The sequence below is a fragment of the Esox lucius genome, chromosome 17, assembly GCF_011004845.1.
Source record: "Esox lucius isolate fEsoLuc1 chromosome 17, fEsoLuc1.pri, whole genome shotgun sequence".
Taxonomy (NCBI): Eukaryota; Metazoa; Chordata; class Actinopteri; order Esociformes; family Esocidae; genus Esox; species Esox lucius.
In genome coordinates this window covers 12,221,061-12,365,239 of record NC_047585.1, presented here as the reverse complement: position 1 = coordinate 12,365,239, position 144,179 = coordinate 12,221,061, and the positions used below count along the sequence as shown (strand labels likewise).

Here is a 144,179-nt window from a genome sequence, read left to right as displayed (position 1 = left end):
TCACCAACCGATTGAGGGCTGTATTCAAACTCACATCGAAAATCAAAGTAAACAATTGAAATCACAGGCTGTTCCAACTTGCGTGAATTTCATCAAGCCAACTCATAATGTGACTCAATAGTGTGTATGTCCCCACATGCCTGTATGCACTCCCAACATCGTCTGGGCATGATCCTAATGTTGACAGATGGTATCCTGGGGGATCTCCATCCAGACCTGGATCAGGGCATCAGTGATCTCCTGGACAGTCATAACATCCCAGAGGTTCTCAATTGGAATCAGGTCTGGAGAACGTGAGGGCCAGTCAATGGCATCAATGCCTTTGTCATCCAGGAACTGCCTACACACTCTGGTCACATGAGGCCGGGCATTTTCCTGCACCAGGAGGAACCCAGTACCTAACAGCAGTCAGGGTACCGTTGGCTAGCACTTGGAGGTCTGTGTGACCCTCCCAAGGATATGCCTCCCCAGACCATCACTGACCCACCAAACCAGTCCTGCTGAATGATGTTGTAGGCAGCATAACATTCACCACGGCGTCCCCAGACTCTGTCACGTCTGTCACATGTGCTCAGTGTGAACCTGGTCTCATCTGTGAAGAGAATGGGACGCCAATGGCGGACCCTCATGGAGTCTGTTTTCATTTTGTAGGGCTCTGGCAGTGCTTCTCCGGTTCCTCCTCGCACAAAAGAGCAGATACCAGTCCTGCTGCTGGGTTGGTGCCCTTCTAGGGCCCTGTCAAGCTCTCCTCATGTAACGGCCCATCTCCTGGTATCTCCTCCATGCTCTTGAGACTGTACTGGGAGATACAGCAAACCTTCTTGCAACAGTATGTATGGATGTGCCATCAGACTACCTGTGCAACCTGAATGGACTGCAGGTACCGCCACATGCTGCCAGTAGTGACAAGGACACTAGCCATCCATCCATCATCTTCCGCTTTATCCGGGGCCGGGTCGCAGGGGCAGCAGTGTAAGCAGGGATGCCCAGACTTCCCTCTCCCCAGACACTTCCTCCAGCTCTTCCGGGGGGACACCGAGGCGTTCCCAGGCCAGCCGGGAGACATAGTCCCTCCAGCGTGTCCTAGGTCTTCCCCGGAAGACCTAGAGAAGAATCAGTCAGGAAGGATATGGAGAGAGCAATTGTCTGTGGTCACCACCTTCAAAACCATTCCCTTTTTGGGGTTGTATTGCTGTTGCCTCTCCAGTGCACCTGTTGTCACTTTCATTTGCACCAAAACAGGTGACATTGATTCACAATCACGTATGCTTCATAACTGGAAAGATTGATATCACTGAAGCTTAATTGACTTGGTGTTATACTGTGCTGATTACATGTTCCCTTAATGTTTGAGCAGTGTATATACAATTTCTCAGTCTTTGTGAAAGTGTTATTTTATATAAGAGGCTGATCAATATCAATGACATTAGGTATCCAGAGCCCCAGAAAAATCCCCACAAAAGCCCCACAAAAATAAGGAAATGGTTTACCCTCGCCCTAGAAAAATATATTTTCACATGACCCTCCCTGAGCATACAGGGGAAAAAACATGACCCTCCCCATTCAAAATGTAGATTCAAAAGTAGATTGAGCGCTTTTTGGTCTCAAACTCTCCTTCTCAACAACCTGCCTGCAAAGGTAGCCTACTATAGGCCCACTGTACAAATAACGACCCAATAAAAGTGGAAATATTAAAACGTAGCGTATCTAGTATAGATCAGTTAGACATTCAAAATGCGAAGCGTATTCTAACTTAAAGAAGTCAATGTGCCTGAAAATTTAAGCCCATATTATAGGGTTGTTTTTACCATTCCAAATGTCCATGCAAATATTAATATTGTAACACAACTACGGCACCAGCTAATAAACATTGCTATTCACAGTTTTCACTCATGTGGTTGCTCTGACAGCCTGGCAGGCAAAACATTGATAAAACATGGTGGCTAACGCTGGGAATTCTATGGAGCTACTGCACAAGCCAGTTACATTTTCAATCTTTACAGACTGTGAGTGTTTAGATCACCTGACAAAACATGAAAAAGGTATGCAAACACACTGCAAGTCTTAGGCACACAGCACCGCTGCGTTATTTACATCGCTAAAAACAGTGACATCCCTGCCGGAGCTGAACTTTGGGGATGGGTACTATACTAGTGGATTATCTTACCTTGTGGAGAATCCATCCCCTTACGCACACTGCTACCAAAATGAAAGCGTACAAATGTAAAGACCGCTATCTGTACATTCGATCAGGGTGGGTCAAAAATTCAATTATTTGGGAGGTGAAGGAGAAGACATTTTTCATTGTGAAAACAAAGTTGAGTGCAAATTTACCTAAATTACCACTGGTTCTATGGGTGGTCAGTGTAGCGTAGTGCAGCCTGTATGACACAGAATCCTGTACAGGTAATAATATACACGTTTTCCCAAAGTCAGATAAACTATTTCTACTGTTTAAATGAGCCACCATTGACAGCCTGAGTTGCTTTGGAGGAGGTTGGATTGGTGCGGTTTTCTCTTGTATTAACTTTGCTATTAATTTAGCTAAGTTAATACAAACTGTTTAACAAGAGAGGTTAAGCTAGTCTCATTAACTTTAGCTAGACTATTGGAGTTGGTTGCATCGGTACAGATGAAAACAGACCATGTCATTCATTACAATGATTACATGTAGATATGATTGCAAATCCAATATATAGGCATTTAGTGCATCCAATGAAACGGCAACTATCTGGCATTTAGTATGATAAGTCCAGTTAGGTCCAGAAATAATTGGACACTGACACAAGTTTGTGACATTTGCATTTGGAAGCTCTTGCTGTGAACCCACAACATGCAGTCAAATAAGCTCTCAATGCTAGTGAAACTGGTCATCCTTAGGCTGCAAGAAAAAATATCCATAAGAAAGATAACATGAACATTAGGAGTGGCCAAATCAACAGTTTGGCGCATTCTGAGAAAGAAAGAACGCACTGGTGAGCTCTGCAACACCAGAAAGGCCTGGCCATCCACAACTGTGGTGGATGATTATAGGATCCTTTCCTTGGTAAAGAAAAACCCCTTCACAACATCCAGCCTAGTGAAGAACACTTGCCAGGAGGTAAGCATATCATTATCCAAGTCTACCATATAGAGAAGACTTCTTGAAAGCAAATAGAGAGGGTTCACCACAAGGTGCAAACCATTAAAAAGCCTCAAGAATACAAAGGCCAAATTGGACTTTCAGCCGGATGAATTCTGAAGTATACAGGGATATACTGTCAGCTCAGATTCAGCCAAATTCAGCAAAGTTGATTGGACGGTACTTCACTTTACAGATGGACAATGACCCAAAACATACTGTGAAAGCAACCCAGAGGTTTGTTATGGCAAAGAAGTGGAATATTCTGCAATGGCCAAGTCAATCACCTGATCTCAACCCGATGGAGCATGCATTTCACTTGCTGAAGACAAAAATTGAGACAGAAAGACCCACAAACAACAACTGAAGACAGCTGCAGTAAAGGCCTGGCAAAGCATCACAAAGGAGGAAACCCAGTGTTTGGTGATGTCCATTCGTTCCAGATTTCAAGCAGTTATTGCCTGCGAAGGATTCTCGACAATGTATTAAAAATAACATTTTATGATTGGGTTAATTTGTCCAATTACAATTGAGCCCGTAAAATAAGGGGCCTATGTATGAAAACGGTTGCAATTCCTAAACATTTCATTAAAAAAATAAGTCAACCCCTTGAATTGAAGTTGAATGTCTGCACTTCAATTGCATCTCGATTGTTTCATTTCAAATCTATTGTGGTGGTGTACAGAGCCAAAATAATGAAAGTTGTGTCAGTGTCCAAATATATCCGGACCTAACTGTATAACTAGTAAAAGCATTACCAGTAAAAGTAGTAAAGGTTGTGGAAAGTGGGCAATAGAATGAGACTGTGTTTTGCGCGCCAAGTGGGAGTTTACATATGCCGTGACGACACGTGAAATCTATCAATATGCACAATGCTACACTAACCACATGCCTTCCTTGCAGCTAACGGAGATAGCGATAGCTTCTATTACTATATATTATTGCATACATTTTTTTCTAAAATCACAGTCGCAAGCCCAGTCTGACTATAACATCAGAATTTAACACCTTGCCCGTCCATGATTGGGTTCGGGCAGAAAATGAACTCCCTACCTCTGGGTCACAATGTCTTCAGCTGCAGTTTTGCCGGCCATCATGCTTTTAGCCTTTCCGCCAGATCACTCAACCCCTTTTAGTACATGTAGGCTTTAGATCTAGATGAACCTGTTCTGAGCATGACTTGTCTGCTTTGGGCAAGGCTGTGGCGACTTTCCTATAGGAATTTACAATAAAGTCAATGACCCACTGTACAAGTTCTGCAGGGAGTTGTGACTCTTCTTCTGTCCCCTTGTCCTGCTCTTTGTCGTCCTTTTCTACTATGTGAAGCAATGTTTTCCCTTTATGCGGTGCCGTTGTTGAGAACAATCATGTCCCTGATAATCATCTGTACATTAAAACAGGAATGCCATAATTGGCTTTCAGCTGCAATCCTGAAACCATTCCCTGTCTACATTATGTTGGGAAAAGGAGCAAAACAACTCATAGGCATACTGATTGTCTAACCGTCCACATGAACTGTTCTCTACATTCGGTAGCAGGAACTCCTCCAACACACGATTGGTTCCACTCACTTTATCCACAAATGGAACATCTCCCTTTGTCTCTGAAAGTCCATTGAATATTTCAAGACAATCTACAGCGAACAGAGAGTGCAAAGAAACTATTAAATAACTGAGCAGAGAACTTACACAGAAAACACATAGGTCTTACCGATGTTGGCCCAAAATAGCCTACACACAAGATATTGGGAGAATGCAGTAACCTATAGACATAGGCTGCTCTTCTACAAGCGTAGAGATGCCTAGAGGCATCCCCACGGTCAGGACCTGGCTGTGGCCCCCAGGCACATAGAGATGCCTAGAGGCACCCCAGCCAGAATCTGACAGCCACAATGTCTGCCAGATATTCCTGGAGTGATGGTTTGCTATCACCACAAAACAGCCTGATTACAAATGGCTGATGCCTTGGGAGGTTTTTAGTGGCATACAAAAATCCATACTTGTTATTTCCTGAAAAATCTATGTTGTGACTGTTAGATAGTCTTGTAGAATACACTGATGCGATTTGGGATGAATATGTCAATTTCAAAAGGCTATTTAAAAAGGAAACTTCTAAATACTAGCTAAAAAGTCAAACTTGTTATTTTGTGAAAAATCAAAGGCGAGGCTCTAACATAATGTAGAATATAGTGAAGCTTTCTGGGATTAATATCTATTTCAAGTAATAAGCTACCAAATCATAAAAAGCCATTGTTCTGCACTTTTAACCCGGTCCCTAAGTACTCCCTTCTCCGGCAAGTAGATATTGTTTAATCCATACTTGGGAGTAGTCAAATGTGTGAATCTGAAACTATCTTTACCACGGTAGAAGAGGAAAGTGTTAAAAAGAAGAAATTTGGCCCCCAAATCTGCTAATGGCATGCAGTGCCAGGCCCAGAGTATTGAGTCATAAATTTGAGCCATTAATGTACATTTAAATTATTTTGCAGATAAGGTAACTGGCACATTGAAATGGGTAGGTGTGTTGTTAAACCATGGGGCTGTTTGTTTTTAAATCAGGGAGTTGTTAAATTATTTGTCTTATGAACAGAATACACAAGGTATGGACCATTCAACCCGTCAGTTCCCAGAAGTCAATGCAAGAACCGATATAATAGAAGTAAATCAAACCAACAGCAATGTGAAGAAAGATAAGGGTGCAGCATAAAGCGTAAAGAAAAGTATTTGTGAATTAATTGACTTCATTCACACATACTGGATACATGTGTTTTGGTTACCGGGTCTGTGCAGGAATAATAATTACATTTTACATGTTTCCCTTGTGGTTTCTACCCCCTTTCAGTTAATATAAAAAAGAGGGTCAATTAGTGGGGTTTCGGTCTATTTCTGAAAATGAAACTACATACTTTGAATGAACCCCTTCATGAATGCTTTTTAAGTTAACTTCAATGTAAAGTCTTCATTTTAATTGAATTTGACAGATGGCTTTTTGACCTGCCGTCAGATTAAATGTCTGACTCTCAGACTCCAATGTAAATCTCCTAAATGTGTTACCATGTTCCGTAACCATGGTAATGTCTCAGGAGAAACCTGACAAATCATCATCCCAACTTTAATCGTAGTAATATGGGTGTAAAAGGGACTGATTCATACACACTCACTTTGTGTAGCCTCCCCCCTACCAGTTGCCACATCCACATTTAGCCTACAGTCAGGGTTTGGAAAAAATATGATATGCCTAACTGAAGCTCAAATAGAACAACTGCTTTCTAAAGCTAAGCAATAATGTTAGTACTACTTTATATAAAAGAAGGATCCATGTTGTTGTAGGAGCCTTAAGAAAGCATGACTTGCTAGATGATAAAGCTTCAGAATTTTAAACATATCATCAAATTCCAGAACGTTATCAGACAGATACTCTTAATGATTGTGAAAATGTACCTGGATGTGGATCTGTAAAATACAGAATATGCAGAAGAGAACATTTAACATTTTAATCAGCATGTGGCCATACACTGAGGTATTGAGTTCAGTGGTGGCCTTTGGGTTGTAAGATTTGGGTAAATGGAGACGGAAGGAAGACATTCAGGATTAAACAAAATTTGGTTTAATCCAGAAAGAACAAAATAAATCCAAAGATGCAGCTTTGGTCCAAAGTAGATTACCCACTACTACCGGTATACTTTTGATCTTAAACTGAACAAAGGCATACATGCCTTCTCTTACCAACAATAACTTACAAATTAGTAAGTTATTGAAAGGCAGGCATTAAATATACATTCCAATCAGTAAAACTAAAACAGTGATACAAAGAGGCAGTCCATAGAGCTGGTTAGAGGACCCAATGTTTTCAGAAGGTGGGTGATGCCGAACGCTGCAATGGGAGAACCCGAGTAGTATCTGCAGTCTGGGAGTCCGGGGTGACCCTGAAGTGGGTTCATCTCTGTCATCAATGGACACGTTCCAGCAGATTTCCCAAATGGTAGTACTACAGTAGTACAGGAGACCATTTAAAAACAGAAGGAACAAGAAACCGCTGGAAGCTATGGGAGGTGTATCTTAGGAACCCACTATTCTCCAATTTTCAATCGAGATCTGTAAGAAAACAGACACACACCTTATCCTGCCCAACATGGATTCTAGTTGCCTGCGCAAACTGACACAGTGAACAGAGATGCTCTTTGTCCGCAACACCCCAGGAAGCCCTTTCCTGCCGTTCCCTCACATGGGCCATGTGCCCTCAATAACCTGGCCATGTCCTGCTGCGTTAAACCTGGACTGGAGTTAGGCCAGAGCCCATGGCTTTAAAATCTCATTCTGTTTGTTTGGAGAAATAAAGCACTGTAGAGTATCTTTATGTGGAAAGGTTAAAAAGGCAGATGGAGAAAAAGCACTGCTATTGCTTATCTTCTATTTGTAGTACTTCCTGGATGATGGTGAGAGAGTGAAAGTTAAAATTAAAACAGAGATATGGCAAACCCCAGGGTGGGCTGACAGGCTCAGAACATTATCGTCCAAGAAGTACAGTTCAGTCTGTAAGTATATAGAGAGTGACACGTTTTGATGTTTTGGCTTCGTACTCAAGCACAGTGGATTTGAAATGAAGCAATGACTAAGGGGTTAAAGTACAGACTATCAGATTTAATTTGGGGTTATTTACATCCATAAACCGTGAAACGTGTAGGAATTACAGTCCTTTCTATAAATAGTACTCCCTATTGTAGGGGATCAAAAACAATTGGACAAATGAACATCATCTTACATAAGGTTGTTACATTTTGTCAGAGGTGGGGGACTCGAGTCACATGACTTGACTCGAGTCTGACTCGAGTCACAATTTTCATGACTTGTGACTTGCTTGATTAAAGTATGAAAATGACTTGACTTGACTTTGACTTGAGAACAAGTTACTTGAGACTTGACTTGACTTGAAGTTGAAGACTCGACAATGACTTGAACATATAATAAACAAACAGCAATAAAATTATTTTATATTTTGTGACATCAGCACCACTAATCAGCGTATGTGCCTTTAACGCTGCACAATTCAAACCGCGCCAAACATGGCAGACAGTAACGTTAGTCGAGCTCCACAATTAGTATCGTTTGGATACAAGGACTTTGAACTGGACCGTGTGAAAAAAAAAATATTTGGATAATGCAAAATATGCAACAACGTCAAATTTAATTCGTTATTTTAAGAACCACAAGGAAAGGTAAGAAAGTAATCTCTTTATATTCAGTTTCACTAAGATCTATAACGATTAAGTTACTAATTTAATGAATTTATCTTTTGTTTGTCATAATTTGGCCTTGGTTGCATATTATGTTTTTTTTTTTTTCCTTGTTAGAAATGTGACCATTATCATTACTGAATACGTCTGGTAAATAGATGTAAGGGAATTTGACTATAACAGTGTCATAGCCTGAATTTTAATGTTGATGGCATGTATATTATTACACGTAGGCTATAATGTCTGTATTAAATGTGGTCATTTTCAAGTGTTTGTGGACTGCGTATGGAAACTAAAAAGCATTGTGCTTACACCATAACAGTTAACTTTACTGCATGAAAGGCTAACATGGAGGCGCCGATGTGATTACTAGCACCTAAACATTTCGAAGAAGTTTTTACAGCGTAATTATATAGTAGGCAGTTTTTCAGTCACAATAATTAGTTAACAAGGTTGTTATTATTAGCCCTTATTACATGGATTGGCTGAATTCCAGTGCAGAATGCGTTTTATTTCTTGAAACAGACCGTTGCCATGAAAAACAGCGCGTTTCTATGGACGCAGCAGGATTCTAACCAGAGACGAACTATTTTCTTTAGAGGAAGCAATACAATCGTTTTTAAATCAATAAATTCCTTTTGAAATCAATATTTTGTGTCAAATTATAGATTTATTTGGTAAGCAGCCATGTAATAAGCGGGTATAGCGAGGCGATTGTTATAGCGAATACAACCCCTTCAGGCTGATTCAAGATCCTTCCGCTTCGTCCCCCCAAAAAATTGTACCGCGGAGGAGAAAAATATTTGATTTTGAAATCGAACTTCGCACCGAGCGCACGTCAGAAACAGAGAACAGTGTGTGTTTTCATCTCTTTAGTACTGTGACTTGACTTGACTTGAAACTTATAAGGACTCGACTTGACTTGCTTGATTTATCTGAACTGTGACTTGAGACTTGACTCGAGACTTGATGGTTAAGACTTGAGACTTGCTTGGACTTGACCATGTGTGACTTGTCCCCATCTCTGCATTTTGTACTCGGTTGCAAATCTTTTGCATTCAAGAACTGTCTAAAGTCTGCAACCCATATACATCAACAGACGACTTGGGTTCTGATGCTTTGCCAGGCATTACCTCCAGCTATCTTTAATTCTTGCTGGTTTCAAGGCATTTTTGCCAACAGTCTAGTCTTCTGTAAGAGCAATGCTTACTCCACTGGATGCAGGTCGGGTGATTTCAAGTCAAGAACATTCCATTTTCTGGGACTGAAAAACTACCTGGTTGCTTTAGTGGCTGTCAATCCTCTCCTGAGGACCCACCAGGCATCTCAAAATGTTGTTGTAGCCCTAAGTTAGCTCACCTGAATCAAACAGTGTCGGGATTGATAATGAGTTGACAAGTGGATTCAGGAGTTTTAGCATTGAGGTACATCAGAAACATTAATGTCTGGGGGTTCCTGCTTTAGCAGTATGTTTAGGGTCGTTGCTCAGCTGCAAGGAAAAGTGCCATTCACTGATTGTTGAGGCATTTGGTTGAAGTTGTTTCTATACTCAGAGTCCATCCTACTGCTGCCGTCAGCTGTAATAATTTATTCATAATTATCATTATGCTGGTAAATTGGAATGCTTTTCTTCTTCACTCTATACTTTTGCAATCATCCTGGTACATGTTTATATTTGTCTCATCTGTCCATAATAAAATTGGCAGGCTCACTTTGGCAAATATTAGGTTGTCCTGTTTTTGAGTCTAACTTGTGTTTTTGTCTTTGCAGTCCAACGTCTGTATTTCAGCTGGTCACTTCAGTCTTCTGCAAATGGTAATCGCTTACACATCCACCTCCTGGAGAGTGGTACTGAATTTTTCTTGATTATGGTAAGCATTCTTTGGTCATACACTGTAGAGGTCTTCCTTGGTCTACCAGGTAATTTGTCATTGCTGAGCTAACAAGTGAGTGCTTTTGTTTTCTTAATGTACCAAACAGTTGATAATGGCATGCCTAATGTTTTGGCTATGTTTCTGATCAATTTAAATGGATTTATCTGCATCATGATTGCCAGCTTGAATTTTATGGGCACTTTGGTCCATGTGTTGTCAGACCAACTACAAATGCAATTGCAAAGCCTAAAATCAAGACTAAGTATTGACAGCTCTTTTGTGCATGCACTAATGCTGCAAACAAACACTACTCCCAAATAGACAGCTGTGTCAAAAAGCTTTTGGTCCCCTTGTACAAAGTGTGAAAAATGTGCGGTTATTTCTAAATGGTTAATCAATCAATCAATCAAATTTATTTATAAAGCCCTTTTTACAACAGCAGTTGTCACAAAGTGCTTTACAGAGACACCCGGCCTTAAACCCCAAGGAGCAAACAACAGTAGTGTTGAATTTCAGTGGCTAGGAAAAACTCCCTAAGAAGGTCGAATTTTAGGAAGAAACCTAGAGAGGACCCAGGCTCAGAGGGGTGACCAGTCCTCTTCTGGCTGTGCCAGGTGAGATATTAAGAGTCCAATTGGAATAATAAATACATTTCTCTGGGCTAAATCCAGAGTCTATTTGATTTTAGTTTTGTTCTAGTTAGGATTCTAGCAGCCATGTGTAGCACTAATTGAAGTTTATTTATTAATTTGTCTGGATAACCAGAGAGAAGAGCATTGCAGTAATCTAATCTAGAAGTAACGAAAGCATGGATTAATTTTTCTGCATCAGTTTTTGATAGAAAGTTTCTAATTTTTGCGATGTTTCGAAGATGAAAATAAGCAACTCTTGAGACATATTTTATATGTTCTTTAAAGGAGAGGTCAGGGTCAAGGGTAACGCCAAGGTTTTTTACAGTTTTTTGGGATACGACCATGCAGCCGTCGAGGTTCACAGTGAGATCTGCTAACAATGCTCTATGCTTTTTGGGTCCTAAAAGGAGCATTTCTGTTTTATTTGAGTTTAAGAGCAAGAAATTCTCTGTCATCCACTTCCTAATATCTGAAATGCATGCTTCCAAAATAGCTAATTTAGGGGCTTCTCCATGCTTCATTGAAATATATAACTGTGTGTCATCAGCATAACAGTGAAAGTTAATATTGTGATTTCGGATTACATCGCCCAGAGGGAGCATGTATATTGAGAACAATAATGGGCCCAGAACCTAGCCTTGAGGAACTCCAAAGCATACCTTTGACTTGTCAGAGGATATGCCATCCACACTAACAAACTGATATCTTTCAGATAAATAAGATTTAAACCAGGCTAGAACATGTCCACGTAGCCCAATATTGGTTTCCAGTCTCTCTAAGAGAAGGGAGTGATCAATAGTGTCAAAAGCAGCACTAAGATCAAGAAGCAACAGGACGGATGCGGAACCTTTGTCTGAGGCCATTAGAAGGTCATTTGTTACCTTCACGAGTGCAGTCTCAGTACTATGATGGGATCTAAAACCGGACTGGAATATTTCATAAATGTTTTTTGTCTTTAGGAAGGCATTCAGTTGTTGGGAAACACATTTTTCTAAGATTTTTGAAAGGAACGGGAGGTTCGATATTGGCCTATAATTGTTTATTATGTCGGGATCTAGATTAGATTTTTTTAGAAGAGGCTTAATTTCCGCAATTTTTAGTGAGTTTGGTACGCATCCGGAGGAAAGGGAGCAATTTATTATGTTCAGCATTGGCTGACCTAGCACAGGAAATAACTCCTTAAGTAATAACTCCTTAAGTAGCTGAGAGTTTGTGGGTTTAGAACTCATTATAAATTTTGTAAATGTGTCAAGCGATACAGAATCAAAAAATTCAAGTGTCCCCATTGACACCTGGTCAGGGAGGTTCAGGACATTTTTTGGACAACTGAGATTTTGAGGACCATAACTATTTAAGGAGTCAGTTATTTGTTTTCTAATGGTGACGATCTTTTCATCAAAGTAGTTCATGTATTCATTACAACTAAAGTGAAGACCCACTTCACTTGCTAAGCTTTGCTTTTTTGTTAACTTTGCAACTGTATCAAAGAGAAATTTTGGATTGTTTTTGTTCGCCTCAATCAGGTTGGAGAAATAAGCTGATCGAGTAGACGTGAGTGATTTTCGGTATTGTACTGTACTGTCTATCCAGGCTAGTCTAAATACTTCCAACTTGGTGGAGCGCCACTTTCGCTCCAATTTTCTGGAGGCTTGCTTAAGTGCTCTAGTATTGTCGGTGTACCAGGGAGCAAGTTTCTTGTTGCGTATTTCTTTAGTTTTTAGTGGTGCAACTATGTCTAATGTATTTCGCAGTATTGAGTTTAGATCCTCGATTTGATCGTTTACAGATTTATTTACTCTGTCGTTAATGAGCGAACTTGTAAGAATATCAAGGAATTTATTTGTAGTCCGAGAATTTATAGTACGGCTTTTGAAACTCATTGTTTGGGGGGCAAGTGGATTTCTTGTTTTAACGGTAAATGTAATAAGACAGTGATCCGATAATCCAGGATTTTGGGGGTAAATTATTAGATCTACAATATCTATTTCTCGTGACAGGACTAAATCTAAGGTATGATTGTGGCAATGTGTTGGACCTGAGACATGTTGGATGAAACCCATTGAGTCAATTATGGCTTCAAAGGCCTTTTGAAGAGGATCATTGGAGTTTTCCATATGAATATTGAAATCGCCAAAAATTAGAATACTATCTGCCATGACTACAAGGTTAGACAAGAATTCTGGAAACTCATTGAGGAACAATGTGTATGGCCCGGGGGGCCTATAAATAGTAGCTATGTAAAATGATTTATCGGCCTGGTTAACTTTCATGAGTAAAACTTCGAAAGAATGAAACTCTGTGATGTGTTTGAGAGTAAGTTTATATTTACTGTCATAAATATTAGCGACACCCCCTCCTTTTCGGGACGCACAAGGGATATGATCACTAGTATAGCCAGGAGGAGAGGCCTCATTTAAGGCAGTGAATTCATTAGGCTTTAGCCACGTTTCACATAAACCAATAGCATCTAGTTTATGATCAGAGATTAATTCATTTACTGCAACTGCCTTTGGAGCAAGAGATCTAATATTTAGGAGTCCCATTTTGAGATGCGAAGAGATACAATTATTTTTATTTTTGACCGAGGTGGAGGAAGGCTTTATCTTAATAAGGCTGTTTTTGTTAGCACTACCTTGTTTAACTTTTCTCAGCCTGGAACGAGTCACAGTGGCAATAGGTAAAGCTGTACTAACTACTCTGGCTATGCTATTGACAGACTCCACTAGGCTAGCAGGCTGGCTAACAGCCTGCAGCCTGACCTGCACCCTATCTCATGTTAAAGCTATAGGAGTGAGACTCTTGTCAATGTTCCTAGATAAAGGAAGAGCACCACTCCAGCTAGGATGGAGTCCGTCGCTCCTCAGCAGATCAGGCCTGGCCCTATTTCTGGGAGAGTACCAAAAAGAAGGCCAGTTATCTACAAACTCTACCTCCTGCGACGGGCAGAACTCCGTTTTCAGCCAGCGATTGAGTTGCGCAAGTCTGCTGTAGAGCTCGTCACCACCCCTAGCTGGGAGGGGGCCAGAGACAATTACTCGATGCCGACACATCTTTCTAGCTAATTTACACGCTGATGCTATGTTCTGCTTCGTAACCTCTGACTGTTTCATCCTAACATCGTTGGTGCCAACGTGGATAACAATATCTCTGTACTCTCTATACTTGCCAGTTTTAGACTTCGCTAGCACCAACCCCAGATTTGCGGCTACGTCGGTGGCTCTGCCCCCCGGTAAACAATGTACGATCGCCGGCTGATTCTTTAGTCTAATACTGCGTGTAATGGAATCGCCAATGACTAACGTTTTCAGTTTTTCAAGGCCACCGGTAGAACATGCCTGCCGATCATTCCCCTCCGAAGACGGCTTGGGCCTTGACTCCGACTCCAGTGGGGAAAACCTGTTCAAAGTCTCAGTTGGTTTTAGCAACGATTCAGGATTAACTGGTCGACGGCATTTCTTCCCAGTGACCAAGACAAAGTTATTGCCCGGCTGCAGGAGCTGTGCCGGGGGGCTAACAAAACTATTGCTTCTACCTGGTGGCACTGACGCAGATTTTTCTATTTCTACACTAGCATAATCCTTGCCTGGCATTTGCGTCAGAAGCCGAGCCTCTAACTCTGCTATCTTTAACTGAAGACGATAGTTCTCCTCTGTGTTGTTGCTACAACAATTACAGTGATTAGGCATTGTAATGATACTTAGCCTCAGGTGTTCAGGGGTGAGTAGTTATGTTAATTATGTCCAAAAAGAGTCCCGGTGTAGAAAAGTTGGTTAAGAGGTCAACAGATAAATATTGCGTTGGTAAAACTCTAAAATAGAATTTTGACCAATTAGTTTATATTGAGTAAATTAGAAAAAGTTTGGCAGGTAGCCAGGTAGGTAACAGCAAGCAGAGTACAGCACGTCAATTTCATCTGAAATTGATGAAAATACCCTCAAATTAAAGCTGCCAAAACAACTAAATGCGTCATTGTGCAAATATCTACCGACTGCACTGTAGTAATATCATAAGGACACCTTCAGCCCAGTAGGACTTCCAAAACCTTCCATGCGAGAAGACTGTGGTTATATTGTCACCAGAATATCACTTGTAAAGTCATTCTGTAAAAGTAAAACATTTCACCCATGTCAAATCTTATCTCTGCTTCTTTTTCTGTCAATCTCTCTTTTTTGTTTGCTACCTTTTTCTGTCCCCACACACACAAACAGACACACAAAAAGACACAGACACACAGAAAACAGACACACAAACACAGTCCTTGACCTCAGAAACCCAGAGAGCAATGATCTCTTTGAATTCTCCCTTACATACAGAAGAGCAAAGTCAACAGACGTGCTCCCCAAACACGGACCGTGACTTGTCAGATGAGTCACGTGTCCGAGAGTCAAACCAAGTAAATGAGTTTACTACAGTTGAGAAATCTTTAAACTCTTACCATAATTTTCTTCTTTCACATTCTGTTCAGCAATGGGGGGGGGGGGGGTGTCACCTAGCTGGGGAGCCATGTGTGGAGCTCGGCTCAATGAGGAAACTCAGCTTATTTTAGCAAATGGATGGACAGGTATGTGGGCTAGGGTTGTGAACTGCAAACAACATCCCTCTTGGGAACAGGAATAGGGCTCATTACCGTGGCTCTCCGTACTGTCGCCTGCAAATGTAAATCATGTGATTTGCTCACTGCAGACCCCTGACAGCCACATGTTGTGTGGATATATAATCCGCATTTGTAACAAGACTCAGAGAGAATCCATCTATGAATCAGTGTGTATAGCAGTGATCTACGAAACAACTTGACATCTCACGTGTTACACCTCACTGAACCCTTTCATAAAATCCAGGATGTCTCATTCCATTGTTTATTGTGTTTCCCATGTCCCAAGACAGTTTTCACAGAATCCTTGTGACCTGGCTTGAACACATCTTGTCTTTAGAGTGAACCTGCCTGCACCACAGAACGCTACACACATAGGCCCCTGCTCACTCACACACACACGCACACGCACACACAGCTGACAAACTGGGAAGAGCTAAAGCCTCTAAGAATAACAAAGACTCGCACAGGAATTTCTTACAATGTAAAGTCCATCTAATGGACAGCTGTAGATGAAGAGGGGGATGAAACAATGGACGTCTGCCTCATGATCATGAAGTTATATAAATATTCCTCTAAGTCTATCAGTGGTAAATCCCATTCATCTTTTCACCTACGGTAGTGTGGTATGTCGGTAGCTTCAGATATTAAACGCCTCGAGTTCATTTCTAAAATATGTACTCAATACGCTGTGCAGTCATGGGGTGATGAAACAGGAAGAATGAAAAGACACTTAACAACCTCCTGGCAGGCACATGACAACCGCTGCCCTTTTGACTTGCCTCATACTATTGCTCAACAATGAGAAAATGCATGTGCGGCTATGCTGATATATTTTATTAAGAAATTCGTTTTGAAGTTAGACTCTTTTGTATGACATTTTCTACTGCATAACATATTTGAAACTCGTGTGGAATCAAATGAATGCATGTTTCATTGGAAGCTAAATGTGCCTAGATAATGAGAACAACAGAAACATCTGTATTTAGGTTATCTCACTGTAGGTCACTCCTCTGCCAACCTCAGGTGGGCATGGGGGTTCTTCTGGAAATGTGATCTGTACGCATCCTGGTCACAGGAATCTACGTAGACTATTTTACGAAAATCCATGGCACCCGATATCGTATGATATGTGATGTAACGTTAGGTTACATTACAATGCACCACCAAAACATATGATACATTACGAAATTATTCAAACGTAACATATCTTACGAACGCTATTACAACGTATCAAATGTTACGACCGCTATTAAAAGGTAAAATAGAATACGAATGCCAGACAAACGTATGATATTTTGCGAACGCTATGAAAGACGATTTTTTGACAAAACGTTAGACCTGCGTTTCAAACCGGCAACGTTTGGATGAGAGGGCAGTCACCGTACCCACTGCCCCACACTAGACATGGGGATTTAGGATGAGTAACAGCAAAAGCAAGGTTGCTAGAATATGTTATAAAAGCATTTTATTGTTAACGTTAGGCATCATAGCACTGGGGTTATGGTTAAGGTTAGCTATCACAGCACTAGGGTTAAGGTTAGGGTTATGGTTTGGGTTAGGATTACAAAGAAATTAACTTCAAATACTTCAAACATATGTTGTGACAACACCACTTGCCAGGACTATTTACAGGTTCTCCAGTGGAGCAGTGGGTAAATTGATTTGCATTTTAATGAGTGAAATAAGTATTCAACCCCTCTGCAAAACATGACTTAGTACTTGGTGGCAAAACCCTTGTTGGCAATCACAGAGGTCAGATGTTTCTTGTAGTTGGCCACCAGGTTTGCACACATCTCAGGAGGGATGTGTCCAAGTCATTAAGGTTTCGGGGCTGATGTTTGGTAACTCAAACCTTCAGCTCCTTCCACAGATTTTCTATGAGATTAAGGTCTGGAGACTGGCTAGGCCACTCCAGGACCTTAATGTGCTTCTTTTTGAGCCACTCCTTTGTTGCCTTGGCCGTGTGTTTTGGGTCATTGTCATGCTGGAATACCCAATTCCAGCATGACAATGACCGAATTGGGCTGAACTCTGCTGACAATACTCGGCCCTCATTCAGGGTGGTTGCAGTTGGTGGGTGTTCCTTTGGTTGATGCTTGGCAATGTGGGTGGGTTGATTTCCTGCCTGTTGGACCCTGTCCAGGGGCCTCCCCCAGGTAGGGCCACAGTGTCTCAGTCCCAAGATCTTACGCTGCTATATTATTGTGCTGGGGGATTGGGTCAGTTCACCTTCCCCACTAAGTTCTCCTTCTCCACTATAAATCGTTGTTGATATGAGGAATGCATTTTCTGAATTTTCCCAGTCTCCTCCCGTTTTAAACTTTAGGAGGACATGAGGTCCTGGTCCACACCTGTGGAGTACCTGGTTTGGGGGGCCCGTTGCTGTCCCTGTCCAAAGTCCTCCTGGTTGTGTTGCAGATCAAGACGATACCTGACGATTTCAGCTGCCACTGTGCTGACACCTCCTCCCTCCCCCGTGTTGTCCCTGTCCTTGTCCATCTGGTCATGCTTCTGACCTGGTCTAAATTTAAATAGACTCTGGATTTAGCCCACATGCATTTATGAATTATTCCAATTGGACTCTTGATATTTCACCTGGCACAGCCAGAAGAGGACTGGTCACCCCTCTGAGCATGGGTCCTCTCTAGGTTTCTTCCTAAATTTCAGCCTTCTTATGGAGTTTTTTCTAGCCACTGAAATTCAACACTCCTGTTGTTTGCTCCTTGGGGTTTAAGGCCGGGTGTTTTTGTAAAAGCACTTTGTGACAACTGCTGTTGTAAAAAGGGCTTTATAAATAGATTTGATTGATTGACTGACTGACAAGATCCTCCTGTGTAGTTCTGGGCTGATTCCTCACCGTTCTCATGATCATTGCAACTCCACAAAGTGAGACCTTGCATGGAGCCCTAGCCCGAGGGAGATTGACAGTTCTTCCATTTGCGAATAATCGCACCAATTGTTGTCACCTTCTCACCAAGCTGCTTGGCGATGGTCTTGTAGCCCATTCCAGCCTTGTGTCTAAAATCTTGTCTCTGACATCCATGGACAGCTCTTTGGTCTTGGCCATGGTGGAGAGTTTGGAATCTGAATGATTGATTGCTTCTGTGGACAGGTGTCTTTTATACAGGTAACAAGCTGAGATTATGAGCACTCACTTTAAGAGTGTGCTCCTAATCTCAGTTTGTTACCTGTATAAAAGACACCTGGGAGCCAGAAATCTTTCTGATTGTGTAATCGGTGTAGTAGGTGCGTGAAATAAGGAGCCAACGCAGGGAGGTAGGTTCAATCGCTAAGGATATAATAACAGAAGGGCACGCGTAAAACTCAAGCGTGCAGACAGCTCAATACAAAATGTACACCGCACATAGAACAATACCACACAAAGACAGCCAGAAACACAGGAACTTATATAAGCGATCTAATGAGGGAATGGACACCAGGTGTGTGCAATAACAAGACAGGACAGTGCCGTGGGAGGAGGAGCGGCGTGGCTAGAAGACCGGCGATGACGCGCGCCGAACACCACGTCGGGAGGGGTGGCGCGCGTCCTCCATGCGCGTCCTCGTTACAGATTGAGAGAGGATCAAATACTACTAAAATGCAAAACTATTTATAACATTTTTGAAATGCGTTTTTCTGGATTTGTTTGTTGTTATTCTGTCTGTCACTGTTCAAATAAACCTACCATTAAAATTATAGACTGATCATTTCTTTGTCAGTGGGCAAATGTACAAAATCAGCAGGGGATCAAATAATATTTTTCCTCACTGTAACCACTAGCAACCATCTTTACAGTGAGATCGACCGAACATGTAACATCAGACAACACTGGTGATTTTAATAAAGCATCTCATTCTCCCTTGATTTGCGACTGAGTATATTCTTACTAAAGCAAACACTATACGAACGATATATTTCAACACTCGCATCAACTTGTCTAAAAGACAAATAGCCTTGTTTTCCATTTCAAAATTGCATACACAAAGGAAAGCCATGAGGATTCCAATGCCAACAGACTAGGCATTGTCTCAGACCACCCATTGTGTATTTAATAAGTGGTTCTCAAAGCTCCAGTTTTCTGATGTTATCTCTGTCAGGTGATCTGGATACAGGCAACAGCCTTTTAACGCCATTTGAATCCTCAGATGCAGGCAAGATTGGAAGGTGTCTGTGGTCTGATGGGATCATATAAAATATTAGAGTTAAACATGACGGATCTTTAAAATATTAGAGTTAAACATGACGGATCTTTAGGTTGTTTATTGAATTGTTCCCTAGATATGTCCCTGAACACACACATGCTTAGTTCCCACTTTACTGTAGGTACAGTAGTATACAGCCAAATAGGGCAATTCCAAGCTGTGCTGTACTGTTCTAGGCTGTCCTGGATATCATGACTGACCCGCTGTTTAGGCTGAATGAGGGACCACCTAGGATCCATTGTCATAATATGGAAAGCTAAGGTGCCATTCATAAATAGGATTGTGCATCACCAGCTTCTCTTGTTATGTCGTTCAGTTCATGCTAACAACAAAATGTTTCGTGGGTGATGCCACAGGGGCACTTTGTCACTGAATGTGGGTGCTTGGTGATCTGCGTAAAATGTGTATATGCGTGGATGACCTACGTTATAACAAGTTGACAGGTCAATTTACTATACTGTATTTAGACAACAAAAAACACGGCCATAATAACAACACCAAGTTGACGCTCGAAGTCTAACAGAATAGTGTTTCTAAGCACACATGCCTACGCTACTACTAAGGCATTATAGATCACTCACAATGTGAATATGGATACCATGAACTGTAGTTCCAGCCAGCAGCAAGCTCTTCTTGTCAAAGCGTGTTTCCCTCTGGGGGCTGTGACACCGGTCAACACTCCACCTACCTCGGTGTGGAAGCGCCTCTTCATTTTGTTGACAAGTCTGTCAGCTACAGAGTAAACGATGTGCCTTCGCATGTCCTCTGAAATTGTCTGAGGCGGACGCTCTGTCTGCACTCCAACAATATATTATTGTAGTTGACAACATGGTTGTGCCCGTTTCCTTTCCTGTGGCCTCTGTTGTGGGGTGAACGCGGCCTTTAGGCGCAGGCCCTCTGCTTCTTCTCCGCGCTTTTCTGACAACATCTTGGTAATTGAGCGAGCGCGGTCTACCGCGGAGGCAAGCTCCATGTACAGGTGACTGTAGTTGATATGACATAATCTTTGTTATGCGGAAAAAAAGATCATCAAATAGTGTCAGATGCAGGACGAACTTCACATCCATCAATGTGCTCACTGTTCTGGCCTCAGTCCTCGTGCGTGGATTAGACGTTAGATGTTTGGTGATCTCCAGCAGTGTAGCTTGGATGGGCGGGAGAGCTTTCTTAAAAGCCCATAATGCAGAATATTGACATGCCCAGCGGGTGTCTGACAGTTTCTTTGTATGCCTAGTTATACCGCGCAAGTTGCAGTGCCTTGCAGCATGGACAAAAACATAAAATAAAACTAAGAATGCCCACCAGGCGGCATCTGTGAGAACTTCGACACTTGAAACTGCTGTTATTCAAGCCTGCTTCCGTTTTCATATGGCTAGAATAAAACATTCAAATCAGAGAAATATTGTCTAATATAATCCTATTCATGGATTGCTATGTTGCTGTATTTGATTCCTGCAGCAGGAACATTAGGAGTGGCCAAATCAACACTTTTGTTCATACTGAGAAAAAAAGAACGCACGGGTGAGCTCTGCAACACAAAAAGGCCTGGACCTCCACGGAAGACAACAGTGGTGGATGATCATAGGATCCTTTCCATGGTAAAGAAAAACCAATTTACAACATCCAGCCAAGTGAAGAACACTCACTAGTGTTTATTGATGATGTGACAGAAGATAGAAGCAACCAGATTAATTCTGTGTATAGGGATATATAATCTGCTCAAATTCAGCCAAAGTCAGCGAAGTTGTTTGAACAGCGCTTCACTTTTGCAGATGGACAATGACCCAAAACACACTGTAAAAACAACCCAGGGGTTTTTTATGGCAAAGAAGTGGAATATGCTACAATGGCCGAGTGAATCACCTGATCTCAACTTGATTGAGCATGCATTTCACTTGCTGAAGACAAAACTTAAGGCAGAAAGACCCACAAACAAACAACAACTGAAGACAGCTGCAGTAAAGACCTGGTGGGAAACTCAGTATTTGGTGATGTCCAACAGGCAGAAGCCTCTCCTCTTTCAGGATGTCATTATGCATATACCCGACATCTCACGTCTTTACTTTCATCTGCCATTAAAGTAAAGTACTCATCCTCCCACTTATTTGTGTCAGTCATAATCTCTAAGATCCCTAAGATCTCGTTCTGTATGTCATGATAGATCTACTTTGCATTTGCCGGATTCTGTTCCATCTTCTTCGCAACGGATTGATCAAACACAGCTATGACCTTTAATAATTAGATAAAGTTCCCCCTGTTATCAGATTGCTCATCCTCATGATCTGCTCGCTGTGATTGTCCCTGCCATGCTGTGTAGTGAAGTGCATCCACCACTGCCCTAATATACTCTTCATTCTCCTGTACAAGTTTTGAATGTCCCGCAGAGGGCATGTTTCCAAAGACTGAACTCACACAATTCTTCCATAGCAAATTTTTTACTGCACTTTTGTCATGAGTCTCTAACACGGCCTTAGTCTTTCGTCAGTCGTCAGTCTCTAATGCACCCCTAGCCTTCCGCCAGTCGTCAGTCTCTAATGCATTCAGTGCTGGCCCTAGCCTTTTTGGGGCCCCTAAGCGAAATTTGATTTGGGGGACCCTTTTCCCCTAGTGGTATGGGGCTCACTAGTGGTATGAGGCCCCCAAGTGGTCAGGGACCCTAAGCAGCTGCCTATGTTGCTTATGCCTAGGGCTGGCCCTGAATACAGCCCTATAACAATAGGCAGCATTTGTCATGGTTGAATAATGTAGCCAGTTGTACTGTTCAAACCAAGATTGGTTGAAGATTCTTTGCTGTGCCCCAAATGTCTGTGCAGCTAATAATGGCAGCTCATCTTATTCTTTTCCAGATCCCTCTCCCAATTCTCAAACTTTGACTCTGGTGGGCTTTCTTCCTCTTACTCTTCAGCCCGGGTTGTCTCTGGTAACAACAGTTTTGTGCTCCTCCTCGTAAATCCTAAAATTTTTTTACTAGTACAGTAATTAAGAAGTGGTCCATCTTCAAAATTTCAATTTCAATAGTTATAGCCTACCAACAACTACCAGAAATTCAAGACTGTACCAGACAAGTCAGCCAGTCACTAAAGCACAGATAGAAATCTGGATGCACGTGACCCCCAACTCCACCAATACACAGTCACGAATTTATAGGCTGATATGTAATCATTTTCAGTATTCTTTTGAATGTCCATTATGCAGAGATTTAGACCAAGGACGAAGTTACTTTGCAGTCAAATTAACCATCTATGTTACGGTAGCGCTATTGAATACAAACGCTGTGAGAACAAACGCTGATGAGTAAATAATAAGATGATGCTTTGGTTAAATTTGAAATATCTGATTAATTCTCTGCAGCCAACTCCAGGGTGTGCTTCAACACCCCCTAGCACCCCCCGGTGCCATGCCGGGCTAACAGGGAAGAGGGGGAGCACAAATTATTTTTGTGGGGGGCCCCAACCACATCTCTACTAGGGCCCCCAAAATGGTAGAGCTGGCCCTGTTGTTTAAGCATAAACCATAGATGCTCGCTAGAGCCTTGCTGGAAAGAACCACATGAAAACAAACGTGATAGCTGGGCAGAGTGGATTAGATATTAGAATCTGTAAAATTCCACTTCTGACTCCCAAATCTCACAACTCCCAAAACACATTCAGCTCCTGTGGAGCCTGGGGCCTCAACGAATCTCTCTTCTGAGCTGTATTCCTCTGTTCATCAGAGGAGCGGGGGTTATCAAGCTCCACATTTGTTCTCAATCATGTGTCCGCCTTCCCTACATCAACGTTTTGAGAATGTAATTTGTATGTCCTTGATTTCCCTTTCGATTTGATATTATTTAACCCATATTTTACCAGCTTATGTGTTTTAAAGACTCAAAGCCACCATGCAGCAACATATGTATACCAGAGGCAGCTGTTTAGACACTGGACCACCTTGTCTCTTTCAACATATGTATACCAGAGGCAGCTGTTTAGACACTGGACCACCTTGTCTCTTTCAACATATGTATACCAGAGGCAGCTGTTTAGACAGTGGACCACCTTGTCTCTTTCAACATATGTATACCAGAGGCAGCTGTTTAGACACTGGACCACCTTGTCTCTTTCAACATATGTATACCAGAGGCAGCTGTTTAGACACTGGACCACCTTGTCTCTTTCAACATATGTATACCAGAGGCAGCTGTTTAGACACTGGACCACCTTGTCTCTTTCAACATATGTATACCAGAGGCAGCTGTTTAGACACTGGACCACCTTGTCTCTTTCACAGGTAAGTTGACTGAGAACACCGTCATTTACAGCAGCCACATGGGGAGGAAAACTGCCACGTTCAAGGACACAATAGATTATTTACTGGTTAGGCAGTTTGATCATGAACCTTTCTGCCACTGGTCAGATGCCTTAACCAAAAGGCCACTTCTCCTCTTCTACCATTTTGATCGAAAATGCCCTATCCAAATTAAAGTAGTGTCTCTTTGATCGTGACTCAAGGTAATTTCAGAATTGCAAAGACAGCCACCAAAAACAAGTGACTCATCAAAACCGACTAAACAAGCAGTCATGAACCATGTTGTTCGACTTCTGTCAGGACAATCGGAGGACAAATAAGAGAGAGAAAGAGGCATTTTAGAGAAAGAGAAGCAAACTTACTAATGTGCTTGTGTGGTTTTTTCTGTGCTATCACTGACTGATAGAGAAGACCTTCAGTTGCTTTTTGACTGTCCTCACTATCAGTTCTTGTCTCTCTCAATATGACACATACACACTCCGGATGACAAGTGAAAACAAATATCTGGGACTATTTGGATTAATATTGTACGCATGCACACTTACACACCAAAACTGTAATGATTTGTTGTCACTTACAATGCATTCCTTTCTGGCACACTCTTGTACTGTATCTAGGGTTTACATGATTAAGGAACACCACTACCTCCTTGTGGTAATAAATGGTATTCTCTATACAGAAAAGAATGGCAATCATGTGCTTTGAAAAATATATTGGAGTTTGGTCATTAACAATTGTTCATAGAGTCAACAGGCTGCATGCTATATGGATTTTGCCTACATTTATTAATTGACTGTTATCCCAGTTCCAAAGCAATCATACACACTAATCATTCACAAAAACAAACACAAGCCCCAGAGATGCGAGTTGTTAATTTGACATGCTGTTTTTACAAGCAGAATGTTCCCTCTACCAAAAAAGCCTTTTGGTGAGACTAAATACAGCACACAGGCAACACAGCCCCATGAAACAGTAGGCCAGGTAGCTGAGGAATACAAGCCACTAGGGGGGTATTGAAGAGCAGGGCTGAGTACACACACCAGACCATTGTATTGATCAGCATGGAGAAACGGTAAAGCAGCCAAGACCAGGGAGGAATGTTCCACTAGAGAGAAAAGGGATACCAGGATTAGGAACAAGCATATCAATTAAGGGAATCGTGAACATTCATTTGAAACAAATCTGTATTCAATTTGTCTTTATTCTCTTTTACATATTTGAAGATACCAATTTATGATCTTCACCTTAATGCTGCTGACAGATAAAGGTAACCAAATTTAACAAATGACACTGAAAGATTATACTTTACAATCTTTAAATCATCAAAAGTCAACAGAAATGAAATCTAATGTGGGAAAAGTAATTACATCCCAAGCCTCAATAGCTTATTTTGTCCACTTTGGCTAAAATAATTTTCAAGTAGCTGTATTTGGTAACTGTTTATCAGTCTCTTTGATCAACTGGGTGGATTCTTTTTTACATTATTGCATTATTGCTTAAACTTAATCATATTTGAGGACTTTCTCGGATGCACAGCCCACTTCAAGTCCACCCACAGCATTTTGATTGGATTGTGATCTGGACTTTGCTTGTGTGTTTTGGATCATTGTCCTGCTGCAAGTTGTTCAATTCAGCTGTAGCTTTTGACAGATCGCCTCACATGAACCTCAAGAATTTTCAGGTAAAAAATGGAATTCATAGTTTACTCAGTGATGGCAACTTGACTAGGCCCTGAGACAGCCCCAAACAATAATTTCCCTGCCTCCGTCCTTAATGCTTGGTATGAGGTTCTTCTGTTCATAGGCAGTGTATCGTTTTTGCCAAACTTGGGGTGTGGTACTGCAGCTCATCCAGTCCATTGTTCAGGTAGTATTTGTCTTTACCCAGGTGTACTCTAAATTATTTTTCGAGAGCAGAGCCTTCTTCATTTCTGGTCTCAATGTTTTGGCTTGTCTCTGATGGTTGACTTACACGCGTCAACTGCTTCAATTGCTTGTTGCTTGAGACCTGTAGTTACTAGCGGTTCCCAACCGCTGTACAACCAACTGACATGTGTTCTCTAAATACCCCCTCCTTTTAATTACACCAGGAAGCTTATGGTTTCATGGACATTCTCCTTTACCCCTGTTGATGTAGATCCATTGATGTTCCCCTGGGGATCTTCAAGAGATCTGAGTATCTTTTGGCCAGCTCTTTTGCTGAATTGGGTGGGATGATCTGTCCTTTGTAGATTCCCAGTGGTCTGGAATTTTCTCCATTAGTAGATTTGTCAGACAGTAGAATAATGTATTTTGAATTGATTGGAAATGGCTTTGTATTCCCTTCCAGGCCCATGGGCTTGTTTTGGTGCTGCCAATTCCTTTAAAGATTGTTATGTGACAGGGGATGTAGGGGTGTAACTTTTTTGGTGCAAAAATAAAATATTTAAATTGCATAAATGGCTTAAAATGTAATTGTGTCATTTGCTAATTGGGTTACATTTCTTAATGAATGTGGTTTGAACTTAACTCCGATTTAAAAAAGTTGGATGAAAAAATGTAAAAAAAGAAACCAATGAGTTCCTGCGTGTTTTAACATAGTTGAAAACCCACCAACTGACAACCAATCATTTAAGTTTATTTGATCTGTTTGCATTGGTAAAGGTTAACTTAATGCAACACAGTATTGGACAGCAGTGCAAACAGGCACTGATTAGTGTCCTTACTGACCCACAGCTCATCCGACTGATAGACCTAGAAGCAAACCCTGTCAGGCACAGCCAAACTAAGTTCATTCAACCCCCTTCAAAAGCTCACCTGTGGCTCAAGCAGAATCTCTGGTTCAGAAAGGGAGAAGTGCAGCTTCTGAAATGTAAACTCCTACTTGAAGCTGTGTCCACCTAAATGCCATCGTACTGCATGAAAACAGATTGGAAAAACCCAGCCATCATACACATACGCCGAAATAGCTTGTCCTTAGTTGTCCAGTGTGAACGGCAAAGTATCACTTCCCAGCCTCCAACACAGCTCTTTGCAACTGAACCAGTTTCATGCGCTCCTATTAACCAACTACATAACTCCATTAGCCAGATCAACAAAACAAAATGTGAGATTTACTATTGTGCAGACATTTCCTATTACTGTGCCCAGTAGGAGCCATGGATCTGTAGCCTTATTCTGTCTGAACTAGGGTTAGGACAGATAATAGCATGTGTTAGTCAGTGGACTTCGATCGAACCAATTACCACTTTTCCCTGTTCCAGCTGTGTAGAAAACAGGTAATCTATACAGTCTTTAGAACCAGAAAAATAATAAAATCAACATCACCACAGTATAATCTAATGGACAGCAATTGACAGCAAGCTCAAAGGCAACATTATCTACTGGCATAGCAAAGAGGGATAAAGGTATTCCATTACCTCAACAACAAAAAAGATGCTTAAGATCACCAGGGAGAGATGAGCCTCCTGGTGGTAAAGCCTTGCAGAACAGCACAGAATGAGGTACGCGATCACAGAAAATCTAGGGGGATATTAAATCAGGTGGAACTGCTTCACGAGAACTAAAATGTTTGCTGTGCTGACTGTCCAAGGTTGGTATCGGCTTGTAGTCTGAGAGTCATTTGAGTGCCAAAACAATGTGCTGTAACAGCTCCACCTAGAGACTGCAAAGCTTATGAATGTGGACTTCATTCAAACGCATACACAAGAAAGTCCACATGAATTAACTGATCCATCTCATTTAATATTTTATGTACAAAATGAGAACAGATACCATACAAACTGTACAATTATTTGAACGTGCCGACAATACTATTGCCACAGCAACAGGGAGGGGGAGAAAATGTCTATATTTTAAAAATTGTACACAACATATATACAAATAATCAGAGACGTAATTCTTCGTTTTACACTCCCAAATAAAGACAGGCCCACTGACTGTTTTCTTTCTCCCTGGCATTTTCAATGTTACTGAAGTCCACAAAAAGTTTATACCCCCCTCCCCAAAATAAATCCCCTTTATGGAGCATGCCATCCTGCAGCTTTCTCCATGCCGCTCCATCAATCATCTCAAGGCATTCATTTACAGACGACCGAAGCGTGTAAGAGAATGATGCTCAAGGATGACTCCACGTCAGTCCGGAAGGACATGGCTGTTCTTGGGTAGCACGTGGAAGAGGGGGAATCACTCCATTTCTGTAAAGCGGGCAAACATGGCTTTGCGGACTGCGTCTTTGTAAGTGTCTGATGCAGACAGCCCATAGCTGCCGCCTTTGGTTCCCAGACCAGCTCCCTTGGCTCTCAGCTGGGCCTGCAGGGAGACGAACACAGATCTGAGATCAGTAAAGCCATTACAACAAAGGCATTGACATTTTACAACTATTAAAAAAATTGCTTTTAAAATAACCATAATAATATATTATGATAAGACAGCATGGAGGAGTAGGGAGAAACTGTGTGAGGGAGTCAAACTCCGATGGGAAGTTTAACAGTCCAAAATGGGTTTACATTATGGAACCCATTTTGAAAGGTGCATTACTTGTTGCTTTTGGGTTAGAAGAGGACTTCTCCCATTTTATATAAACTTTTCGTGCCACTTTGACATGCCCAAACAGTTGGGTTTTATTTTTTTAAACCAGTGGTCACTGACTGAGCCATCAACTACTTAAAAGGCAACACAATATAAAATGTTCATAAAATCCTCCAAAACACCAAACCAACTCATATTGCGTCGGAATACGATTCTAAATGATGCCTCGGAAACTAATTTTTTGATCAAACTTCCATTGAACCAATTTTGACTCGTCCATTCAACCAAAGATGTTTCTCTGTGAATAGACAAAAACAGAAAGAGGTACTAGGGACAGGTTTAAACTGGATGACATTCACCTCAATAGGTGCCGTGATGCCTTGCTGGTTGCGGCCCAGACCTTTGCCCTCCTGCCATCCCATGGCCTGCAGCATCTTGTTACCGATGTTGTCACTGTTCAGACCGTCCTTGGTGGGTTGTTCATAGTTGCTGTGGAGAGAAGACGTGACAATCATCACCACCCATTATGTTCTCCCCGCTAGATGCAAAACATGAAACATGAACAGCAGCTTACACAACGGGCGCTGGCTGTGCCGTGAACTTCTTCTTCTTGGGCGCCGGTGGTTCTGGGATGCCATATTTCTCTCTCCGTTCCGCGGCCCGGTCCCTGTATTTCATCTGTATACAGAGAGACCAACAGATGATGTAGAAACCGACCTGGTGACGGGCGCCTGGTGGAAATACACGGCCTGTGGCTCACCTCGGTCTCCTTCCTTTCCAACTCGTCCAGTTCAGCCTCACTCAGCTTAGCTCTGCGGTGGACCTCTAGGTTTTGCTGGGAAGAGAAAGACAAACAGGTCCTGCTTTTACATTCATCCGGTAACAGGGGTCGACTTTCGTAATGGCCGGGTGTGTGGACTGAAGTGGACATTCCAGGGTGGAAGTGGTCACCTTGTGGAGGTCCGAGAGCTGCTGGTGGCGCATCAGAGCGTCCTTATTGGGGAACTGTCTCCGGCACAACAGGCAGGCCATCTTCTTCCAGTCTGTGAGCTGGTCCTGATCGCAACCACCGCGCTCTGGTTCTGCGGTGCCGCCCTCCTCTGGGTCACTGTCTCCGCTGTAGGCCGCCACCAGACCCACCTGGGGGTAAGGACATGACCGGATGGTTAACACGCCTCCAAGCAGCAACCGCCACACGACACTGATCTTAAGAGGGGTTCAGTATCTGTCGGTATCTTACCTTGGTGGAGTTGGTTGGAGCCAGTTCCTCTGGACGCTGCACCGCTTCGGACATGAGCATTTCCAGACTGCCGGCCTGCTAAAAGGACAAAATAAATAAAACTTGTTCAGTCAGAGTCAACTGTACTTGCTTTCGGTGACCGAGTTCTTAACGGTTCACGTTAGAACAAAATGCAGACCTTTTTCTCAAACAGGGTGAAGCCGGCATCGGCCGCCGCCGCCTCTTTTCTCTCCTCCTGGCTCACGGGCTGAAAGCTGCTCTTGAAGTTCTCCTTCTGCTTGTTCAGACTCTTAGCCCAGCGCTCCATATCCTTAGCAATCTGGAAGGAGAACAACAAAAGGAGGATGAAAGAGAACGGTCAAACTATGCAACCCAAATTCTTGATGTCGCACTGCAGACAGGGCTGTGCCGATGATGCCTTGGCGAGTGAAGTGGCTCCACCTCTACCTACCTGCTGAGCAGTCTTGCTCTTGGGCTTTTCCGGTTTCCTCTCCTTGGACTCCTTGGCCTCTTTGGACTCCTTGGCCTCTTTGCTGGCGGCTGTCGCCGTGGCGTTGGCCGTCTGCTCCGTTTGGTCGGCTGCCGATGCGGGGACGTACGTCTGCTTCTCGCCGTCCCAGTACAGGTACTGCTGTGTCTGGGAATTGTAGTAGTACTGTGGGACAGAAGGGAACCCATCAGAGCCCGGACGTCCACTCCCAGGCCAATCGGAAGGCGTGGCGCGTACTCACATGGGTATTGGCGTCGTAGTACAGGCCGGTTTGAGGGTCAAAGTAGTAGCCGGAGGACTCGTCGTACTGGTAGGTGGAGGTGTCAGGGACGGCTGTGACGACAGAACGGCAGGTTACGGACAATCAAAACAAGCAGACCTGGACAGAGCAGATGGCTCAAATTTGGATTGCGTTCCCCATTCGGTGCCGAGTCACGTGAGCGGCTGTCTCACCGGTGACAGTGGTAGCACCGGAGAGCGTCGCCGTGGCGGTCGCAACGGTGGAAACCGACGTTGCTACTGTCGCCGCTGCCGAGTGACTTCCTGTCTGTTTTGGGTCCAGTTGCTGGGCCAACTGCAGCGCCTGCAAAGACAATCAGTTATAAGGAGGGAAAAGATAAACCTTTAAGGAGTAGAGACTCCTTTACCACAGCTCCACAGCACAGCAGGAATCTTTACGGAGGGCTTTGGGAATAGAGTAATGTCCTTTGTACACCGAATACATTTTGCTTCAATTAAAACAACATTTGGAAGCTAGGCCAGAGCAGCGCAAGGCTCAGACGTTAAAGACTTGCGACTCACCTGAGCGGCAGCGTGGCTGACGAGGTGTGGTTGGTAGACCTGGGCCCCTTGGGAGATCACCACGGCTGAAGTTGCCGGGATACCTGGGGCCGCTGTGGATAGAACACAGCGTAAAGTCAGCACAACACCGGCGCCTCAGAAACCCATCTGCTAGACAAAGCAGGAAACGTTTAAAAGAACTGAAGCTGAATGTCTTTACCTCCCAGTATCCCGTTTCCCGAGGACAGTTCCGACGTTGCCTGCTGGTAGTAAGCCTGGTAGTCCTAGAACCAGAGGAAGCCAAACTTTTCTAAATGACCGTATCAGCACATTATGCTAGTCTAGTACCCATGGAAAGCACTAAGTCAGGCCACACAATGGAGCATCGGCTACAGAAGCCAATTGCTAACCTGTAGGGGTGGCCGTACCTGTGAGTAGGGAACGTAGCCTTCCTCCAGGTAGCTGTACTCAGAAATCAGCTGTCCTTCAGCTCCCTGCTTCGTCTAGGGAAATAAACCACCCGTGAGTGTGGCATTCACAAAAACAAACGGTCGGGGTTCACGTAAGGAAGGATGTGACGTTACCTGACTGGAGGACCACTGGGCAGCAGCAATGGCAGTGCTGGCCACAGAGAAGGCACTGATCTTGTTACCGTCCGGAAGCAAAAGGTCCCTGGAGACAAAGGAGAGATTAGGTAGCCGTTCCTTAGCCTTACATACCAAAAATCTCCTGCACCGGAACACTCACTTCCTGGCACTTTTGGCATAGTCCACGCCGATGGTCTTCCCATCCAGCTTGAGAGGGGGCTGCAGTCCTTGTAAGATGGTCAGGAGCTGAGAAGCTTCCTGTGATTCAGAAACAGCAACTCATTTAAGACTAGACAAGCAGCCTAACTCAGAGTGGGCAGAATGCTCAGTTGGACACAAGCCCCAAAACAAATGTTCAAAACAGTACTGCGATGAAACGTGCAATCCATGAATAGCCATTGCTGTATATGGGAATTATCAAAATGTGGGAGGGGCTCAGCAATGTCATAAGTTGACATGACAAGCTAGATTGTCATCAACACACCTTCATGTGTTATAAATGAACAGTGTAGCCCTTTGATTGAATTTGACTTTTGCCAGCTAGCTATAATTTTGGGAAGCAAGTATGAAAAATATATAAGTAAATCAAAAATACAGCTGTCATGAAGTTGTGCCAATGGGTGGACAACCAGCTAAGTGACTAAAAGATTGTTGCGATAACTTAGCAGTAACAGCTAGCTAGCTGTGCAATCGTGAGGAAAAACATCTTGGTGCTGTGTAGTGTCTGTCCACACAACCAGCTTTTAACATCACCATATGACCTTGTTAGCCTGTAGGTAGTATATTTCCCATAAATCGAGCCCAAGATAAGCAGCAATACAGGGAAATGAACCTAAAAACAAACAGGACCTCGAACAATGTCAAGTCCATATGCTGGGAGCGAAGCTTCAAGGCTGGCTTACCAGAGGGGAGGAGAGTTGTACAAAGGCAAAGCCTCTGTTCTGGCCCGTCTGTTTGTCCTTGATGAGACGGATGTTGCTGGCCGACAGGTTGGCGTAGGGGGCCAGGGCCGTCATGATGGCTTCTACCGTGGTGAGGGGGGCTATGTTCCTTAGGATGATTGCTGGAGCAAGTATACACAATTAGCAAAACCACCCTCAAAGCCCTGGGGGTCATCTGACATTTCTCAGTTTTGTAAAGGGTGTCGCTCCATGGAGAGGTACTCACTGTCGCCGTAGTAATCTCCACTCTGCTGGGTCTCAGCGACGCCAGTGGCGTTGCCTGTCTCACAATCTGTTGGGAGAGGCAGACAGAATGAGGGCGGGGCATTAGTGTCGCCTTACCCACCGAGTGGCCGTGGCAGAGCCCAGGACACCAGTTAGACCAATGGTTCCGCTCCACACGGATTAGACATCTTCACTACTCTGCCAAAATACGTTTCTCCGCCTAATCGGGCATGTTCACAGTACTAAAAGGGACTTGGACATTGTGAGTGTTTATGGGGAATAATGGAAAAACAACATGCGTTACTTGGGACTGGCATTTCTAAACTATTGGGTCTCAGTGTTCTGTATGGCTCCTGTGCGCAGCCCCCTGTGGCTCACTGTCTCAGGCCATCCAGATGGGTGCAGGCAGTGGCTTCCTGGTTCAGGAACTACTTACCAGCTTTGGATGCTCCACACCTGAAGCACTTCAGCCTCCTCCGGAAATTGTACAGGCCGCACTGCAAGCAACCGGTCACATCATTTTTATTGATAATACAGCTACTTAGGTCCAGGATACTGCTGCCTCAGATGAATAGCAAACTAAAAGTGGCGCAGCATAAGGTACTTACCTGAGCCAAATGCTCACCGAGGCAACTAATGCAATCAGGGAATCCCTACATCTAACACCCTGGCTTAAAAACTCATTTGACAGAAGCTTATTCTGGACAATAAAGGTCACAACAGAGCCTAATGGTGGTCTCTGGGACATAAGAGCGGTAGGGGCGGGGCTGGGAGGCAGGAGGCGATCCAGAAACTTACAGTGTTGCAGAGCCAGTCTTCAAACTTCTGCCGGGGGTTGCTGTAGTGCATGGCCACACTCTTCCCTTGGATTGCCAGAAGTTTCTGTGAAGGGTGGAGGGGGGGAAAAAGGGTGGTCATTTCAAGCTTCCCTGGCTGACATGGGTCTCACTCTAGCTGCACCCAAAGTACAAGCAGTGTTGGCAGGGAGGGAACGGGGGGAAGGGACCCCCAGTTGGCGTGTTTCGGACAGAGAGGAGGATGTGTATGTGAGCTTGTGCAAAGAGGGCTCTTTAGGTGTTTGGGACCCGAGTGTCCAGACTGAGCTGGAGCAGTGTATAATGGGAACATGATAGGAGGTACTTTGACCGGCTTTCCTAGAACCACGGATAAGCTTCCCACAAGAGACTGGATGAAAATGGATTTGCTAAGAAGCACTGCATAAAATCAATCAACTAAAAATCAAGAAAAAAAAACAGGAACTGACAAAGGATGGCTCAAATTGAGGCAGCTAGCCTAAAGAGACAAAACTCACTTTTACCCCCAATGTATCTGGAATATCCAGAAGACCTTTAATATATATTTTTTTATAAGTATGCACTGACTTTGCTAATAGCATTGAGTCAAATTTACTTAATATTACTGTCGTAATATAGCCCAATTAGATATCCTAGGATGAATGCAGACTGCAGCTCTTAATTAGAGCATCTGCCAATGATTAACATACATTTCAAAATATGTTCCTGGGTTCTTAGATGCTACATTGTAAGGTAATCTTACATCTTATTTTTTTTCTGCCATGATTTTATTGATATTCTGTGTCTTATAATCTTAGTCCAACACTCTAAAAATATGGGGGGCTGTGAGGTTGAAGTACTAACACAGAAAGGCTACATAAACCCTAAAACCATGGAGTCTTTATGGATACCATAATCAGATTCCAATAGTTTTCTCCAACTAAATTCCAACTTAAATCCAAACGTCCTTAAGTTAATTCAGTTCACTTTGGTTGCCATTTGGTTATCGTTTTCTGAGATCCCCAAGGTAAAAAACTAGACTTGGCGATTGTGAAGCAACCTGATTGGTCTCCATCCATCGGGTAGCATCTTGCAAGTGATAAAACTCCACGAAGGCGAAACCTCGGCTTATACCTAGAGTAGAGACAGCATTCAAATATAGACGGGAGGAGTGTTAGTCAAAGTCCATGGGCACAAGATTCAAACTATCACAAGCTGCTTCAGAACCCAGGCCGGCAAACAGTGGGCCTTTCCTTTTGGGTTTTGCCATAGCAAAAAAAATCCTGCAGGGTGACACTGGACCATTTTACATCCTCAGTGTGCTTCTATACATTTTATTTGGTTTTATTTTTAACGGGAAACAGAGCGTGACAGGATTATGCGCTCTCACTTACCTTTGAGCCCCACGGTTTAACAGAATTTTTAAATATTCTTTATTGGCGCTTGACATTGATCCCTAGCGAGTTCTTCCGATTTGTATGTTGCTATGGCAAAATTGAAGTCAATTGAAGCAGATTGGCCCTGTGGTCAAAGATGGTGGGGGGGGAGGGGGGCACAGGAACTCCATGGTATGCCTTGGTCTCACCTGTCCTCTTTTTCATCAGCCGGACATCTATTGGCTGTGGTCCCTCCAGCTGGTCCAGGGCAGCTCGGATCTGAAAGGCACAGGAATAAATATTCAAGCTGTAGCCATCCGGTCAGGAACGCTGTACAGAACTGCTGACTTCTTTAGGGTCACTACACAGCCCAGCAGCAGAAAAGAGACAAGGCTTTCTATAGTTTTTTGCAGAGAAACGATAACTTACATCCCCCTCTGTGACGTGTAGAGACAGACCCCGGAGCATGATGGTCTTGCTCTCTTTCTCCTCTCCTGGCTCGCCTCTGTAGTCCTGCTCCGGGTAGTCTCCATCTGAGTGGTAGCCGTCTTCCGAGCGGTCGCTGTTTCTCCGTTTCCGCTCTCTCTGCAGGCGTGGACAAAAGAGTCTATTTTAGTTGCGTGTAAACGGGGCATCTGAAGGGGGGGGGGGGGGCAACAGCATACCTCTGGACTGTCTCTGCTCCCCCGGCGTTCCCCACCGTCGTAGCGTTCGCCGCGCCTCTCTTCTCCCCAGCGGCGCAGGTCGTGCTCTCGCTCCTGGTCCCCCCTCTCTCGCCTGTCGCGCCATCCCGACTCGTCTCGGTCATGATCATTGCCACCGTATCTGCCGCTGCGCTCTGTGCGACTAACCCTGTGCACACATGGGTGTACACCCACAGTCTAAAGCAAGTCCTCATCTGACACACTTGTGCTTCAATAAAGTTTGTTTGGGTGACACTATGGCTAAAGATACTATTACCTAAACCTAAAGGGACTAATATTTAGAAGGTCGTAAATAACTATTACACATTTTATTTAAGCAGAATGCATTAATATCCTTGTTATATAGGACAATATGTTAGGCTGGCAAACTGCCCTGCTTCCTCATTCTAAAACTACGCTTAAAAATAGGCTAACAAGTTTAGCAGGAGAAACGTATTATATTAACACTGGCGACATCTAAACATGGTATTGACTGATGTCCTTTCTCGTCCATCAGAAACCAACAAACGTACGTGGTTGAACTAGCTACAATACCACTTTAAAACAGAAACATGGAAAATCTAGTCTAACCAAATAACTGTATTTTCCTTTAAATATTCTTCCACTCAGAAGTACAGCACAATAACTTCAGTAAATCGCCATTATTTAAGTCTGAATCTAACTTTAAAAGAATCCTGAATACACCTATATTGTAACTGTTTTCATTTGATTAAATGTGCTAATGTATAACGGAAGGAAATAGTTTTTTTATGGGGTTACTCACCGCTTATCAGCTCCCATTTTAATGGTTGCCACGATTTATCAAATGGCTGGAGATAGGTGAAAGTTAGGGAGAAAATTTAAGTTAATTTAGTGACTATTCCAGCCTGTATACCACCATGACAACTAATTAGATATTTCAGATTGTCTACTAAAAGTAGAAGCAAAATGGAGCAGTCATAAGAATGGCTTCAAATTGTTGGAGACGCGACAAGAGCCTGGCAGAGGACTCATAGCTGACGCGTAAATGTTTCCGACAAGATAACCAGCTACATGAAAAACAAAATCGCGTAGAAGATACCAAAACAGCACTTATTAACTCACCAATTCAAATAGGCTTGAGATATCAACCGATGATACAAATATGTTTGATAAATAGAGTTCGAAAATAACTCAAGTACTGGCACATCGCGCAGGAAAAATGGTTGTTTGTCGTCAGCACCTTCTCCTTCCCAAGATGCTTAGGGGCTGCAAGGTGGGAAACGATGCATGGTGGGTAACGAAGTTTAATTCTAGGGAAAGAGGCGTATGTTTTCAAATGGCCATGTAAATTGGTGCTGTCAGGGAATGTAACGTTTTACTTGCCGTTACAGGTACGAGCATGTGTAATAGCAATAGAACATTAATACAAATGTGCAAACAGCCACTGTATCAACTTGGCACTTTATTTTTTTATGATTCTCAACAAGTAAATCAATTGTACAAATGTTTCAAACACAGGTAGATATCTATGCAATATTTTCACTTCATAAAAAAAAAAAAATGCTGTTGTACAGTGATTTCTGGGGTGATAAGCATGTTCTCCATTCCATGATTGAGTGGACACTCAATTCTTGACCAACAAAAATTGATGAAATTGCGTATACATTTAGTACAGAGTTTAAAATGTTACACACAAAACAGTCTGCTAAACATTTTCTAAATAATCAACAAAGGGTCTCAAATGTACAATATACAGTAATTAGATTAAAATAATTCACAGAAAATTAGGAGATGGGGTGTATTTGTTGTTTCAGTAGGCCATCCAGAGCTCTAGGTCAAAGTTTCCCCTTTCGTAACCTTGGGATAGAGAAACACATATACATAATGCTTTTGGCATGTTCCAATTGATAGATCTGTTTCAATACCAGTAATAAAACAACATCATCAAGTTCATGTAGTAAACCACTTACCCGAGCCTCAATGTATTCAATCCTCCTCTCTAAGGCAGTCAGTTTCTCATTAAGAGTGGCTAACCGGGACCGACAGGACATATCTGTAATAAATGTGCATTCAACTTCAGTTTTTTTTATTTCAACATCTTAATTATTTAATCTATTCATTTTATTAAAATTGCCATTCTCTGCACTGATCCAGCAACTGTGAATTTCAAAATCAGACCAGCCTATTACAGTTTGACTTGATTGGTTTTAAAATGTACAAATCCAATTCCAAAAAAGTTGGGACACTGCACAATTGTGAATAAAAACAGAATACAATGATGTGGAAGTTTCAAATTTCAATATTTTATTCAGAATACAACAGATGACATATCAAATGTTTAAACTGAGAAAATGTATCACTTAAAGGAAAAAATAAGTTGATTTTAAATTCCATGGCATCAACACATCTCAAAAAAGTTGGGACAAGGCCATGTTTACCACTGTGTGGCATCCCCTCTTCTTTTTACAACAGACTGCAAACGTCTGGGGACTGAGGAGACAAGTTGCTCAAATTTATGAATAGGAATGTTGTCCCATTCTTGTCTAATACAGGCTTCTAGTTGCTCAACTGTCTTAGGTCTTCTTTGTCGCACCTTCCTCTTTATGATGCACCAAATGTTTTCTATGGGTGAAAGATCTGGACTGCAGGCTGGCCATTTCAGTACCAGGATCCTTCTTCTATGCAGCCATGACATTGTAATTGATGCAGTATGTGGTCTGGCATCATGTTGGAAAATGCAAGGTCTTCCCTGAAAGAGACGGCGTCTGGATGGGAGCATATGTTGTTCTAGAACTTGGATATAACTGTCAGCATTGATGGTGCCTTTCCAGATGTGTAGACTGCCCATGCCACAAGCACTCATGCAACCCCATACCATCAGAGATGCAGGCTTCTGAACTGAGCGCTGATAACAACTTGGGTTGTCCTTGTCCTCTTTAGTCTGGATGACATGGCGTCCCAGTTTTCCAAAATTAACTTCACATTTTTAAATGATCCTTGGCCCAGAGAAAACGGCTGCGCTTCTGGATCCTGTTTAGATACAGCTTCTTTTTTGACCTATAGAGATTTAGCCGGAAACGGCGAATGGCATGGTGGATTGTGTTCACCGACAATGTTTTCTGGAAGTATTCCTGAGCCCATGTTGTGATTTCCATTACAGTATCATTCCTGTATGTGATGCAGTGCCGTCTGAGGGCCCGAAGATCACAGGCATCCAGTATGGTTTTCCGGCCTTGACCCTTAGGCACAGAGATTGTTCCAGATTCTCTGAATCTTTGGATGATATTGTGCACTATAGATGATGATAACTTCAAACTCTTAAGAATTTTTCTCTGAGAAACTACTTTCTGATTTTGCTCCACAATTTTTCGCCGCAGCATTGGGGGAATTGGTGATCCTCTGCCCATCTTGACTTCTGAGAGACACTGCCACTCTGAGAGGCTCTTTTTATACCCAATCATGTTGCCAATTGACATAATAAGTTGCAAATTGGTCCTCCAGCTGTTCCTTATCTGTACATTTAACTTTTCCGGCCTCTTATTGCTGCCTGTCCCAACATTTTTGGAATGTGTAGCTCTCATGAAATCCAAAAGGAGCCAATATTTGGCATGATATTACAAAATTTCTCACTTTCAACATTCGATATGTTATCTATATTCTATTGTGAATTAAATATACGTTTATGAGATTTGTAAATTATTCCATTCCTTTTTTACTCACAATTTGTACAGTGTCCCAACGGGTTTGTATCTATTACATGTTAAGTTAATGAAAATGCAGCTTATATTATACAATTTATATCTACATATTACACACAATGCACATTGAGTTGTGCTCAAAAGTTTGCATACCCTTGGAAAATTGGTAATATACACTCACCTAAAGGATTATTAGGAACACCATACTAATACTGTGTTTGACCCCCTTTCGCCTTCAGAACTGCCTTAATTCTACGTGGCATTGATTCAACAAGGTGCTGAAAGCATTCTTTAGAAATGTTGAACCATATTGATAGGATAGCATCTTGCAGTTGATGGAGATTTGTGGGATGCACATCCAGGGCACGAAGCTCCCATTCCACCACATCCCAAAGATGCTCTATTGGGTTGAGATCTGGTGACTGTGGGGGCCATTTCAGTACAGTGAACTCATTGTCATGTTCAAGAAACCAATTTGAAATGATTCGAGCTTTGTGACATGGTGCATTATCCTGCTGGAAGTAGCCATCAGAAGATGGGTACATGGTGGTCATAAAGAGATGGACATGGTCAGAAACAATGCTCAGGTAGGCCGTGACATTTAAACAATGCCCAATTGGCACTAAGGGGCCTAAAGTGTGCCAAGAAAACATCCCCCACAAGGCATGATGTTCTCATTCTGTTTACGCCAAATTCTGACTCTACCATCCGAATGTCTCAACAGAAATCGAGACTCATCAGACCAGGCAACATTCTTCCAGTCTTCAACTGTCCAATTTTGGTGAGCTCGTGCAAATTGTAGCCTCTTTTTCCTATTTGTAGTGGAGATGAGTTGTACCCGGTGGGGTCTTCTGCTGTTGTAGCCCAGCTTGAATCAGTGACCCGGTGGGGTCTTCTATCAGCTTGAATCAGTCTGCCTTTTCTCCTCTGACCTCTAGCATCAACAAGGCATTTTCGCCCACAGGACTGCCGCATACTGGATGTTTTTCCCTTTTCACACCATTCTTTGTAAACCCTAGAAATGGTTGTGTGTGAAAATCCCAGTAACTGAGCAGATTGTGAAATACTCAGACCGGCCCGTCTGGCACCAACAACCATGCCACGCTCAAAATTGCTTAAATCACCTTTCTTTCCCATTCAGACATTCAGTTTGGAGTTCAGGAGATTGTCTTGACCAGGACCACAGCCCTAAATGCATTGAAGCAACTGCCACGTGATTGGTTGATTAGATAATTGCATTAATGAGAAATTGAACAGGTGTTCCTAATAATTCTTTAGGTGAGTGTATGTACCATTTGTAAAGAAAACATAAGTGAGCAGGCAAAACACATGTCCTTTATTCCTTAAGGGACTCACATTCAACTGTAGACAGGGGTGGATCTTAAGGATTTTTGGCACAAGCCATCTGAGCTAGTAGGCCAAAATTTCCACTAGCCCAGGTAAAATGTTACTAGCCCGGTTTGTAACTCTACCAAGTAACAAACAGGGCTAATAGTTTATAAATGGATGTTTTCTATATATTTTTTCAGTATTCATGTTAATTTAGTCCGTGCACAATATTATAACCACTTAAAATGAGAGAACAGTTTAACTGCAAGTCACCCAAAAATATCCAACAAAGTGTAATTGGCAAAACAATTATATTATTTAAATAGTGCATACAAAAGTATTCACTCAAACCTAGAAAATTCAAATTCAAGACAATGTAACCTTTACTTAAAATTCAATGATTAAGTAAACATTACATAATCATTAATACTGTGTATTGGCCCCTTTAGCATCAATGATAGCATGCAGTCTTTTGTAATAGTTGTCTATGAGGCCCCGAATTCTTGCAGCTGCCCATTTATCTTGGCAAAATGCCTCCAGGTCATGCCAATTCTTTGGTCATCTTGCATAAACTGTATGTTTGAGATCTCCCCAGAGTGGCTCAATGATTTTAAGGTCAGGAGACTGTGATGGCCACTCCAAAACCTTCACCTTTTTCTGCTGTAACCGGGTCAACTTGGCCTTGTGCTTAGGGTCATTGTCATGTTGGAAAGTCCAAGAGCGTCCCATGCACAGCTTTCGTGCAGAAGAATGCAAATTGTCTGCCAGTATTTTCTGATAACATGCTGCATTCATCTGACCATCAATTTTCACAAGATCCCCCCCCCCCCAAACATCAGTGAGCCACCACCATGCTTCACAGTGGGCATTGGCGCAGTAAAGGCTTCTTTCTGGCAACTTGACCATTGTTCAAGTAAAATCACATTGTGCTCCTTGAAACAACCACACCGCATCTTTTTCCAGAGCAGCCTGTATTTCTCCTGTGGTTACCTGTGGGTTTTTCTGTCTTCTGGCAGTTTTGCCTGAAATCTTTCTTGGTCTACCTGACCTTAGCTTTGTATCAAGAGATCCCCGAATTTCCACTTCTTTATAAGTGATTGAAGAGTACTGACTGGCATTTGCGAGGCTTAGGATATCTTTTTATATCCTTTTCCATCTTTATAAAGTTCCATTACCTTGTTACACAGGTCTTTTGACTGTTATTTTCTGCTCCCCATGGCTCAGTATCTAGCCTGCTCAGTACATCCACGTGAGAGCTAACAAACTCTAAACTAATTTCAATTTAAAAAGCCACGTGTGGGAAATTCACCTTTAATTGCCATTTTCACCTGTGTGTGTCACCTTGTGTCTGCAACAAGGCCAAACATTCAAGGGTATGTAAACTTTTGATCAGGTCCATTTGAGTGATTTCTGTTATCACTATGATTTAAAAAGAAGCCAAACAACAATGTGATAATAAATGGCTTCATATGATCACCATCCTTAAATTTTTCAAAATCAATGCCAAAATATTCACAATTTCTGCCAGGATATGCAAACTTATGAGCACAATTGTATACAAGATAATGCCTGTCAATAAAAGTGTATAAGATATGCATTAACCGGGAGCTATCCCAAGGGTTTACACAGGCAACACAATTAAAATCTTTTTTCACTGCTTTAAACCAACCAACTCAACTCTGAATAGATCTGATGTTTGTTGTCAAAAGATCAGAATCAGGCCTGTCTGTACAAATATCGCCTACTTAGCCCGCCAGTTATTAAAAAAAAAAAAAAAGTCTGTGACTAGGACAGGCTACAGTGTGCCACTAGTACTGCAGGATTTTGTCCCACTTAGGCTACAAACTCAGCTACTTAATTGATCAGTTCAGAGATGTTGATAGTTAACATTTGGACTTCCAAGTAAATTGAATCAACAACAGGAAGAGCCTTCTCCAAGACCAGGGTTGACCACCCCTGGGCTAGCGTATGTTACACTGCTGGCAACTGTTCAACAACTAAAACAACTGCTACTTCCAGCTGCTACTAGCACTAGTGTCGAGTCGGCTACGATTAAGCAACCGGCTATTAGTACTAGTAGTGTTGCGTTGGCTACGATAAAGCCACCATCAATGGACTACTCCAAGGGTTATTTTCTCAGATCACGTCAAGCTCACTAAATAGCGATGCCATTACATGCTGAACAATCACGCAAATATTGTTTACGACTACAAACGTTACCAGAAATGTTCTAATTCAAACTACTAGTAGTAGCTAGCTAACTAGGAGTGGTCGATTGCATGTTTAGCTAATAGTTAGCTAGAGTAGCTAGCAAGGTATGCCTTAGCTAACGCTTTCACATTACTTATTTCGATAGTCCTTACCAAATGAATTTAGGAAGTCAGCAATCTTCTTTATGCTACTCGTTATCACCTCTATATACTCGCGATTTGCCCAATCCTGGTGGATTTCTCTCTGAACTGGATCATCCTGGCCGGACATCTTTCCGAGATTGTTTTGCTCAATACTTCCGCTGTCTGATAGGGTGCGCCAATGGGTTTGAGTGGGTTGATAGTCTCCAGTCAGTACACTGCAAAATGTTACTATTAAGATTCCTAGCACAATGACTCCTGAGCCATAGAGTAAAGAAAACCATTCCAGCAACCTACGCAGCTAGGACATATCTTGCATTTTCATAATCAGATGGCTCACGAACCACTAGATTCACGAGACATCAGCTGCAAATGTAAAATAACTTAATAGGTTGAGCTTGTTAGAAAGTTAACTGAATAAGTCACTCTTATCTGCGTCAGCTAACATAACAAGCAAAATCAGTCGAAAATTGTAAGGCCAGCATTCAATTACTAACTTGGACCCGTCTGTCTACACTGCACAGAAGAGCTAACGATGTTGTTTCTGAAATCAAGGACACGGATCGCTAGCTTAAACGAAATATTGCTAGTTAACGTAGCGAACGAAGTCGCGACTTCTGTCCTTGGTGCTGAACAATTAACCTAGCTAGCTAGCTATACCAAAAGCTTTACTATACCTATAGTATTTTGTAGTTAGCATTAATCGTTATACAAACCAGCAAGGAGAATATATATTTAAATAGTGAAACCAGCAATTAAATAACCAACTTGCTTTATCAAATGTTAAGGTGTCAGGGTAAATTTATCTAGGAACTTGTTGGCTAGCTAACCTAAATCTGTTGTTACCGTGTCACTTTACAAAAGGACCTAACTGGGACAATATTCTTTTTTATATGGACACAGATATTTGAGCTCAATTGCAACCACACTGACAAAGGCAACCCAATTTAGCAAATCACAAAAAGCCCATGAAACCCTTCATGCAATTAAAATAAACAGAAATTAGATTTAATTATGCAGAAAAAATTAGTACACCCCTACCTCAGCCATCTCATATAATTACTATACTACAAGTCAGCTGTCCAAAACCTAACAAATGATTTGAAAATCAGTAAAGTGGGAGGGTCCAGCCTTCCTTAAAGATTAGACACCTGGTATGTTTTGGTCTGAACCATATGAGTGTGTGGTAACCAAGATCAAATGTCCTATCTGAGGCATAAGATTTTTGATGTCCACAAGTAAATATGGTTGTATTTTGTGTACATAAGGGATTTTTTAAAATCCATGTTAGAATAAGGCTGTAAAGTAACAAAATGTAGAAAATGTATGTAAGAAAACTGACTTTGATACCAGTCAATATTTTACCACAACTTCTCAGTGGTTAAAGCATTACAATGTCTCCTAGAAGTCTGATACAGTGTAGACTGAGACAATATCTAACTGAAGCTCTGGCGTGAGCATAAAGGACAAATTTCTCAACACCCTTCTTCTCTTGATCAGTCCAGGAAACACTCATGCAGTCACCAACAAACAAAATTTCAGTTTGAAGAACCACATTTAAGGTACAGAGATTAACTTTACAAAATGTATTATTATAATAACTATAGTTAACAACTAATGTTGTGTTGAATTTATTTAATATATTGCTAATCAAAAGGCATGAGGAGTTGAGGCATAAAAATGAAGACTTGACAATCTCAAGCAAACCTAAAGCTCCATTCCCGAAGGATGTACTTGAAGCTTTAAGTTAGTATTACAACAATTTTAGACTGTTTACACATAGTGGTTGAATTAAGCACTGTAATTTCAAATGTTCTCACTAAATGAGTATCACTTATATTAGTTTAGAGACACAAATTGATCACTTAAATGTGGCAAGCACAAACCAGTAAACCTCTTAAGTTGTGTCTTGTACCAAGGGAGCTCTGATATTCAAACTCTGGAGGATCTGGTGGCTAAACTAGAGTTTGAGAATGAACTGAACCATGTATGTGGGGATCAGGACATAGATGTGGAGCCTCTATCACCAGAGGGAGACAGTTCTAACAGTTTGCTAGTTGACAGGAACAGAAAAGGAGTTGTGTCCAGTTCGGAGATATTGTGTTAGAAATGGAGCAGGAGTATGCTCTTTCTGTTCATTACAATGACTTCTTTCCTCAGTGAGTTGAACCTTATTCAGTCACTTATATTCATTTGCACATACAGCTGACAACTTAGTGACATACTGTATGATTCTGGTCATTACAACTCTTTGAGAAAGAGCAAATTTCATGGCAAACCTGTTAGACATTGGAAAGCAAATCTAGGCCCAGTACATAAATGAACCACTGATCTTTGGTGACTGACTGAAAGGAATAATAGAAAAATTAAAAAGATATATATTATTTTGTCATAGGACATGGTTTGGTTCTCTGTTATCTAGGCTGGCATATTTCTTTGGTTTAAATTTAACAGCTTTAAAATGTGTAACTGATATTATAACTCTGATTGTACTATAACATTGATCTGTAATGGTAAATAAAAACAAATTATTTCTTAGTATGATATTTATTTTTCTGCTGGTCTTTGCTATTCACATGCAACACACTACTGTTAGATTCAGGTTCTTTACATGTTAATCAGAAATTCCCATTACAAAAAAATGGTTTTAAGAAATATCTTCATGTAGTAAAGAGTCTAAATGTCAGCAGTATCCAGCAAAGGAGAGCAAAGCCATTTGAAACAAAGGTAGCATGCATATTGCTAAGGAGGCGTAGGCTGATAGCAAAGAGTTGTTACTGGAATGTATGTGATAAAAACAATGTGTGACTGCAGATAAGCAGCTATGTGAAGACGTTTTATGTTATCCCTTTAATCTCTCTTCATCCCTGTATCTATCACCAGCACTGTACCCCGAGAGCTTTGCCAGGGCGGTTTATTTCCCTTGCACCTTGAATAGCTGCTTAATATCTGCCTCAATGTCACTGGTCAGAAATCTTCTGCCGTAACGCTTGTAAGGTTCCCCATCAGGACCGACCAGGAACTTCTCAAAGTTCCAGGAGATGTCGTTTCTGCAGACCGGACTCCATATTATGAACTTAGGGTCACTCATGAGGGCCATGGAGTCATCGCTGGGAAAGGGCAGCTTCTCCTTGAGATACACAAACAGGGGATGAGCATCCTTCCCATTCACGTCCACCTTCTGAAGAAGTGTGAATTTGGGCTCAAAGCCATTTCCTGGACGGACATATTTCAGGGACTTCAGGATCTCATCATTCTGACAATTCTCCTGTTTAGAAAGAATCAGAATATATCATTGTGATTAGGAATTATGCTCTACAAATGAATTATTATTAATAAGAAAAATCACACCAATAAACTTTTAGGCTTTGTATGTTACAGAGATTAGGTTAGTGTAACAATTTTAACAAAATTAAGGAATTAGGTATTGTTTTAATAAAGAGTCATAAAAAGATCACAATCACAGAGCAAGAGGTGGGAACCTTAGCATCCTACATTCCACCCTCTCTGATTTGGACATCTCAGGATCTGCTCACTCTTGGTAGGCTGCTCCTATCTGGTCATGTGTAAAGGATTGTTGTCTGACATGAAGCCTGTTACTACTGGGTTTCCCCATGGCTTGGTTATTGTCTCTCCTCTTCACCTCACTGTCTGTTGGCTCTGTCATATCCTAACATGGTCTTTCCTATCACTGCTATGCAGATGACACTCAGTTCCTTCCCCCCTTCTGACACCCAGGTGACAACATGCATCGCCGTATTCCTGGATCTCCACTTGTGTGTTGGTCATCCACCTCAAGCTTAACCTTGACAAGACTGAACTGCTCTTCTTCCGTGGGAAGACCTGTCCACTTGAGGATATACTCATCATGGTTGACAACTGCAGTGTCCTCCTCCCGCAGTGCAAATAACCTTGGTATGACCCAAGACGACTCGCTGTCGTTCTCTGCTAACATCAAGGTAGTGACTCGCTCCTCCCAGGCACTCGCCATCTCACATCTGGATTGGTCTAGATTTCTGCAACTCAGTCATGGCAGGCCACCCAGTGTGTGCAACCAGGTTCCTGCAACTCATTCAGAATGCAGCAGCCCCCCTGGTGTTCAACCTTCCCAAGTTCTCCCCTGCCACCACGCTTTTTCGTACTCTACACTGGCTTCTAGTTGGAGCTAAAATCCACTAGTGGTCTTGCCTACGGAGCAACAAGAGGAGCTTCAGGTCCCTACCTTTAGGCAATGCTCAGACTCTACATCCCTAACCAGACTCTTCGCTCTTGACTGTAGCGCCCCTTTGGGGCAGTTCTGAATCCACACAGTCAAAACTCTTCTGTTCTGGCACCTCAATGGTGGAACCACCTTCCCATGGTGGCTAGGATAGCAGAGTCTCAACCACCTTCACAAAACATCTGATTACTCACCTTTTCATGGTTAATAGTTCCAATGCCACCACCTGTCTGTTGTCTGCTGTTAACTTTTTATGTTTATTATTTGTATGGTCTTCTTTACTGCACTGAACATTGACAATAACTAATTAATTGATTAGAATGCACTTACTACCAAACTGTGGTTGCTTCACCTAGCTCTTTTAAAATGTTTGCACTTAATGTAAGTGACCCTGGATAACAGCGTCCGCTAAATGTCAAACAATGTAAAATAAATCTTACCTGATGACCAAACTGGTTGCAGGGCACGCCCAGAATTACAAGCCCCTTTTCAGAATACCGTGAATGAAGCTCGTTCATCTGAATGTAGTCCCTGGTCGTTGTTCCTCAAAGTGACGCAACATTTTCAATTAGAACAACTTTACCTTTTAACGAAGAAAACTTAAGCAAACCCCCAGACAGCAATTTAGCTGAAAGTTCATAAAACGCCTTTACGTTCCCAGCCATTTTGGAGAGTGAGCGATGTTTACTGTTATTGTCAAATGAAAGCCCTGTATCTTTCGTACAGCTTAGGGGAGTGCGTACTTCCGAAAAGAGGAGGTGACTCCTAACTCAAGGAAGTGGCAGTTTCTAGACCAATTGTTCTAGACTAATTTGTAAATTAGTTATAAATCTAGTTAACTTATTTTGTTTGGATATGACGATATAGAATTATAATTTTAATAACCCATTTAATTTGTGCAAACATATTGAAGTTATAGTAAATTACCTACATTAAATATAAAACAAGTTTCAAGCCAAGCCAGTTCATGAGTTTGAATCTACTGCCATCTAGTGGCAATATCAGATAGATTTCTTTGCCGACTGACGGTGGATGAGTTGTAGCCAATCACAAAAATCCTTATTCCAACTGTTTGATCCCATAAAAACGGACAGAGGTGCACACACAAACGTTTGTTTTTCTGTCCTTGTTGGGACCTAAGACTTAACAGTGACCCCGAAATCCATGTTCCCTATTTCCTGGCCCTAAACCTAACCCTTACTACAACCTTAACTTCAATAACCTAACATGTATGCCTTAACCTAATCTAGCCCTAACGTTTAGCCTTATTCGGAAATGCCTACACCTAATAAGTGTAACAATTTAGTTGTTTCCTTAAATCTAACCTCCTGAGAGGGAAATCAACATTTTGGGTTAGGGTCAACCCCTCCCCCCCAACCCCTCGGTAGAAATGTATATTGTGAAAATAATTTATTTCAGAATGAATCAGGTGTGCTGAGGTAGGCTATATGAATGACGCAGATCACGTGACTCAAACGCGTGGCTTTTCCTCTGCCTCCCCCTGTTGCTTCTAAAAATTGTAACAGGAAAGAGGAAGGATGAGAAAGGACTTGAAGAACAAAACAGGGCAACAAACAAGCTATCTAGTTAATTAAATCACACTAGAACTGCTGGCCATCCCAGCTTCATATTCGTCAGATACCGTGAGTGGCTTTTAGGTTTTCAGAGGTGCGAGAAGGACACCTTGCTTGCCCTTATTTGCATCGACCCCATGTCCGCTAACGGAATTTGACAATAAACAGACTGTTATCATGATGATGATGTTCCCACGTTCAGTCAGTGTTAGCTAATTGAATTATCACCGTGGCCGCTCGTAATGGGGATGTGTCATAGTTTTAGATCTAGGATAATAGGACCCCACTCGTCGATAACCTACAGCGGGCGAACGAGTGCTAATTCTGGGCTAGATGGCGAGCCGGTGCAGCAGGACAATTGTTCCGACCTGGAGCTTCGGGATCAACGCAGAGTGGAGGAGAAAGCACGGATCCGAGCAGAGATCAAGAGAAGTCGGAACATAGATAAGAGCCTGAAAGCAGAGAAGAGAGAATACAAGCAAACCCATAGGCTTCTGCTATTGGGTATGTTAACCTAATTTACAGTTTTGTCCCCTGCGTTGTGTATGGTCATTCTTTCCAAAGGATCTCAGTTTAGGTGATCATTTTCTAACAAGTAAAGGACTGTGAATGCGTATTAGTTATTTTTCAGTGCTTTTTGAAATGCTGAAATGTGAATGAAGTTAGTCTACGGTCTACTGTATCCATTCTAGTCCCTTACTGTCAAACCACTAAACGCCCTTTTATTTATTTCTACACATGCTTATTATTTTCCAGGGGTATCAAACTTATCTAGTGATATTTCATTTGCCACCTCTACACACCACTGTAGATGATGGTGATTGATGCCAAAAAACACCTTCTTCTGAGTACTTCTTTTGAGGATTATATTGACTTTTTTACAAGTGCAAACAAGATGCAGCAGGGTGTTAGCCATGCGAGTCCTCCAGCCCTGTTCGTAGACTGTTATTAGAAACACAGGTCTGATTGTATAGTTTTTTTGGTAGGTGAACTAAGAAACAACACTTTATCATAGCTTACAGTGGCTAGTACTACCCTGAGGCTAATTTAAGAACAGTGTGATTCTCACATGCTTGCTTTTTGTGCAATGAAAACAAAACACTATCAATTTGAAGAGCTTTTGTAAGCTAAAAGTCTGTATAGCATCTCTTGCCCACATACGTACACAAACACTTAGACAGAGGATAAGTGACTGTAGCCCCTCTGAAATTTCCCAATGTTAATAATAATAATAGGGAAACGTTGGTTCAGTCAATGAAAGGGCACTGGTTACAATCCTTGAGCCAGAAAGGTGAAAACGAATGTTACTGTGCCATTGAACAAGGCACTTAACGCTAATAGAAATTTGCTCAAGAGATTAAAGAATCTGCTGAATTACTAAAATGTAACATCGAACTACTTATGGTTTCTTGTAACAGCTTACTGTCTGAGGAAAATCCTTTTTATATATATCTATCTCTACTTTGTCCTTTGTTATGGATGTTTATTTCCCCGTCCCTACTGTTTTCGTGAAGTGTTACAGTAATTCCATCCTTACATGAAGTGTTAGTAAAGTAAGACATTGGCCTAGCCCTGCATTAAACTGTATTATAAAGGTGTCTAACTAATTCCATTGAGATTTTTAATATTTTTTTTACTTGATGGATAAGGGTCACTGAGCAGTTAGGGTCACCTCACGTGGCTGTCTAAGCCTTAATTGGATACTGATTGTAAGGACAACCTGAAAACCAGTAGACACTAGGCCCTACATGGAATGAATGGAGTGCCTGCTGAATCACAAGGAAAACCTTAGCACTGTTGCCTTTAGAAAAACTGCCCTTTTATCTAAGTTACAAGCAAAGTAGGACAGTTGCAGACTCAAACAGATGAACTGTATGGCCTCTGAGACTGAAATACACTAGTCATGCAGGTTTAAAAACAGTCAGCCACAAGCAGTATGTGATGACAACCTCAGTGCGCTTGTTTCAGTGTTTCAATGTTTTGTTGTTTGGCTGATGTTTGCGTGGGTGTAGCGGAATGCTTGTGTATCCGCTCCTTAACAACGCAGTTGTTTAAATAAAGTGATTCTAATGTAAGACAAGGAAGAGAAAGTCAAAACAAGTATGAAATACATGTTTACAAATACAATAACAAATACTAAATCAAGGAGACAGAATATAACAAGATGGAAGTGTTCACAATGTACATGGTACAGCATTGTGGACTGAGTGTGTGTGTGTGTGTGTGTGTGTGTGTGTGTGTGTGTGTGTGTGTGTGTGTGTGAGAGAGAGCCAGTGAATGTGTGTGTGTTCCATGTGTACGTGTGGGGACCTGATATACCCACAAAGACAGGAAAACCCAAAAACTAGGTACCCTCAAGATTATTTTAGACGTTCTGATTCAATACTCTGGTGGTCTGATTCATCAGTTTCATGATCTGATTCAACTTGTCCTGGGGGTAGATGCTTTTCTCCATTCCCTATGTCCTGGCTGTGAAGCTCCTAGCCTGTTTCTGTTAAATGGTACCAGCGTGAATGTCCCATGTCCTGGGTGACTGTGGTCCATTATGATGATCTTTTGGATATTTCTGCAGGACCCTTTATGGAGTGAAAGCTTGCTCTGGTGAATGTGTCTTGGTTACCTTACCAGCCCCTGAACAGACATAAGATTGCGGGCAGTTGCACAGGTGATGATGTAGTCTGAGAGAATGCTCCATGGTGCATTTACCAGTTTGTGACGGTCCTCTGGGACATGCCGGAACCCTTGAGTCGTTTGCGGTTCTACTTAACTGTGGTGACCGTGTGGTTGGACCATTTTTACGGTCCTCAGTGATGGACACGCAGTTCAACAAGACCCCCAACGAATAAAGGGGGCACGGTTTCTCTTCCGTTTCCCGAAGTCAATGTAGTTGTTGTTTTTTTCTGTCGTGGGAAGGGGTTGTTTACCTGGCACCACTTGGATCAGGGCTCTAATCTCTTCGCTGTAGGCTGTCCTGTCAGCGTTGGAGATCGGGCCAACCACTGTGGTGACGTCAGGATACTTGGTGATTGAGTTGGAGTGGTATGTGGGCAGTCGGTCGTGGTTGAAGGGGGAGAACAGTACAGGGTGGGACCTGCATGCTTTGGGGGAAGCCCCCAGGGTTGAGGGTCTTTGCGGTGGACATTCGGTGGCCTTCCTTGACTACGTCCCACTAATCACTGTGTACTCTGAGGACACGACTAGGGTGACGTCCGGGGATGCAAGCCTTGTGAGGGTTAACGTGCTTTTCCGCCTAAAGTCACAATTCCAAAATGATACAATATTATGCCTTTATTCAACAACTTAAGTGTCTCAGAGCTCTGAAAACATTTTTAATGTTGTGTTTCTTGTTAATGTAATGAATGCTAATGATGTTTTTTTTTTAGCTTTATTCTTTGAAAGTGTGCATATCCATGTTCCATAAATACCCAGAACAATGTGACCCATTGTCAACATGGATCTTCTCAGATACCGAACCCATGTCTAATAAGACACATTTCTGTAGCAAAACAACGATACTAAATATAAATAGATGTAGAGTAGTATATACAGTAACTATAGGCATACATATATCCAGATCACCCTAGGCTACTATATAATGTATACTGACATAACTTTCAGACTTTGGAATTAATATTTGTAATGAGGAGTACTTTTTAAGGAGCAATAACATTTTCTTTGTCTTACCAGATTGTTCTGTATGCTGCTGGTGCATTATATCAAAATGACTCAAACATCATTATTCAAAGTTCAGTTAAATACAAAGTGTAATTTGTTCGTGACACCCCCAAATCATTTAGCTGCTCATCTTCATTTACAACATTCACCATTCATCTACCTCATAGGCAGGATCACAGTTATATAGTTCCACTGACTTACATTAGGCCCATTTGAGTAACAAAGATCGCTTTTCTCACAGTTCCACATTTTATCTTTATTCTTAGCCAGATAAACAAGAAACCAGGCAAACCTAGTTCAGCCGGCCTGCAATAGAAAGTGTTGATCATGGCTGCCCTCTCAAGATTCTAACCTAGGTCGCCTACATGAAAGGCTGTGTCTTGACCCACAACACCACAGAGCTGATCATTTGCCAGGTGTCGTTTTAAAAGGGTGTTAGCCAGTAATATGTCACTAGACGCCATTACGCATTGTGTTAAACTTAGTAACGTTTCTTATTTAGTTTACCTCCACCACAAATAGCATCTATTAACTGCATGGCTTTTGCCACTGGTTGTTTTAACAGCTTATTTGCCATTCGTGAATGACATTGATACAATAACTACTGTATCAATATAGGTGAAGATAACAGACTTTTACATTAAGTGAAAAGATGAGAGAATCATGTAGCAAGCGAAGCGTTTGACTATCCTGAAGAAATGCTAAGACTTAATTCAAAAATCCACCAGAAATAGTCGCAATATAACAGTTAAGTAGTGATGGCCGTTCTTCTAGCAGCAGGTTATTATGCTAGCAGCGATAACTCAGAATTATATAAGGAAATATAGTTCACAATCTAGTCTGTTATTTTATGTTTAATGTCCGTTCCAATGTTGTTCTTATCTGTTCTTTTAATTTTTTTTTACATACTAGATTAACTATATGGCCTTCTAAATGTCAATGATGGTTTTTATTGTGATAATGAAAATCTGAGTGCTGCCAGCATAAAATCCTGCTTCTAAAATAACGCTAATGAAGCCTTGTTTGGCCATCACTAGAGTTAACAGTTGAATTTTAGGCTTCTCGTAGCTACAGAAGGTTGTAGCCAGCAAAGTTTTTGTCTATTCTGAACAAATCTGCTTTTACCACTGGCCGTTTTAACAGCTAATTAACCATTCGTGAATTACATTGAGTATCTGTCAATATAGGTGACGATATTTTTATAACTGACAGGCTGCGAAGTGTTTGTTTTTCCTGAACAAATCCTTATATCCACCAGAACTGTTTTGTTTTAGGCTTCCTATTACAGTTTTTGTCTGTGTGCTGACTGCTACAGGAGTCGAACGCAGGACCTGTTGTTCCGTAGCCCGCGTCTCTAACCACTACGCTATTTAACAAAGGGTAGTCTGTCAGTAAGTCAGTCAGGGATGGACGGACTCAGTAAGAGACATTCACTCTTCTAGGCCAGCTCCGTTTACAAAAATGTTTCAAGTCAAATCCTAGAATCCAGTTTGATTGTTGAAAGGCTTCGGGTTTGATTGTTGAAAGGCTTAAAATTGTTAAAACATTCTGCCCATACTAGAAGGACTTTTGGCATTGCATTTGAATATTGGATTTGTTTCTTTTCACTTTTTTCACTTCAGTTTCACTGCTAAAATAATTGTGCTGAGGCACAAGATAGAGGAGAGAGTTGAAATAGCAATAGGTTAGTTTCAAACAAATACTGGAGCGCTATATGTGCACCAGAGAGAGCCGCTTAATTTCTGGAACACCCTAGGCCACAGAATTGATTATTTAAAATACATGTTAAACCACTCTGTTTTTCTTGTGATAATTATGAGAACTGTTTTTATTTCTTGAACCAGTTTTTTTTTTTTTTACCATTTTACCTTGATTAAAGGATACTTTTCCTTCATGTAAGTGTAAGCTCATAAACAAAAATGCAATCTTCCCTAGCGTTTTTAGCTTGTCTTTTCAGTTCACCATAGTCCAAGTCAACTTCTAAGTACCTCAAGTTATAGTACTTCAGAAATTGCCTTGATTCTGAAACAGACCCTGTCTTCACACCATATACAGTGCATTTGTAAAGTATTCAGTCCCCTTCATTTACTCTACATTTTATGTTACAGCTTTATTCTCAAATCCATTAGAACCCCCCCCCCCAACAGTCTACACACATTGCTCCATAATGACCAAACAAAAACAGCAGTTTTAGAAACATTTGCTAATTTATTAAAAAAAGGAAAATAACCTACACACATACACTACGATTCAAGTTTGGGGTCAATTAGAAAAATCCTTGTTTTTCAAAGAATGCAGAATGTGGCCCATTATCAACCAACCATGGCACTTGGTGTTTGCTAATCCAAGTTTACATTTTTAAAAGGCTAATTGATCATTAGAAAACCCTTTTGCAATTATGTTAGCACAGCTGAAAACGGTTGTACTGATGAAACAAACAATAAATCTGGCCTTTTTTCACTAGTTAAGTATCATCAGCAATTGTGGGTTCGAAAATCGTCAGTCTATTCTTGTTCTGAGAAATGAAGGCTATTCCATATGAGAAATTGCCAAGAAACTGAAGATGTCGTACAACATTGTACTACTCCGTTCACAGAACAGCACAATCTTTCTCTAACCAGAATAAAAAAGGAGTGGGAGGCTCTGGTGCACAACTGAGTAAGAGGACAAATACATTAGTGTCTAGTTTGAGAAATGGATGCCTCACAAGCCCTCAACTGGCAGTTTCTTTAAATAGTACCTGCAAAACACCAGTCTCAATGTCAACAGTGAACAAGCGACTCGGGGATGCTGGCCTTCTAGGCAGAGTTGCAAAGAAAAATCTCTGATTGACCTATAAAAAGAAAAGATTCAAATGGGCAAAATAACAGACACTAGACAAACAAATCTAAGTTTGAGGTGTTTGAATCACAAAAAAACATTTGAGAGATGCAGACTAAATGTAAAGATGCTGGAGGAGTCCTAGACGCCCTCTCTCAAGTGTGTTGGAGGCAATGTGATGGTCTGGGGGTGCTTTTGGTGGTGGTGAATTTGGAGATTTGTACAGGTTAAAAGGGGTCTTCAAGAAGGAAGGCTATCATGCCATACCCTGTGGATGGTGCTTGATTGGAACCAATTTCCTCCTGCAATTGAACAATGACCATTAGCACAGCTCCAAACTAGGCAAGAACTATTTAGGGAAGAAGCAATCTGCTGGTATTCTGTCTGTAATGAGGTGGCCAGCACAGTCACCAGATCTCAACCCTATTGAGCTGTTGTGGGAGCAGTTTGACCGTATGGTAAAAATCTAAAAGACCAAACTTTGACAAAATGTAGTGATGGTGCCATTGTGAATGGTATTTTAAATAAAAACGATGAAATATTGTAGGGCAGACTTGTAGGGCAATGTGTGCATTGTACAAAAGTATGATCAAATCATCACAGCTACCAGAACTGGAAGAGACAGTTACTCAGAAAATAATGTAATGAATTAGTCTCTCTGCCAAATAAAAAACAGAAAAAGAACCAGGCAAGCCTTATTCAGTCAGCCCCCAATTAGAAGTGAGGAATGTTGTTGTCCACACTGGATTCGTACCTGGGTCTCCCCAGTGAGAGGCTATTTACTTAACCACTACACCACAGAGCTATACACTTCTGAACTGTAGGTACAGCTTCTTGCCGTTAGATCATTTTGTCATGCATTAACATCATGCCAAGTTTGGATATTTTGCTACACACCATTAAGCATTGTCTTAAACTGACTAATGTTTCTTATTAAGTTTACCTCCACCACAAATAGCATCTATAAACTTGTATGGCTTTTGCCACTAGCCGTTTTAACAGTCAGTCAGTGACATTCGCTCTTCTAGGCTGGCTCCACTTACGCTAGTGGCAAAAGCCATAAAAGAAACTTGGTGCAAATTGAAGAACATTAATCATGAAAGATTTGACACTTGTGCTTTAGTCACTTTGTAACAAGTATTTGATTAACTAATACTATGGCAGCGGGTCTATGATCTGGTACATGAAATAACAATTGAAACACCCAACTGTTCCTTTTAATTGGAAATATGTAGAATTTTCTTTACAAAATAAATTATCTGTAACCTGTATGAAGCATTGAACTGTTGGGACAGTTTTTGTTGTGAGAAAGCAGAATCTGGGTGGAGGCAGCATAATGCTGTGGGGATGCTTTTCAGCAGCAGGAATTGGGAGACTAGTCATGATCAAGGGAAAGATGAACAGAACGAAGTACAGGAAGATCCTGCTCCAGAGCACTCAGGACCTCAGACAAGGTCAAAGGTTCACCTTCTAACAGAACAAAAGTAAAGTCTGTAAATGTCCTTGAGCGGCCCAGTCAGAGCCAGGATTTGAACCCAATCAAAAATCTCTGGAGAAACCTGGAAATGCAAAGACGTTCCCCATTCCAACTTGAAAGAGTTTTAAAGGTTTAGCATAGAAGAATAGGAGAAACTTAAAAAATACAGGTGTGCAATGCCTGTAGCATGATACCAAAGAAGACTTCAGTCAATCAATCACACATTTTGTAAAGCCCTTTGTACATCAACATTGTCACAAAGTACATTTACAAAACCCCTGGTCTGAAACTCCAAAGAGCATGCAACAACAGGTTGATGCTCATTGGCTAGGAAAAACCTCTGTATAAAGGGCTGAAAGAAGAAACCTAGAGAGGAACCGGGTTCTGAGGGGTGGCCAGTCCTCTTCTGGCTGTGCCGAGTGAACATTTTAAGATTACATATTGCAGTAATTAATGAATGCATGTGGACTGTGTCCAGAGTTTGTTAAACATAATCCACATCAGAAGCATGACCAGATGGACAAGAACAGGGACAATCTAGGGGAGGAATGGTCGGAGTGGAGTGGCAGCCGAAATCATCAAGTATCACCTGCTACTTAATCTGCGACAGCCAGGAGGACTTTGGACAGGGACAGCTAAGAATCTTTTGGGCTTGGTTGTCCTGAGGTGTGGTCCAAGGGCTCATGTCCTCCTAAGTTAAGTTAAAACAGAGCAGGACACAAGGAACATTTAGAGAGCACACGCCTTAGATTTACAAAGGAGGAGGACGAGGACTGCAATGGAGAACAACAATAAGCCAGTGATTCCGCCCCTGGATGACATTAGAGAGTGGTCATCCCAGTGGAGATGAGAGCCTGTCTGGCAAAGCCAGCAATGGTGGACTGTATCCAAGCCTTTATGTTCACCTTCAAGCCCCAGGGCCAGACTACATTTAATCATAGACCATGCTGAAGAGAGAAGTATTTAGTAGACACTTCCAAACTAGTGAAGCTAGTGAAGCTGGAGAAAGCCCTGCCTCTGGCTGTTTGTTTAGAAATTCTAGGGTACAATTAGAAGGTCTGCACCTTGTGATCTTAGGTTACATGTAGGTATGTACAGCTGGACCAATTCAGCAAGGTAAGTAGGAGCAAGTCAATGTAATGCTTTATAGGTTAACACCTTCAAATCAGCCCTAGCCTTAACAGGCAGCCAGTATAAAGAGGCTAATGTGTCAAGAGTAGCTGTGTTCAGCACAAGTTTATTTACTGATTTATCAGAGTAACTGGAGAGAAGAGCATTGCACTAATCTACTTCTGAAGTAGCATAAGCATGGATTCGTTTTTCTGCATAATTCTTTTAATAACAAGTTTCTGATTTTTGCAATGTTCCAAAGATGGAAAAAGTCACTCTTGAAATATATTTTATATTTTCATCAAAGGAGCAATTAGGGCATATGGTAACGCCAAGATTTCTTAGTTTTTTGGGATACGACCATACAACTACCAAGGTTCACTGTGAGATTTGTGTCCTAAAACAAGCATTTCTGTTTTTAAAAGCAAAAGGTTCTCTGTCATCCACTTCTTGTCAGAAACATATGCTTCCAAAGTAGCTCATTTTGGGGATTCTCCATGTTTCATCGAAATATACAACTGTGGGTCATCAATATAGCAGTGAAAATTGACATTGTGGTTCCAGATTACATCACCCAGTGGCAGTATATATAGTGAAAACAAAAGTGGTCCCAAAACCGAGCCTTGAGGAACACCAAAACTGGGGATGAAATGGTTACCAGTTTCCTGATAAACCACAGTAGAATTCCTGATGATTAATATTACCGTTTCAAATTGTAATTATCATTAAAACTTTGTTTGATCACAGTGGTTTCAAAAACACATGGTAAATACTCTCCAGCATCAACCAAAGTTAGCAACATTCAGACGCAGGCACCGCCTGCATCGTGGGTTTTGTTTTTGTGTGAAAACATGGCGAAAGGCAGTAATGGTGCTTGGGAGATTTATTAGCCTTTTAAGAGGACCAAAGTGTGGTTGTATTTTTGGGCTTTACAAGAGTGCTGAGAGAAACTTAATCCAAGATGGTCACCCTGTCTGCATTTAGGATTTGAGCTGCTCAACAGTTTGGGGTCTCCTTCGTCATACTTTTCATTTTATTATGCACCAAATGTTTCCAGTGGGTGACAGGTCTGGACTGCAGGCAGGCCAGTTTAGCACCCTGACTCTTTTACTTTGGAGCCATGCTGTTGTAATATGTGCAGAATGTGGTTTGGCATTGTCTTGCTGAAAGAAGCAAGGCCTTCCCTGAAAAGACGTCGCCTGGATGGCAGCATGTGTTGCTCCAAAACCTGTATATATTGTTCAGTATTAATTGTTCCTTCATAGATGTGCAAGTCAACCATGCCATGTGCACTAATGCACCCCTATACCATAACGGATGCTGGCTTTTAAACTGTGCACTAATAACAAGCCAGGTGGTCCCTATCCTGTTTAATCTGGAGGACGCAGTGTCCATGATTCACAAAAATAATTTCAATTTTTGATTTGTCATAGCACATGACATTTTTCCACTTCACTTCAGTCCATCATAAATGAGCTCAGGCCCAGAAATGGCAGCAGTGTTTCTGGATGTTGTGTTTATATATGGTTTCTTCTTTGCATGGTATCATTTTGACTAGCATTTGTGGATGCAGCTACGTACTGTGTTCACAGATAATCATTTTTGCAAGTGTACCTGAGCCCATGCAGTGATTTGCACTACAGAAAACAGTGCAGCCTGAGGGCCCGAAGATCACAGCCATCCAATATTGGTTTTTTGCCTTGTCCCTTGCGTTCAGAGATTTCTCTGGATTCTTTGAAACTTTTAAGGATATTATGTACCGTAGATGAGAAACGTTATTCTTAAATTGTTGCACTATTTGCCTGCGCAGTCCTTCACAGAGTGGTGAGCCCCTCCTTGTCTTTACATCTGAAATACTCATCCTCTCTGGGATGCTCTTTTTATACCCAATCATGTTACTGACCCATTGCCAATAACCTAATTAGTTGTGAGGTTGTATTTTTAGCATTACACAACTTTTCCTGTCTTTTGTTGCCCCTATCCCAGCTTTTTAAAATGTGTTGCTGATATCAATATCAAACTGGGCATTGGGAAAATTCAGGGAATCATCACAGTATAACGCCAAGTTATACTGTGATGGGATATCAATCAGTCCAGTCAGGAAGAATAAGCGATTGTGAATCATTGTCACCTGTTTTAGTGCAAATGAATGTGACAATAGGTGCACTGGAGAGGCAACAGCAAGACAACCCCCAAACAGGGAATGTTTTTTGCAGGTGGTGGCTACAGACAAATTCTCTCTCCTTATCCTTCCTGATTGATTCTTCTCATGTTTTGTGTTTTGCTAGTGTCCTTGTCACTGCTGGTAGCATGAGGCAGTATCTGCAGCCCATTCAGGTTGCGTAGGCAGTCCAGCACCTCCAGGATGGCACATCAATACGTGCCGTCGTACAAAGGTTCACAGTGTCTCCCAGTACAGTCTCAAGAGCATAGAGGAGATACCAGGAGAAGGGCCTTTACACTAAGAGAGCTGGGCAGGGCCATAGAAGGTCATCAACCCAGCAGCAGGAACGGTATTTGCTCCTTTGTTGCCGGAGGAACAGGAGGAACCTCACAAAATGCCATCCAGCACCCTTTTGGTGTACGTGTTTATGACAGAACTGTCAGAAACAGAACCCATGAGGGTGGCATGAGGGCCCAACGTCCGCTAGTAGGACCTGTGATTGCAGCCCAGCACCAGGCAGCTCGAATGGCATTCAAATGAGAACACCAGAATTGGCAGGTCCACCATTGGCACCCCATTCTCTTCAAAGATTAGAGCAGGTTCACACAGAGCACGTGACAGACGTGAAATAGTCTGGAGACACCGTGGTGAACATTACGCTGTGTGCAACATCATCCAGTGTGATGGGTTTAGTGGTGAGTTAGTGATGGTCTGGGGAAGCATGTCCTTGGAGGTTCGCACAGACCTCCTTGTGCTAGCCAACAGTACCCTGAATGCAATTAAGTACTGGGAGGAAATCCTCAGACCCATCGTCAGACCATACGCTGGTGCAGTGGGCCCTGGGTTCCTCCTGTTGCAGGACAATGCCCGGCCTCATGTGGCCAGAGTGTGTAGGCAGTTCCTGGATGACGAAGGCATTGATGCCATTGGCTGGCCTTCATGTTCCCCAGACCTGAATCCAATTGAGAACCTCTGGGATATTTTGGATTGGTGCATCCACCGCCACCAAGTAGCACCACAGACTGTCCAGGAGCTCACTGATACCCTGATCCAGGTATGGAGGGAGATCTCCCAGGACACCATCTGCTGTCTCATCAGGAGCATGCCCAGACGTTATTGGGAGTGCATACAGGCACGTGGGAGCCGTACACACTACTGAGTCACATTATGAGTTGCTGTGATGAAATCACAGCCTGTGATTTCAAATGTGTGAGTTTGAATCCGGCCCTCAATGGTTTGGTGATTTTGGTTCTCATTGACCGTTGTTACTTCATTTTGTTCTGAATGAATTACACAATGTACAGTAAAGTTTTTGATCTTGAATATATTTAATTCATCATTCACATCGATGTGTTATTTGCGTTCTCTTTGTTTTTGAGCAGAGAATTTTTTTTATACATTTGCAAACATTTCTTAAACCTGTTTATGCTTGTGCATTATGGGGTATTGTGTATTGATTGATAATCAATGTAATATATTTTAGAATATGACTGTAACATTACAAAATGTGGAAATAGTGAAGTCTTTCTGAATGCACTGTAGAAATGTGCACCTAGTTAAAGGGATTGATAATATGCAACACTGCTTGAGATGTTGAGTGTGTCCATTTGGTACTGGCAGAACAGATTGACTAACACGATTTATAACTGTTTATTACAGTTATAAAACTGTAATAAACTGTAAACTCAATATTTTTATATGGATTTTTGTTTTGTTTTTGATGGGTCAATCATAATTTCAATGCCATCAAAATAGCCATAGATTCAGGGGGAGTAAAGAAATCAAATATGAATAGCCGCAGGTTTTAATGCATTTGTAGCCTATCCATTTTTGTAATAGTTACAATGAATCTGTTGTGTTACAGTAGCATACTTGCTGTGTATGGAAGATCATTTCTTCAAAGAGGGCGCCTTTTCTCTTCGGAATCGCAACTTCATGACGTTTTGGGCAATCATGTGATTAAACTCTGGTCGTTCCCAGGGTTCAGTGAGAGCTGTTTGCCCCACCCCATCTCTTCAACGCTATCTATCTCAATGTATAATTCTCAGAGAAAAGGAAAAAAATACAAAAAAATACTTATAGGAAAAGAATTTATTCACATTTATTCAAGTGCAGGTCTGGCCTTTACATGAAAAAATAACTGTCATCGCTGGATTCAATGATTATATACCGCGGTATGTTCATATATGCACATGTATCTACCATACGAATTCAAAAGGAATACAAAGCTTAGATTGACAGCAGGCTCTACCCTCGAGAATCAGAAAAATAACGGAGGATTTTCATAAATATATATGAATCGGGAAAATTGCATCGCAAGAAGACGTACTTGAGTCATTGTTCGTCCAGAAAAGCTTACCGATGCGAGGAGAAATACAAATTACAGCGGTAAAGAAAACGACCGAGAGAAAGGCCTTTTGATCTGGACAGACCGCAAAGCAACCAACATCTGTGAGAGGGGAAATACATTATTATAATTGACTAAAACAGGATATAATTGACAAGGTTACAACAAAATCGTTGTCTCCTGGATTTATAAGACGTTTGGATGAAGAAGGAACCTTCTCGTCATGACCAACATGCCGTCATTTTTGTGGAAATAGTATGCTTTTTAAAAATTGATCCTCCCTGTATCTGCTTTGCCCGTCTCGCAAGGCTTGAGGACGGATTGCAATAGAAAAGAGGAAATACGCTTTGATGGAACAGCAAATGTTTTGAATGGCAGTGAAACCGATGATGGGTTCTGGAGGAGACATTTGCTAGATTTCAGTGTGGATTTGAGCTCCACGACAAGACGTCGTGGGAATTCAGGCTCGAGATCATTCATGTACATTATAGCCCCGAAGAATCATATCCACGTTGAAATGATTCTTTATGACTTCATTGCGGATTTACAGTGAACACATTGTAGGAATCAACAGTCTGGGAGGGCGGCCCGGGTGTCGTCATTAGCACCATCACTCCGTGCTCCCTGAATGATCTATTAGCCTATAGATAATTAACAGTAATAACTAGGGTACAGTCTGGAGAGGCCATCCACACGTTACAGGGGGTTTATTCTGCACCTGTCAATATAAATGTCACCAATTTTGAGCAAGGTGTTTTTGTTTTGTGCCACTCTAGGAATCTAGAATTATTTATTTAATATATTAATCCCCCCTCTCCCGAACCTTTTATTGGGTTTTTGGGAAGATGGGTTGTCTGGGCAATAGTAAGACCGAAGACCAACGTAATGAAGAGAAGGCACAGAGGGAAGCAAATAAAAAGATAGAGAAACAGCTTCAAAAAGACAAGCAGATATACCGAGCAACTCACCGGCTACTACTATTAGGTAGGTTTCTCACATGCTAAGTTATTTGTTAAGTGTTTCATGTGATGATCAATGTGGAAATCCCAGCCTTATAGATATTGTCGCAAATAAGAGGGACAGCTAAGTGTCTGGCATTGTTCATGACAGTTCTTTTTTTTATGAACATGTTCCTCCAAGGTTGGCCACAAAGCACAAAGGCTATTCAGTTTGTTATATTGCAGTGCGTTTTAACTTTGGTTGTGCTGTCATTTTTCATAGCAGCTTGTTCTTTTAGTAGGCTTACACTGGCAGTACTTGGTTCAATGCATGCCTGTCATGAAGCACAATGCATGGTTGGCCATGATAAGCCACACATTTTGTCCAAAGCAACATTGTTATATATGATGCCTCCTGACTGGATGAATTATGACTGCTGGTGTACGCCTATCAATGTGTGCCCAGGCCTGACTTACCTAAGAGTGCAGCCTACAAAAATTCGCTTCAGGACTGTACTCTTTTCCTCACCATACACTTGGTTCTCCTTGGAGGGCTTTTCATAATTGTTGCTAACAGGAGGAATGATTTGACAATGAGCCTGGCGCAATACATTGCCTTCATTTCCGCCTATTTACTACCACTAATTACTCCAGTAACAGCAGCTTACAGGAATTACCATGTTGTTACATAGTGATTGATTTATATTTGCATAGTGTTGTAATTATTATTATTATTATTATTATTATTACTACAGTATGTGTTGTGAGGGTTATGTCTGGAATGAACAGATACATTGTTTTGTTGTTTCACGTGGCCTAGCAATGAGTAGTATTTTACTGAATTATAATTTAAAAACACCTAAAATCATGCAGTATGCTAATAGTTCTTCCAAAATCCAGTTAGTCTTTAATTCGGTTGCCTTGCTGGGGTCCAAGGCGTGAAAGCAAACTTTGGTTCCTTCAATCATTGATTCCTGCCTGATCAAAGGGATGATGATTCAGGCTTTTAACTGTGGTAGGGCCTAAGGCAACATTCTTCAAGCACTGCTAGAATTAACTTATGGATAACCAAACCATTTTCACTGTCTGAAATAAAAGATACATTTCAGAGCTGTGTGGATATATATTTATGTTGAACCATCAGAACCTTGTGTTTGGCTCTATCCCTTAAACTGGGTTACCATTTTGGATTGAATCTGGACTTTGGTTTGTATGAATGGTCGACCTAGTCAGTTTGCTTCATCGATGGTGTGATATCCTTGGGTGTGAAATATAAAAAATGTCCCACTGGCCCGAGTTGGGATGTGGTCTCTTTGCCTTTCAATTTCATCTAGCAAGTAGCATATTGTTAGCATGCATGGGACACTATTTGTTTCCTCTGTTCCTCCATGACTGGAGAAGGGCTGTGTTGAATATCCCAGAATTCCATGCCCTGTGGCTAGTTGACAGCCATCACTAGGGTCAGAGGTTTTTCCTGACCTTGTGATCTGAGCAGGTCAAACTCTGGGCCCTAATTGTTGGTTCTTACATGGCTGAAGAGAGAATGAATTTATGTTTTTGTATTGCCCTGAAGAGAGCCCAGTCAGTTAATGTGGTTGTTTTAGGATTTCCTTAGACCCATATCTTTTTGTTCTGTGTTAACAGGTGCTGGTGAATCTGGGAAGAGCACAATCGTCAAACAGATGCGAATATTGCATGTGAATGGTTTCAATGCAGAGTAAGTATTATTTTCTTGTCTCTTTTTTCATACATTTTTGGAAAACCATGTTAAGCACATTATAGAGTGGCTGTAGGGGTCTTCATTGTTTTAACTAAACTCCTAGAAAAATTGTAAAGATTCTCTCAGGTAAATTCTTGATTTAGATGAGCATCTGTAAATAGGTGTGAATGCCATAATAATCCACACTATCAGGTTGAACAGACCTGTGTTCACTGTGTTCACACAACCCAAGGGTGTCATTTTTTTCATCTGAGTTGACCAGGTTCAGCAGTAAAAACGCTTGCTCTAGGGGTATAAATGCCCTTTCGTAAATATTGGGGTTTAGCTTGTCTAGGCAACAGATACCTTGATAGGAAAGAAGCATACATTTAAAACTGCTGAGAAATAAAGCCCTGTAAATGCTTTTGTCAAATTATATGGGTATATGTGTACTCTAGCAAGTGAAATAGAAAAACAAAATGGATTATGGAAGCAAGGAACTGTAAAGTTGCTGTGAGGGGTTTTGCTAGAGTGAAGGTGAACATTGGCTAAATTGACTAATTGCCCATATTATCTGTTTCCAGTTATTTAGGTATGATTGACTAGGGTTAAAATATGTGAAAACTGCATCCCACCCCAGAGTATATGAATGTCTTACCAAAGAAACTATATTATTAGTTATCCTTATAGATGAAACTCCTCTTAAGGTATATTTAGAGTATTGCTCGAAGAATTGCCTATTTTATGAACTGTTAAAACATGTGGTTGGTAAGATAGCTCCAAATTTACAACACGCCCTTGAAGTTGTTTTTGAACAGGCCTAGTTTGAAATCCCATACATTGGCTACTCATGCTACTTTTATTTTTTTCCTTTCATTGTCAATATAGTATGTGATATAACACCAATACTGTAGAACATTTTAAGGAGAGTAATTTGCCTCAGCTTTTGTTTCCACCAACAATATTAGTCCATGCAGGCTACATTTCTTTTTATGTTGAGGTTACTTACTGCGGCCATTTTGTACATATTACTGATCATGTACTCAATGATTCAGATAATTCCGGAACTATAACGAGCAGTCAAAGGGCCATGGCTTCCACATGGCATATCTGAGAAGTCCTAATAAGATCCGATCAACATTATTGTGCCACAGGGGACATTTATATTAGTCATAAAAGCACCACTGCCTCCACTTTAAATGCAGCTCATATTTTACCGACCACCTAATACAAATAGTTCAGTTTGAAAACATTGGTAAAAAAGGCACTAGCTGACACAAACAACAGGGACCTGTTGCAGATCGTCTTTGTCCATTCCGGACAGATGTGGTGTGTTTAGTGTTCCCTGGGGTTTCTTTTTGATAAATACATTGAGTCTCTGACAGTTGTTGCCTCAGTCTGCCCCTACAAATAGAAGGTTGGACTTATTTAATTAAAGTCAGGACTAGGTGCTGTAGAGCAGAAGGAGAATATGGAGGTGGGGAGGGCTAGAATACTAGAGAGAGGGAAGAAAATGGGAGGAGCCAGTTGGGGAGAAGGCTGTTTGGGAGGTTGGGATGGCTGTTTATTTTGAACTGTGTTTTCAGGGTGTTAGCGTGAGGAATGTAGTGCAGCCTCCCTTGTCATACAGCTATCTGCTCTTGCATAATCGCTCACATCGGCAATATATTTGTATGTATCAATTTAGGTTTGGCAGATTTTGGCAATGACTAAAGATTGCCAATCTGCCGGTTGGTGTTTTAGTGTCAAGCATTTCACAACCGTTATATTAATCAGAATGACATTTAGTGGTATATTGTTGTACAGTAACTGACTTGATGTTCATGCTTCCCAGGGAGAAAAAACAGAAGATTCAAGACATAAAAAACAACATAAAAGAAGCTATAGAGGTAAGCAACTGGTTTCTGATGGTTTTTCTTTTCTTGATGGCAATTTACATCAGGTGTTTTAGTGGCCCGATAGAGCAAATCGTTGACACATTTGAAAATGTATACGTTAATTCCATCTTCTCAATTTAGTTTGAATGTTTTTCTCTTATTCTTCCATTTCAGACTATAGTTACAGCCATGAGTACACTCATGCCCCCAGTCCAGTTAGCCAACCCAGCACACCAGTTCCGAATCGAATACATCCTGAACCAAGTAAATCAGAAGGATTTTGAATTTACATCGGTAAGTGTTTGACACACCATACTATCCCTGTCATGTTGGCAGGTTTCTGGGTTTTTCCTCTGGCGGTGCACATCCGGGCATCTAGTTGCCGTCAATGACTTTGTTCAATGAGCCACGCTGACTTGGAAACCTTGCCAAGGTTGTGCCAAGTCTTTAGTTCCGTGGGTTAACAGTCAGGCTGGAACCAATCCTGATACTGTGGTCCCATCCTGAGGTTGTGCCACAAAGGGTAATCCCTATTTTAACATTTTTAGCTGTTGGAGCAAAGGGGATGCCAGTAACACATTTTTCATGGCCAAAATAAAAACACAAACCTTGTTAAGCGTTTTGGTCCTTTCAAAGCCCACAGTACGTAAAATATTGTCTTATATAGCTTGGAAAACAAGTCGCTTTGGATGACAACACAAGGATGTTTGTTTGTTTCAAGCGTAAAGGCTGTTTTTAGAGTAAGTCAAGTTCACTTCCCGTTAGGTTCCCTTGCCACGACACTGTGGAGTATCTTTGCAACCTTTGTCAAAACTATGAATGTTGGTCAAACCGACTTGATGCTGGTTTGCAAAAGAAATCTCAGACAAGGCACAACGGAATGGGCTGTCACTGGGCGCCGTGTTCAGTTGCACAGCACGGTGTCTGGCGGGCGGCCTTGTGGTTCAGTAATTAGCAGGTGTGCTCCCCTTGATGCTGTAAATTGAATGAGCCTCTCACCTGAGAGAAGAATGGCTAACGCTGATTGCGTTTAATGACCTTAAGTGGGTCTGATGGGAGTTCCCCTCTGCTACACCGGGACCCTCGGGGATTCCCGCCGAACTGTCTGTGGCAGAGCAGGCAGACGTAGCCAGACAGGGGAGCCAGTTAGGCAGTTGAGGCCTGTGAAGATCTTCCCTGTCATGTTTGCCTGAAATTCTTATAATTTAAATGAAAGAAAATATAATTTCTGAAGAGACGACAGGTGACCAACTCCTTAGTACCGTAGAACATTAGCCTTAACATTACACTGAAGCTGTCAATAGATTTTCAGATCTTGTATGTGGTGTTTGCTGTGCCAAAGGAATCTGTGTTACTCTGTGTGTATATGTATGTGTGTGGGAATATTTGTGTGTGTGTGTGTGTGTATCTATGTGTGTGTATCTGTGTGTGTGTGTGTGTGTGTGTGTGTGTGTGTGTGTGTGTGTGTGTGTGTGTGTGTGTGTGTGTGTGTGTGTGTGTGTGTGTGTGTGTGTGTGTGTGTGTGTGTGTGTGTGTGTGTGTGTGTGTGTGTGTGTGTGTGTGTGTGTGTGTGTGTGTGTGTGTGTGTGTGTGTGTGTGTGTGTGTGTGTGTGTGTATATCTATGTGTGTGTATTTATGTGTATATACAGTGGGGAGAACAAGAATTTGATACACTGCCGATTTTGCTGGTTTTCCTACTTACAAAGCATGTAGAGGTCTGTATCATAGGTACACTTCAACTGTGAGAGACAGAATCTAAAACAACAATCCAGAAAATCACATTGTATAATTTTTTTTATAATTAATTGCATGACATAAGTATTTGATCACCTACCAACCAGTAAGAATTCCGGCTCTCACAGACCTGTTAATTTTTCTTTAAGAAGCCCTCCTGGTCTCCACTCATTACCTGTATTAACTGCACCTGTTTGAAGTCGTTACCTGTATAAAAGACACCTTTCCGCACACTCAATCAAACAGACTCCAACCTCTCCACAATGGCCAACACCAGAGAGCTGTGTAAGGACATCAGGGATAATTGTAGACCTGCACAAGGTTGGGATGGGCTACAGGACAATAGACAAGCAGCTTGGTGAGAAGGCAACAACTGTTGGCGCAGTTATTAGAAAATGGGACAAGTTCAGGATGACGATCAATCACCCTCGGTCTGGGGCTCCATGCAAGGTCTCACCTCGTGGGGCATCAATGATCATGAGGAAGGTGAGGGATCAGCCCAGAACTACACTGCAGGACCTGGTCAATGACCTGAAGAGAGCTGGGACCACAGTCTCATAGAAAACCATTAGTAACACATTACACCATCATGGATTCAAATCCTGCAGTGCACGCAAGGTCCCCCTGCTCAAGCCAGCGCATTTCCAGGCCCGTCTGAAGTTTGCCAATGACCATCTGGATAATCCAGAGGAGGAATGGGAGAAGGTCATGCTGTCTTATGAGACAAAAATAGAGCTTTTTGGTCTAAACTCCACACGCCGTGTTTGGGGGAAGAAGAAGGATGAGTACAACCCCAAGAACACCTTCCCAACCGTGAAGCATGGAGGTGGAAACATCAATCAATCAATCAATCAAATGTATTCATAAAGCCCTTTTTACAATAGCAGTTGTCACAAAGTGCTTTACAGAGACACCCGGCCTTAAACCCCAAGGAGCAAACAACAGTAGTGTTGAATTTCAGTGGCTAGGAAAAACTCCCTAAGGTTGAATTTTAGGAAGAAACCTAGAGAGGACCCAGGCTCAGAAACATCATTCTTTGGGGATGCTTTTCTGCAAAGGGGACAGGACGACTGCACCGTATTGAGGGGAGTATGGATGGGGCCATGTATCGCGAGATCTTGGCCAACAACCTCCTTCCCTCAGTAAAAGCATTGAAGATGGGTCGTGGCTGGGTCTTCCAGCATGACAACAATCCGAAACACACAGCCAGTGCAACTAAGGAGTGGCTCCTTAAGAAGCATCTCCAGGTCCTGGAGTGGCCTAGCCAGTCTCCAGACCTGAATCCAATAGAAAATCTTTGGAGGGAGCTGAAAGTCCATATTGCCCAGCGACAGCCCCAAAACCTGAAGGATCTGGAGAGGGTCTGTATGGACGAGTGGGCCAATATCCCTGCTGCAGTGTGTGCAAACCTGGTCAAGAACTACAGGAAACGTATGATCTCTGTAATTGCAAACAAAGGTTTCTGTACCAAATATTAAGTTCTGCTTTTCTGATGTATCAAATACTTATGTCATTCAACAAAATGCAAAATAATTACTTGAAAATCATACAATGTGTGAATCATACAACTGTTCAACTCACAGTTGAACAGTTGAAAATTACAGACTACATGCTTTTTAAGTGGGAAACACTGCCGATTTTGCAGGTTATCAAATACTTGTTCTCCCCACTGTATGTATATGTGTGTGTGTGTATGTATCGAGGATAGGAATGTCTAAGTACTTTAATTTGGGGTTGTGTGTGTTTTGGGCTACGGAAAATATGTGATAGCCCTCCCCCCAACCCGGCCCTAGGCAAGGGCCTGACAGGAACCAGTCGGACTGGTTGACACTGCATGCAGCTCTTCTTGCTCTCGCTGCTGACAGGGAACAGGGAGATGGACAGGGAGAGGAAGACCCCTCTAGTAGAAGGTGCTGCTGAGCTTAGCTGATGTCCCGGATGAAGTGTGTCTCAATGTCTTCCAGACCATTGTGCAACTCCCCGCCCTTAAATGGCTTGGCTTGGGTGGCTGTGTAACGACGTGCGGTGGTCCTCTGAGGATCAGTTGGTACAGCGTAGCGTGTGAGACTCCAGGTTAGGGGGTAGATTCCCAGGATTATCCGTACAAAACAATATATGCACATCACCTGTAAGTTCGCATCTGATCAATTCCGGTGTGTCTTTTGAAAGAGATGTTTTCAGTTGCCTCGTAAAAAAAAGTGATATTCCAGGGTTCTATTTTCTGAAGACTGAGGCATCTTTTTACTGTGCATTAGCTTTGCTTCTTTCATGTTTCTTTTGATGCTGTCAAACTCGGTCCTTGTTGGGAAAAGCGTAACCAAAATATACTGCTGCCACCACAATATTTTTGGAAACTAAATGATCGGCAACATCAAATTTCCTTTACATCAATGGACTGTATGGAAAAAGATGTGTTAACAAATCCACTGACATCATCAATTCGGTTTGCAGCGTCATTGTTGTATAATAATAAAATATCTGGATTTTGGTCAAATCCAAAACAACAGTGAAACTCTGCATTTTCAAATTTTCTTAGGTGTATTTTTATCAGGGACTGTTGAGTCAGGACCAAACAAGAAATAATAAATGTTATATTCCATATATTACTTATTCTTTGATTTAGTTAATGTGAATGAGATTGTTTGTTTTAGGTCAGTAGAAAAATAATGAATACAGGCTTTTGATATTTAATTGTAAATCAGCAAAATGTGAAGATTCCAAAGCTAAGCTCTTAATCACAATACAACACAAACTGCTATTATAAATTGTTTACCAGTGCAGTTAGAACAGTAAAAATGTCATACGTCATATGTGTGGTATTTGGTCTCATATACCATGAAGTGTACATATTGTTTCACAGAGTTCACCGTTTGTTTCAGGGGTAACTAGCATGTTGCCTAATAGCCTGCTGAACAGTACATTACATTTTTACATGTTTAACCACAGGCTGTCCTGAATCTTGAAGTGATAAACAAATCTCAGCATCACTGTTCTTACTGCTAATATTTAATTAGTATAACATTGTTCCACAGTTGGCTGCTATTGGCTAAGAAAGTGTGACCTAACACAATTACTGGCATTTAATTTCCAGAGATATGACCTGACCGTCTGGCTTGTGCTTTATTCTGTCATTGTGTGCTGTAGTTGATGCTAAAATGATACCCGTCTTGTGGATTGACTGCACAACGTTTTTCCAAAAGATTATTGATGAAATACCTGGCAGATGCATTTCATGAGTAAGTTATGTGTATCATGTAAACTAGTATTTGCCAATTTGCCATGAACTGATAATTGCTAGTGTAGAACCTTTGCTAGAGCCGGCTGGCACATTAGACCGGTACATTCCTCTCTCACTAGATGCACAACTAAAGGGCCAGATGCTAAATTAAAGCGGTATTACACTCAAATTAAAGTGTGTTGGGTTTTTTTCAACCTAAAAAGGGTAATTTGATTTAAGCATTGACATGGAATGAGAACATTCAATTTCATTATTTCTCTATAAATAATTGTACACATTTGATTAAAAAATGAGAGGAACAAAATTCCTAAACCAGGAAAAATACAACATAATTGTTGTTTTTTAACCTTTGCATTACCAAGTAAATTGACAGAACATGTCCTGCACTACTTTCTTCTGTACGAAAGTGTTTTTGGGAAAAGGAGGAGAATGTCTTTTTAAAATATAGAATAACATAGTAGCTCACAACTTTTCATTCTTTCAAAGTAGGTATTGTAGATCTACAGTAGCAAGCAAACCGATGGTGCAAACTAAAACAGTATTATAGCACTACTTTTGTTTTGGTGTCCCCCTCAATGATTGCTCTTGAGAAAGTTGATATCAGATTTTTGCCCGTCTCTATATATGTAACACAAGTTTGAACCAGGAGAGGCGTCTCTCAGTCTGTCTGACCTCCGCCACAGTGGATAGTGAATGTCTACTCACCCATTGCACAGTCTTCACATTTGGGTCCCTGAAAAATGCATTATGAAAAGGGAAACTACTAGAATTTTTTGAAGTGACAATGTTATAGAAACTGATTGTATGTCTTCTCCACCCAGGGTTAACCCTTGGTGGAGAGACCCTGTGGCAGCCATTACAGCTGTGGATCATTTGGAATAATATTCCAAACAAACTCTCATTGCAACTTAAGTCTATTGTTTTTGTCAGACTTGATCAAATTCAGTATATGTGGTTAGGAATTATTAATGGCCAGCAATATTCAAACTTTGTCCGTGGTCTTCAAGCAAACTTATTTTAGTAACTGTATGTACATCTGTGAATAGGGACAGGGATTTTATTCAAAACAGTTTTTGAGGTTTGTATGTAGTCATAGTAAAATATGGCAGTTCTTTTCCATTTCCTGAAAACTTACAGTTTCGGAGGTGAGAGACTTTGATCAGAGAGCGACATGCTAACTGATCTGCCACATAAGTGAATGTCAGGATTGCTGTTGGGTCAGAGTGAGACTGACAGATGAAAACATGTTGTTTTCATTGTTTTCTTTGCATGCAGGCATTTATATCAGTGTCATGTAGGCTTTGTCCGGAGCCTGAGTTAGGAATGCTTAGAGAATTCTTGTAAGTTGGAAAGGTTTGTTTGGGTTTTGTTATCGTGTTGAAGTCCCTCTTTGTTCAAGTGTGGGCTGATTTGAAGAATGTTTGGGTCTCCCTGCATCTTATGTCCTGTGCCAACTCTGTCCACGTGGATGCATCTGCCGAAGAGAGCTCAGTGAGAAAAGCAACATGCCTGCTCCTTAATGGTCATTTACAGACAAAAAAAAAACCCACTCTGATTGGTTGAATTAATGTTGAATTATATATCAACTTCTTTCCTCATTGCTAGCCCAGCCAGGAGCCCTTGCCCCTGCAAGATTTGGTTTCCGTCTAACTTTAACGAGCATGATTATACTAATCAGCTTGTCCTCAGGATTAGCTGATCAGGTGTGTTATAATTGGAAAAGCCTGGACAGGTTAGATAGGATCAAATCAAGCAAGCATTACTAAATCCTGCCTTCTGTAAAGCAAGGAGAGATGTTTGTCACGTTGCTCAACTATGCAATCGTTTGAGGCACAGGAGTGGCAAGTGGGTATGACCTAGGGGTGCATTTGTCTGTCTGACTAAACTGAGTACCTGTAATGTCAGAAACATTGAAGGATTTTCCTGATCTGAGTTGGGTCCAAGTTGGCAACATGTTCATCTCTCTGGCTGTGGCCTGTCCTGATCCAGCTGTCTTTGTGGTTCTTTTCTACAGGAGTTCTATGAGCACGCAAAGACCCTCTGGCAGGATGAGGGAGTGAAGGCCTGCTTTGAGAGATCCAATGAGTACCAGCTGATCGACTGTGCCCAGTAGTAAGTAAACCTCTCTTTGTGCCTCTGTGGAACAGGCTCACACACACACACACACGACATAATGTTTGTGTAATATACCTTACTTCTTGGACTTTTTTAATATATTTTTTTTTATTTCATTGAACTGTTTTGCAGCTGACTAAATGTATTTCTTGAAAATTGCAACCACAATGCAGGGCCCTATAAAATCTGTTTATTTTTTTACTCTTTTTATGCAATGCATTTCATACTTTCATGTGCTGTTGTTTATGTTTTTAGTTTTTTATTTTAAATGCCACTGTTTCGCTGAAATCCCCTCTCCCTAATATCATCACAAAGTTTGAACACCTCTGTGTTTTGTGGACATTACCCACTTTCAGTGTGGTCTTGCTTCACTTCTGCTCCATGTCTGTCCTCTGCAACTCCTTATGCTAGCTAGCCAATGATGCGTGACTCTTTGTAATGTACCTAGGTGGCAAAATGTTGATGATTGACCTACTAACGCCATAATACATTGCAATTGAACGCACAGCATTTTTGTGTCACTATATATGGGTTACAGATTGCATTCTCACTTGAAACAAACCGTGTCTGGGTTCATTTGGAAGCCTTTTAGTGCGCATTCGGGTGTGATTTGTTTTCACCTCCCCAAACGAACTGACTAAGGGGCATGGTGGGAGAAATGGTCCAGGGTTCGATTCAACCAGAATTGACAAGTTAGTGCAAAAGCGATGTCCAGAGAGAAAGAATATCCCCAAAAAGCCACTAACGACTTTCAGCACAAACGCACAGGGCTATTTCCATGTCGCCTCTTCAGAAATTTGAAGGAAAAAAATGAACCACAGACTCCGATTTCCTGAGCATTTGATGGGCCTGACCGACGTCTAGCTGTTGAGATTGCGTCTTACATGGGTGTTTAACGGCACACATCAGTGAGGTTGTTCACTCTTACTGTATAGGTTCATATTGGCTGTGTTGAGACTGGCGCAGCTGCCCATTCCCTCCTCCTCAGCTCCTAGCTTCTCATTTCTGGAATTCTTTCTTATCCTCCGTTTGATCTCTGTCAGGCCTGCCTCTGTTGTAAGTCATGCACCAATCACATGAACCCAGAGTTCTTGGAAGGCGGATGCTCTTGGAACGAGGGGGTCACTGGAACCCTGTAGCAAGATGATATGAAAACTCTCCCTTGTATGAAAGGGGATTCTGTTTTGTTCCTCCCGAGCAGCGGGTTGGAACAAGTCCCTGGTCCTTCAAAGACTGACATGCAGTTAGGTGCAAGGTAAAGGAGTATGTAGACTGGTCTCTCCTGCATTGCGGGATAGGTATGTTAGTCCTCTCCTTGAGTCTCCCACACCCAGAAGCCCCAGCAGGCCCGGCCTGTGTTGTGGATCAGATGCTGGGCTGGGTGGCCAAAACGGAAGTGCTCCCCTCCCCCCAATGTGTGCTTATGTAAACGGAGAAGCAGAGAGAGAGAGAGGGAGAGCTATTTTTAACTCGCCCTAGCTGCAGAAGGAGAAAGAATAAGTGAGTGTGTGTGTGTGTGTGTGTGTTGAAGAGACACAACTTTTGCATCACTGATGAAGGTGTTGGCATGAGCTGAAAATCTCAGAGTTAGTGAGGGGGGTGTCTAGGCCCTCCCTCTGCAGTGTTTTGTGGATTTGATAAGGACTCGGTGGAGGAGGTTGAAATGGCCACGCAGCCCTCAGTCGGACCAAGGCGGGAGCATGGAATCCCCTCTGCTCTGTCATCTTCAGTTTCTTAGGCTTCTGTGTTTTCTTGGTCTGTCCTGTCACATATTTGGTAGTCTGTATAATTTTTTATTTAGGTGGTTTGGTAGCCATCATTTCAGACATTCTAGATTAATTCTGCAGCAGGGTGACATTTTGAAAATACAAGCTACATGATCACTGTACCCTCATGGACATCACATATTTGGTCTAGACGTTTTGAAATGGGTGGGTCTATCCTTTTAAATTAAATCCCTTTGTTGACAACATCCCCTTTCATGAATAAAATTACATCTTTTCATATGTTGCCCACGGCAATAACTGGTCAGAAAGTGACTATGGCTGGTACCACACAAACGCCTCTCAATGTATTCTTGCGCCTAAGCTAGTATATATCAGAGTATGAAAATTTTGGAGTGTCCGTGTTTTTAGGTAATTTATGTTTGCAGTTAAAATCTAACATTTATAGCTAATTTCAAGAAATGTAAATCAAATAAAAGTACATGTGCGTCTGTAGATTCAACTGTTATCTTTTCTGGAGATTTATACGTGGACGTCTTATTGTATATTGGGATAGGCAAAACCCATCACCTGGGAAACCTTTATCTCTTTAATGTTTTAGCATTCAGATCCAAAAAGTCACTTTTTGTGTACTTCTATATGCAAATATGCACGGGACGTATCTTTCAAATCAAAAAGTTTTGCATTCATAAAATTATTGAATTAATATGGATTTCTACATGACTGAGTGTCATCTATTGGTGTTGTTGAAATGGGGTCATAGTACGTCATTGCTGAGCAATACATTTTCATTCCTCAGCAATAAAGATAAAATGTGACATGGCAGAATAAGTAAATAATTTTTGCCGGAACGTGTGAGAGGTGCCGGCCAAGAAGAGGGAATATCTCTTGAGTAAGTGACTGACTAACTACCCATTGTGAAAAAGCAGAGTGGTTAGAAATAGACTGCCACCCAGTAGACCTGTTATAGAATGTGGCCAGGGACAAGATTAACTGAGGATAATCTGGCTACCAGCATCAGTAGTTACATACAGTAAAACCAAGCAAACAGTAAACCAAGAAAATACAGCCACATCGGCTGAACTGTCTGCAGACACCGGAAATTCACCACAATATGTCGTCCTTTTTACAGGCTTTTGAAATGAAGAGCTAAAATCCAACATTATTGAACACCTTTTGGTTCTTTGCATCGCTAAATAACACGATATAACGTGTTGAATAAACCTACTGACCAATCGTCACTTGAATATGAACTATTGTGACTTAATTCTTTGCCTGTAAATAATTTTTTACAAGTACGGATTACACTATCATTGGTAATGCAAATGTCAAAGTGATTCATTGGTATGTTTGTAATGATGCCGAGAGTTGTGTAGCACACATGTCGTTGCAGGAAAGGTAGCCTAAAATTCTTTGGTTATAGCTAGAAGGAAGGGATGAAACTCTCATCCCCTTCCTCAAGGTAGCTAGTTTATACTACGCTGTTAAGTCATTAAATTCTGTTCTGCTTTATCAAAGTGCTGTAGGATGAAGTCCATGCCTATGTTGACTGCATCATCCATGTTGTACCCCGCTGACAAAAGCTAACTAACAATTTAGCTTCTCTACCATTTTTCTCCTCCATAATATTTTTTCTTTTTCCGGCTTGGTTCACGGGCACTGCTGACATCTCCACCTAGGTCGACTCTTGCAAACCGCCAAGGCTCCATTGAAAATGGATGAACCGCCCATCCAACTCTTGCTGTCTGAAACTACCTAAAGTTGAAAACCAAGCCAGAACTAATATAGCTTCCAAATACGATTACTTTGAGATTTTACTTCAAATTATTTTCCTAATATCACTGGACATCACTGTTTTATGCAATTTTATGATCTACCACTCGTTCTAACAATGAAATAGATTTACACCCTGACTAACTGCAGAGTTTATGAACAGAAAGGCATGGCTTCAAGGTTTAAGTAGACAGAAATCTACAAATCGGCCCCTTGAATAGGTTTCTGGATTATCAGTGTGTTGTAGGATAAGGTGCATGATTACTGCATCATCTCACTCTGAAAAAGGTTGAATCTATTTCATGACCCTTGGCTTCAATATGGGAGTTTTTCAGTGTGGCATTGCAATATCACTAAAATGCTTGTCTGTTCTTGTGTTATATTGTTTATTGGTAGTTACCAAAAACATATGTCTATTGGCTGCTGGGTATATAGACTTGTCCCATAAATAGTTGTTGTTAAGCCCTTGCTTACCGCAGTCACATCACCCGCAGGCTGGCTAAACTAAACTTGACTGGTTTTTCTTTGTTTAATAATATATTTTTGCTGTCACTTTATGCTTTAATGCACAGTGACAGTGTGGAAAGATTAAAGATATTGTATCTTAACCTTTGTGTTATGTTAACATTATTTGAAACTTATGTTAACATTATTTAACTCTTGTGTTATGTTAGCATTTTTGAACCCTTGTGTTATGTTAGCATTTTTGAACACTTGTGTTATGTTAACATTTTGGTTGCACTCATTATGTTGGCAGCTCAAATTGGGTGTTAAATCACAACCCAGTATTCACTATTGATATTTTAGCCCCAAACAAATGTTTGACATTCATAATCAACTCATTACTCATATAAATTATAGCATTCATTAATGTAATCCACTAAGACCACAAAAACACTATTTTTTTAAAACCGAAAACAAAATGTATCTGTATTTATTATGGGGGACAAAATTAAACAATACTTTTTAATGTTCCTAGCTCTAGACAATGTTCCTCTTACCCACATGTATGATCATAGTGACAACTTGTGTGTTTTGGGTCGAAACATGTTACACACAAATCAAATGGTAGGGAATCAGATGGAGCAGGGCTGGTCATCTTAGCCATGATAAGCTATGATGATGTTCGCAGAGACTAGGTGCCTGGGAAGGCACTGCCTTCTGTGAATATGGCTGTTACAAGAGCATTCCCCAGCTCTTGAAGAAATAACCTTCTGTAACATTTTCACATGTCCCATCTTGGGTTGATCTCAGACCCAGGCACAGATGCATTGTATGCGGAAACGCCCAGCATATTTTAGAACCGGACTAAAGGCCGGATTTTGGTCATGTCTAGCACCACCCACACGCTCTGGATCATCTCAGGGCTAACACCATCTAACTCAAGTGTAGACCTGCCTATTCCAAGAATAACACATTTTCATTCCATACTTAGGAGACCTGTTAGGCATATATTGTCAGAAAAGACAACAACCCCTGAAAGAGACTTGCCATTTTTCAACCGTGAATTCAGGTCCAGGATTGTAGAGAAATGGCAGGTGCTCTCAGATCTCAGATGGCAGAACACAACACAACAAAACCATTCCTGTGAAAAAATTCATTTCCAGTAATAACAAAGATAAAAATATCTTGTGTTTGTGAAAGGTGAGTGTGATTTAACTTTTAGTGTGTGATATTAGACCTTGCAAATCATCTGAGTGGGTGAAATGTCTCTAACGTGACAAATCTTCACCTCATATGGCCTGGTAAAGAAGTACTGAAACAAACACTGACCATGGCAGGCATAGTTTGTATGTAGTGTGCGTGTTTGTGTGCTTGTGTTTTGAGGTGTGGTGAGACACTTTCTACTCTTTATCGGCACTCTGCATAATGTTCCACTAGCATTTTCATCTATTCTCAACCACTGGGTCATTTTGACCCTAACATTACGAATGTAATTATTTTTGCGCCGGCCGAGAAGAGCGAATGCCTCTTACTGAGTGAGTGACTGACTGAGTACACCTTGTTGAATAGCGCAGTGGTTAGTCAAGCGGACATGTGGGTATGGGTCCCGAGTTCATGTCTCTTCTCAGGCGAAGCAAAGTACGCGTTATGAATTATTCTGTATAGACAAAAAGCAATAGTTACTTTCAAACTCCATTTCTATGAGTGGATCGTCGCCCATAGGGTCTTTTCTCCTATTGGTTTACCCTTCTGCCAATAGGCAGTCACTGATAATTTAAATATGCAAATCACACCTCATGGCCATCTGCCCCATGGCTATAAAAGAGAGGGTCACACCCTGCTCAGTCTCCCGACATACCTTTATTCATGAGAAAAGCAGTCAGAGAGGGCATGAACCCTATGGGCAACGCTCCACTCATAGAACTGGAGTTACAAAAGTAACTATCGTTCTACTTGGTGAAGCTTTGCCCATAGGGGCTTTGCTCCTATTGGTTTAGGCCAAAGCGAGCGAGCCCAAGATGTACTCCTTGCCAATCACCAATCTCACCAAAGAGACAAGTGTCCAAATGCACACACGGCACCAATCCATCCGGGACGTCCTCAATCAGTAAAAACTGAATTGGAGCATCCGAGGCCAGCCCAAAAAACATGCCGAGACCTGGACTCAAGCAGACACTCAAGCACACACAATGTGAGCCTCCGACCAAAAAGCTGTACAGGCAAACTGGAACACCGGACGGAACCATGTCAAATGCACCGTCCCAGCCGCTCAACGGACATAACTCACACCCCAGCTTCAGCCACACTGAGCACAAAGTTAGCCAACGTACATGTCACGCAAGTAAAACCGGACAAAAGGCGAATGGGTCCCCCAAGACGCAGCAGCGGAAATGCCCTCCACCCCCACGCCCCTGAACAAGGCGGCCGAGGCCACCACCCCTCGCGTGGAGTGTGTCCCAAACCCCCTAGGCGTAGGAGTGCCACGTCACACATAGGCCAGATCAATCGCCCCACGCAACCAGTGAGACAGACACTGTTTCGACAACGGCTGGCCCACCTTGGGGCCACCGTGACACATAAACATACTGTGCCAAAGCACGCACCGGGCACAGACGAGGCAACCACTCCTCCCTCGCCCCTGCATGGGGAGGGGGAGAAATGCCCTCAGTACCATCTTCATGGAACGAAACGACACCTTGATCACCTTAGGTAGAAAGGCCAGGTTAGGGGGCAACACAGCTGTGCTGCCAACGCTGTTGATGGCGAGACAGCCAGGCTGCGTTGACGGCACACAAAGGTCACTGACCCGCTTAGCAGACGTCAGAACCAACAAGAGTCATCTTAAGGGATAGCATCCTCAATGGTATCTGATCAATAGGTTCGAATGGTGCGTCACACAGCGCCTCCAACAAAGGGAGTCAACCCCCGCGTCCTCACACCAGCGGGCAAAGATCATCCAACGGCCAGCATAGCTAGCCAACGTGGAGGCCGTCCTTGCACCCTGAATGGTCTCGTCCTCTGTCAGTCCTCGCCGCAGCAGTCTGGCCCTCTCAGGAGCCAGGCCCATAGCGGCTGGCCCAGCTCCTACGCCCATTCCCAGTTCTGCACCGACAACAGTTGGAGGGGTAGAGACCTGACCCCGCCCTGCCTGTTTACGTACGCAACCGCGGTGCAATTGTCTGACCATACCAACATGTACGATCCCGCAGGGTTGGCGTGAAATGCAGCAGCACGCATCTGATCGTGTCCAACTCCAGCCAGCTGATGTGGTGCTCCGACGGAGACCACATGTCCCGCCCCAGCCTGTCAGGGACGCGTCCGTAAAGACCGGAACCTAAACCAACACTCTACCCGTGGGTCCCTCCAGTACGCGAGGTCCGACTCCAGAGTGCTCGGGGCACCGCTGGTGACTCACAGGATCCAACTGGAGACGTGCAAACCAGCGCTGTAGGCCACACATGCGCAGCAGTCCCAACGGAACCACTGCGTGGGCTAATGACAACTGGAGCCCCAGAAATACCACCAGTTGTTTGGTAGCGCTCTTTCTCCAGTTCACGGCGAAACCCAAGCAAGTGAGCTAGTGAGTCACCAACCTGAACGTGTGAACCCAGGCCTGTTCCGCCGAATGCGCCAGAACCAAAAGGTCGTCCAGGTAGGCCAGAACTCTGACTCCTTGACACCTCAGCGGTCATAACGCCGCCTTCATGCACTTGGTGAAAGTGTATCCGAGTGGAACCCGCGTGTATTCGTAGGACTGGCCCTGAATGGCAAACCGCAGGAACTTCCTGTGGCGAGGTAGTATTGGGACATGGAAGTAAGCGTCCAAATCGATGCTGATGCAAAAATCCCCGGGGTACATCGAGACGTCGTGAGCATGCGAAATGGCCTCTTCGATATGCATTTGATCAAAACGCTCGGATCGAGAATCGGCCTCATGCCTCCCATTTTTTTGGGCACCATGAAATAAGGGGAATATAGCTCCTTCTCCCTCTGCTCTAATGGGACTAGGGACACTGCCTCCTTTTCCAGAAGGTCCACAATCGCTGTAGGGCAGCAACCTTCAGTGAAGACACCATTACCGTCTCCACAACCCCTGAGAACGGGGGAGGCGGGCAGTGAAACTGCAGCACATAACCCTTTCTCTTGTCCAACCAGCCCGGCAGCATGCACAGACGACGCCAGAACAGAGATATCGGCTGGGGAGCTGTGGCCAGCCATTGACTGTACGCTTGCGCAGCCCCGACCGCCACGGGGGTGCTGTCCGCAAACGGACGCAGAAGCAGGAACCGGCAGAAGGGGACCCCAGCCCTTTTGGCACACTAGGTCCTCAGTGACTGTAGCGCCAAAGAGCGTGTCGTCCTTCAACGGTGCGTTGAGGAAGGGCATCTTCTCAGGCTCCTTCAGGGAGGCAAGCGCTAGCCACAGGTGCCTGACCTACACCACTGACGTGGCCATCATCCAGCCGGCCGAGAGGGAGTTTGAGGATGGCCGCCGAAACCCTCGCCACCTCACTCATCCCTGCCGGAGACCTCAAGGTGCGTCCCTCGGTCATCCCGGCCACAGCCGCCGCCAGGAGGCCCACATTGTTGTAGGCCGCCAGGGACTGCACCGACAAGGAGTACTGTTATTTCCACCAGGCTTGCTCCAGGTGTTCAGGCCCGTGACCAGGGAAGTAGCCAGGGCGGCCTCCAGAGGTGGAATGCCCTTACGCAATGTCTCCAGCCTCCCCTCAACCATGGGGAAGGCGAGGTGAGACTTAACCATGCCCCGGGTCGTGATGGGGGGCCCCCAATGCTTCCTCCGTGTACTTGTGCAAAGAAGGGACTTCCGGCGCCGCGTCCAGCTGGCGGCCTCAAAGAGGTCATCCCCCTCCTCCGGCGTGGGCATCGGAATGCGCAGGCGCCGGGAAGCAGCGGAGATGGCAGCAAAGAAGTCCTCCTTCACCACCAGGGGGTCAACCTCCTCCCCATCCTCCGAAGAGGAAGAGTCAGAACAAGTCCGCAACCGCTCAGCCGAGCGGGGTAGAACAGTTCTGGAGATGGACGGAGCCGTAGCCGGGCCAGTCACCTCTCCCTCTGACTCTAACTCCTCCTGAATGGAGACCTCCTCGGAGAGGAGAGAGAGGACTTCAGCGAGAGGGACCTCCTCGGCAAAGTACGCCAGCCTGTCCATCCTCACCTGTAAAGGGAGGACAATGCAGGCAGTGCACACAGGCTTGTCTTTGGCGCCGTCACGAGCATGCAGCGGTCCCAAACACGCACAGCAGAGTGTGTGCACGTCGACCGCAGCGTCGAGCTCACTACACTGGCACGCCGACAATGAAGGGATGGCAGGAACCGCTCCAGCGGTTGAAGATGGTGAAGCCTTCCTTGGCTCAGTAGAAATCACTGACTGCTTACTTAGAAACTTTTCTCATGAAGAAAAAAGGGAGACTGAGCAGGGTGTGAGCCTCTCTTTTATACCCATGGGGCAGATTTGCATATTAAAATGTTCAGTGATTGCCTATTGGCAGAGGGGTAAACCAATAGGAGCAAAGCCCCTATGGGCAAAGCTTCACGAAGTAGAACCTTTAGTATCTACATTATCGTATGCCTGAAATAAAACAGTTATATTCTAACGGTTATATTGAGACTGTTTCTGGTGTATTTTTGAAGTACGCATCCGTGCATGCGTTTTTGGTCAGGATAGACAAACACATTTGCTAGCTACAACATACATTAGTTACGTTATAGTAAGCCTTAACTTAAACTGTAAACGGTTATTTTGCGACTGTTTCTGGCATGGAAAAGTTCATCTTCAGTCTCGCAAGCAATTGTTCAATTCTTATGATTATTCCTAGGAAGTTAGTAGATACTAGCTAGCCTATTACTGGCTAATAAGCTGTTAAAACCGCCAGTGGCAAAAGCAATACAGTTCATAGACGCTATGGTAGTGGTAAACTTAATAAGAAACGTTATTCACAATCCTCAGTGGAGTCTAGCGACTGCTGAAACGTGTAATGCCTTGGCATAGTGGTTAAAGAAAGTGCCTCTCATGTGGAAGACCTAATTTCATATCTATTGAGAGCAATGATATTTATTAATTATTTCTGGTAGATTCCATGATTCTTTCGTCTTTTCACTTGATGAAAAAGTTAGTTATCGTCGCCTATATTGATAGTTATTGTATAAATGTAATTCAAGAATGAAAGAAAAAAGTATGTATGAAAAAAGTTTATTACTGGCTAATACGCTGTTAAAATGGCCAGTGGCAAACGTCATACATAGACGCTATTTATGGTGGAGGTAAACTTAGCAAGAAACATTAGTCAGTTTAACTGTATCAATGTCATTCATGAATGGCCAATTAACTATTAAAATGGCCAGTGGCAAAAGAGGATTTCTTCAGGATAGAGACAAGAGGCTATACTGACACCCAGCAAATGTACAGATCCGTGGTGTAGTGGTTAACAACACAGCCTTTCACGTGGGTGACATTTTCTATTGTGGGGCGGCTGAACTAGGCTTTCATCGTTTTTTTGTTTTTAGAGGTTCTTGAAAAAGTTCAATTTGGTTGCCTTTGATTTTCACTCTTGATAACTTGGTGGGAGAATGTTGTTTGACTAAATACAATTCAATTCAAGAGACTGTCAGCATGCATATATAGGTAGTTACAGTATTAGAAAGCCATAATAAGTTAGTTTTTGTCCAATAAACAGTGATTAATTTTAATGGATCCCATCAGGCTTTCAGTATAGGAATGTTTCTCTTCTGATCTGACGGTATCTGGTAAATCTTGTGGGATACATTATTTTTTTATAACGACAATGTTGAGGATATCATCATGTTTCGTTCAGGACAAAAAACCTAAATGATGTTTCAGACATATCAAAGTCTTCAAATTAGTCAGTTTGACCCTAACATAACTTATGTTAGGGCATTGGGCCAGATTAAACCCATGCTGCAGCAGTACATTTGCACTAGAGGCATTGGGCCAGATTAAACCCATGCTGCAGCAGTACATTTGCACTAGAGGCATTGGGCCAGATTTAAACCCATGCTGCTGCAGTACATTTGCACTAGAGGCATTGGGCCAGATTTAAACCCATGCTGCAGCAGTACATTTGCACTAGAGGCATTGGGCCCGATAAAACCCATGCTGCAGCAGTACATTTGCACTAGAGGCATTGGGCCAGATTAAACCCATGCTGCAGCAGTACATTTGCACTAGAGGCATTGGGCCAGATTAAACCCATGCTGCAGCAGTACATTTGCACCAGAGGCATTGGACCAGATTAAACCAATGCTGCAGCAGTACATTTGCACTAGAGGCATTGGGCCAGATTAAACCCATGCTGCAGCAGTACATTTGCACTAGAGGCATTGGGCCAGATTAAACCCATGCTGCAGCAGTACATTTGCACCAGAGGCATTGGGCCAGATTAAACCCATGCTGCAGCAGTACATTTGCACTAGAGGCATTGGGCCAGATTAAACCCATGCTGCAGCAGTACATTGGCACCAGAGGCATTGGCTTAGACCACCAGACGACCACCCTTAAACCGCACACGGATTATTGACAGAAAACATTTCCTGTTCTCATTACAAATTTGGGTTCAGTTGGAGTTCCTTGTAACACAGTATAGACGATTTAGTAGTGCAGATAGGAAACCAAATCAAGACCCAAATCTATTTAGCAAGCAGATTTTTACTGTGGTGGAGACATAGGGCCACAAAGAGAATGGTGAACCTGTAGAAATCTCAGTCCTACATGAATTTCAAAGAAACATACACTTGACTATGTGCAGATTGCATTCTTGTTTGACAGTTTCACTTCTTACTGCTGTATGAAAAAGCCTTTTAAACAATTTGCTTTGGCCCTGATTGTTTACAACATACGAAAGTTATTAAACTAGGCTTGATAGTGCGTTTGTTGCTTGGTTCCCCTGTTAAGGTTTGTACCTACACTAACAAGTTTGGAGTCACTTAGAAATGTCCTTGTTTTTGAAAGAAAATAAAGAAAATTGTCCATTGCAATAACACCAAATTGATCGGAAATACAGTGTAGACATTATTAATGTTGTAAATCATTATTGTAGCTAGGAACGGCTGATTTTCAATTGAGTATCTACACAGGCGTACGGAGGCCCATTATCAGCAACCATCAGTCCTGTGTTCCAATGGTACGTTGTGTTTGTTAATTCAAGTTTAGTATTTTAAAAGACTAATTGAGCATTAGAAAACCCTTTTGCGATTATGTTAGCACCACTGAAAACTATTGTGCTGATTAAAGAAGCAACTAAACTGGCCTTTTTTAGACTAGTATCAGTATCTTCAGCATCAGCAATTGTGGGTTTGATAACGGGCTCAAAATTAACTGAAACAAAGAACTTTCTTCTGAAACTTGTCAATCTAGTACGAGATCTTCAGTTTCTTGGCAATTTCTCGCATGGAATAGCCTTCATTTCTCAGAACAATAATGGACTGATGAGTTTCAGAAGAAAGATGTTTGTTCCTGGCCATTTTGAGCCTGTAATCAGCACAATAGTTTTCAGCGGTGCTACCATAATCGCAAAAGGGTTTTCTAATGATCAGTTAGGCTTTTAAAAAGATCGACTTGGATTAGCAAACAAAGTTGCCATTGGAACACAGGACTGATGATTGCTGATAATGGGCCTCTGTACACCTATGTAAATATTCCATTGAAAATATAGTCATTTACAACATTAACACTTTTTCATGAAAGTTTTTAATGAATGAATGTGATGTTAATTCAATGGACCAAAAATGTACTTTTCTTTAAAAAACAAGGACATTTCTAAGTGAACCCAAACTTTTGAACAGTCGTGTTAAGGTGCTAGATATTCTGTGAACAGGACTGGGAAGTGAAGTTGTGAGGCCAAAGAGAAAGCGGGGAGAGGTTGGGCAAGCTGCTCCCCTCAAGCTGCTGCTTTTGCAGGTTTCTGTGCAAATGCTGAGGAAATGGTGCTACGCGGGAGTAGCCAAGCCGCTGTTGTATTTATTAACAGAGTTAGAGACTGACTAGTCTGCCCTGTTTATGCGCTCCGCTTTCGACACTAGAATGTGCCTTCGCTATCTCTGTCTGTCCTCACCACCTTTACCCTGTTCTCTTGGTAAACTCTTCTCTCCCTCTGGTTTGTAGTACTGTCTCTGTAGGGACAGAAAATGGCTGGGACTGAGTCATCACATGTGGGAGGGAGGGAGAAACATTTCACTGAAAACAGTGATAGAGGAGAGCATGAGCACTTTCTAAACTAAAAAGACAATTTATTTTGTGTGTGTGTACATTGCACACTGCATATACAGTGAGCTTCAGATATTTTGATAGTGAATTCTAAATAAGACAATAATTTGAGGTTATGTTTTATCTATATTGAGTTAAATGTTTTGAAATAAAGGTATTTGGATATGTAAACAATGTGTATTAAAGCAGTGCAAAGTATAGTATTTGGTTCCATATTCCTTCAACAAACCAGTGAATGTAAAATTAAAATGTTAAATGCATTAGCTGTTTACTTGATTTTCAGATTTTGTTCCAAATGTGAATTGAATTGCACTGGTCATTTCTTGGGTCATCTTGGAGTCCAACACCCTGTAACAGCTACCTGCCTGTTAAGCTGTAATGATTACAGATAGTCCTGAATTCATGTTTTTGAATATTGAGTGAGACGTTACACAGGTATAACAGTCTTTATCTGAATTCACGGTAGCATTCGTGTTCATTTAGATTCGTTCTACTCTTACTATACAATTAAAAAAAGAAAATACAGAACTATACATTGCACAGTTTGCCATTAATTAAAAAATAATCAGGAAAACAAACAAATTGCAAATACATTCAACAAGGAACCCATTCTACACTTTCAACAATTTCAATGCTTGTATTGTAAATTGTTACAAGAAACATTTGGTTTTCTAAAATGAGGGACAATGTACAAAAAAAAGTGGTAATTTCTAAATGGTTCTCTGTCCAAATACTTTTGAACCTCACTGGTGTTAAACCAGAACAAACACCACATTGATCCAGCTGACTGCATTTCCAGTGTGAGAATAGCGCTACAGTTTTGGTTCCACCTGTATGGCGGCAACAGGTCCCTCAACGTTTCTGGGAGTGTATTTATTTAGCCGTTGAACACATAGTCAAAATGTGTTGATATTGGACCAATTCAAACAGTTCCCTCTCCTGTTTCATCAACCGGAACACAACAGGGAGGGACCTACCTGCATTGGTCCAAAATTAACTTTGACAAAACGTTTTTCAGCAGCAATGTTTTTTTTTTGGAAAAATGAACACACCCCTGGTCTTCATACGTAGCTACATCGTTGCAATCCCAGTCGGTTGGGATTTTTAGAATGCTCTCCTGCTTAGAGTCTCTGTTACGCCTCTCCCTCTCTACTCTGAGCTTTCTGTTCTAACAGCTCTTTCTTTTTTTTTGGGGGGGGGGGGGGGGCATCCCCCTCCCTTCGCTGGCCTCTCTCCACCTCCACTTTCCCTCCCCCTCTTCTCTCCCTGCATTTCTTTCTTTCCCTCTTTTCTTTTTGTGTCTGTCTCTTTCCCTCTCTCTGGCCCCTCTCCAGTCACAGAAGATTTGGAGCTGATAGGCTATTTATAGTGCCTGTGGTTCTGTCGCCATGACAACCAAGCTGGAGGCCAGGGCGCCAGGGAGCTATTTTTGGAGCAGCTCTGTAATGTCAGACACAGCCTTCTCTCTCTTTTCTCCTTCTCTGTCAGAGCGACTTCTGGATGCAGTGTAGCATTGTGTGTGTGAGTCTTTAAAGGCATAGTTCGACCTAAAATCATATTTGGATGAATTTCCCGTTATCTGGTGCTGTGTCAAATTTCATGATAAGCCTTTCTTTACTTTTCGGCCAGCCTGAGTTAGTATCATTAACTTGGTCCAAATTCATGAATTTAAACCGTCATACCTGATTAGCAAAAGCTGCATTGCATGAGGAAACTTGAAAGCACTTCAAACAAAGGCTGGTGGTTTTGTTTAAAAAGCATTTAGTCAAAAAGCTTGTCGATATTATCTTCCCAGTGAGAACATATTCAAATTTTCCCAATACTTTTTCCAATATACTTCTTTTATTCAACAGCCTTGATACTTCCTATGTTTATCGCTCAGTTTTTTCATAAATTATAAAGGGGAATTCCAAGGGGAATATAGTGTTCACTCTTTTGTACAGTATTTTTTGATTAATAAAATTACTCTGCAATCCTAACAGTACAGGTATCATTTAACACAGAAATTGGAGTTAGTTAGCTAATTTGTAATCTAATGTGACAATACCTTAGCCTGGCTCACACCTGATTAAATGTCCTTCTGATGTTGTTAATGAAGGCTATGCGCACCGCTGTTTGGTTATCCGCTTTTGAAATCGAACTTATCCTGATCTATGTTTTAATAATACCAAACTTGTGTACTTTTTTTATGTTTGTTTCACGTAGCGAATTGATAAGGAAGCTTGCTGCATTGCGTACTGTGGCCAGGACCTGACCGCTATATTTTGTTGAGTAGGGGTGTAACGTTATGAGATTTTCATGGTATGATAAACTGTCTCAAAAGATATTACAGTATTATGGTGTATGCCTATTACTAATAGTATTAGCAATTACATGTTTGTTTTGTATGAAATATGGTTGATGAACACCATTAGCTCAAAGTCTTTAATGAATCAAATGGACCGAATAACATAGCGTTATTCTGAACAATGACATTCTAGTGACATGGCACACGACATCTATGCAGTAAGCATTAAGAATTTTATAAAGCAAATGTATAGCAAAAATATACATAATGTAAAATAGCAACAATTCCAAAGAGTGTAGATTGGGGTGTATGGAAAATATAGATATAAATGTTAAATATTATAAATATAAGTGTAATATGCCTATGAATGGTACATTAAAATAAGCTAATGTGCATAGAAAGCCATCAGAATATTTGAAATGTTCATGTGATCGATGTGATCATTGATCAGTGCTGCTAGTTGAGAAGCCTTATGGCCTGGTGGGAAAAACTGTTTGTGAGTCTGGAAGTGCGTGCCCTGAGGCTCCGGTAGCATCTACCGGGGTTAAAACAATACGTTCAATTCTAAACTGCAAATTGATTACTTAACCAGTGGCTGCAGAGACATCTAGGGGATTGTAGTTGAATTACAACTGAAAAAAAACAGGTTGTGTTAAAGTTAAGACCCTAATTATTATAAACAAAATTATTAACTAGCAGTTTATTGACTGGTGCTTTTCCCCACAACTGTCCAATTTATGTAGGCCTAAATAATTTTGTAAACCTTTTTTTTTTCAAGTGCAAAAAAATGCGTATTATAAGTAGTATTAAACATATTGCACTGTTGCGCTGCACTCAAGCTAATTAACACATGAACATACAGTTGGCCTATCGTAACGTTGCCTATGCGCTTAACTCCGTTTGCTGCAGGTCTGAGAGACAGAGCAAACATAACGTTAGCCTACCTAGTAATCTAATGAGTCAATACAAAACTTGGTAAATGTACTGTATCTTACTGTGTTATTCATGAAAGGGGAGTATAATTCATTAACCTATACAATATTTTCACTTACATTGACCTCTGCATATTCCGTTGGATGATGCTCACAGTTGGAACTTGAGGTTCAAAGTGTTTCCCGCCAGATCCGTCACTTTTTTCACACATGCTTTGCATATTTTGGGTAGCCATCAACTTTTGATGATGTCTCTTGGGACTTTTAAATATCCAAAATATTCCCACACTGCATATTTCAGCCGCTTACGTTGAGGAAAGTTCCGACATTGTCATTTCGGTGTGCTGCGCTCTCTGATATGCAGTTCGCGTGTCTCAATGACTATTGAATGAAAGCAGAGGACCTATCAATTTAGTGATTTGTCTTGTGAAGTTTATATGATGCTGTGTAAATGTAACCGACTCTCTTAATTGAACTGATATCTACAATATGAATGTTAATTAACTTTTATTAATTATTATTATTAATGCAATACCTTGAATGACAAAATGGTAACGGTATAAGAACCATCTGTTTGTACAACCGAGGTGCACCGTGAAACCATGAAACCATTATACCCCTACTGCTGACGCTTCAATATCATGGGACTTTATGGCAATAATCCACAATTTGCACCGCAATCTTTACCGCATCTCTACAATTCTTAACTCCACGGAAGAAAATAAATGACAATGATATCCGTTGTTAAGTGTTTTTTTTTTATAATGACATCACCCAGCAACATATGCTGTGGTTGGGGAAAACAGTTCAGCTACATTCCAGCAGTTACTGCAGTAGTGTGCATTAAAAAAAATCACTCCTAACATGATTGATTACTAAACTAGCAGAGGTGGGAAAAGTACAAAATTTTCTAAGACATGTCTTTAAAACACATCCCCGGGTAAATATAAAATTGATCTAATTGTTGTTGGTTACGATAAATATTCAAAAGTATTTGGCTGTGTTCACCAGTTTTGGGATTTTCCTAAGTTAGAGCAAAATGACCAGAGAAACAGAGTTCATAATTAAACAGTGACATTAATTGGACATTTACACTCTTCCTTTTTATTTAATTGATCACTGGTTAGTTTCAAACTCCCTTTACCTGGTTACTTAGATCGTAATTAGATACTTCCCTATAGTGGTGAACACAGCTGAACCCAGTTGAGTTCTTGTACTTTGTACTTTTTCCACCTCTGTAAACTGGTAAGAAGAGTTCACGTTAGTTTCCACATTCAATGTAGCACTTGCTAATCGGGTATAATCACAAAGCTAATGATGCTAATTCCAGACTGGGCAAAAACTAAAGAATGGCTTATCATGAAATTTGACACTATTGTTCTTCAAACACAACACCAGGTAAGGGGAATTTCACACATATATATTTTTTTGTCAAATCATCCCTTTAACTAACCTAGGAGTGGATAAGAAGGAGATTTGAAATCAGGGGTTTCTGGTTTGCGATATTGAATGAAGTAATTGTAATCTGTTGTAAAGGGTTGGATTATTCTACATTTTGTCTCTTACCAATGTAGTATTTCTGTTTTAATTACGATCATGTCATTCACATCAAAGGAATCTGTGTTATGTGTTGTATTAAATATATTTTAAACTGTATTCCTTTTTCGCTAATGTCTGGCAATGTATTCATGTGTCCTTCCAATCTGGCTGTCTCGGTTCCCTGCTACAGTGGTACTGCACATGGGCTGTTCAAGCATCTTGACTGGTCACATGTTTCTTTCAGTGCATGTGCTCAGCCAGCAAACACCGCCATGACACTGCTCACTGGTGTGCTGTGGAATATTATCTGTTGGAAAGGCTGGCTCTGTGTTTTCCTACATGAGACTTTGTGCTGTACGGCAGATCAGTACAGGCCGGGAAGTGACAGAGAGACCATTCCAGAGTTGCAGACATTGGGAATCCACATTTTGAAATACTCTTTCAGCTGAAGTTGAAGAATATTTATCTTAAACAACAACAATTAGATCAATTTTATATTAACCCGGAATGTGTTTTAAAGATATAGTCTACTCTGAAAATTATCGCAACAATTCTGACCAATTATATTAAACATCTGTTATTGAACTGAACTAGATGTTTTAGTTCAGTCATGTGAACTTGGTAGAAATATGTATATATATATATATATATATATATATATATATATATATATATATATATATATATATATATATATATATATATATATATATATATATATATATATATATATATATATATATATATATATATATATATATATATATATATATATATATATATATATATATATATATATATATATATATATATATATATATATATATATATATATATATATATATATACATATTTCTGAAAGGAAACAACCGTTTGGGGGATTCCATACTTATTTGGGTGGAAAATGCTAAGACTGTTGGAGAATTGCCGAAGCCATATTAAGTTATTCCACACTGTAGCCTGCTTTGTGGAACATTAACATGTTACCAGACTTTGGCTAATGTTACTTCAAGTTAAACAACATTTCTTGAAATCTCACAGAATGGTGCTGGAAGTGAAATTACATGTTTCCAGAGCTGTTCATATAAATATAAAGGCGATATCCTAGAAATAGTTTTGAGATCACCAAACTAATAATAGAAAATGTAAAAATAAAATGTTCAGGATAAGCGTCATTCTGCCACCAATAGGACCACAGCTGGTCATCTACATCCAGCAGCGTCTAGCAGTGTTACTGGGGCAACACTATTATTTAGTCTGACCACTGTGAAGGGTTATTATTGGACAAACTATGAATAGAGAGTCATTCTAAAATGGAGATACATGTGGATTTGGACTGGACATATTAGTGCAGTTGTGGTATGAAAACAACCTCAGCATAATATATAGCTCGCTACATGGGCGGTTGCCTTTGTATATGTATGTATGTATGTATGTATGTATGTATGTGTATATATGTGTGTGTGAGTGTGTGTGTATATATGTGTGTGTTTATATGTATATGTGTGTGAGAAAAGGGAGGCTGTCTATATAAATGTCACTCTGTCTTGAAATCCTGCAACTAGTGATGTCTGGCCACCAGACAGTTTGTACCTCGACTTTCTCCTAATTTACATGTCCCGTCCATTTTTAAAATGTTACTTAGTAGACACTGTTATCTGGTGTGGCTTACAAAAGCTATGTTCTGCAGATGTTCTGACCGGTAGGGTAGTTGTTGCTCCTCATCAACTCATCTCTGACCACTCAGTTTCAAGGTAAGCGTTAAATTCCCTTGTTCTACAAAATCTGAAGAGTACAACCGTACTTCACATAGAAAATGGAACCCTAATTTAGGGTTAATCTCTGCGACTCAGTATTTGCAGAGCTCCCTGCTTGTGCCATCTAACTACAGCAACCGAGATGCTTGGATGTGTTTCTGCCACCTCTGTCTGGGCTCCTCTGGACCAGTCAACATTTTAGTCTTTGTGCTGTTTTAGCACTATTAGATACTTTATTGGGTAATAATATACAGCTCCGGAAAAAATTAAGAGGCCACTGCACCTTTTTCTTTCCTTTCCAAAAAAGTCAAAAGGGAAGGTTTTGAGTGAGGAACAGAAGGGTTAAAATTAAGAGACCACTGCAAATTGAACACTTCTGTTCCTCACTCAAAACTTTCTTTTTCAATTTTTTGGAAAGGAAAGAAAAAGGTGCAGTGGTCTCGCAATTTTTTCTGGAGCTGTATTTACTATAATAAAATACTATTACTGGGTGCTATGGTTTACCTATCTAGCCATTTTAAAATGAATGCACTAATTGTAAGTTGCTGTGCCAAATGATTGAAATTACAAAATAAATCGGACTGTTGCACAAGTATCTGTCTGTCTGTTTAGGGCAGTCCTTTCCCTGCTCTTTCTCTGTGTGACCTGCAGTGCTCCTGTCACATTTCACCCCAGTGTGTCACATTCCTAGATATCTCGGGGGGTAGTTACATAGCTCTACCCTGAGAGGCCGGCGGGCAGGCAGCACACTGATTCTCCATAGTACCGGACATGAGGCAGGTTACCAGGCCTCTGCATTCCTTAAGGGAATCACCTTGGAGATCTTCAATAGTGCTCTGGGGACAGTTTTTAAATGCCTTATCTACCTAGATTTCGGCCTATTGGAAAGTCTTAGTGTGGTGACTGCTAATCAGAATTTTTCTGGATGGTTAGTCTCCCAGACCTAGACCTAGATATTTGTGAAGCTTTTGCACGTGTGGACCACATTTCATGCATTTGTACAGTCTATATTCTGTATATGCAAAGAATGGGCAGGGGGTGAAATGTTCTTGTTTAATTAAGTTACCTCTAGGCAAAATATTCTGGCAAGCTATTCTAAACACCATCAAATCTAAAATGTATTCATTCTAAGTCATTCAGAACAACACTGTAGGCTAATTTAAACAACTTTGTATTACTCAAGAAGATTGAAATGCATAAAGAAATCCAAAGGTTACTATGCAGAATGATTCACCAGTTAAGCTTGAAGACTTATGATTAACAATTGAATGTGGTCTCTTTTTTGACCTACAGAAAACATTATGCTTGATGTTATATTTGGTTTTGTTTTGCAGAATACTATGATAAGTAGAGTTGCCTGTCCTCTACGAATGAAAATTAAACTGTGCTGAAAATGAAGGCTAAACTAATATGCAGAACTTGAGACACGTGGAGAAGCTTCAGGCAGCTCCAGATCATTTGGTTTGGCAGACGGGAAATTCCCCATAGGGTTTGGCTGCCATGATCTAGGATTAAATGCATCAAAATGTACTCAATGGACAAATCATTCAAATGAAAACGCCTGTTGTATTTAGTCTAACATAAAAAAAGACCCCTCAATCACAGCACTTTGTTGAGAATAGATTATGAGCTTGCTCCCCTTATTTTATCAGATTGCCTGAGACGACACAACAAACAAGACCTTTAACCACGCCATGAGGTTATCATATCATTTTCGCAGGACCCTCTACCCAAATGACAGGAGTCCCCACTTCAGGTTCATATGCAGAAAAGAACGAGGGCGTCCGCCTGGGATAGAAGGGTGGTTCCAAACAGTGGTTGGCTGACTGATGACAAGATCAGGTTGGAGACCATTGGTTCTCTGAAATTCAGAAATCAGCCAGTGTAATATTAGCTCTCTTATATTCAGCTTAAACATCTTTCATGGTTCAACAGTGTCCAGCTCATTTAAAGGGTACCCCCTCCTCAACTCACTATCTATTACTACTAAAACAGCTCCATTGACTTCAGTGTCTGACAGAGCTAATGGCTGGTGACTCACGCTTCAAGCCTCTGTGGTCTTGCTGTGGTGACCTCTGCTGGCCGCTCGTGGAGGCGGTCTCCATCGTTTTTTGCTTTACCATTTGGTGAATGGCACTCTCTCCCACAGTATCACTCTTGTCTGGCTTCCTGCTATGGAATTTGCCAGAGATGGAATGCCCACTATAGTGTCATCTTGAGAATGCGTATGGTGTGGTTAGTTGTACAGGAAATGTATGGTGAAACATTGACTGGTCATCGCACTGTTGCCCCTCCATCTCCCATGCAATTTGCTGACCTCAATTGTCTGTGACCTTAATTGCCCTGAGGTCATAGACAAGAGATGAAGGAATGTAATGTCTCAGATGCAGCTGTGGCACCATGGGAGGTCTTGGTATTTGACAATGTTTCACAGTTGATAGGCTGATGGCTGGTCTTTTCTACTGTTTGGGGTTTGGTTTTAAGTGCATGAGGAATAAATGTTGGAGTCATGTTAGAATTTAATTGGGTTAGGGTTACAACCCTGTTTCCAAAAAAGGGGTACAACTCTGTTCCCAAAAAGTTAGTACGCTGTAATGTGAATAATTTAATCCCAATATTTAATTGAAAACAGTACAATGACAACATATCAAATGTTCAACCAGAGGAATATTATTGTTTTTGGAAAAATATATGCCCATTTTGAATTTGCCTGCAACACGTATCATAATAGTTGGGACAGGGGCTTGTTTATTACTGTGTTGCATCTCCTCTTCATTAGCGTTTGGAAAGTGATGCCATTTGCTGTAGTTTTGTAAGTGAAAAATTGCATGAAATAGGATTTCATTTGCTCAATAGTTTGGGGTCTCCTTTGTCATATTTTTCATTTCATAATTCACCAAATGTTTTCAGTGGGAGTCCATGATTCCCAAAAATAATTTCAGATTTTGGTTTGTCAGGCCACAGGACAGTTTTCCACTTTACCCCAGTTCATTTTAAATGAGCTTGGGCCCAGAGAACACAGCAGCGTTTCTGGATCTTTTTTATATCTGGTTTCTTCTTTGCATGGGAGAGTTTTCTCTAGCATTTGTGGATGCAGCGACATACTGTGTTCACATACAATGGTTTTCGGAAGTGTTCCTGAGCCCATGCAGTGACTTCCACTACAGAATCATGTCGGTTTTTAATGCAGTGCCAACTGAGGGCCCAAAGATCACGGCCATCCAATATTTGTTTTCGGCATTGTCCCTTGCTTACAGAGATTTTTCCGGATTCTCTGAATCTTTGAATTATATTATGTATCGTAGATGATGAGATCCCCAAACGCTTTGCAATTTTATGTTGAGAAAAGTTATTCTTAAATTGTTGCTCTATTGGCCTGCGCAGTCTTTCATAGAGTGGTGAACCCCTCCCCATCTTTACTTCTAAAAAAACTCAACCTATCTTGGATGCACTTTTTATACCCAATCATGTTACTGACCTGTTGCCAGTAAATCTAATTAGTTGTGAGATGTTCCACCATCTTTGTTTTTTTTTTTTGTATTCCACATCTTTTCCAGTCTTTTGTTTGCACCTGTCCCAGCTTTTCTGAAACGTGGTGCTGGCATCAAATTCACAGTGGGCATGAGGGATGGGACGATACTAATTTGAAGGTGCAGCCTGTCAAACTATTCGTGTAACTGCTCGTTTAATGCAATGGCGTTTGCAGCGTTTACTGTGTTTGTGCCGTTGTCACAGCTGGTTAGACAAAACTCAACCCCTGAGGTATATTTTCACCCATATTAAGCATGTTTGTAGGCACCGGCATTCAAGCCAAAACTTTTAATAACCATGCTGTTGTGTGTGTGGGACAATATCTTGGTGCCACTCGCTAACTTGAAGCAGACGTCTTCACCAACAGTTGCAGCGTTAACTCAAACTAAGATTGAAAGACCATTTAGTATACAAAAAGTTAACAACATTTGTTCAATATTTAAGTAATCTACAAAAATACGTACAGCAGCCGCAAGAAAATCTATGACATATGTACAATGCGTGCTATTTGCCTCGAGTAAAGCACATCTAATTCACTTTTTTGCTAGAGCTGGAAATCGCACAAGTTGGCGATTTGGATATTGCACATGTCAATATCGCAATTTCGATTATAATTCGGTAAATCGTACAGCCCTAGACGATAGATGATGTCAGTACTAATCGTGATGGAAAATAATCATGGAGAAATTCCATAATCGGGATAATGGTAAATGACGATATTTCTCACATGAGTGACTTGAAAAAGCTCTGCCAGTTGCTGATGTTTCCCTGACTGCTTATTTTATTATACAAGAGGAGCATACATCTCATCTCCTGTTGTACTACATCATTAAACATCCTCTGCAATGTATTGTCAATATAGCTGAATGGCTCTGCTAGCCAGCACCCATATAAATAGAGATTTACATTTTCTTGTATTATTGCAAGAAAACCATTCTTTGATTATATTTGACTGAAAAGGCTTTTTAAATGCACAAGAACCAGATTTATTTAATTGAAGAATTTGAGCAAAGATTAAAGTAAGCCAGGTAAGAGAATAGAAGAATATTGCTAATTACAATAACAATTCTCCGAATAATATGTCCGAAAAACAAAAAGGCGGCATTAAGTCCGCTAAATTGTTTTAACCAGTCTGACAGTGGCCAAATGTTGCACATGTCCACTAATTTGTGCGCTTTCATTTATTTGTTGAATAGGATATTGCTTCGTCATGAACAAGGCCAACCTGTCCTGTGTAGACTACATGTGTAGGCCTACCTGTCCTGTGTAGACTACATGCGTAGGCCTACCTGTCCTGTGTAGACTACATGTGTAGGCCTACCTGTCCTGTGTAGACTACATGTGTAGGCCTACCTGTCCTGTGTAGACTACATGCGTAGGCCTACCTGTCCTGTGTAGACTACATGCGTAGGCCTACCTGTCCTGTGTAGACTACATGCGTAGGCCTACCTGTCCTGTGTAGACTACATGTGTAGGCCTACCTGTCCTGTGTAGACTACATGTGTAGGGCTATAAATGCGTGTGTGGGGTGTCTAATAGTAGGCTAGTAATTAAAATGAATGTCGCTCAAGAGTTATGGTGCTTCTATTTTATCACCGCACACACAAAGTCAACAGTAGGCTATTCTTTGGGATGGAGAAGGATTTATAGAATACAGTTTTCTAATTCCTTTACAACAGCACTTGTCTAACCTCTACATTTATAGCTTACAAAAAAAGCTTCTGATCACAAAAAACTCCACTTCCCACTATATGCAAATACCTGTCCATTCCATTACTGCCCGAAATACCCAGTTGAAACAATGTAGAGCTCAAACTAATGAATACTATTTCTCCTAGAAAACTTGCAGCTATGAGAGAGGCATGCAGAAAAAACCTGTAAACAAACTGCAAATTGTAGAAAATATGAATAATAGGAAATCAATTATTATACATTTTTGATTTTCTAATTATAATTGTGTTTATCTTGTTGGCTAGTTGTTAATGCTTTCCTACCGAAAGTGACAGAAAACAATTAGAATATCATTTGTCAAAATAACATTGTCTATCTGCATGATCTGCACAATGCAATGTGCACAACATAACAGGAGCTGTTATAATGAATTGTGAAGTTATTATAGATAATCGACACATGAAATAGGCTAATAATGCACATAAAATGCACACGCAAGTGCATGCACCCACACGTCAGTACCGGTAAGAAATGAAATCTATTTTCACCCCTGATCCTCAGATAAGTGACTTGAAAAATGTCTTGCCAGTTACCGAAGTGTTCCTGGCTACTTGTTTAATTTATCTAGTAAAGCACATCTCACTAAATGCCACTATCCTCTGTGATGTATTGTCAATGAGGTTGGCAACGATTTACATTTGGAGATTTACATGTTTTAGTATTAATGCAATAAAAACCTTCTTTGATATTATTGTTTTAATGGTTTTTAAATGCACAAGAACAATATTTATGTAATAGAAGAATATCCGATCAGCCATTTTGAGCTAGAAACCAGAATTGTTATTGGGATTATGATTAATCAGGATAATTTTTGCCAGGCAAATCATGGCATGAAATTCTCATATCGTCCCACCCCTAGTGAGTATATTGTTTTTTCTAGGAACAATAAAATTTGATTTGTTGTCTTTATACTATTTTCTGTTGAATGTAGGATTTAAATGTTTTGCACTTCTTTGCATTCTGTTTTTATTTTCATTTTACACAGCATCCCAACTTTTTGGAAATGGGATTGTAGGATATATTAAAAAGGATGAATTCCTGTCACAATATACTATGGAAATTCGGAAAATGCGTTGGTTACCAGTTTATAATATCATTATGTACCTCTGGGGTTTATGGTAAATGGCCAGTAGGGAGACATTGGGACAGAAATTCTGGCCTGGCACTGAAGCCACACCAACCCATATTACCGCACCCCCAATATACACTCACCTAAAGGATTATTAGGAACACCATACTAATACTGTGTTTAACCCCCTTTCGCCTTCAGAACTGCCTTAATTCTACGTGGCATTGATTCAACAAGATGCTGAAAGCATTCTTTAGAAATGTTGGCCCATATTGATAGGATAGCATCTTGCAGTTGATGGAGATTTGTGGGATGCACATCCAGGGCACGAAGCTCCCGTTCCACCACATCCCAAAGATGCTCTATTGGGTTGAGATCTGGTGACTCTGGGGGCCATTTCAGTACAGTGAACTCATTGTCATGTTCAAGAAACCAATTTGAAATGATTCAAGCTTTGTGACATGGTGCATTATCCTGCTGGAAGTAGCCATCAGAGGATGGGTACATGGTGGTCATAAAGGGATGGACATGGTCAGAAACAATGCTCAGGTAGGCCGTGGCATTTAAACGATGCCCAATTGGCACTAAGGGGCCTAAAGTGTTCCAAGAAAACATCCCCCACACCATTACACCACCACCACCAGCCTGCACAGTGGTAACAAGGCATGATGGATCCAGGTTCTCATTCTGTTGACGCCAAATTCTGACTCTACCATCTGAATGTCTCAACAGAAATCGAGACTCATCAGACCAGGCAACATTCTTCCAGTCTTCAACTGTCCAATTTTGGTGAGCTTGTGCAAATTGTAGCCTCTTTTCCTATTTGTAGTGGAGATGAGTGGTACCCGGTGGGGTCTTCTGCTGTTGTAGCCCATCCGCCCTCAAGGTTGTTCGTGTTGTGGCTTCACAAATGCTTAGCTGCATACCTCGGTTGTAACGAGTGGTTATTTCAGTCAAAGTTGCTCTTCTATCAGCTTGAATCAGTCTGCCTTTTCTCCTCTGACCTCTAGCATCAACAAGGCATTTTCGCCCACAGGACTGCCGCATACTGGATGTTTTTCCCTTTTCACACCATTCTTTGTAAACCCTAGAAATGGTTGTGCGTGAAAATCCCAGTAACTGATCAGATTGTGAAATACTCAGACCGGCCCGTCTGGCACCAACAACCATGCCACGCTCAAAATTGCTTAAATCACCTTTCTTTCCCATTCTGACATTCAGTTTGGAGTTCAGGAGTTTGTCTTGACCAGGACCACACCCCTAAATGCATTGAAGCAACTGCCATGTGATTGGTTGATTAGATAATTGCATTAATGAGAAATTGAACAGGTGTTCCTAATAATCCTTTAGGTGAGTGTACGCACTTGCTATTTACACACAAAATTGGTAGTGTTTCTAGGACTTGGTAGCGCTTGTAGGACTTACAGACACTGGAAGGCCATAGCCTGAGGACCTGCCAGATTGAAATATTAGACCATTAAGAGATTATGAAATAATTTTAAGTTTGTCATATTTCCAGCCAGGGAAAAATACTATGAATATAAGATATCGTAAGTGTAAATTTTTCAGATTTCATAAGAATTATTATTTGAAAGACAAAAAATATAAATACAAGACTTGCACCTTTTACCTGCAACAACAGGTACTGTCAGTAGCTATGGGTTTTTCTTGGTCTTAGTAAGTCATCATCTTTCCAACCACTTGACCTCGGCCACTGCTGTTATAAATAGGGCTGAAACTATCTATCAATAAAAATGTATTACATTTATGATACAAATAGAATTTCAACGAATGCCATTATTGATTATTTTGGTTTACTTGTGACAGAGCTGGAAATGAACAAAACATTGAAAGATGGAGACTGCATTGTTCAGTACTGTAACCTAGTTTAAAATAAATGTCTACTTTCCTAGAGCTCTGTATTACAGATGCTTCTCAAATAAATTGAATATTGTGAAAATATTCAAATCAAAGTGACACCTTCATATATTCTAGTTTCATTACACATAAAGTGAAACATTTCATGCCTTTTTTGTTTCAGTCTTGATGATTGGCTTTCAGCTTTCAAAAATGCAGTATCTCAAAATATCAGAATAGTGAGAAGTGTTGGTAGTAAAAAGTTATTCTCCAATATATTATTGAGTAGTGCATCAATGTAATATTTGCAATAGCACCATCAAACTGGTGGGCTACAGTACTTTTAGTTTGCGGTCGTTATCCACATTACTGATTTGATGGATCATTGCAACTTAAAAACCATCCCCAGCCAACCTCAATGTATTGAATTAGGCTATAGGGATGTTGTTTTTGTATTTCACTATACTTCAGCTATTGTTACAGCTGCCCGTTATATGATTCTTAGTTGGATTAGCAAACACAAAGTGCCATTGGAACACTTGACCGATGGTTGCTGATAATGGGCCTCCGTACGCCTGTGTAGTGACTCCATTAAAAATCAACTGTTTCCATTTACAATAGTATTTTACCACATAAACAATGCCTATATTGTATTTCTGATTAATTTGTTGTTATTTAATAAACTTTTTTTTATACGAAAAAAAGGAAATGCCTTAGTGACCTCAAACCTTTGAATGTTAGTGTATGTTTTTATATTGTTGACGTTTTGAATCCTTATTTCCGCCCTGTATATGGGAAGGAAATTAACACTGATGGGACTACAAGTTAATAAATGTATAGCTGCGATTGAATTTCAAGTCCATTTGTTGTTAATTTATACAATAGTTTTTGAATGATGGCTAGTATAGTTGCTAGCTAATGTCATCTTTTTGATGTCATGCTTTGAGTAGCATATGCGCCCTACTTTGCGTTTGGTGCGGCGCATAGTAGGGTTGGGCAGTCTTGAAATAGTCCCAAGGTATATGTTATTACCAGGGTAATAAAAAAAGGTTGCAGGGGCTGGAGGGAGCTGCCTTTTTCTACACTGCAATGCAGAGTCACAAATGCTTATGCAAATTATGTCATGGCTATTACCCGCTAACAGACTAACTTATTCACAAACTAATTTCCCTTTACACAAGATTCATTAGTGATCATCTCTCTTTTATTAACAATGACTCGGTCCGATGACAATGCTAATATTAATTAGGCGTAACGTTTGTAGCCAGATAAATATTTAAGATATACATATAAATATGTACCTTTTTTTTAAATGAAAAATATTATTTAATGTTATACTTACAGCTACGTATAGCTTACTGCATGGAACAAACAACACGGAAAGGCCAGATGCTTGGAAACAAGCCTTGACCCAGCAGTCCCATGTAAACCAAATTATGTTTGTATCAACTTAAATTAATACCAGAAATGAATGGATATTGAAAATGTTTTTCTCTGAGGATGCAGTGATAGCGTTTTCTTTTCCGTTTTTTTTACAATGCATGATCTTTTCTGACAGTGTAGGACAAGTAGTATCTACTGCATAGATATCACGTGCCATATCACAAGAATTTTGTTGTTCAGAATGACACTGTTATTCGGTGCATTTTATGAATAAGACTTTGACTTCCCTTAACTAACAGTCAGATTAGGTCCTACTCCCTTTGATGTGTGTTTAACTTTAAATATGAATTGTGCGACCTCAGATAATCAGGTCAATCCATCTTAGTTAGGTGGATGGGCTTTGCCCACTAATTAGCTAAACATTTAATTTAGATTATTGTAACAACAGAACATTTTTAATTAAGTAATTAAACACTCATCAACTGCCAGCCTGTAAAAAATAATTATATAAAACATATAAACTATGAAATAACACATGGAATCATGTAGCAACCAAAACCAGAAAAGCAACCAAGCAAGCCCCTGGTTCAGCTGGACTGCAATTAAAATGAATAAATTCTGTTGCCCTTATCGGATTCGAACCTGGCAAAAAGTGTTAAATAGATCACAATACAGTTCATATTATAGCCACCCTTTGCCTTGAGGACAGCTTTGCACACTGATGGCATTCTCTCAAAAAACATTATGAGTTAGTCAACTGGAATGCATTTCAATGAACACAAGGTGTTCCTTGTTCAAATGTTATTTGTAGAAATGATTTCCTTCTTAATACGTTAGGGTGGTTGTAGAGAGGGTGACAAGGTAAGTTGGATAAAAGGAAGACCATAATTATATCTATACTGTAGCAGTCCATGTTATGTCAAGAACAGCTCAAATAAGCAAAGAAATGAGGACTGCTACAGAAAAGGAAGACCCGGAGATACCTCAGCTGCAGACAATACGTTCATTAGCGTTAACAGCCTCAGAAGTCAGCAATTAACTGCATCTCAGATAGCAGCCCAAATAAAAGCTTCACAGAGTTCAAGTAACCAACACATCTCAACATCAACTAGTCAAGGGAGACTACATGAATCAGGTCTCTATGGTCAAATTGCTGGAAGGAAACAACTCTACTGAAGGACACCATTAAGAAGAGACTTGTTTGGGCCAAGAAACATGAGAAAATGACATTAGAGTGGTGGAAATCTGTCCTTTAGTCTGATTTATTCCATATTTGAGAATTGTGGTCCAACCAGCGTGTCTTTGTGAGACGTAGACTAGGTAAACGGATGATCTCCGCATGTGTGGTTCCCACCATGAAGCATGGTGTAGGAGGTGTAATGGTGTGGGGCTGCTTTGTTGGTGACACTGTTTATGATTTATTTAGGAGGCACATTTAACCAGCATGGCTACCACAGCATGGCTACACAGCAAGCTGGTTGAGCGAATTCCAAGAGTGTGCAAAGCTGTCATCAAGGCAAAGGTTGGCTACTTTGAAGAATCTAAAATATAGATGTATTTTAATTAGTTTAACACGTTTTGGGTTACAACACCAGGTTTTTCCTGCATTCATAACTCAAAGGCGGGTCCACACCGATCCTGACATCGCGGAGATGAGTGACGTCAGAATAACAAGTGGATCCTAGTTTTCTTTTACACACAAGCATATCAAAATATTTCAATAAAACATAATTTCCCCTAAACTACATTCAATCTGCATAATATTTTTTACATTTTTTTCTAGTAGAATTACAGTTTCTTTTTTTAAGAGAGTTTGTGAGACTGATGAAGATTACTGGTGAAAAGACAATCAGACTAGGATATGTACATTCACCAAAAACATTATATAATATACAGTGTAAAAAATATATACGATTAACATATTTAAGTCACTACAGCTGAAGGCAGTCGAGAGGGATATAAACAATGTGGAGTCAAGGCAAGCATGTAAAAACAACGCAACAAGGCTGTAATATATACAGCTCTTTTGCGTTTTTTTATGCAAGTCAAATTAACAGGAACATTGCATAACATAAAAAATTGAAAACAATTATATTGATTGTGAATAATTATATACTGATGAGTGATTTTGTATTTTTATGTGATTCCTATATACTCTAATGAATATAGAATGAGTGGTTTTGACACTCACTGGCTAAATGTTTTCGTGTGGCTCAGACATAATGAAGGGGGAATGATATGCTCTGTATGCCAGAAGCATTGTGGAGCCAGTGTGATTGGTGGCTTAGCAAAACAGCCATGCAGAAACTATAGGCTGGATGCACTTAAATAAAAGAAAACATTTCTATGAATCATCGACTGGCAGAGGAGAACGAGAGAACGTTTGTATAAAAATAAAAATATATTACAGAAGTTCTCTCGTTCTATATATGTACGTATGTATGTAAAAATAAATATATTGCTTGTATTTTGGTTACTGTTAGGGAAGATATTGTGGTCTGCATTAGTTGCTGAAGGGGACATGGACAACAGGGCAGATTTAACACTATGGGCTGGTTTCGCAGACACAGATTAAGCTTAGTCTTGGACAAAAAAAAGAAATGCTCAATGGAGTTTTCTATTGAACTTGATTTATTAGTCCTAGACTAGGCTTAATCAATGTCTGTGAAACCGGCCCTATAATAATAAAAAATGTCAAGTGTGTAGCCAAATATTATATAAAGTATATTACGGAGCTACAGGTGGAGTGTGGGGATTGGGGTACCACGTTTGCCTAATTTTGAGCTAGGAAAAACCCTGGATATCATTCCTTTTGTGTTATTTCATAGTTTTGATGTCTTCTATTATTCTACATTGTGGAAAATAGTACAAATAAAGAAATGCCCTTGAATGGGTAGGTGTGTCCAAACATTTGACTAATATAGTATATACTTTTTTATCTGCTACCCAGTAATAATGGTCCTGTCCCTCTGGCGTTTTGCAAGATGGACGACCCCGCCCATGATAGCCAGTATACTATGACTAAGGGTTGTATCCAGGCACTCCATGTTGCATCGTGGTACACTGGCCATATTCCAGAACCTCTTGTAAATATAACAGTGTCCTCTATTCGTGTCTATAAACGTGTCATCTCTTTTACAGCTTTTTAGATAAGATTGAAATCGTGAAGCAAAATGACTACACTCCCACCGACCAGGACTTATTGAGATGCAGAGTACTGACTTCAGGGATCTTTGAGACAAGATTCCAAGTGGACAAAGTCAATTTCCAGTGAGTTTTGTGTGGCAGACATTTTTCTTAAAATGGAAGACAAACTGTGTATCCCCCCCCCGTTTTGCTGTAATGTGTTATCGGTTGATCAATTGGGCTGTAGATGAACAGGCTTTTCTTCCCTGCCAGTATGTTCGATGTTGGAGGTCAGAGGGACGAGCGCCGGAAGTGGATTCAGTGTTTTAACGGTAAGGCTTTTCAGTCCCACCCAGTACCGTTGGGCTAGTTGTACCTTGATCAGTAAGCCTGTAGCAAATGGGTTGGTGATGTTTGCCTTCACATCAGTGAATCTGTCCTGTGTATCATGTCTAACCCTGCGGTGACTCTCTCCATAACCCTCCAGACGTGACAGCCATTATCTTTGTGGTGGCCAGCAGCAGCTACAACATGGTGATCCGGGAAGATAACCAGACCAACCGCCTGCAGGAGGCCCTCAACCTCTTCAAGAACATTTGGAACAACAGGCAAGACCTCTGTGCTTCTCTTCCTCTCTCCCCCTTTCAGGCCTCACCCCCACTCTACCCCTCTCAGAAAGCCACAAAGCCGCTCCTTGACGCGCTGAATTTCAGCCCCGGCAGTTGCCGATATGGACTTACCTTTCATGATAAATTAAAATTCAACGTGCCAGAACTCTAGGTCTGTGATTTGTAGACCCTTGTGCTGTGAGAATAGATTGGTCATTAACTTGTGTACATCCACCTGTTATATACTCATTCTGCAGTTGATTCTCTCCTCAGGTGGCTACGAACCATTTCTGTCATCCTCTTCCTGAACAAACAGGACCTGCTGGCCGAGAAGGTGCTGGCAGGGAAATCTAAAATCGACGAGTATTTCCCAGAATTTACACGCTACACTACACCGGATGATGGTAAGGGGAAATATAATATTGTTCTTTAGCTCTCCTGTCACTGTTTAAGGCTGACAACATCTTTTCTTTTGTGTCTGTAAATTTAACAATTGGAATAATATGATTTGAAAGACCTTGGATCTCTTCATCTACTGATTGACACAACTCTTCTCTGGTGAATCTTGCTGGCATGGACTAATTCACTGGTTGGAGTTAAAATGCCTGGTATACATACATGGATCAAACAGATGATGATACCTTCTGAGTTTGGTGTATTTGTCATTGTCAACTAGCAACACCAGAGCCAGGAGAGGATCCCCGGGTGACAAGGGCGAAGTACTTCATTCGCGACGAGTTTCTGGTATGTTGGCGGTTTATTAGTTAGGTTTTTTGCAAGAAAAAAGGCTGATTTGGATTGTTAAAAAAACTGGGTGTAGCAGTGTCCAGCTAGTTTGTACTCAAACCTATTTGATTATTAATCCGTTATCTTCTATGTGGCCTTTTCAGAGGATCAGCACAGCCAGCGGAGACGGCAGGCACTATTGCTACCCCCATTTCACCTGCGCAGTGGACACGGAAAACATCAGGCGCGTCTTCAACGACTGTCGAGACATCATTCAGAGGATGCACCTACGGCAGTACGAGCTCTTGTGATGGGAGTTGGGAGACCCCGGGTGTTCCGCCAATCGTTGACCAGTTAGCCCCCTCCTCACTCTGCCAGCCCCTCCCCTTCCATCCTGACAGACAGCTCCTGGTGACACTGTTTTCGAAAGATGTGACTCCCAAACACAGCGCCGTACCAGTAACAAGCCGGGGACTGCTCAACTCTCCACCGCACTTTGAACCCGTGCTCAGGACTGCAGATGGCTCTTCATCCACCTGTTGTCCTGCACACCACAGGCACCCAAACACGTACATGTACACACTCTCATACACGCAAAAGCCTTTTCTAAGTTAAAATGTCTAACGTTCATTCTTTTCACTTGGAAATATTCCGACACACACACACACACACTTTTTACCTTGTCGCACTGTTTTCAGTGTTGACAAGCTAAAGTGCAGTGCCTGAGTTACTGCGACTTAGAAGTTCTCCAGAGATACAGCGTATATGCTGAAGGATCCTGGGAAGGAGAGGATGGACAAGTTAAAGGGATGGAGGAATGTACCCATAAAGTGGGGGGTTGGGAGCTGATTCCGCCCAGGAATGGATGAACGGAGGGACAGATGGACGTACAGCTGAGTGTGACTCGGACGTAAGACTTTCACATGACTTTCGCTTCTGGAATCAATGAAGAGGATAGGCGAAAACATACAATGCATTTATCCATGCATAAATTGAATTTCATGCAGTGCAAAAAAAAAACAAGCTATATAAATATATATAGATATTTATATATGTGTGTATATATGTATGTATGTATGTATATATATATATATACACATATATATAATATATTCCGGTAATAACATGTCAACTTTTCAGTTTGTTAGCTTCCCATGTGCTGTGTGTTGGTGTACACTGTGTGTGCGCGATATGCCTTTGTGCACCATCTTACCCTGGTTCTCCTGTTTCCTACCTCCCAAATCCGCCCTACTCTTCTTCTCATTCTCCTGTTGTTCCACTTCTAGCCAACTCCAGCAACCTGAACATGAACAATTTGCAACACTTGGGGATTATAGAAGCGGGTTTATTTAGTTAGCAAAAAATATCAGCAACAAACAAAACGTTGGGGAAGAAAAAGACAGACATGACCCCCACACACGCGCAAACGCACAGAGTCCGGCCTTCATCACGTACCCCTCCTCATCCCTGTCCTGTTTCCTCCCACCTCTCCTCTCTCCCAGCCTCTGAGCTCTCAACATGTCAGTCTTTACTTTACTGCTGGACTATTATTCTTGTACAGACTGTAAAATGTATTATTTTGTACAACTTTATTGAAGAAAAAAAATTACTTAGAAGATCCCTGTGCCTTGATCACGACTGTACGTGTAACATGAGCTAAGATTTAAGGTGTGTTTCACAGCGCTGTACAGCTAGGCAGGCCTCAGCCAACCCCCAAGCCGGTGCACCCTGGGTAAGGTTGGGGTGGCAGGGACAAGGCTGCCGTCTGTTGCTTAGTTTTTAATTTCCCCTTTTTGTTTGTCTGTTGATTAATTGTTTTTTCTTTACTTTCCTCTGGTTTATATATAATAGAATTTAAAAAAGAAAAAATAAGCAAACATGCCACCATAATGTTGTGTAGTAAAATATATTGAATGCTAATACAATTTAATATACAGTACCAGTCAATAGTTTGGACACCTACTCTTTATTTTGACAATTTTCCAGATTATAGAATAATAGTGAAGACATCAAAACTATGAAATAACACAGATGGAATGTAGTAACCAAAAAGGTGTTAATCAAAGTAACCAACCTATGGTGACTAACTCATGAAACTGGTTGTGAGAATTCCATGAGTGTGCAAAGCTGTCATCAATGCAAAGGGTGGATTATTGTATGAATTTACTAAACTAAATGTATTTTGATCTGTTTAAGACCTTTTTGGTTGCTACATGATTCCATATGTGTTAATTCATAGTTTGATGTCTTCACAATTTTTCTAGAATGTGGAAAATAGTCAAATAAATTGACTGGTACTGTATATAAAATATATTGCAGATTGATATATAGTAACCCCAGGTTTCGTAGCTTTTTATCACCAACATCGGACTCCATTTACAGAGGGGGATCCGTGGGTAATGGGAGGGGTTGGGTTATGCTCGTTTAGATTTCTTTTTTTAAGCTTTAACTCTTTTAAAGTAGAGGAAAATATCCAAATGCAAAACAGTGCTTGTTTCTACATAAACCAAATTCTTTTTGCTTCAAAAAAGAAGATTTTGATTAGTGTTTTGTTCATTCCTAGTTCTGCCTTGCAGGGGCTGAGTCTAATTTCGTTTTTTTAAGCTGCTATTTGCTGTGATGCCCATATCCGTTAAACGGGGCCTCCTTTATGTCCGCCCTACTATCAGATGGCAACAAAGACGACTTACTCTGCAATGGCTCTCTGTGTGCATAGTAGTATTTGTGTGTTTATTTGTCAACTTTTGCTAAATTCAGAAACTCGAGTACACCAACCCTTGGGCTTGAGGCCTAGCCCTTGCCTTTTTCAAATGGTTGTACTGTGACAGTGGTGGGAAACCAGGACCCAGCAATTACGATAATTTAGTATGTTTACCTTGATGTCTCCCATCCGTTTTCCTAGCCAAACTCGCTGCAGCAATAAGTGAGTGTAATTTTAGCACCAAAACCAACTGGCTTTTTCTGTTTTTACATTGAGTGTTTTCAATGTACATCGCTTTTTCATGTGTCTGACACTTCCTGTACATTTTGTACAAAGACTTAAATTACAGCTGTAAAAGCAGGGTGTTTACACTGTCTGAGTAAATGGGATGGGAGGGTCTGGTCAGGTAGACCAAGAGTTCAACCACCATCCAAGCACACAACTGTGTGAATCAAATATGGAACAGCAATATGAAGATGGTGCCTGCCTACAGGTAGAATACAGAGTGTTCTGTGCCAAACACCCTCCCCCCGGTCCCTATCCTCTTTGGGGTTTGCAGATTGGTTGCAGTGTAAATTCTGGCAGCTTTTTCATCATTATAGTTTCATCAATCTGTTATCAATCTCTGAACAGCAGATCTACTTTCGTTTGACAAAGCGGTCCAACTGTGCACATGATAGAAGAGGTAGCCTACATTTTCATTAATTAAAAAAAGAAAGGAACAACTAAAATCACAGACCTTTTCGCACATTTTTGTGATTTAATCTATAGCTGTTTTTTATATAAATTAATGCATATTTCAGATACCTCTTAGCTCCCTCCTTGTACAGAAACTACAAGTGTTGTTGAACTACATTAGTGCTGCTGTCTAAGAGTTTTGGTATACTGAATAAATACTGTGTAAGACTATAGATGACGAAATGAACACTCATCCGAAGTTAATGGATATCTTTAAATCAAGGGGATCATACTGTAATATTCACTCAGGCACTTGGGCCTTGTCCTGGTGAAGTTGCATACACCTTATCCAACCTGTTTCATCTGCAAACCTAGAGGGCCAAGGGCTTGTGTTTGGACACCGTCTCTGAGATTACGGATTTCAACGTATTTATTTTACTTTTATTTTAGGAGGGCTCATGCTCTATGAATTATTAGTTCAGTGGTTCCCAACCTTTTTCAGTTACTGTACCACTGACAGAAGAAGGTCCTCGAACCCCTGGTTGGGAACCACTGTGTTGATTATCAATGGTGTAAGGCACTTATAGTTAGTTTGTCAAGTTAAAGTTGTCAGCTTGAAAAAACAAGACCAGCATACTGTCAAAATAAAATAATGCAAAAGTAGTGGGGTTTTACTTAGAGAGGGGAAATAGGGGGTTAGAAATTATGCCAGAAATATTAGGATAATTTTATCTGCAATACATACACCGATCAGACATAACATTATGACCACTGACAGGTGAAGTGAATAACATTGATAATCTTGCTATCATGGCACCTGTCAATGGGTGGGTTATATTAGGCAGCAAGTGAACATTCTGTCCTCAAAGTTGATGTGTTAGAAGCAGGAAAAATGGGCAAGCTTAAGGATCTGTGACTTTGACAAGGGTCAAAATTGTGATGGCTAGACGACTGGGTCAGAGCATCTCCAAAACTGCAGCCCTTGTGGGGTGTTCCCGGTCTGCAGTGGTCAGTACCTATCAAAAGTGTTCCAAGGAAGGAAAAGTTGTGAACAGGCGACAGGGTCATAGGCAGCCAAGGCACATTGATGAACATGGGGAGTGAAGGCTGGCTCATGTGGTCAGATCCAACAGACGAGCTACTGTAGCTTAAATTGCTGGAAAAGTTAATGCTGGTACTGATAGAAAGGTGTGAGAACACTGTGTATCGCAGTTTGTTGCGTATGGGGCTGTGTAGCCACAGACCAGTCAGGGTGCCCATGCTGACCCCTGTACCACTGCTGAAAGCCTCTACAATGGGTACGTGAGCATCAGAACTGGACCACGGAGCAATGGAAGGAGGTGGCCTGGGCTGATGATTCACAGTTTCTTTTACATCACCTGGATGGCCGGGTGCGTGTGCGTCGCTTACCTGGAGAACAAATGGCACCAAGATGCACTATGGGAAGGACGCAAGCCAGCAGAGGCAGTGTGATGCTTTGGACAATGTTCTGCTGGGTCCTAGCATTCATGTGGATGTTACTTTGACACGTACCACCTACTTGAGCATTGTTCAAGACCATGTGCACCCTTTCATGGCAACGGTATTTCTTGACGGCATTGGCCTCTTTCAGCAGGATAATGCGGCCTGCCACAAAGCAAAAATTCAGGAATGGTTTGAGGAACATAACGAGTTCAAGGTGTTGATTTGGCCTCCAAATTCCCCAGATCTCAATCCAATCGAGCATCTGTTGGATGTGCTGGACAAACAGGTCTGATCCATGGAGGCCCCTCCTCGCAACTTACAGGACATAAAGGATCTGCTGCTATACAGATACCACAGCACACCTTCAGAGGTCTAGCGGAGTCCATGCCTCGACGGATCAGGACTGTTTTAGCGGCAACAGGGGGACCTAGACAATATTAGGCAGGTGGTCCGTAATTTTATGGCTGATCAGTGTAAACTGTTCTGTCCCCCATATATTTCAAAATGGCTTTTATGTTTGATAAGTCTGTTTTCTATGTTGCAACAACCACTAAGATTCAACCTTTTAGAACTTTCCAGTTATTCAGTAGGTTGTCCTTCAAAACTGAACTCCAGATGATACAATTATTATTGCTGTATTGATTGTTTACAAAATGGCCTGGCAGGGGCAAAAGGGAATGGGTATTGGGATTAAATAAGAGAACATGGTACAGGCAACAGAATACAATACTAACAAAAAGGTATGATTTTAACCATTTGAGATTTTTCTCACGTGATAAAATAAGGTTCAATTGTGTGACAACGTTGGTCGTTGAAAGACTCAGGTTAACAGAATATGGCATAATGATAATGGTCACTACTGCCATCATCTGTCTGGTGGTAAGTGCGTCTTAACAAGCTTGATTAATTCAACTGCCTGGCTATGTTCCCTAACGATTAAGTTTACAAGGGTGTGAGTTAGGAGTACCGATGTTCGTCACCTAAAACAAATCACATTTAAAAAATGTTATACCGGATACCTAATTACTGTAGTTGTATCACACCCAGCCAGACGGTGGAGCTAATCAACAACGGCCCAAGCGGAAGTATTTTCCTCAAATAAAAAAGTTATTTCCAAGTCCCGCCCTAGCCTGTCAATGCATTGGCGCGCTCCTCTGGTCCCCGGCGACTGCCCAGGCTGTTCGGGTGAAAACATGGCAGGCATGAGTGCGGCAGGTACTCGGTCAGCTTCGGCAGCTGGACCAGTTCAACAAGGACTTAAAGAAGCCCTGATTGAGACTTTAACGGCTATCCTGTCACCAGTTCAAGAAGTGCGAGCAGCCGCTGAGGAGCAAATAAAAGTGTTGGAAGTGACAGAAGGTAAGCACGGATGCTATCTAATCTTGGTATCAGACCAGCTGGTGAAGTGGAAGGACTTAAGTACCATGTACATGGGCCTTTAAGAAAAGATAAATGCTAGTTAACTACAGTACAACAGATGAGACCGTAATTGTACTGACCAACATTAGTTTGCATTTATGAAACTGTGGTTCTCTTCTATTAATGGCTGGCTAACTAGCAAGCGGCGACATTGAGTCCCAACTACCTAGCTAATGTTAGCAGCTAATATGTTAGCTAGCTAGCTGACAGACTGACCATGTGTGTGTGAACCCCACTTTTTGCACTGTTAGCTAGCTAATTGTTGCTTATGGCTGCAATGTATTTCCATTCTTTGATGTAGTCTCTAGCCTGAGTGTCTAGTTACCTATATATCTAATTAACGCGTTGGGTAGCATCGTTATCTACCTACACGTAAAGGTGGTCGAAATAACCATGAAAACTGTTTAACTGCAATAAACTGAAATGGTAATTGAAATAATACTGTTTTAAGACTGTTTAAGCCGCATTTTATAAAACATTTCGGTCAAGTAATTAACATTCGTCTTATGTTACCTCGAGCCCTACTTTCCACATGGAATTCGAATAGCGTGACTGGTGATGGGTTGAATCGATTATTAAGACTCCAATCGTGTTGTTGTCACTATAGCAACCATTCAATCACGAAAGTCACGTTTTCCCGCGAATATGATTGCTCATTATTCCCGCCTTGCGCCTTTGGAACACTTGACAACGTCAGTCTTTTTTATTATTTCTACCCACCCCACGAAAGTGTCCCAATACTAATCACCCTTTTCTGACACCACTACCCTATGCATTGTGAATGAATAGCTGCCAAAGACTTAATAAGCTATACCATTATCAAAACCAGCTTGCCACTAATCCAAAATACAGTGGGATGGGGGGAGGCGGTGGCGGATGTAGGGACAGTGTGTGCATTGCCTTTGTCTGTGGTGTTCCTCCAGCGTGGCTAAAAGGCTGAATATGCATGCTGTCTGTCGGGATCCACTGCAATGTCACAGCAGCAAGAATGGCACCGGCAGGCCTCTCTCAGAGGGAGCTTCTCTATGTATGGAGCTGTCAGCACTAACATTGTCTTCTGGAGTCTGATGTCACTGTCAGTTAAAGCCGGGGACGGAGTGGTGGCACACTGCAGTCTGACTAGCCAAAAACACATGGAGTGTGGTCCCATGCTTTATCCATGTATTGACGTGCATATGGCTTTTTTGTCAGTCATATAAACATTTGGGATATTTTCTTCCTGCATTCAATACGTCTGACAGTCACTGTTTCTGATATTCCCCCCTGGATGTGGCTAGTTAGCCCCAACATTCCTTTGCTGCCCCTTGGACGAGTCACCGCATATAGGTGTTTGAAAAAGTACTTTTGATTTACTAGATGTTCATGCAAAACCTGATGTTGGATAGAGGCAGTCTGAGTGAACTACTAACACAAGATTTGTATATTTGTTTATTTAATGGAACAGTCACTCAATACCCACTGCCACCCTGTGTAATGATAACATCCCCCTTACGCTCAATACCTGGTTGTCTGTGATGACTGCTGTCGGATTGTTCCTTTATTCGTTGATCAGTCTCTCACATCAGTGGGAGAATAGTGAGCCAATTTGCCATGTGGAACTGCTTTAATTGCTGCATCATTAGGATTTATAGAATTGACTGCTCCTTTCACTTGATTTATGTTCTTAGGCCTTCAACCGATCTGACATTTTAACATTTAGAGTTCTCGTATACATTGCCAAGTGTATGGGTTCTTCCAGATTCTACGTCTTCCAGGTCCTTATGCAGGAAAGCTTCCTCCCAAGGATCCCTCTACCTCCACAACACCTATGATTTCAATACTGTGGAATGTAGTGTTTGGTTTTGGCAGATATGATGGGGCTCATGTTGTTAAAGTATTTAAAACCATATAAGTAATAAACTGACTTCAAAAGTTTGGTCGATGTGTGGCTGTTCTGATTTGTATGTTCTTCCTCTGAAGACCAAAGGTTTCACCCTGTGGCTTAGGAACAATCAGTATCTCGCTCCAAGTCAACTCAGTGTTAGACCGTATTTTCTTTCTTTAAAAAGGGAGTTTAGTCATTAAAATTATTCTGTCTGATGTTTGTAAATGCTGTTTTAAAAAACATGGATTACCGGTTCCGTTGGCCCATATAAATGGTTCCAAAACTTTTCTGGGAATCATGAAATCAGTTAAAAGCTCTTATATATCAGTAAATTGAAGAGTTTTTGCTGAAATGGTAGTAGTCTGCATTCAAACCCATGCTAGTAGAGTGCGTGTGAACAGGAGGCAGTGAATGGGACCACAGGAATAACATTGGTCATGACAAATTTTGATTCTAAACAAAATGTATTGACCACAGGTGGAAAACCACTGCCATGTTCTATATTCAAGCTGAGGAACAATTTAACAAGTGTTGAAATTCTCCCTGTGAGTCTTAATCAAGAAACTAGTCTGTTGACCTTGTGTGTTGACCCTGCTCCATTATGTTGTAGAGTTTGGAGTCCACCTGGCAGAGCTGACTGTCGATCCTCAGGGAGCCCTGGCCATTCGGCAGGTCAGTTACCAGAACCTTGGTGGTTTTAGGGTATTTTGACTACTTCGCAGCCTCCCATCTGTCTGTCAATAAAGCCATGAATTAAACGCTGTGGATTATTTTTTTTAATTTTTTTGGTCCAGTTGGCCTCAGTCATCCTGAAGCAGTATGTGGAGACCCACTGGTGTTCCCTGTCAGAGAAATTCAGGCCCCCTGAGACCACTGACCGGGTGAGCGAAGCCATATATCAGTCTTTAATTAGCCATGAGGAAATGAATCCTTGTCAATGGCTAGCTCAAATGAGAATCACGTGTTCTGAGGCCGTTAATGTTGCCTTAACGAACCCCGCCCCTCTCCAGGCCAAGGCAGCCATCAGGGAGCTGTTGCCCGGTGGACTCAGGGAGGCCATTAGTAAGGTGCGCTCCAGCGTAGCCTACGCTGTGTCAGCCATCGCCCACTGGGACTGGCCTGAAGCCTGGCCGCAACTCTTCACTCTCCTCATGGACATGCTGGTCAGCGGTGATGTCAACGCAGTGCACGGAGCCATGCGAGTCCTCACAGGTTAAACCACGCTGCCACTTTATTGACGGTCCACCTTTTCCCCGGTGTTCCATTGTCAGTCTTTGGTCTGTTTTTAGCTGCGCATTGACGTCCCCTCTGTGGGCTTTTACGCAGAGTTTACCCGCGAGGTGACCGATACACAGATGCCTCTGGTGGCCCCGGTGATTCTGCCTGAGATGTACAAGATCTTCACCATGGTGGAGGTCTACAGCATCCGTACCCGCTCCCGAGCGGTGGAGATCTTCACCACCTGTGCCAACCTGATCTGTGCAATAGAGGAGATGGAGAAGGGTGCGGCCAAGGCCCTGATCTTCCCCGTGGTGCAGCAGTTCACCGAGGCGTTTGTTCAGGCCCTGCAGATGCCGGATGGACCCTCCTCAGACAGCGGCTTGAAGATGGAGGTCCTCAAGGTGAGACGACGACCACAGGGGCATTTAGGTAGCAAGTCTGCTTAAACTTTCAAAGAACCGTGACCGGAGAGGAAGCTGACTGAAGGTCTAAAAGAGGATTTTACTGGAGTGGCAGATAACGGTTGATTTATTGTAAAGTAATAAAGATGCTTTTCGGCCCAGGTGTTTCCCATGTAGTGATTGATTCTTCTTCTTTCGTCCCCAGGCCGTGACGGCTCTAGTGAAGAACTTCCCCAAACCAATGGTGTCGTCCATGCAGCAAATCCTGCCCATCGTCTGGAACACCCTGACAGAGAGCGCTGCTTTATATCCTTCATTGCAACCATGTTCTCTTCCTTAAAATTCTGGAAGTCAGGTGTCATCCTTCTTTCTCATAGCATTTTTCTTTTGGGATTATGGACGTTTCTGGCCACTAAAACATTTGAAACTGGATAGAAAGTTTATAAAATTATTTTCATTAAGAAATGTCTGGAAAATGTTCTTTAGGTCGTCTGCTGTGTTCTGAAATCTCAGTGACCGGTGCTGTACAAAATGGTATGTCATGACAATGGGAATTTCTTAACCAAGTGTGCACTTATGTTAGAACAGAGGTCAACTACACTGAGGAAGTAGATGACCCCATTGACTCTGATGGCGAGTACAACCTCATCCTACTCTTATCTTCACAAATTTACCCAACTGTTTGCACTGTTTATTTTTTACTTTTTATATTCGCATTGAATCAAGCGATCTGAATATAAAAATCAGTCGTGGGTAGAGCTCTATCAATCAAATGTCCTCATGTCCTTTCAGTGTTGTTGAGGTGTTTGTTCTTCTGTGTTTCTTTTCCAGGTGAGGTCCTAGGTTTTGAGAACCTGGTGTTCAGCATCTTTGAGTTTGTCCACACTCTGTTAGAGAACAGCAAGTTCAAAAGCACAGTGAAGAAGGCTCTGCCGGAGCTCATCTACTACGTTATCCTCTACATGCAGATCACGGAAGATCAGGTAAAACTGCCTCACTCCCGAGGCGTGTGTGCGTAACAGTGGTTGTGGGCCCTTCATCCATAGTGGTTTCTCTGCAGATCAAGGTGTGGACGGCCAACCCACAGCAGTTTGTGGAGGACGAAGATGACGACACTTTCTCGTACTCAGTCAGGATCTCAGCCCAGGATCTGCTGCTGGTGAGAACCAAACATGGGACTGGTACAGTCAGGGCACATCTGGGCCCAATGGCCCAACACACCTTTCCTGACATTGCACAAGAAGTAGCTCCTTAAGTAGTTTTGTTGGAATCCGGTCCAGTTGACAATTTGTGGGTTTAGAACTCATTCCTAATTCAGTGAACGTGTCGAGCGATACAAGGTCAAAAAATTAGTGTTCAGTCTACTATGTGTTAATTCTCGAGCAATATATTATTGCATGTGCACATGGCTATTTATTCTCAACGTTTTAACAAGAGACCCGTTCAGATGTCAAGGACAAATATCCGTTAGTTACATGGCCGTTCCCCTCTCCCATCCTCCTCCCAAGGCGGTGGCGACAGAGTTCCAGAACGAGAGCGCTGCTGCGTTAGCGGCGGCAGCAACACGACACCTGCAGGAAGCCGAGCAGGCCAAGAACAGTGGCAATGAACACTGGTAAGGCATACACACACACACACACACACACACACACAGACGAGCAGTTGCCTATTAAGTTGCTCATGGCTTTCTCTCTGAGTGTAAAATGGATGCCTTTTAGGGGTTGGCTGTTGTTTTGTCCGGGTATTCCTGGGTCTGTGAAGACTGAAGAAAGCCGACCTTCTTGTCTATTGAGATGCAGCCCATCGTTACACCGTCAGCATGCAGTTTAGTTTAGGCCTGCTCTCACTGTCCTCCCATCTCGCAGGTGGAAGGTCCATGAGGCCTGTATGCTTGCGCTGGGCTCAGTGAAGACCATCATCACAGAGAATGTGAAGAACGGCCGGGTTCAGTTTGACATGCACGGCTTCCTGGCTAACGTCATCTTGGCTGACCTCAACCTCACAGGTGCGTTAGCGACCTCTAGTTCAGCTCCTCTGTAGTGCCGTTGAGTTACACTGTAATTGATAGTGATTTTAGCTGAGATGGATGGTGTGGAGATCAAGGAACTTTCATTTTTTGATCAGTGGAGTGTGATGGAGGATTTGGCCCCAGTGGACCCTACAGCCTTGCTATGATTTACCCACAGATTATAATTTTTTTACATTTCAGTGGGCCTAATGACAAATTGCATTAAAGCCCAGCTTTGCAAATAAAATTATTACTCTATCTGAAATAAAGCAAAAGGGATAGAAAATGAATATTTCCCAAGCGGTAGCTGGAACACTTGTCATTGAAGAAGGACAAAGCTAGCCAAATGGGTCTGAAAAACCTCCTAGGAGTTTGGGCAGAACAAGTGGTATTAGCTGGTACTGATTAATTCCTTTTAAGGCATTACTTGTGACTTATTGTAATGGCCCTCAACATTTTTGTTGCCAGTAGTGCAGCAATTTGCCTTGTAGGTTATAGCTACAGACTAGACCTAGCTAGTTGAAATTAAACTGTAGTGCTAATATGCATAGACGAGAGAACTCAACAATGAGGCAATTGGCGCATTGAATTTGCAATGTCCACCAGCTTTGCATCATTTCATATGAATCTTGTTTACAGGGGAAGGCTATCTTAACAAAATGCTGCTTTGATATGCAGTAGCCTTCTTTTTAAGAGGTGGAAAATGCAAGCTGTTCCTCCAATAATGGCTTGAATAGTTGCTTGTTTAAATTGTTTTCCAGGCAGAAACCATCAGGTTTAAAAAAAAAAGATGAAACATGTTATAAGGTAGAAAGCAAGCCTTTGCTTTAACTTTACATGTCTTTTTTTGTACAAATAATGTAATACTTGCCAGGTGCGAAGTGGACACATCCTTTGCTGCCAAACTAGCTCACAGACTCAACAGTAATAATATCACTCATCATCTGAGGAGTTTTCTGGACTTGTGGTTGGAGGTGGCAGCTAGCAATTCACACCTGGTTATATTCTAGGCTATACCTCTGGACAGGCATTCAACTAATTCCATGTGAATGTGAATGTGGCTACCTAACGACCCCCTGTGCCCCCCAGCGGCCTCTCCGTTCCTGCTGGGCCGGGCCCTGTGGGCGGCCAGCCGCTTCACTGCCGCCATGTCCCCAGAGCTCATCCAGCAGTTCCTCCAGGCCACTGTCAGTGGCCTACACGGCAGCCAGTCCCCCTCTGTCCGCATCTCAGCCGTGCGTGCCATCTGGGGGTGAGAGAGAGAAACAGGATGATCTTCGACACTTTAGGAAGGCATACGAGTTCTGACATACTGTTGAACACGCTGGTTCATTTGTCCTCCAGTCATTGTAATAATCAAGAGCAGGTGAAAGTAGTGGCAGTTTGTCACCCGCAACCGGCCACCACAACCCTGTTTGCCCTCCCTATCAGGTACTGCGACCAACTGAAGCTGTCGGAAAGCACCCATGTCCTGCAGCCGTTCTTGCCCGCCATCCTGGAGGGGCTGGTGCAGCTGGCGGCGCAGTTCAGCTCCGAGGTGCTCACCCTGGTCATGGAGACCCTGTGCATCGTGTGCACCGTGGACCCGGCCTTCACCACCAGTGCAGAGAACAAGATCTGCCCGCTCACCATCGCCATCTTCCTCAAATACAGTAACGGTAGGGAACCAACACGGCCCGCTCTGATCCCTGGTGGATGTTAGTATTCCGGTTGGTTTTGATGGGTAATTTGAGGTGTTCGCGTGTAGCGTACGTCCATCCTGACCTCCACATGTAACTCGTTGCCCCCTTTGTCAGACCCGGTGGTGGCATCTCTGGCCCAGGACATCTTTAAGGAGCTAGCCCAGATCGAGGGGTGCCAGGGACCCATGCAGATGCGTCTCATCCCCACCCTGGTCAGCATTATGCAGGCCCCACCGGACAAGATCCCCTCCGGCCTTTGTGCTGTAAGACCTTAATACACCTGTGTCGGATCCCACTCATCAACTGGTTATCAGTGTTTTGTATGTTAGTACCGGGCTGGAACGAAAGGCTGCCCTCCCCGTTGCTCTTTAGCACATCGGCTGGTGACTACTCATCCGGCTCTTCTCCGCTTCTGTGAGCCATGTATCGATTTGTCCTCTGTGGTTCTCCCTCTGACAGACGGCCATAGACATCCTGACCACGGTGGTGCGGCACACCAAACCCCCCCTGTCCGAGATGCTAGTTTGCCAGGCCTTCCCCGTGGTGGCCCAGTGCACCCTCCGCACAGACGATAACACCACCATGCAGGTAAACACACACTCAAGTATAATAGACCAAACACGTGCATCTCGATTGTGACTGTAGACTATACGAGTCAGTCTGTATGCTATACATGGTATCTTTTGAAAGTATTCAGACTCCTTTTCTTATGCTGCATTTTGTTATACACTTATTAAAAAAAAAAATACATTTTCTACACACTTGCCCATAATGACAAGCACATTTTCTTGAAATTGGTGGCAATTTATTTTAAAGTCTTATGTACATCTGTACATAAGATCCCATTGTTCAGTGTTTTTGTATAAGCGCCTTTGGCAGCGATCACAGCTTTGAGTGTTCTTAGGTTCTTCAAATAACTCTGTATTTTGCTCCATTCTTCCTTCCCTCAATCCTGAACAGTCTCCCAGTACCTGCTGTTGAGAATCACTCCCATAGCATGATGCTCCTACCACCATGCGTGAATTAACCGCAGGGGGAATCCATTTAAGGTCTGGAGACATCTCAAAGATGATCAAAGGACATGGGATGCATCTGTGCTGTATTTGAAATTCCATGGCAAAGGGTTTGAATATGTACATACATGAGATTTCATTTTGAATAAATTGACAAACCTTTCTAAACAAGACTTTGCTTTGTCATTCTGGGCTAGTTTTGTGTAGATGAATGGCGGAAAAACATTTAATCAATTATAAATCGAGTCTATAACACAACAAAATGTGGAGGAAGGGAAAGTGTCTGAATACCTTTCTGACCCCATGTATTTATCTTAATGAAAACCGAAAATAACCTGGTACTCTGTCCTCTCCAGAACGGTGGCGAGTGTCTCCGGGCGTACGTGTCCGTGGCCCTGGAGCAGGTGGGCCAGTGGCGGGACACGGAAGGCCACAGTGGCCTGTGGTACGTGATGCGGGTGGTTAGCCAGCTGCTTGACCCCAGGACATCAGAGTTCACCGCTGCTTTCGTGGGCCGCCTGGTGTCCACACTGATTGCCCGCGCCGGCACTGAGCTGGGCGAGCAGCTGGATCAGATCCTCCGAGCCATCCTCAGCAAGATGCAGCAAGCCGAAACACTCAGCGTCATGCAGGTAGGACCAGACACATCAGGATAGTTCCTCTTCTCTATCGGATGACTTCAATGTTTTCGGGGATGCTGGGGTGTCACCATAAAGATGGAAAGAGGTCTCACCTGTTTTCTGCCATTATAGCATCTGTTCCACTGTGGGTCATCTCTGTGGTTTCAGTGGAGTTCATCGGTTGGTCCCTCCTGTTGACCTAGCTGGAGTTGTGATTTCAAGACCAACATGGTCACTGGAGAGATTAGCCAATGAGTTTGGAAGTCCCGCCCACATTACTTTATTTAAATGACAGATGTCTTCAATGGCGACATGTCCCAGTCCTATAACCATCTCTATGGGTGTCATGCTGCCAGTATTCCACCAGTTTTTCATAAAGGGGCTGGCGTAAGGGTTCTCCTCACGGATCCTGCTGTAACATCCTCTTCCTCCTCAGTCTCTCATCATGGTGTTCGCCCACTTGGTCCACTCTCAGCTGGAGCCTCTGTTGGAGTTCCTGTGCAGTCTGCCGGGCCCCACGGGTAAGCCGGCCCTGGAGTTTGTCATGGCCGAGTGGATGAGCCGACAACACCTCTTCTACGGACAGTACGAGGGCAAAGTCAGGTGAGGTCCAGCCCCGGGCCGTATAGAAGATTACTGTTAATGTCCTGTGAACCAAAGGTGTGCTGTCTGTGGTCCACCGTGTGCCTTTATTGCCTCCTGGATTCTAATGTTTTCGCCCCTCTGCTGCGACAGCACGGTGGCCCTGTGTAAGTTACTGCAGCATGGCCTCAACACCAACGACAAGCGCCTCCAGGACATCGTGGTCAAGGGGGAGGAGATCTTCGGCCCCGACGAGGGCATCCGCACACGCTCCAAGTCTGCAAAGAGTACGACCAATATGTAGCACATCCTATTTGTTCACCTGTATATTTGAGCCTTTAGTAGTGATATGTAGAATCAGAATCAGAGAATTTTATTGCCAAGTAAGTTTCACAAGTAAGTTTCTCGGCGTGGCTTTACGGTCTCCGTCTCTCTCCCTCCAGATCCTGAAAGATGGACCAACATTCCGTTACTAGTCAAGGTCTTCAAGCTGATCGTCAACGAGCTTTCGTCCGTGGTGGAGGCCAACGCCACCAGAGCTGCGGCAGCGGAGTGGAGTCAAGGTTGGGTGACGTTGATGTACCAGCCACAGTTCAAACGCCCCTACACACGTCAATGTTCCTTTGGCCTTCAGGGGGACAGTTGAACTACATGACAGATTGACGTGTGCATTGCCTTACCTCGACTTAGGTCTTCTACTTAATTGATACGAAGCACAACTTGTGTCTTTAACGTATGGCCTTATTGTCTGTTAAACACGTGGTCTCTGATATTTGTTTATTGCCAACAGGTCATTTTGTAGCTAACTGTCTGGTTTTGCCAATGCAGATTCAGGTGGGATGTGGGAGGACCAGGATGCAGAGGTTGAAGACAATGATGAGGAAGAGGAGGAGGAGGATGAAGGGCTAGCCGGGCAGCTTCTGTCTGACCTCATTGCGTCTAACAAATATGGTGAGATCCCCCTCTTTCAGGCTCCTCCTAAGGGCCTACTCCATCATCGAGCTGGGAACCAGTTTTGGGTTTGTCGTGTTTTACGAGTATCAAACTGTCTTTTATTCTCGCAGATGAAGACTACTATGAGGACGATGATGACGAAGAAGATCCAGATGCCTTAAAGGATCCCATATACCAGATAGACCTCCAGGTAATGTCTCAGCTTCTGCTCATGTCATTCAGGTTTGAGTTCACACTAGCATGACTAGTTAGGGAGACTGGTCCACCACACCGTGTGTAGCAGTATAATGTTGTCCAGTGCGTGACCACCTCACAGGGCTTGGACCAGCAGTTCTCCCAACACACTGACGTTCTAGTCACCCAGTAAGCGTAGTTAGGATTGCCACACCAAAGCCACGGCTCCTGGGAAATGACTAATACAAGGTCTCGAGGTACTGACGTAAACAATTAAAATGTTTCATCCCAATCATCTTTGCAGAGGAGCTCAAGCTCAGTCAAATTGCAAGTGTCTCCTGTGCACCGCCCTCTATAGGTCAGCCCACAGGTTTTCTGGCTGCCGCCGATACCCAATCCAGTATTTTATATATACAGTACCGTGGATTTGGGAAGTGTTTATTTGTAAAATATGTTTTTTAAATATTAAAGCACCGCCCAAATAAATGGCCTTAGTTTGACTTTCAGGTGCCTAAGACTTTTGCACTGTATTGTATACAGTATACACTTTTTTACGCCAAACTACTATTTTCTTCAGTACAGTGTTTAAGATGAGGAATTCGATTAATTGAATTAATTTTGTGAATAGAGTACTTTTTCCTTGTTTTCCATATTTGCAATGTAGCTAACAACTCTATGAAACAAACTCTGCACATTTTCTGGTGTGAAAACAATGTTAACTCAGATCACCTGTTAGAAACAGGTGGGAGAGTTTTCTTGAAATGGAACACCCAGTAGAAATCACAGCAGTTAGAAGCCCTTCATTCATTGAAACGGTTTTTGAAATAGGCCTCCAAAGGAGGTGTGATGAGATTCGAAGTTATGGCCCTGTAAGACCATGACTGATGTTATTACTTATCTAGATTTATGCCTCGCAAATGATCAAGTTGAATTCTGACGATTTCTACACTCATTGTGGTTGTTTTTTTGATATCTTGACTGTAAATTAAGTTGGCTAATGTGCTGTGTTTTCCAGGCCTACCTAACAGATTTCTTGACCCAGTTTGCCCAGTCTCCGTGCTACAGCATGTTCTCTGGCCACCTCAACGATGCAGAGCGACGAGTCCTGCAGACGATCGGCATTTAAACCTGCCCCTTTCCCCTTCCCTACATCAACCCTGCTAGAACTCTCTCGCACAACCCCGCCCCCACGCTCACCAACCAGTCTCCGACCCCCCGAGTATGGGAGAGGATCTGATTGGCCAGGTGATTGTTGACGCTTCACCTCCATCTTCAACAGAGGAACACGTTTGGACGGGGAGAGGAGACAGACATGCACTTACCCATAAGCCCCTGTCAGTCTGTTCTGACTGAAAGTATGACTGGGGGAAAACTGCAGACTGGTGGAGGGATTCGGAGGAGCTTGGTGGAAGGTGTTGAGGGACACCTACTTCTGATCCCACGGGGGGCTGGGAGACGATTGTGTGGATCTGTTCCTCTGTCTCCACGCTCCTCCGCCCTCTGGGACTCGTTGCGGGACTTGGGATCTGACAGAGGGGTTGACGTCTTGCAGCAATGGGACAGGCAGACAGGGCAACTATGATGTATGAACAGAGTGTTTACTGTGTCCCATTTGTATCTCAGCCCACTTATTTTTGTGCTTCTGTAAAAAAATAAAAATAAAAAGAATAATGCAAACTTTCAAGAAAGAGGCAAAGGGACTTGATGACGGTTGACAGAGAAAGAGAAACATATCCTTGAAACAGAGTGCGAAACATCGGCGGCCTTATTTTCAGAAACCATTGACTCTTAGGATTGGAATGGACCTCTGGTCACCTCCAGGGTCTGGGTGGGTATGAGGGACTCACACTATTGCCATGGTGACTCCTTTCTCATTTCCTGTACCCACTGGAGTTGGGATGACATTTCTAAATAAAAGTCCCAACAGGACACCATTTCTAGTTTCATTTTTTTGTTCATTGCCTGGCAGTCAAATTGGGAATACAGGAGGTGTGTACTAACCATTTTACTTGCCAAGGTTACCCAAAGGTTTGTACTCCGTTACCAAATCCAATTGTCTTGTCAGTTTTTTCAGTATTGTTTTTTTTTAACTTGTCTTTCAGGAACTTGAAACATTTTGTGAAAATATTGATACTTCACAGATGAATGATGTGCTCTCATTGTGACTATGAAATGGGGATCATAATGATTACAAAGCTGGCAAGCATTACATATACATTGTGATCCTGAGCATGTACATTTAAGTAATTTCACACATGCACTTATCCTGAGTGACACTGCTTTTGTTAAAATGCACATTTTATTTAAAATCCTGATTTATTTCGAGTAAACAATTATTTGTCAGTCAAATTGATCGCTTAAAACAACCATTATATTGGAAATGCCTGTATGATGCATAGAGATTGGCTTGTGTAGACTACTACCTGGGCAATGCTCATGTCTACTTAGATATCCCTAAAATGTTGCAACAGGGGCGTTCTCATCGTTTGTTGTGTAGGATGATTCACTGTTTTCTTTTTATACTGTAATTAAATAATGTGATGTCTTCTTTCCACCGGGAGGCGCTAAGGAATCTCATTCGGTCTCATCCGATCTCTGGCAGCGTCACAGGCGATGTGTCATTCTACCCAGATCTTGATCACGGAACTCATTCCCGCCTGTCATGTATTTCAACAAAACTACAATATGATTATAGAGAGGTTATTTACAGCGGTTTAGGGAGCAAAATAGCTGTTTATTCCGTCATTGCTTTTGCGGGGGGGGAAAGCGAAATTGTCCTCATTTGGACATAATGTTTACACTAGGTAAGATGTCTCTTGTCGCTATGGCTCTGCCGGTGGTCACCGTCCTCCTTTCCGTCTGGCGGGGTAAGTATTGACGATGCGGCTTGTTTTATTCCACAAACAGGCCGCGGTTCTGGTCTACGTTTCTGGATATAATTTACACGTGGTGCAAGAATGTATCCATAGATAGTCGCTGTTGGCGAATTGCATTCGACATAAAACGGGCAACAATGTATTCTGATTGTTTGTTTGAACGTTCCAGAGCTATATATGCATTGTATGGATGTTTTGCTAGTGTGTACGATATTTATTATATACTTCTGATATGTTTGTTAAAGTATAAGCTTTCAATGTTTATTTAAATTATTGCAATCAAATTATAGTAGTCTCAACTGAAATGCGAAACGGACAATAGACACATTATTCTCACGCCCACGTAGACAAGTGTTATTCTGTTAAAGGCACACTATGAATACATTTCTTAAATGAAACTCGAATTAATTTATCGTTATATTAAATGTTGAATTTAACCAGTAATTAGCCATAATATTACATCATTAGTTACGTGTAGAACATGTGAAATCAATAAACGCTGACAGAAGAGATTAGATGTATACATCTAATTTAAATCTGCTTAAATGCATGAAATCAACGGATTAATACATTAATTGTATAACAGACTAAATAGATGATCGTTGACATTCATGAACTCAAAGGCAGCATTTACAGTACACCTTTCGGAGTTCCCAGTTCGAGTTGCTTTGAACGCAGCATTTTCCCGTTAACACACAAACTCAGATGTTTTTTTTCCATTTCTTTGTGACCATAGACACCGGAAGACCGCATGTTGAGAACAAGATCAGAATGTGGCTGTTTGTGTGTAAACAGGCTTATGTCGCAACTCGAAGTGGTCACTCAGAAATTTGCTGCCAATGACATCACTGTTTCTAAGTGAGGTGGGGGGTGGGGACCTCAACTGTGAAAGTAGTTTTGAATGGTCATCTAACTGGAAATTCTAAGTGAGGAATTCAGGCAACGTCCTAGAGCTGAACTGAAGAACCCTGAGCACATTATTTCACTTCGTTATTTTCCCAGTTCAGAGTTTTGAACTCCGGGAAATGTTTATTCTGTAGTCTCTTTGACCAGAAGGAAATGACAATACCTATATCATCATGCACAGCCCAATGTCATGTTTACTGTCTTTCAACCTTCGTACTCCACTACTTTAGTAATTATGAAGTAAGACGACTAAGAAGATGGACACCAAAACAGGCTAACTAAATCCATTATCGCCCCCTTGGTGGGTGTGTAGTCTGTTTTCTTTTGCCATTAAGACCAACCTTCTATATCTGTCTGCAGTGGATGCCACAGATGACTGCTTGTGGTATGTGGACAAGAATGGTACCTGGCACAACGGTGTCCCCTGTCACCTGATGAGCTTCTGCTGTGGTAACTGCCACAAGCGCTACTGTTGCCTGGATGGGCTCAAGAGGATCACTGAGAGGGAACAGAAGCGCTGCATGCTCTTCCAGTTCAGGTGTGTGCTTTTGTGGAACTGTGCCAGAGCACTTCCCTAAATGTCAGGCGGTTATTCGCTCAAGTTACATTTTTCTGCCTGTTGCTTACTGGTCATTTTTTGCTCTGTGCCATAATTCTTTTTCATTTGCTGTCTGAGAAACCATTTATCACAACACTTAAGTGGTCTTTCCATTTCCTCTTGGGATCGGTTTGATGCTGAGGTAAGAAACGCTGCAGAGGTTGCCAAAGTGCAGATTTTGTTGATGGCATAAAAAGCATCCCACATCGCTTCATCCAATGGCAGAACACCCACTCTGAGAGCAGGGGGTGGTCAGTATGTAGTTGATCTTGTTCAATAATAAAAAAAAAAAAAGGTATTACTACTTTTCCTACTGCTTTTTAAGACCCAGTTTGAAAATAATAAAAATGAAGAAGACCAATCTGTTGCTGGCACCGGTTCAGGATTGGGTCTGTGTTCAGAATGCTGATCTAAGATGAGTCTCCCCATATAATTATGTTCATTAAACTTTTAGAAGGCCGATCCTGGAGCAGCACTCCTATACTCTAACACACTATGAATAGCTGAGCTGAGGCAGAGATGGGGAGTGCAAGTTACTATGAAACCTGGAATTCCGAAATCAAACTGTGACTGTGAAAATGTGGCAGTTAGAAATAGTGATACTAATATTTAAAACATCTGGCAATCCGCAAAAACTTTAATATCGGTGTCATGTCATTGAAGAGGTCGTGATAACCGTCTATGTTCCCTGGGGTCCCCCTGGTTAGGCTCAACTTTGGAGGGTTGGGTTAAAGTAAAATTTTTGGTTTGATGTTTTTGTGTTGAAATGATGATTAAAATAAATGTAGTCCTTAAATGTTCGAATAAGATGGTTCATGTATTGACGTTACTTTGTACGCTAATAGAAGTCTGAAATGTCTTCTCATCCCTCTCCCTCGTAGCCCCACCACTATCGCAGGCATAGCATCGTCCATCCTGCTCTTCGTGGCCATCATTGCCACCATGGTGTGCTGCTTCATGTGCTCCTGCTGTTACCTCTACCAGCAACGACAGCAGCGTGGCAGAACGCCCTATGACGGTAATGTGGTGGATTGACGTTAACGTAATGTGCTGACGTGACATTTGGCGTGACGTTTCTGTCAGAAGCGTGTCCCGCGTTGCTCAGTCGGAATAGCGTGGCACTTGCAATGCCAGGTTTGCTATTTATTCACCACTGTAAGGTGCTCTGCAGAATTTTTTTCCACTGGTTGTAGAAGTGGCACTGTTGAGCCAAAATGGTTCCGAATTAGGCCATGTGTCATGTACAGAGCCTTCAGGAAAGGATTCAGAGCCCTTTTGTTGTGATGTGGACTTCATTTAAATGTAATTTAATTGTTTTTACATTAACCTAAACAATTCCACCACACAAAACTGAAGTATTCAGACCTTTTATTCAATTTCTTGGCAGCTATCACAGCATGGTGTCTTCTTTGGTTGGCCTCCGCCTGCTTTGCACACCAGGATTGGGGCAGTTTCTCCCAGTTTTCCTCTCAAGGAACCTTAAATAGTATTTTTTTGTTATAACCTTCCTCTGATCTGTGCTGTGACACAGTTGTCAGAGGACTTCATGGCTTGGTTTTTGCTCTGACATGCACTCTGAAGTGTGGTACCTTCTATAGACATCATGTCCAGTCAGTTTATGTACTACTGGTGGACTCCAAGTTCTAGAGACTCAAGGATGATGAAAGGACACAGGACGCACCAGCACGTGGATCAGATATTTTATTTTAAAATCTATAGCACTAGAAAATGTAAGGGGTTTGAATACTTTACGAAAGGCACTGTCTGTACCGATATGTGCCACATATCATTGAAACCGCTTGCTTTCAATCATGGATTTATGTTAGCGGAGGGATGAGAGTGTGGTCTCAGTAAACCAGGGCTATCATCCTAGTCACCTACTTCACTCCAACCCTGTATGTGTGTATCCACCCACAGCCCAGCACATCCCCATGGCCAGCTACCCGGTGGAGCCCATCTATGATGCGTACGGCAAGCCCCTGGTGAGGGGACACCCTGACTATCCACACCCCGGTTTCCCAATGGCAAGCCAGTACCCAGGCATGCCCCAGCCGTACCCCATGATGCAGCCGGGCCCATATCCCCCGTACCCCATGGTAGACCCCGGGTACCCTCAGGGAGGTAAGACCGCATCCAGATTGAGTGAAATCGTTTTGTAGGCAGGGTTATTAAGCTCATTTTCAAACAGGTTGTATCCAAACAGATCAATATTACTTAGAGACCGATGTTGTGTGACGTCATAATTGACCTTTGAATGTCATGTCTTGTAGCGCCCCCTCCCTACTCGCCACCACAGTACACCCCCCATCCCGGTCACTGATTGGAGGCCGGGCATGTAAACAGCGGTGGGGAGGGGGGTAGTAGAAGGACCGTGTCAAGAATAGAAGGCGTCCACGCCGAGGTCATCGTGGCTCTCGGCTCTGCTAGTGGTTGCCCGGTCAAAGTCTACCAGAGGCACTTTAGTTTAATTTATGTTCAATGCCCTTTCCGTGGAACAAAGCATGTTTTGAGTTGGGTCCCGCTGTCTGTCCTTACACTGACCGTGATTCCTACTGACAGCTTCATGCGGACAACGTCCCATCTTTCTGAGTGAGGTAAGCCCATCTGAATCACACTGACATACATCCATTGCTATAAGGGCAACCCAAAGCCACACTCTACAAGGGCACGCACTTCATTTAACATGAATTAATGTAAATAAAACTTAAGGAATGGGTAAAGTCTGCGTTCCTGTCTTTGCTTGGCTTCAATTTGGTATGCTAGCGCATAACAGGGTGTATGTGTGCTGATTGTTTAGAAGTCAGAGTGCTGAGAGAAATTGACATCTCCCCTCACTCTGGTAGGTCCCTGCAAAAACCTCTAAGTACAGGTTAACGGTTAGGTCTTTTTAAACACCTCTACCTTCAGGTTCACATTGTTAGGTCTATTTAAACACCTCTACCTTCAGGTTCACACTGTTTGGTCTATTTCAACACCTCTACCTTCAGGTTCAAACTGTTAGGTCTATTTAAACACCTCTTGCTGCAGGTTAGCACTCTGTGGGGATTTTTTTAGCATCTCATACCCCGCTTGTCTTCTTAAATAGGATAATTATATTTCTATTGCAATGTCACTATTGGTTCTGTTAGATCCAAATGTGTCATCATCCTTTGTGGTCAGGAAGATGTTTATTTGCTAGTGTTATTGTGTAAATGTTACATTTCTGAAATATATCAGGCTAACAACTTAAAAATGATCCGAGCCTCATTGTGAAATCAAGCAAAACTATTTTAATACATCTGTTGTGAAACATATTTTGTCATGTGTTGGAGGTTAACAATTAATGTCCTATTGTCGCTTTAACAAGCAGACTGCATTGGATGCTACTTTAGAAAACATTGTACCATTACATGGTTTGAGCATTTACTTACATGTTATATTTATGATTATAGTATTTCTCTGAGCCATGTACTTTGAACTATACAGTAAAACATGGCATGTTGAGCATGTTATACAGTTGTACAACCCTGTTTACAAAAACATTGTGACGCTGTGTAAAATGTAAAGAAAAACAGAATGTAATGATGTGCAAATCATTTAAGCCCTACATTCAATAGAAAATAGTACAAAGACAACATATCAAATGTTGAAACTGATAAATGTTATGGTTTCTTAAACAATATATGCCCACTTTGCTAAAAACAACAACCTGATGGAATATCTCCGCTAATTAGATTAGCTGAGATTAAAACTGCATTAAAAACAGACACGATTCTGTAGTGGATCCCTGCATGGGCTCAGGAACACTTCCTAACCCATTATCTGTGAAAACAGTATGTCGGTGCATCCACAAATACAAGTTAAAACTCTACCATGCAAAGAAGAAAGATATAAACAAGATCCAGAACGCTGTCTACTCTGGACCAAAGCTCATTTAAGATGGACTAAGGAGAAGTGGAAAACTGTCCTGGGATCTGATAAATAAACATGTGAAATTATTTTTGGGAATAATGGAGGTGTCCTCCAGACTAAAGAGGAGAGGGACCATCCAGTTTGTTGTCAGTGCAAGGTTGAAAAGCCAGCATCCGTGATGGTATGGGGGTGCATTAGTCAGCAAGACAATGCCAAACCACATTATGCACATATTACAACAGCTCGGCTCCGTAGAAAAAGATTCTGGGTGCTTAACTGGCCTGCCTGCAGTCCAGATCAGGCACCCATTGAAAACATTTAGCATATTATGAAACCAAAAATATGACGAAGGAGCTAAAATCCTATATCAAGCAAGAATGGGAATACATTTAACTTTCAAAACTATAGCAATTGGTCTCCTCAGCTCTCAATTGCTTACAGAGTGTTGTTAAAAGAAGAGATGATGCAACTGTCCTAACTTTTTTTGAAATGTGATGCTGGCATCAAATTCAAAATGGGCATGTCTTTTTCCAAAAACAATAACATTTCTCAGTTTCAACATTTGATATGGTGTCTTTGTACTATTTTCTATTGAATGTAGGGTTTCAATGATTTGCACAATCATTGCATTCAGCTTCTTTTTTTTTTTTTTGCATTTTACACAGTGTCCCAACTTTTTTGGAAATGGGTTGCACAAGGTTTAGTTATCCAGGTGAAATAGGTCGGATAAGGGGACATGTCCTCATTGAGATGTTTAATACATTTGTACATTGTGGTTTATACGCCACACTGAGGGACTTGGCATATTTTACTCAGACATTAATGACGAATGTGAAACAATCATGCAATAAAATCTACTGATATTCTTGCCCATCTGCTGTTTAACAGTGTCAGTGTAAAACAATGACAAAGGTCTAGTCTTCTTTATAAACACTTGTAACTATTTTACTATTTTTAATTACTGGATTACTTGGATATTTATGTCAACCTGTAAAGTAATGTACCATACATCATTGAAAAACTTTCTACTGGATTTGCTGATGGGGTGATGGGTTTCATTTACCTAATGAATGCCACTTCTTTATTGTGTACAAACAAGTGTGTATTAAATCTGTTACTAATAGAACATTTACCAGGTCTTTTAATTGTTGTCCATTGTGTTTCATGGATGGTAAAACATTGTAATATAACAAGTGTTATGATTTTTTTTCTAATAAATTATAACTTTGGAATGTAAAGTCCTAATTTCTACTGTCTTTTCTGCCAGGTACATTCCTGTATTTCTCACATATTAATTCTGAATCTAGTTGGAACCCAGACTAATGGGTATTAGCTATCAGGGATAATTAAACCTTATCATTTTAGGAAATCTGTGATTCATTCTAGGAAAGTTATGATTGAAATGTATTTTTACTACAGCCCACTAGATGTCCTTAAGTTATTTACATTACGGCTGAGAGAAAAACTCTATTTAAATAAAACCATTTCATAATTGACAGATCCCTCGACTACAAATTCAACAGTTTTTTGTACATGAAGTCTGTGTAGATGAAACACTGAACTCTCTCAAAATAATAACAATCATAAAAGGGGAAGTAGCAGTGTTTTATACCAGGCTTTGGCATTTCTGTAAACCTCGGCCCTTCCCATTGCCTTTAAAGGACTATGTACCCTGTACTAAATATGGCCATGCCGTTTCAAAGGATTTCAAAGAATGTCTCAGCCTTACAGATCACTTTCACGATAGGCTTACCCACTCCATACTGGTCCCCGACTGCAAGCCCAGCCTCAAGTCCACCCTCTTAGAATCACGATTGATGCCTCTGGTGGCTTCTCAGTTAGAGGGACCTCGCTTTTGGCCCATTCTGGGATATTCTGCAGGTTCCTACATCAGGAAACCCCACTACTGAGATACCAAGGAACTTGTAGGCTCACGTTTCGCTGGTTCTGCAATCATGTCCAGGAGGAAGATGAGGGGACTGACACGGATTGGGCGGATGGTGAGCGAGGACCCTGACCTGGATAACCTGCTGTCCAACCTGTCCCCTGAGGAGATGGAGGAGCTAGAGAAGGAGGTGCTGGTGATCCCTGACCTGGGTCCGGACGAGGGCAGAGTCTTAGAACAGCCTGTTACAAACGTCGTCCGCGACAGTGACTCTAAGCTGGACAGCCGAGAGCGCCCTGGCAGGGTCAGCCAAAAGGAAAAGTCAACTGAGGTATGATTATCAAAACTGAACAAGTCAGTGGAAGCGACACGTTTTATTATGTGTATAACAGCGTTGGTCAAAACCGCAAGCTGCTATTTCTCTGTGCCTCTAGTTGGGGTCTGATCATCCTCATTGAGTTGGATAATTGTGATGGAGGTTAATCACATCATTTCGATAGAGACCACACTAGACAGCCCTGCGTAAACTCCTTGTTCCAAATGTTCTTACTGTAATGCCTTCACAATATGTTAGTCAACTGCTGCTGGAAGCCAGATAAACAAATAATTCAAAACAGATTTTAAGATTGGCTGGTGTTGCTTGAACAGCTATTTTAATGGTATTTCTGATGTGTTCCCCTGCCGACTGGACCTCTGAAAAGATTCCAGCAGCTCATGAATCACTCTCCAGTGCTGTTAGTTCTAATGCCAAGAAAATCCACTATGTATATCTTTAAGAGGCTTTGACATTCTACACTGGTAAACAAAGGAGATTAATAAAGATAGTTATCCAATCACTATATGGGTGAGTGACACCAGATTTAGTTTTAGCTTTGTAATTTGAAAGGTCAAAGATTTCTAAAACAATAAACAAAATCACATAAGGTTTGATGTAGGGTTGGGCAACACAAAGCCCGGAGGTATCCGTTGGGGTGATTATAACAAGGCGTGCTTCAGATGACGGACCCTTGGTCCTGGGGAACTTCTTAATCCCGGCCCGATGGAATTCTTTGGTTGATCGAGCCTATGCTCCTCGCTGCCTTTTAAGGAAACATCTGCCAGGGCTGAAGACTCGCGCAGCTAAACAGATGGAGCAAGGCTCACAAATCAAACACTTAGCTGCTCTGCAAATGTATTTCTGCACTATTAAAAGGCTCCCCGTGCACACTGTAAACACGGTATCTAACGTCAAGTTTACAGTACAGGCTGTGGGATTATATGATAGTTCTCTCTGTTCTCTCCAGGCCAACATGTTATGCTTCATAAACTGACTTGAAATAACAGTAGATGTAAATATTGCTTTTAAACATGATATTTCCAGAGAACATAAATGTGGAAATGCAATTTTGGGTTAGACTGTAGCTAGAGGACATGCCTGTGATAAGTCATTTTGATAAGGATTGATGGTTGTTGACATTAGCCTAAAGAACGGTGATCAAGCAGTGGTGGCCACATCAGCAGTATGAGGAAAAATAGAATGCAGATGTAAACAGAAATTTACAGCAGAGGACTATTAATGTCCTGTTTACATGTTTTTAGAAAATAATGTAAACACTTTTTAGATCCACTTTACTATAGATACACTCCTATTTAATGTTTCTTCTCCTGCAGGCAGAACCCAAGAAGGAGAGCCGGAAACAAGAGTACCTGAGGAAGATGGGCCTCAGTCAGGAGGGGAAAGAGGGAGAGGGCATCCGGAGGCAATCAAGTATATCAACTGACCCAGAAAACAAGATGGAGGACAGAAATAACAGAGGACCAGACCGAAGCAAAGAGGACAGAGCCAGCCTGTCCAACAGATACATGAGAGGGGACAGCAAAGACAAAGACATGAGAGGGGACAGCAAAGGAATGAGAGAGATCCCTGGAGACAGATACAGCCGAGGGGAGGCTAGGGAGGGTTTGGAGAAAGTGGAGCCTAAAGACAGAGAGAAACACGAGGACAGCAAGCTTGTGGAGAAAAGAGACAACAGGTTGAGCACCAGTAGCAAGACAAAAGACATGATCACCAAGCTACAGGAGAAAAAGGACAAAGAGGAGATCAAGGAGAAAGAAAGAAGAGAGGAGAGTAGGAAAAGAGATGATAGCAAAACCAAGGATCTAATTTCCAAGCTACAAGAGAAAAAGGAGAAGGAGGAGATGAAGGAGAAAGAGAGGAGAGAGGAGATGAAGAGAAGAGATGAGAACAAGACAAGGGGACTTGTGTCCAAGTTTGTGGAAAAGCAAAGTCAGGTGGAAGAGAACAAAGCAGAAGACAAGAAACTTAGAGCAGATGATGACAAGCCTGAGAAGCGCAAGTCGGACTTGAAACTTGAGCAACGAAAGTCTGTGACCGAGAATGACAGTGGAAGTAAGAAGCAAGAGGAAAAGGAAGATACTAAGGAGAAAGTAAAAGAAGATGGTAAGGGGAATAAGAAAGATGTGGGATTGAAAGGTAAGGAAAGTATTGAACAGAACAATCGGAGGAGTATCAGAGATAATGAAACGGATGACAAAGTAGAAGCAGAGGAGAAAAAAGGAAAAGAATCCACTGAAGGACTGAAACCCAATAGGGCTGAGGAACAACAGGGAAACTGTGTGGCCAATAAGATCTCCCCTAGCAAGACTAAAGTTGAAGAGGAGGAAGACGAGGACTCCAGCATGTTTGATGACCTCATGGAGCAGGTTCGCGGCAACAACCCCACCTTGACAGAGCTCAACGTCAACAACTCGGAGGTCATCAAGGCCAAAACGCTCATCCAGTTCGCTGAGGCCTTGAACAACAACACTCACGTTAAGACTTTTGCCTTGGCCAACTGTCGTGCTGATGACCACGTGGCTTACGCCATCGCGGGCACCTTGCGCACCAACACGTCCATCGCAAGCATCAACCTGGACTCAAACCATCTCACCCCTAAGGGCATAATGGCCCTAATTCAGGCCCTGCAGAAAAACACAACACTCACAGAGCTGCGCTTCCACAACCAGAGGCACATCTGTGGAGGTAAGACCGAGATGGAGATGACCAAGATACTGAAAGACAACACCACCCTCCTTAAGCTGGGCTACGGCTTTGAGCTGGCTGGCCCACGCATGACCATGACCAACATCTTGAGCCGCAACATGGACAAGCAAAGACAACGGCGCCTACAGGAGCAGAAGCTGGCCCAGGCCAATGGTGACAAGAAGGGAACACTGGAGGTGCCCAAGACTGCCGGGGGCTTCCTCAAGGGTTCCCCCAAGGCTTCCCCTAAACCATCCCCACACCCCTCACCAATCCCCTCCCCGAAGTTGACTCCAAAAAGAGGACCAGGAGGGGGCCCTCCACCACCCCCTCCTCCTGGGGGCCCACCCCCTCCTCCACCCCCCATGCTGGACATAGACTCGCTGCGTAGCTCCCTGACTCCCACATCACAGAGGAAGATGGATGATAAAACCAACAAAGCTGGTGGGACGAACTCCAGGGACCAACTGCTGAACTCCATTAGGAATGCCAATATGAAGAAACTGAAGAAGGTAAGATGGGGCTAAGAATGATTGCTGCTAAAAATGTTCAGAGACCCTCAGCCATTGGTAACACACCCATACAGTATACGTGTAGCCATCCACTTTGCTCCCTCTTTCCACAGGTCGCGGTACCAAAGCTTTTGCAGTAATCCCCTGGGATGGAAAGTGAAAGCCAAGGAAGTGAAAGGACGTAGAGCTCTCGGGTGGTCTTGAGCAGGAGATCAAAACTCCTAGACATCCCACAGACAGTCAGACACCCCGTCTCACCACTGGTCTTGCGGGATGAATCAGTCAGGCAAGCAGAGAGTGAATAGTAAGATTCCTATCAAATGCAGTTTTCACTGTGCTGTCAGTTCTCTCTTTAAACTACGTACTGGACCACTGGGAACCCATAGACAGAGGAAGAGGGGGTTCTGCAATAGGATGCCCTGAGGTCCAAGGTGGCTGCCTTTGTCCTTGTTAATGCTTTTGCCTGTCATTTGCACTAGATTATGAAACTGTTCATATAGTATGTCATCAACAAGCATATGTGGTATGATATGTATGATGGGAGGGGTGCAGTAACGGATGCACAGTTCACATTTTTCTCTGTAAATTTATACAAAACTAACATTCATTGAAATATTGGATGGTAATTTGACATTTTATTTATTTGTGGTGAAAATTACGTCATGGCTTGTCACTTGGAATTTTGCCCAAATTGCTGATTCTCCATGGCATATTATCAGGGAATTAAAATGGGGTTGGACTTCAATTCACAAGGGGGAGAAAAGGTGGTTTGTGTCATTGCCAAATCTCAAGACTGACATCTCAGGCAAAGTTTTACACATTATAAGCAACCTAAAATCCCAGTCTTCTTTAAAGACTCAGGAAGGAAGTTCAGTCTTATATAGATGTACCGCAAATATGGTCAACCTTTCATTGATAACAATGGTAGGTAACATTTAGTAATAAGAAAATTTTCGATCAGTATATTTTAATAGATTTTGCTATTAAAATATATTGTGCTAAGTGTTCTAGTATTCTAAGGAACATTTTATTTTCAAAAGCAAACAAATCATAGCAAATGATGTACATCAACAACACAAATATGTATATTCCTGGCCAAATTACTTAGTCAAGTTTTATTACTAAAGATTTCAAAACAGTTCCTTCAATTTTACTGACATGGCAGAGAAAAAAAGAAAACGTTTTTTAAGTGTTATGTTATTGTACAGAGTCGCTTGCTGCTCTAAAAGTGACTATTGACTATTTGTATGCATAATGTGATTTCTCTGTCATATTGGACACACAGAGCCTGTATACTTGTACTAAAAAGTACTGGTATGTTTGCAAATGAAAGTGTAATATAATAAACTTGATTATAAAAAAAACTTCATAATCAAGAACATCTTAAGAATAAAGGGAAAATACTTTGTCTAACAATAGCATACAGGATGGAGTAATCTTTGCATTATCTCATGGTAAATAAGTACAGTAATGATATGAAGAAAAGCTAACTGATACTTTACAGCTACTGTATTATTTCATTGTTTAACTTTTTTTTAAATAATTTTTCTTTCAGAGGGATGTCCCTGGTTTTTAACTTGCTATTTCATCTTAACAATAACCTTTCTACTGCATGACAGATATTCAGTCTGCCATGTACGTTTTCCACCTGGTTGACAGGAATTATGAATAATTTGTGAGCTGCAAAGATTGAAGCTGAACAGGAAAGACGGTTTGTGACCAAATGGACAAATGTGTGTTCCATGCCAAAGATACAATGTCAAATAGATCTTAATAAAAGGTTTGTGTACATACACAGAGAGCACTGAAGTGTTCCTTAGCAACACAAAGCTACTAATGTAATGCACTCGTGTGTATAATGTAATTCTGATTTCCATTTCTGTACCCATGGCTAGCCGACAGGGCTAAATGGAATGTGACCTTCAATTGGGAAAAAAATTCAACAGACCAGTTCCTACGAAATTATATCCATCACACAACCAAAAAAAGAGACTTGTAAAATGTAGACTTGACTGTCTACTCACTCGCGTAGTGAACATGTTTTCATGATTTGACGTGAAACCAGGGTTCAGATTCAATAGGCCAGTTTACATCTCAAGTCGACTGCCCAGTCCAAACCTCTGCATCCCTGAAATGCCTATATTTGGTCATTTCTCAATGAAGACTTGCACAGTGATTCATTCCTTTCTCGTTCCTAATAATGGAAGAGTGCCAGCAGTCTGTCTGGCTCTCCCCATGAAAACTGGCCTGATGAGGAGAGCAAGGGAAGGGAAAGGGGTTAGAAGGAATTAAATGCAGTCAGCTTCTCCTGAATTTCCTGAGAAAATGTATGTTTGTTATTTTTATTACGCTTTACTTTTTATTTACACTTGGGGGTCTCTGTAATCCTAACTATGTGACCAGAGGTGGGAACATCCAAAATGTAGTCTTTAATGTGAACACAGAGGTAGGATAAAGACCAAAAATGGACAGACACAAGAGAGTTCATGCACTCTATTTTGAAGTACATGTAGGTCTTTCTCTCCATTCTCAGGAATGTTCACCCAAATGAAGCTGAATGTAAGTTTGATGTTCCACTCGGTTGACTAAATTGAAAAAGAGGACACCCCCAAGGGCAGTGTCCATGTAAAACAGATTATTTCAACTGTGAGATGGGTTCTTTGATTTCATTAATTTTATACATAAGTATTGGCACCCTTCATGAAATTGATCAAATATTTTTTTTACAATCAGTATTTGGTAAAGCCTCCCCTGGTGTTGATAACAGCACTTATCCTCCTCCTGTAAAGTCTGAAAAGGTTGGAACACAGCTTTGGAAAGATCTTAGACCACTCCTTCATGCAGCACATATAAAGATTGTGCATAGTCTTAGGTCTGTTCTTGTGGAGGTCTGCCCTCTTCAATCAGACCACTGGTTTTCATTCTTGTGATTTTGATGTATGTTCGTGGTCATCGTCTTGACGAGGGGTCCATCCATGGCCAAGTCTCAATCTCCTGGCAAATTCAAACAGGTTTTGGGTTAACATATCATTGTACTTACTGGAATTCATTATGCCATCAATCTTAGCTCCTGGACCACTGGTAACAAAATGGCCCAAAAGCATCAATGATCCACCACCCTATTTTATTGTAGCTATCAGGTGCGTTTGGATGGTGTGCACTGCCAAAACGTAATTATTTTTTTTGTCTCTTTTGACCGCAACATATGATTCCAATTGTGGTTCAAATAACTCTTGGCAGTCAGGTGTTGCAATTTGTGGGTTGGGGTCAGTAAGGGCTTCTTTCAGGCAATCATTCCAAAAAACTTGTTGACAGGAAGGTGGCGTGTTTTTGGTTTTAAGACTAAATAACTCTAAGATTCCACTAGACTGTTCTGAAACTGTGATCTTTGGAACTTCTTTGTCTCCCTCACCATGTTTTTCACAGTGTGTTTTTTCAGAGTTTAGGGGCAACATGATCATGAATCCTCTTCTTGGCAAATTTTCAACTGTTCCAGGCTTCTAAAACATTGTGATTATTGCTCAGACTGTGCTTAGAGGTATTTTCAAATGTTTATGCATGTTTTTAAATCTTTTACCTGATCTGTGTAGGTCAACAACCATCTCTCTTCTTTCAGCTGACAGCTCTTTGGCTTTACCAAATGATGGATGACAAAGGGATTTGATGTGTGTGCAACCAAATATGTATACCACAGGGAAAGAGGAACTGGTGAAAGACATCAGTATACACAGGTAAAAAAAATTATGGAACACGTAATCATCACAGTATAACACCAAGTCAATTAAACTTCAGGTATATAAATCTGTCCATTTAGGAAGCATAAGCGATTGTGAATCAATGTCACCTATTTTGGTGCAAATGAAAGTGACAACAGGTGCACTGGAGAGGCAACAACAAGACAACCCCCAAAAAGGGAATGGTTTTGCAGGTGGTGGCCACAGACAATTGCTCTCTCTTGATCCTTCCTGACTGATTCTTCTCTACTTTTGCTAGTGTCATTGGCCCTCATTTATCATTCTTGCGTAGAAATGGGCGTATATGTTGACGTAAGATTTTGCTTACACTCCTCTCACCGCCTGATTTATGAAGCTGTGTGTACCTTTAAAATCCAGGTGCCTGCCCTTGATAAATGCCGCGGCTGAAAACGATCGTCATTAGAATAACACGCCCCTATATATTCAAGTCTCCGCTTCCCCCACGCCCTCATTTTACGCCATGGACACACGGAAGACGGCAAAAAAGAGAAACTTCTCTGACATGGAGATTGAGACGATCACCAGGGAGGTAGAAAGAAATACAATTGTTTTATTTGGCAGTTTTAAAAGCGGAATAAAAGATGATGATGTGATGTGGAGTACCATTCATTCACATTAATAATTGTGTGACAATTTGTAATATCTGTCTTATTATTTTATGATATTTATTATTAATGACGTTTATTGTTATTTAGAAGATGAATGTCGTTATTATTATTATGTCTATTATTATTGTTATTATTTAAAAGAAGAAGAATGTCATTTTTATTATTTTGTCAGTCTGAATTATATTTTGGTCATTAAAAGCCTTGTATTACTGAACCCAGTCCGTGCGCAACTGCCGGGCCTAACCCTGAAACGTCATGTAAAGCGCACAGGCTCGCATCTGAAGGAATACATATAAATCAAATGCTTTGGTAAAGTCACACAAATTAAACATTGAAGTCCATGTTGCACAAAAATAAACACTGAAGTTTGTAATTATTATGTTTTTTGTTTTTTTTTACAGTGGGTCATAATATATCATATCTTTTAGTTTGTCAGTGCGTTAGGATTTTTTTTTTCGCGCATTTCCGCACTAACTCAAAACGTGCGTACACCACCTCCTGAGCTGGCGTAGGATTTGAGAGTGCCGTATGCCAACGTCCATATTGATAAATCTCAAAGTCACCGTGGTTTTGGGTGTACGCTGGAAATTTGGTTTACGCACTTTTGATAAATGAGGGCCATTGTCACTACTGGTAGCTTGAGGCACTTCCTGCAGCCCATTCAAGTTGCACAGGTAGTTCAGCTCCTCCAGGAGGACACAGAGTTGGGGAGTAACGGATTACAAGTAACAGTAACTGTAATCCATTATGTTACCAACAAAAATATTGTAATCAGATTACGGATACTTTTGAAAACAATTATGATTACTTTTGGATTACTTAAACTGAATAGGTGAGCAAATAATTTGTGCGCATGTTTGATTATTTAATGTTTTAAAAACATTGTTATTTGAACCAAAATAAGAATTGCGCGACACATCTTTCTCTGAACAATGATAGGCCTATCTGGTGTATATATTTTTCAAGTTTCAAGGTTTATTTGTTTCAAGGTTTATTTGTATTTGTAAATGCACTGAACAATACAGCCAGGAGTTGTACTGAACACCTTAGACAGGAATTGTTTAATAGATTAGGGAACTATTTGTTAGATAGCTGTAACATGGCACTGCCTTTAAGGTAAAACATTACATGGAATTCACCTTGACATTTGAGGAGAAAAGGTGTGTTGTGAAGCACTCTGCCAAAGGATGATTATTTGCATTTGACGCAGCCACATCAACTCAGTCCATGCAGGTAGGCCATTTGATTCTGCTTGCTTTGCATCTCTGAAAATTGTGTTCACAGGTTATCATTGGCTGCTGACGTAATTTAATTTAAGCTAAAAGTGCAGGTTCATAATCACAGTTTATTTATTTCATTTTCGTTTTGAAAATCCATCACTGGTGGCCCTAATAATCACAGGTTACTTCGCGCTGGTAAATCTTATTTCTATGCGGGTGTTCACGATTGCAAACGTGCATCTGCGTGTGTGGGGTTTCTGCAACATTTTGACAATGTTGTTGATTGTGGAGCAAAACCTTAGACTACTGTAGATTTAGTTTATGCACGGAAATATACAGATATCTTAATTTTTATATACAACAATGTCAATACCCTTTTTGAGTAATTGCCATTTTTTTTAAAAAGGTTTTGAAGCAATTAAAAACATGAATAAAACACAAATAACAGAATAGGCTAACGCATTATTCGATTTTGGGTTATGT

At 41.8% G+C, this 144,179-nt stretch overlaps 7 protein-coding genes across 13 annotated transcripts; 4 read left to right on the top strand and 3 right to left on the bottom strand.

The window, feature by feature from the left end:
* Window positions 1–27,641: 27,641 nt before the first annotated feature.
* On the bottom strand, window positions 27,642–36,805 carry rbm5 (RNA binding motif protein 5). Of its 4 annotated transcripts, none has more exons than XM_010893096.4 (25): window positions 36,669–36,805; window positions 36,349–36,394; window positions 35,547–35,733; window positions 35,311–35,466; window positions 35,091–35,160; window positions 34,566–34,639; window positions 33,510–33,593; window positions 33,148–33,208; window positions 32,713–32,778; window positions 32,448–32,608; window positions 31,706–31,803; window positions 31,543–31,630; window positions 31,387–31,461; window positions 31,179–31,242; window positions 30,980–31,071; window positions 30,632–30,761; window positions 30,420–30,511; window positions 30,140–30,343; window positions 29,867–30,007; window positions 29,689–29,766; window positions 29,400–29,588; window positions 29,209–29,283; window positions 29,023–29,126; window positions 28,808–28,937; window positions 27,642–28,229 (listed from the first exon to the last, which is right to left on the bottom strand). In XM_010893096.4, exons 2-25 carry the CDS (start codon window positions 36,363–36,365, stop codon window positions 28,104–28,106), a joined length of 2,562 nt encoding a protein of 853 aa, XP_010891398.1. In that variant the 5' UTR covers window positions 36,366–36,394; window positions 36,669–36,805; the 3' UTR covers window positions 27,642–28,103. The 4 variants fall into 4 exon arrangements, with proteins under 4 accessions (XP_010891398.1, XP_010891400.1, XP_010891399.1 ...); XM_010893098.4 differs by having other exon boundaries at window positions 30,980–31,062; XM_010893097.4 differs by having other exon boundaries at window positions 35,547–35,727.
* Window positions 36,806–36,995: 190 nt separating this feature from the next.
* LOC105023696 (probable protein BRICK1) lies at window positions 36,996–43,150 on the bottom strand. Its single transcript, XM_010893095.4, has 3 exons — window positions 42,937–43,150; window positions 37,517–37,599; window positions 36,996–37,403 (listed from the first exon to the last, which is right to left on the bottom strand). Exons 1-3 carry the CDS (start codon window positions 43,052–43,054, stop codon window positions 37,377–37,379), a joined length of 228 nt encoding a protein of 75 aa, XP_010891397.1. The 5' UTR covers window positions 43,055–43,150; the 3' UTR covers window positions 36,996–37,376.
* Window positions 43,151–44,549: 1,399 nt separating this feature from the next.
* gpx1a (glutathione peroxidase 1a) lies at window positions 44,550–48,003 on the bottom strand. The gene is made up of 2 exons (XM_010893093.4): window positions 47,584–48,003; window positions 44,550–46,192 (listed from the first exon to the last, which is right to left on the bottom strand). Exons 1-2 carry the CDS (start codon window positions 47,806–47,808, stop codon window positions 45,839–45,841), a joined length of 579 nt encoding a protein of 192 aa, XP_010891395.3. The 5' UTR covers window positions 47,809–48,003; the 3' UTR covers window positions 44,550–45,838.
* A 658-nt stretch (window positions 48,004–48,661) lies between these two features.
* On the top strand, window positions 48,662–110,703 carry LOC105023694 (guanine nucleotide-binding protein G(s) subunit alpha). 4 transcript variants are annotated; one of them, XM_020055145.3, is made up of 11 exons: window positions 48,662–49,221; window positions 64,893–64,965; window positions 66,782–66,836; window positions 66,999–67,118; window positions 73,812–73,909; window positions 106,324–106,452; window positions 106,582–106,640; window positions 106,796–106,916; window positions 107,190–107,320; window positions 107,593–107,660; window positions 107,807–110,703. In XM_020055145.3, exons 1-11 carry the CDS (start codon window positions 48,960–48,962, stop codon window positions 107,951–107,953), a joined length of 1,263 nt encoding a protein of 420 aa, XP_019910704.1. In that variant the 5' UTR covers window positions 48,662–48,959; the 3' UTR covers window positions 107,954–110,703. The 4 variants fall into 4 exon arrangements, with proteins under 4 accessions (XP_019910704.1, XP_012987249.1, XP_012987250.1 ...); XM_013131795.3 differs by lacking the exon at window positions 48,662–49,221 and adding an exon at window positions 61,962–63,294; XM_013131796.3 differs by lacking the exons at window positions 48,662–49,221; window positions 64,893–64,965; window positions 66,782–66,836; window positions 66,999–67,118 and adding an exon at window positions 73,553–73,642.
* A 2,889-nt stretch (window positions 110,704–113,592) lies between these two features.
* ipo9 (importin 9) lies at window positions 113,593–126,369 on the top strand. Its single transcript, XM_010893092.3, has 22 exons — window positions 113,593–113,844; window positions 116,379–116,440; window positions 116,563–116,649; window positions 116,779–116,980; window positions 117,095–117,390; window positions 117,596–117,696; window positions 117,965–118,023; window positions 118,222–118,373; window positions 118,451–118,549; window positions 118,899–119,005; window positions 119,256–119,395; window positions 120,488–120,650; window positions 120,830–121,056; window positions 121,195–121,343; window positions 121,540–121,668; window positions 122,450–122,725; window positions 123,150–123,316; window positions 123,449–123,582; window positions 123,739–123,858; window positions 124,124–124,246; window positions 124,360–124,439; window positions 125,439–126,369. The coding sequence occupies exons 1-22, from the start codon at window positions 113,622–113,624 to the stop codon at window positions 125,547–125,549; spliced, it is 3,207 nt and encodes a 1,068-aa protein (XP_010891394.1). The 5' UTR covers window positions 113,593–113,621; the 3' UTR covers window positions 125,550–126,369.
* Window positions 126,370–127,005: 636 nt separating this feature from the next.
* shisa4 (shisa family member 4) lies at window positions 127,006–132,394 on the top strand. The gene is made up of 5 exons (XM_010893091.3): window positions 127,006–127,290; window positions 128,566–128,743; window positions 129,685–129,821; window positions 130,721–130,924; window positions 131,074–132,394. The coding sequence occupies exons 1-5, from the start codon at window positions 127,215–127,217 to the stop codon at window positions 131,121–131,123; spliced, it is 645 nt and encodes a 214-aa protein (XP_010891393.1). The 5' UTR covers window positions 127,006–127,214; the 3' UTR covers window positions 131,124–132,394.
* A 2,048-nt stretch (window positions 132,395–134,442) lies between these two features.
* On the top strand, window positions 134,443–139,906 carry lmod1b (leiomodin 1b (smooth muscle)). Its single transcript, XM_010893090.3, has 3 exons — window positions 134,443–134,910; window positions 136,230–138,113; window positions 138,227–139,906. The coding sequence occupies exons 1-3, from the start codon at window positions 134,650–134,652 to the stop codon at window positions 138,251–138,253; spliced, it is 2,172 nt and encodes a 723-aa protein (XP_010891392.2). The 5' UTR covers window positions 134,443–134,649; the 3' UTR covers window positions 138,254–139,906.
* Window positions 139,907–144,179: the final 4,273 nt, after the last annotated feature.

Excerpts from the sequence above, each read along its gene's own strand:
- LOC105023694 (XM_020055145.3), top strand. The coding sequence starts at position 48,960 with ATGGGGATGTGTCATAGTTTTAGATCTAGGATAATAGGACCCCACTCG. Across the intron at positions 49,222-64,892 it reads CCATAGGCTTCTGCTATTGG|GTGCTGGTGAATCTGGGAAG; the intron begins GTATGTTAACCT and ends CTGTGTTAACAG. Across the intron at positions 106,453-106,581 it reads GTGGACAAAGTCAATTTCCA|TATGTTCGATGTTGGAGGTC; the intron begins GTGAGTTTTGTG and ends CTTCCCTGCCAG.
- ipo9 (XM_010893092.3), top strand. The coding sequence starts at position 113,622 with ATGCATTGGCGCGCTCCTCTGGTCCCCGGCGACTGCCCAGGCTGTTCG. Across the intron at positions 116,981-117,094 it reads AGCCATGCGAGTCCTCACAG|AGTTTACCCGCGAGGTGACC; the intron begins GTTAAACCACGC and ends GCTTTTACGCAG. Across the intron at positions 119,006-119,255 it reads AACAGTGGCAATGAACACTG|GTGGAAGGTCCATGAGGCCT; the intron begins GTAAGGCATACA and ends CCCATCTCGCAG.
- shisa4 (XM_010893091.3), top strand. The coding sequence starts at position 127,215 with ATGTTTACACTAGGTAAGATGTCTCTTGTCGCTATGGCTCTGCCGGTG. Across the intron at positions 129,822-130,720 it reads TGGCAGAACGCCCTATGACG|CCCAGCACATCCCCATGGCC; the intron begins GTAATGTGGTGG and ends ATCCACCCACAG. Across the intron at positions 130,925-131,073 it reads CCCCGGGTACCCTCAGGGAG|CGCCCCCTCCCTACTCGCCA; the intron begins GTAAGACCGCAT and ends CATGTCTTGTAG.
- lmod1b (XM_010893090.3), top strand. The coding sequence starts at position 134,650 with ATGTCCAGGAGGAAGATGAGGGGACTGACACGGATTGGGCGGATGGTG. Across the intron at positions 134,911-136,229 it reads AAAAGGAAAAGTCAACTGAG|GCAGAACCCAAGAAGGAGAG; the intron begins GTATGATTATCA and ends CTTCTCCTGCAG. Across the intron at positions 138,114-138,226 it reads ATATGAAGAAACTGAAGAAG|GTCGCGGTACCAAAGCTTTT; the intron begins GTAAGATGGGGC and ends CTCTTTCCACAG.
- LOC105023696 (XM_010893095.4), bottom strand. The coding sequence starts at position 43,054 with ATGTCCGGCCAGGATGATCCAGTTCAGAGAGAAATCCACCAGGATTGG. Across the intron at positions 37,600-42,936 it reads TGACTTCCTAAATTCATTTG|ATATGTCCTGTCGGTCCCGG; the intron begins GTAAGGACTATC and ends CATTTATTACAG. Across the intron at positions 37,404-37,516 it reads TTGAATACATTGAGGCTCGG|GTTACGAAAGGGGAAACTTT; the intron begins GTAAGTGGTTTA and ends CTCTATCCCAAG.
- rbm5 (XM_010893096.4), bottom strand. Across the intron at positions 35,161-35,310 it reads TACACGTCACAGAGGGGGAT|ATCCGAGCTGCCCTGGACCA; the intron begins GTAAGTTATCGT and ends TGTGCCTTTCAG. Across the intron at positions 30,762-30,979 it reads TCAGCCACGCTGCCGCTCAG|GCGCTGCAGTTGGCCCAGCA; the intron begins GTGAGTCGCAAG and ends TTGTCTTTGCAG.